Here is a 114,809-nt window from a genome sequence, read left to right as displayed (position 1 = left end):
ATAGGCTGGCCAATGTTGCAGCGGCACACCCTGTGGCCCTAGCATGTTCTCAAGGACGACTGTGTCACTCGAATCAACTCTGACCGTACCCCCATGCCTCGGCGGGGGATACGGCGCTATCCATAGATAGTAAGAGCATTACATCCATTAGGCATGCTGGCCATGCGGTTTCTCCTTCGAAGGCAGCCTTTAAATAGTAATGCAATTCACTTAACTAAATTGAGCTCGTTATTTTTTCAGACACAACTGCGTTAAGGCATTTTGCTGTCCACTGCCTACTTCAGTTTCATCTAAGCAGATCAAAGCGATAATTTTTACAGTTTTATTGATCGTTTGTACTAAACATCACTCTATACATATAATATATTTATACCCAAAACTATTCTCACTGTAACTCGAAACAATTTATTTACTAGAGCCAAGCATGGAATGATGTCGCATACACAAGCTCCGCTTATGAAAAATACAATTCTTCCGGCAAGTATTTACTGGCCGAAAAACTGACGCATAGCAACGGTAGTATTGCTAATTGCATTTCGAAATTTTCGGCATTATCAAGGCGATATATTGAAATCATTCGGCTACCAAATAGGTTTATGCGATGAGACTCAACCGTACCTTAAGTCTAACAGGCCAGGTCGACCGTGCAACCTTTTTCTGTTATGAGCAGAAGTCGGTATCGTTTTGTTGCCCGGCTCTCGGACTTACATAGCTGAGCTATTTCCTTTTGACATTATCGTTTGCATCTTCTTCTACTGGCGTATGGTTCCGATGAGCCCGATGAACGCAGAATCGCTATAGCAATGTGGGAGGATGACCCAGATAGAGTGGTTCGTTCGCAAATGTGTTAACGAGGCCGTGACGCCGACCAGCAGGCCCCACATTGAAGAATGCGAAATGTTCTTTGACCGTACGAATCGACCGGCTCTCTACGATGGCATGCGCCTGTTCAAGTGGAAAGGGTGCTAACAATGCACTGGAAAATGATGCGGCAGGAGATTTGCATCAGCACCTAAATAGGGCAGACATTTTGTTGGCCTTGTCGACAAACAGTAATAAGACAGTGTAAAATGAGTCCTTTTTAGTAATACACAATCAGCAAGTGCATCATAACTAGCTAAGGCGGACAAACGTTTCTGATAGGCATCCCAATCGTATTAGAAGTATCCCTTAGCTAAGTCGTACTGCATCGTGCAGCGACCGAGCCCACTGACCTTCCAAGGCCGTGCTCTATCTATTGATCGCGTACGAAAGCCCATTTAAATAACAAAACAGCATTACTTGCTAATATTAACAACAAATGTAGTCAGAAGGGAGTATATAAAAATCTAATAAAATTATATAGGGCGATAATCTAACTCCTAATGCATAGTATTTTGCTTTGCCAAATATATGACCCTGCTTACAGGGGAGTGGTGGCTTACCTGTTTTCCTGCGAAAGACCGAGCACATCAATGAGCAATTACCAATCGAAGATACTAGATAACAAAAGTGTGTTACTATATGCTTACCCTGATTGCCATAGTATAGCTCGAGCTGGTACGATCGCACAAGGGGCATTTGATGAATATACTTTGTCCATTGTTGCCCTCAGTTGAGGGCGTTGGGGTAGAAAAGTGAAAAGGCGCAGAACAATTCCGATCCTGTTGTGAATCGCAGTGCTCAAGCGGACCGTATATCTGAGCCTGCATAGTAGTGCGTCGTCTATCGATGTTGGAGAACGTTCTCATACAAAACCGAAAAGACTCCAAGTAAGTCAGCTTAGATCGACGCTTATTTGCTTCTGGAGGAGCGCGAATAAATGTATAGAAATTAAAACGTGCCAGCGTAACAAATATTCGACCACATGCAGATAATAACAGCTAAAATTAAGATTAGCTGGACAAATATTTAAAGCGTACAAACATTGCAGACAAACACCTCAAACATACATATCATCATACGTATATACTGTGAAAATAATCCAGCCAGTTAGCATAGCCTATGGTAAACCCGTTCGAATGGAAACGCTTATTTGTTTACCCTATACATGTAAAATTTTTCATACTTAGGAAGTTTATATTTTTTATATAGGTGTTAATTTGTAATATGTGCTCACTGCAGCCCACGTGTTAGCGCCTGCAGTGATGGAAAGCATTGACAGCGGACATCCACTATAGGGTTAGCTGATCTTCATACACATGAAACTTTCGAATAATGCAAACCGCTTCGCTAGATGAACATTGACATGTTCTAGAGAATACACACACGTAGAAAAACTAGTAACTTTATTTAGACGTACAGTTATTTAGAAACAAACATGGCGCAACAGAGTACGATAGCTTGGGTCGACTCATCATTGATGCGACTCTACTTCGTTTGAAATTTTTCTTTAGCCGATGTTGAACTCACGTGGCCGAGAACCACATTCGTACATGGTGTTCTCTGTAATCTGAAACGAAACGTTTTAGATAAATTAAATTAAAGGATTAAATACCTAAGAAGGTTGGGACTACACTGCTCGTTTGTATAAAACTCCCTGGAAACTAAAGTGCCCCTTTGGACGACGCGTATGTCATTCGCCTACGTTTATCTAGTCGATACCGCGATCATGAGACAAGACATACTACCAGCCATACCTAGCAAGCACCATTGAGCCTAGTTTTTCAAACAAGGTCGTAGGTTGAACACAGTGTGAACGACGTGCATCGTTCACAAATCTCTGACAAATGGACTTCTTCCGCATGGCGTGTCTTCAATGAGTCGAGTGCCTCTAAGAGCAAACTCACTCGCTGTTGGTTACACGACCCTTGTAAGCCGCATGGTAAGTCGTTATTGGTTACCAGATAATTCAAACATTGGATTACTGCACCAGTAGGATCGATTACTTTAAAGGTCGCAGGCGTTACATAGCCTAAGATATGGACGTATATATATTAGATGCATATCTAAATAACTAGGACACACAATTTGATTTGCCGAAGTACTTCGAAAATTTCTTATTTACCTACGACAGATCATTTACATATCGAAACTGGTTTAATAATACTTTCATAACGTACCTTGCGCATGCGGCTTAAACGTTTCAAATGTATGTTTGGAAAACGGTAAAGAAATAACAACTACTGCTTTCGAGTACTGCATCTGTGCTCACGAAGACTAACTAAAATTATTACATTCAGCCACGACAGTACCTTACATGTCCCCCAGATAATTTCTAAAATAAAAAAAAGTTTTATCACGCTAATAGGCCTACGTGGCTTGCCATAAATAAATCGACAAACAATACAATATCATGACATTAATCGCATTTGCTGTTTCCATGCGCAATACTGGTCACGCCAAGTTAACGCTGTGTCAAAATTTAGCACTAAAAGTTATAAGTTTATTTAAATAACTTTAGCAATGCGGGCAATGTCGTATCACCTTTCTGTCTTCAGTTGACATTGAAAGGACCGCTTTGCGTCCTTTACCTTGGCTGCCCTCTGGATTTGGCCTACGGATCGTTTCCACGATAGTTTAGACGACGTAACGTTCTGAAGGGCTAAAGTCTACGTCGCACACATAACTAACTAGAGGGTGAAGTTCCACTGCAACGGTTCAAAATTAACCAAATTTATGATGATAAACAGAGCATCTATGAAAATGAATGATTTTCCATATATATAAATCCCTTGTGTTTGTTTTAAATGGAGAACAATTCTATTTTCTTTCTGTAGCTACATCGAACAATTTAGCCATTATGCACAATTCTAATTTTCCAAGTTATCATCATCCGAAAAGTTCAGTCAAGCATTAAATACCGTAATTTTTCTGGCTTTCGTAGCTTTTATCCTATTCGCACAAAAATGTTAGCCTTTAATAATGCGATATGTTGTCTTCTGGATGTATTGTATCAGAAAGACCAAGTTCCAGGGTCGGATCCAGGACGGATTATACCGTCCACTAAGGCCGTTTAAACCAAGTGAGTAGCCGGATGCGAGACGGGGCATCCCCGTTGCCCTCAAAGGGAGGAAAAATATCCAGGGGTCTCCAATGTAACTATGCACTATTTTGGCCACAATCATTCTAACCATCACACAAGCATAAAATTCAGAATGGGAGTTATCCTTGGTAAAAGCCCAGCCAAGTATTAAGCATTCTGCTAAGGCACAAGAAAGGCATATTGATGCAGCACAAATAGCTGCCACCGTCACACGCATCGGACATGCTGGTACCTGTCGACCTACCTTATACGATAGGGAAAAGCGAATGTTTTCTCCTTTGCGTTATGGGATTTACGGAAAAATACTCCGAGGAGCAGGGTATTTTTACGCGGTTTGACGTCAGTTCTTTTTATATACTCCACTCACCTTACGTGTGTTGGGAATGCATGTTGACATTTTAATCATATTTGATCCTACACAAAGCTCGGTTCAGGTGAATGTTGGAAGCGTTTTTGTTGCAACACAATTTATCTTTCATACATATCCAGAAAACCTAAATTAAGAAAAGGAGGTGTAAGAATATTCTGATTTTATTTTGAAGTACTATAATAAGTGAACGATAGTATAAATGAGAATCTAATTATGATTACTATTCGTTACAACTACGTAACGTTTCTGTGCTGAAACATTGATGCCTTTTTCCCTTAGTTCCCTTAGTTACTTGAACTTAATGAATGACCCACGGACTAACGGGATAAAGTCTATTTAGTTCTTCACTTAAGATAGATACCAAACAAAGCTTTACCAATCAAAGATTAAAACAATTTTCGTTTACTGAAATGTACACAGGTCATCATAGAAACGGACGGGATAGCTTTGATTTTTATACGAGCGTAGAATTCTTCGCTCTAGAAAAGACAATGTGTCGAACAACGTCAAGCGAAAGCCAACTGTTTTTTCACATGTTAAAGTTTCAGCTGCCCTTTATGCACAAAGATATAATTATATGAATGTGACGTTCGAACGGATCTTAGCGAACCTCACATTAAGATCCGCTTTTTTAGTATATGTATAATTTGTGAACTTTTGCCAAATGTGGTAGGCCCCTTAGACTATAACTTAAAGTGTTTGACTAGCTACCATTCGAGCCTTTTCTATATCGAGTTAGTTACGTCACGCTCAAGGCTTTTGTTGTGAACGCCGTTTCTCCCTTAAAATGCAGCACCGTCTGTTACATGTTTTGTAGCACGTTGCCCGTGATTCTAGAAAAAAAAAAACCAAAATGGATGCATAGCTTATTTTACGCAGATACAGTGTAATTATTTGAAGAAACATTGGAAACTTATTCCGAACCAGGGCCCAAGCATACGAAGTCCCGGACTTCTAACCGAACACCTTAGCAATGAAGTCTGGCCTGCATAATACACCAGCCCTGAACTTTCTTAAAAAAGGTGCAATAAACTTGAAGAGTTGCAGAACCTAACTTGTATTTTAAGATCTAAAGTAGACGAATTAACAAATGCTATCTGTGACACACTTGTCAAATGGAAGCAGCGATTTCTGATTCTGTGTCTGAGCAAAAACTAAAGGAATGAACCAGAAGTCATGTTCGTGCGCTGCGTCGTGCGTTCACTGTCAACTCACGGGAGTTTTGCTGTTGCGTAGGCGGTTTTTTGTTTGGCGATGAAGCACGCACCTACACTAGAGGATCTCTACGTTTTTTGGAACCTGTGCGGGGTATAATACTGGAATGTGTCAACGTTCGTCGAGGCGAAATCTGGTGTTACTGAAATAAATATAAAATGAGCATTAGAATGTGGATAGAGATACACGGATAATGTGCGTTTCTTTTAGTTTTTTCATTTTTACCGGACCTGAGGCAACGTTCTCCATTATGACCTCTATTTTAATTTGATCTGAATATTGAATAGGGAAGACTGTTAAGGATAACTAACCGCTTGGAGTTAACCGGTCTCTTGATAACAAAATTTAAAACTAATCCTATTTAAATCGACAACAGCCATATAAAATGTAGGAACGCTGTTTGTTGTTTGAACACATACATGTTCCAATAACGTGACTTAATTAACGTTTCCTATATATTTATCAAAAAAGTTTACTGAACAAGATTCACAATAAAGGTTCAACGAACAACAGCTCCTCAGGGGCCAATGCACAGTGAACTTCTGCTATTATTTTTGTCCTATCCTTCGTAATATTTGGATAACCTCAGCCCCCCTTGCCAACAGGGTTTACAGATATGAAATAAAACAGTTGCCTCTAGGCCGCTCTCGTGCTTGATGTAAGCAAAAACTACTATATCCGGCCAAAAATCTCTGATAAAGCCATAGTATAATTGGAAAGTCTTACCTAAAACACTGGGCTATCCAGCGCCAATGGCAGTAGCTAATGTATAGCCAAGATCATATGATAAGTCAAAGATCCTATACATATATGGGTGTACAAACATTCATAGAGCACGACAATTCAGTCGGAGAGCACACAGTTGATCGTTACTGCTCCTTGTATCTAGCAGGTGCAGCCCGTCAGTTCTAGTTAAACCTGGTTAATTTAGCTGAGACATAATCAGGAATGTAAGACTTCCAGTATTGATCAAATCCTCTCGCGAAAAAGCGCAATTACTGAATAGTGATACGTTATTGATCTACGAACATTAACATAATGGAGTGGATAATGCGGACAAGCAGAAATAGTTATTTATTAGAGATATCAGCTGTGTAAGATTTGGTATGTTATGTAACAATGTGACTGTAGAACGGGACGTAGGCGTAAAATTCCGGTTAGCGTAGTGCTTTTACGCAGACGAGCAAGGCTTATACTCAGAATAAGTATGCTCACTGACGAAATACAATAGCGGATCCCCAATTGATTATTTTAATATAGTAACTTACGCGTTGCGCCAGATATTTTATGCACGCTGCCTACTCTGCTGACTTTAAAATCTAAGGGCAAAAGGTGTCGTAACACAAAAAACACTACTGCCCATTTGCCATAACAGCAAAAGGCTTCATTGTCACACAGTTGCCCGACGAGTTCACCCGCTAAATTGAATTAAGCATACAAACGAAGCGAGAAATGTCTAAGATATTTTATCAAACTTTCGATCTTTATTTTGCAAAAAAAAAAGTTTATATACGTCGTTACAATGTGTTCTTAAAAACAAACCGCTGCGTTACAAATTCGAATCCCTTCTATATTCCTAGCAAAACATTGCGTCGAAGCACGCTTTCCCAATAGCCGTTTCGTAAAGCTGTGTAAATCCCATAGGAATTTGCAATATGTGACTCAATAACCACCCGGCTTCGACAAAATATTGGCTTTAAATTGCATACAACCTTTACGATACGCTACTGTCCAAACTGTCGAACATACGAGCTGTTTTTGATACCCGCACCATACGTTTCTGTTCGAGTCGCACGGCGACCCAGCATTGTACGCCGAAACAGAGCTGAAAATTACATTGTACATTAATGTGGCTGCCATTTACGTTAGTAAACCGCACTAGGCAAATAATACATTATTAGAGAGAGGTGCTAGCCTGCCCAAATTGTAGGCAGCACCAACGGCGAATGAGTATGTGTTGATACGACAATTCTGACATGCAAATAAACAAATGCCGATTCGGCTTAATTATCGATCAACATCAGACCGTTGAATAACAACTGACAGGTTAGGTTAGTTGAGTCAATCGACGAGTTCTAGCTACTACTGGCAGCGACAGTGACAGGAGTTCTCAAAATGTGAATTCCTGCTGCAAATATTGTAGCCGTTTCGCTCGCAGCCCGCTCTAGATTTTGTTACCGATCCCAGGGCTATTTTTATCTTAACTGGAAGCTAAGGATCCATAATGTACCGGACTGATTATTTCCCTAGGGATGCCAGCGTTAAGGCTTTAGCTATCCAAGACCTACATTATTTCTAAATAGGAAAGAAACGTCTGTTCGATGCAAACAAAAGACGTATGTAAATGTAATTCACAGATACAGAAAGTGGGCGTGTGTATACGTACCGCTCTCATAAGCTAGCATATTTTTTCTAGACGCAGGTACACAAGAAGGAGACACAGGCAATACTTGGTGCGCATATCTAAAATTCCTTCCTACAAAAGCCAGCCAGTACTACGACTGGCTGGCACTGCATAGCAACAATTCAAGTACTAGGTGCTGCTCGAACTATTTATTTATGATGCATACTATCTGCCTCCGTGATCGTGCAGCGTCTCTGGTTGCTAAGGTCAGGGACATGTGAACTTTAGGTTTAAATCGTGAATAAGGCATATCTGTGTCGTACTGCGGATCAACAGTCCGAGATAGTCCACTACAGTTCCAATGGACCTAAAGCTGGAGACATTTAAGTTTATATCGTACAGTAATATAATTTGCTTTAACAACAACTAACCAATGGAAAACTTTCGTGTACGTTACTTTTCGGTGGCTATGATTAGTAGTTTAAATGTAGTATGATCATTTGTACGTCTGTGTGTACGTATTACGTGATTGTAAATATATGGGATAACAATACATATACGGACACATATTTGCACCTGAAAGCTTGCGGCTGTTCGCACATCATACGACTGTAAAAGGGCATTGAGCAATCTCGTGGGGACGCCCTCGCTGACCTACACGCGAGTTGTCAAAGTAGGGCGCCACGTCTATTTGCGTCCGTACAGCGCAACGCTTCCACTGTTGACTCCAACACCAGTTGCAGTCAACAGTCATCCAGCGTTACTTCGAGTTCTCTTCTGCCAGTCCTGTTTCCCGCATGAGTAGTATCGGCCATATAGCAGCTGTTTGCCGTATAGCAGCCATAACCATAATGCCAACGCGACCTTCCTAGCATGACGACTGCCGGAGCTATACGGCCACGCTTTCAGTGAAAGCACCGCGTTCCGACTTCCTTTCTGACGCAACGGGCGGCGTTTTCGTCGCCGAAACGCTTTCATCTTTAAAAGTATCTCTGCGTGGCGCGGGTGCTCCGGCGCCGCCGCAACCTTCGTACATCCCTTAACCAGAGCTCTAGGCGCCCGACGCCTCCCTCGCTTAGCCCTTCTCCCAAAATGCCTCTAAAGCGACTTCACCCCATGTCATCCCCCATTTCCAGCCAATGGGCTCGTGTTGAAACCACAGAGCGCGGGCGGGTCCGGGTACATGTGCGCGCAATGGAAAGTTCCCAAGGCTCTGTGGCCAGCGTAGCTGTTCTGTACGCCTACATCGGCGTGTCGCAACTACTACTGCCAGTGTAATAATACCGGCCGAAGCTCTCTGTGCGGGACAGTTCTACATATAAATGAAGGAACAAGGACAGTCGGGTGGCTTCGACCGACCGTAGCCTGCAGTATGGAAGAAACAGGGTATACAAATAATACAGAGGGACAAATAGCACGGGTTATGAAGGGCCACGATGTTAAACGGCGGGCCGGCCATACTAACCAAATCAGTTATTAAGGAAGTTGATGACCCGAAAATTAAATCAAATGCAATTGAACGAACAGGAAACAAATGGGAAAGAGAGATCGATGAAAATTGAAATGCTTCGCTAAGATAAATATACTGTTAGAGTACAGGTAAAGCACGTAACAAGCTCCTACAGTCAACCAAATAGGATGTTAAAATGGGTGGCTGCCGTAATGTGTACGCTGGGCAGTAACGATGCGGTAGAGAAAAGAAAAAGCAGACCCTTGAGGAAGCGGGATAAGCTAGAACTGTTTGCTCTTGGAAGTCTCCTGGAATGCTCCTGAATAATTTTATCAAGACTAATTTTCTTGGCAGGTTGTACTGCTCTCCAGGTGGTCATCAAATTACGTTGATGGCCCACATTGTGTGCACTGTTTTGGAATGTTACGTTCGATGGGCGTAGTAGCTAGCAAAGAGCGACACATGATAGCAATGTTCGAGCTAATTGGGTCGAAAAAAAGCAACGTTAACTGGGATTAGATTTTCCGAACGTAGAACGAATGGAAGTTGGTAGGATTCGAGCGACAGTAATTCGAGTAAAAACAGACAGAACAAAGTAGTCTACAAGACCAACATCAATCTGCCAATTAAATTTACAGGTTAGATATTCGAAAGGAATTGCAAAGTAAGCATAAAAGAAGGGTGGTGGGTTTTGTAAAATTTAGTGAACGAATTTTGTAAATAGATTATGATCAACGTAAAATTGCTATAAATATGTCGAACACAAGTGAATAACAACTTGTGTTAATTATGACTCATTCACGACTGCATTCGCCAAATAAAGATTTTTCAACACTTTACCGAACGAATTCCGGATTTCGAGTTTTCAATTTTAGCTCTTATATATATGTAAATATATACTCTGTCTGCGACAATTTACAGAAATGGCAACCAAATGGACTGACCGGGAGTCTGGAGTTTAACAATGACGGCTGTCGTAAAAATTACGTTATCGACGTTATTCGTCTCGCTAAAGACGGTAGTCTGATTCAGGTGAATATCTTTTTAGCTAATATGAGTGATTATTAACGCGTGATGCTATCAGCTCGTTACTACATAGAAAGTAAATGAAAGACAATATCCGATAGCACTTGCGCCAAGGGAATAGTGGTATCAAACACAGTCCGCTAAACCATTGTTCTACAATATAGCATGTCATAGCAATCCAAATAATTAAGGAGAACATGCAATAATCAACTAAAACGGACCACTGATCAGAAAAACAATGAACTCAGACAAGTTATGTAGATTACGTAGCAAAGTACAACAGGGTCCAGGCAGAGTCGCGTGGTTTATATCACCAAATTAGGCTTGATCGATTCTACTACAGTGAGGTGTCGTTTTGTTCGTTGCAGTTTGCCCAGTGGGAGTCAGGCAAAGGATTCTCTCTGGTGTCGCAGCGAATCGACCGACAAAAAGAGCTTAAGCTCAATAGAGAAAGAACATACATCATCTCAACGCTTTTCGACGAGCCGTTCCTTTTCCTACAAGACCGGGCAGATGGCCAGACCAGCCTGTTAGATCCGAACAAAAAATTTCAGGGTATGCTCAGGCCTACCTCACGCACGTCATAACGAATGATTTATCTACATGGAAGTCCACTGTGTTCTTAACACACGTTTAGAAGTTGCAAAAATTTGTATTGCCCGTTTCACCAATGCGAAATAAGGCATTTCGTATTAGAGAGACTACTCTTTCGAAACGAATGAATGCTTCGCATACAAACTACTGTAGACAATCACTTAACGTGACATTTATATGTATAATGTTATAGTTATCAATACTTACTTTACTTCTAGTTGAAATATGATGCAATGGCGACACACGTAGGTGTATACAAAAAAATTAATATGAAACTATCTTTTCTATTTTCAATTTCACTTCTACAGGCTATTTGGCGGACCTAGCGCAGGAACTTGCGAAAGTGATTGGATTCCGTTACGAACTGCGTGTGGCCAAGGATGGTGAACTGGGAGCCGAAAGCAACCTCGCACCTGGCGGTTGGGGGGGCGTCGTTGGCGAGATAATGCGAGGGGTAAGTCGAGCCAAAACAAAGACGAGATGATCAAACTAAACCGGAAGTGTTATCGCTGTATGTTATACGGAAACTGTGTAAATTCAGAACGTTTGAATTTGTACAAATGTAGGAGAAAGCAATTATTATCTTTACATTATTATTGTAAATATTTGCGTGAAAATGCTTCCATTTCACAAACACAATTTTGTACGAGGATGAATACGTTTGTAACGTACACATTACTGAATACGTTTTTGAAAATGAAAAATATTATGGACTTTCCACCAGTATATATATAACATGATGAAATATTGCTGAGATAACTTTTTTGCGCCTTTTAGGAGGCTGACTTTGGATTGGTTTCGCGTCCTCAATCAAAACTCCTGCGAGACGTCGTTGAATACAGTCAACCCTTCCTTCATACCGGAATTGCGGCCATTGCCTCTAAGAAATCTAGTCCGGATTGTATTCAGGTAGAAATAAAAACGGATAATTGCTCGATTTCATATTGATTCGAGTAATTCTATTATTGAATTTAAAGTTGAACTTAATGCTCACAGACTTATTACCTTAGATTTTAACCATATTAGATAAGTAACCAAGACGAACCCAGCCGCAATTGAAATGTGGCACCACCACCTGTTGCTTTAACACATGTTCTAGAAATAGCATTTACTAGCGTATATAACTTTCTAGTGGAGAGGAACAGACTATATTTTTTGAGGCGACAAAAATAAGACGCGCAAAAGGGCGTAGCTCGCCTCAATGGGTGAGAATACCTGTATAAGGTCAGCTTGTGTGCGTTCATAGCACATTTTCACGAAAACTGTGTCTGTTTGATGACCCCTAGCTAGATGAGACAACGTAGTGCTTTCGAAGCCATAAGCTTCGCAACGGAGAGAACATTCTAGAGGCCTGTTGAGTTTATTCGGTTACTTAAACAAAATCAAACTTTTAATTTGGCTTTTCCATTTCATCAACTTGAGAATTAGTATATGTATAATGACTACTATTTACTCGCTGTTATTTTTTTTTTGGTCATTGTCACCACCAAAACTTTATGCAGCGTTACAGGCCGCTCAAGAAGCACGACGAATTCAGATATTATTATATTAATAAAGATGAAAATCTGCATTATATGCCTATATCTGTACACCGCACAATACACGATCAGGTACACGCTAAAAAGCAAATTCTGTATTCCACTGATTCATTTTTATGTACGTGTGTCAAACTTTCTGTAAGACTAATCAATGCTCTTTTAACGGCATTTGAGTACTCGTTCATACTATCTCTTCTAGCATTAATTTTACCCAGCAAACTTGCTAAATCTTCCTAGAAATAATTTCTAGAAGACTTCGTTTTTACTCAGTTTCACCTATTGTCGCTTTGCACCTATTGTTGCAATTTTACCTATTTCTTTTGCAGATTTTGCTCACATTTTTGCGTCCTTTCGGCTGGCCGCTTTGGATTATGCTCGCGTCATCGTTCGGAATAGTCTTTCTTTTAATGTTTATCTTTTCATTGTGCATCGCCTGCGCTGACTCAAAGAAAAGTATTGAACACGCCACCTCATTCTGTGATGATCTCTATAATTCGCTCAATTTTACAATTGACACGTTCACGCCACATTATCTGGACTCCTATTACGCAAGGTGAGGAAGGATATCGGAATATATCTAAACACCACTATATAAGGCGCATGAATCATTATAGTGATGTTCAGAGAGTTTGGTAAAACCTATTTTAACTCTGCTAAATATTTGGGATATCCTAGAAACTTCAACGTTGTTTTCCTAGATCGTATGCTGCTCTGATCTATATCAATGATTTTTTTTCATATGTTTTTATAGGTCTATTGCAGGTCGGGTAATATCCAATTTCTGGTGGGTCTTCATCCTTCTGGTATACTCTGCATATACAGCGCAGTTGGTACCGCTGCTTAGAGGTCAACGAGCCACCCTGGAAATCTTTAAACTCACCAACATTTCTCAATTGGCTAACCAGGAGGCAATTAATTATGGGTACTCTCGGGGATCTATAGCGGAGACGTACTTTCAGGTAATTTGTTTATTTTTTTATATCTTTGTTTAAATTCACATATCACTTTTTCCGTTCCTAGTAAAAAAAAACTACATTTTAATTTAACATAATAGTCAGTTCAAAATTAGTTTGTTTCATTAAAGATACATTGGATGCAAAGCCGACGTTGTTATTATATGAAAAATATATTCTTTAACTTAGGCTCTACGCACAACTGATGAGCAGCTTGAGGCTGTTGCCCATAAATTGAGGAGAAATTCACACTCCGAACCGATCGACAGTGATGATGAGGGCGTGGCAAAAGTGCGCGAATCTAACGGAAGCTTTGTGTTCTTCCTCGATTCTAACAAAGCCGATTTCATCAATTCTCGTGCACCTTGCGATACTTTCCGTGTTCAAGGAGTTCCCCTTGGCATACAAAGCATTGGCGCTATTTTGCCCAAGGACTCATACCTGAGGTACTGGCTTCTTGTCTCTAATCCACATATCGTATAAGTCGTATATCACGTTGAAATATTGATTAGTGCACATCCTTTCTTTTCACTACCATAACTAATTTCTTTAGGCAAGAAATCGACAACGCTATCACCAAGCTCTACGAGCGAGGGGTACTGGATGAACTCCGCAGTAAATGGTGGCTTAAAAAGGCCAATTGTTCCTTATCCCATCGAAAGCTACCTGTTATGGGATCAAACCTGCATCTATACAATTTCGTTGGTGTGCTTGCCATACCAGCAGCAGGTACGCAGAATTTTTTTGTGATGTTCTTCATCTCTATCCTTAAAACCCAAAATGAAGTGAGTCTATCCTGTTGCTTATAACTAAAACATAATCTGGAATTATTTTTGTTCAATGAAATACGTTTTCATTATAGGCTGTCCATTACTTCGTTAACGTTTTATCATGGCTGATTTTTCATCGTCAGGTATTGCTGTCGGCTTTGTCCTAGCATTCTTCGAAATCTGCTACCGGGCCTGCACTCGCGGTCGGCAACTGCGTCAACTGAAAAGGCAGCAGCTAAGTCATCAGACGCGCGGAGAAGCGGAGCCGGGATTTTCGGACATTAATAAAGATAATAATGCTGCCACCGACGACTCACAGCTTAATCTTCAGCCAGCTTATACAACGACTGCCTAAACTGGCAACCCTTGACAATGCTTGTGCCAAGCTATCAAAAACCACAACAGTAATGGCAAAAAACCGTAACGACCAGAAGTCGTAGCAGGTCTTGTAAGCGTAATTTATTTAGACGAGTCATACGTCCGTACAAAACTGGAAATTCACGCAAAAAACGCTACTACTGTGCTACTGTTCTGTCGTGTGGAAGAAAAGGGTACGCCTATAAAATAGGCTGCGTTCACGATACGCACTCGATCGAATTGGCATTGAGTCTGCCATCGGTCATTTTGATTAACCATATGATATTTAAACAATAGACAATAGACATTTCCCAAATAAAAAAAAAAAACAAAACCCCACTCAATTTTGAACAAAAAAAGCTTTATTCATCCGTAGGAATGTTGGCCTTTTCCAGAAAGGCACATGATTCTTAAATCGAGCGCCCAGTATGCCTAGATCGTCGTGGAAGCATGCTTTGTTTTTTTTTTATAGATTCGTAGTGAAACCTCTAGAACCGTAAGTTTGACAGTGTCGAAAACTGACAGCAGTAAAAAAATTCCACTGCTATTCTTCTCCCATTGCTCCCAGCATATATTAGGATCCGCACAGCCCCGTGATGAATGGTGGGTAACGTGTTTGTCTGCTCGACTTGAAGGATACGCGGTGGTCTGGGTTCGAATCCAATCGTAGATACATTTGGTTTCTTGCCGGTAAAAACAAGCCGTTAGAAGGAGTGGCTAACGGCGGTATTGGATGTAGAACTCGAAATACATAGGACCTTACACGGATAATCGAATAAGTGATTGGCTAAAAGCACAGTAGAGCAAATTCGCGTCGGATATAAATTTGGCATATAAGTGATTCGACTGAATAAAATATATAAATTCCCAGATGAAGTTGTATTGTTTAATATCATTAATTCGTAATGAATAATAAGGTTAATTATTTTTCCTTGATATTTGTTTAGAAACAATAAAAGCTTACCAAGAGTATTTAACTATCAGATGGAACGTTTAAGCTCTTAACGAATCCAGTCTCTTCTTGTTATATTTATAACGAGTCCCCCGTAAAATATTTGAACAAAATAACTGCTTTTCTTAGGATCATACGCCTTTAAATAGCACTCAGTAATACATTTTTACGTAAAATTACATCCTTAAGCAACTTTAATATATCCACATCCATTATTTTATACAAGTCGTTGCTTTTAATATATACAATATGTCTGTAATATCTGTATTAAATTCATGTACTCAGTGTCAGGTAGAACACTACGCAAGAATAGCTCCGCCTGTCGGGTAGAAACAACTGTGCAACCATTCGCACTTTGCACATAGACCTATTCAATTATGCCGGCATCATTTGCTGTATGATTTATAGTAACAAATAATAAATCCTCACGAGGCAAATGTCATTACTCCGTCTTTCTTTACTCCGTCATTACTCCGCATCTTTCTTTCTGTCTGATTAGTTCAAATGCCAGAAAGTTCAAAATGCCAAACTGATGTGTAAAACACGACTTCTTTAAACTATTTAAGGCCAACAAAAGTTCCAAACTGACAAAAATGCCAAAAGTATCAAAAATGTTACTTGGCTACTTGATAAGGAAAGCCACAACATCATTGTAATGTCATAAGACGAATGTATTAGTGGCATGAGACCCGGTGTTTAATATGGTTATTATATTGTTATATTATTCGTAGCACAAAACGATAGTACTTGATTTGACTTTCAAGTCCTGTATTGCGGCTTGTGACTAATTAATAGACGCTAGAATTTAGGGCCGAATTCGAGCCACCGAGATCGGAAAATGACTTCTGAATAACCCGACAAAGTTCCCGATTCTCGTCTTCTTCGCCTGAAATGGAGTGAGAATAGAATTACATAATTCCATAAGTTGGTAAGTTGTTTTATCATTATTATCTTGTTGCAGTGGTTGTCGGCTTTTTATTTATTTTATTCTAAAATGTCATCACTTCGTATTGCATCATAATCAATTGCAGACAAAAATACTACTGAGTAATAATGAAATCGTAAATTTGCATGATTATTAACGGTTTGTTGGAAAACTGAGGTAAAGGGTAGTCCGTTGATGAGTCTAATACTTGAATAGAATGTACTCCAGTATCTTAATTCTAGCAAAATTAAAATGTAAATTACTTTTGATCACCTATGGACGTGGATTACCTACTATAATACATTGCTTAAGAGTTTGCATTTATAATTAGCAGCCTGTACCGAAATTCGCATGTCATAAATTACTTTTACAGCATAGACTAACGAATAGTTGTAGACCAACGAACTCACCGATATCAGGCAACGCCTTGGTGCTCTCCTGGGAGAGACACACTTTGGCAAGCTGCAGCAGCAGAATGGCCACGTCTTCGGAGAGGGGAGGGAAAGCTCGACACATCCGGACCAAAGCCGGCAATGCAGGCAGAAATAGCTGAGGCCTCCTAGAGATTGAGATTAACCAAAACAGAATAGAATAAACCCGCTAATTAGCGCTATTCTTAACCAGCGTTGTTACATGACAAACATCGATATCTAACAACCATTCATAGGCTATACGATATCTGTATAATAGTTGAAAAGGTTACTGCTACTGCAATACTTTAAGTCAGAAAAAAAACAAACAATGGAGAAAAGGACCTGGAAGATGGTAGCACTCCGAGTAGCGTATTTGCTACCGTTATACAGAGACGGGCAATGGATAGCGAACGCGGTATGGCGTGTTGAAGGCAAAGATACGATGTAAGCTCGATGCCAAACACCTGCTTGTCTAACTGTGGCTGTGCCAACAATTCAGGAATGAAGTCAAGACAAATGTGCATTGAAGGCACCAAAGACACAGTCATTGGCAGTAGCGACGAAGGATATCCCTGATAGTGAACCAAATGTACTAATTGCGGATCCGCAATGAACATTTGATGCAACTGGGAACACACCAGTGTCCGACACTCACGGGTGGACGAGAGGAGGCCCTCATCGCCAGGAGCCAAACAGATCTGCGAATGACAGATGTTATAATTTTTTTGTTAGAAAAACTTTTATCAGCTTTAATAATACTATTATCGCTATCATTGTTCCACTATCCCATGCCAGTACATGATATTAAAATTCAATTTTTGAAGTAAACAATCTAGCATAGATGACAAAGATAATAGGTCACAAAAAAGGAAAAAGTTCGAAACGGCAAACATCTACTTAAAATTAAATAAAAAGTGGCATGTACCTCCAGTAGGATTTGGACAGCGGCACTTTCTTGAGCGGCTACCAGCGCCACACGAAGCTCATCCCTATCGGCAGCGCTCGCCGCATCGGGTGCACAGTTTTCTGATAAGTGAAGACTAAGTTGGGTGCGTGAAGCAGCCAAGAGAGCCCTCAGCATATGAAGGACAATCTCAAGAGTCACGGCGCACCGTAATATGGCTGGGTCGCACCTCAGAACATGCAAAGGGTCCATGATTAGCTCGTCCAAAGTGACCTGTCGGCAGAATGACAGCAATTTATGCAAAAATGCCTAGTAATCACCACGTTTGATACTTCATGAATTCTCGGCGTCGAACGTCTTTTATATAACGCAAGGAAATTAAAATAATATTAAACACAGTAAATGCCTGGAGATTCTAAGTAAAGCTCCTTGTCTATTTTTTATAAAGAGGCATCTCGAGCATTGACAACCAGGCGGCATGTAAAGTTAAATTCAAAACGTCATCTTATTAGTAAAGGATCAATTAACCATTAAATGAACTGTTAACCTAGTATGTAAAGTACAATGTAGCAAAACTGCTAATAAGAATGCATCTAACACAGAACGAATTTGAAAACAGGTTATTTACGTGATACATCTAGGTTGCTTTCAGTCTAATAAAAATAGTTTCGGCACCAATGACCACACAAACAATTACAATTTGTTTGGCTCCGATTGTACGAGGTAAGATAATTGCAAGGTAACTCTAACCGGACAAGACCTGGCATGGTACAAACCTTCGACTAATGATCTATGGGTTACGGTTCCTCAAATTTCTATCGACCAGACAAAATTGTGCAAGCTAAAGGAACTTTTGTTACAAGGTAATTAGCATAGGCAGTCAGTTCAGGCTAGTTTTTGCTACATCGATTCTCAGAAAAGTTATTGTTGTTACAGAAAAGTTGTCAACTAGACAAGGCATATTAACTCCACGATCTTAAAACAAACCTTTTCAGTAGGCCGAAATGCGTTAACTGTTAATACCCAAAGTCGCCGCGGGTAGACCTGATTCAGACGAAACCAAAGTGCACGGGCTTTTTCTACGACCTGGCGTGGCACCGCAGGTGAAATTAAATTGGGCAGCTCTGATACCAGCGACCCCGCAAACGGCCACAATTCACTTAACTCTAATTGTAGGACGTGCGCCAACTGTGAGGTAGCTCCGATTGGGCACGACTCAACACGGGATAGGGCTTCAGCTAACGATTCAGGCGTTACACATTTTGTAAGCTGTAACATAATGTCAATAGCACAATTCAATGAATGCAAAGTTATAATATAGTGGTGATTATGGCAATTATAATTTTGCAGAATCAGTCTAATGGGAATGGAAACTGCGATATGTATTATTAGGAGTAAAGATTTCCTACGAACTGCTAGGACCCGCAATATGAGATCGTACGATTTCAACAGAAATTCTATGAAGTCATCTAAATAAGTGTTTCAGGTCTCCCACTCGATATTGTCATTAAGCATTTCTTTAGTCAGTACACGTCAACTTAATAGCGCAATGCTATACACTCGATAAGAAAATGCAAGATAAGTATAACACTGACCTTCATAACAGCGGTAGCGTCCTTGCGAGCTACAGGCGTGGCGCAGGTGGCATTATTGGTTTCTGACAACAGCCAATCCTCTGTCATACAAAGATGTGGGAATTGATGAGCGAGAAGGCGTAGAAGAGGCGCGAATAGCCCTGCGTATTTTTTTTGTTCCTCCTGCGTTTGCTGGACGAGGTACCTGCCGTCATAAATACCAAAGTGAGATTGGAGTAACACCAACAACAAAAATCAACAATATAACCATTAACAGCAAATGCAAGAATAGCGGGTTGTCTACTTATCAGATACTTGGCGAATGATTGACTTCGACATATTACGAATTGTGTTGCTTTATCATGATTTGTCCTTCTGTAACATTCTGATTATAAGTGGCGATTTTGACCCATCTTCGAAACCCCCTAGGGACATTGTACCTTATGGGCAGCCGAGTGATAAGATTTGCACTGTACGCCTTCACCTTCCTGCCCTTTGCAGCCCCCTGCAATTGACGAATATTGGCAAGCCGCACATCTTCATACAGTAGCAAATAGTATAGCATTAAAAGCGACGGCAAAATCTCGGCCTTGATGCCATTTGTTTTACTACTAGCTGATATGACCTCTGCGTCAGTTAATGGCTGATGCGTACACTCGCCAATAGGACTGAGAACTGAATGAACATAGACTTCAATAAGTGACGGAAGTATTGGATGCAGCGGGGTGGTTGCTTCCAGTAGCTGGCGATAAACCCAGTCCTTGATAGACACCCGTTGTTTGCTAAACGAGCGACTTTTTAGCAGCTGATAGACGCAGTGAACTGGTAAAAAGCCTGTGACATCGGCGTTCAACCTGGGCGTCACGGGCACCCGAACAGCGTGAGCGGTTACCACCTGCTCAGTAAAAAGTTCGGCAATAAACAGAGAGCGCATTTTTGCTAGACTGTTCGGTCGGACAGCTACACGCATAGCGAGCGTGGTGCAAACAAGCTCGGCGATGGCACCTAGCTGATTTGCGTGGAAGTGAATAGCAACAAGAAGTAGTAATTCAGCCACACCTTCTTGTGCCTGAGATACTAGGTAGCGAAGATACTCGAGCGCTTGCCGTTCAAACTCCTGCGTAGCGATCAATGCGGGACTGGACAAGAGCATGCTAACGGAAAGGCAGATGAAACGAACTCCTGCAGGTGTAGGCTGGCATCTGCAGGTGACCACCTGTAGAAGAATTTGGTTTTCCTCGTCGGAAAAGCGCATACCAGCGACTTTCAAAGCAGAATACAAGCGAATCAAGCCATTCATCTCGACAATGACAGTGCTCTCGGCCAGCTCATGATAATCTTTATTGAAGCTAATTGACGATCTCAATTTGTGCAAAAGTTTGGCTCGCATCAGGGATAACGCGGTTTGTTCAGGCCGTTTTTGGTAATTTCGAACATAAGTCGCAAACCAATTACGAACTTTCTCATCGGAGCCAAGCAGTAAACCAGAGACGAAAGCGACCAAATCAGACTGCTGTTCAGGCTGTTCGAGTGTTAACACAACACATAGCTCTGGCATACGGCACAATTCAACCGCTCGTGCACGAACCTGTAGCGCCTCTGCTGGATTCATTCTGCATAGCTGGCCTAGGCAATCCGCCCGACGATCGCTATCTTCCAGTCGTTCACTAGCATTGCTAATTAACTGATAGGCTACCTCCAGAAAGCTTTCCGGTGAATTGGCCACGAGTCGGGTAACAAATGCCGCGCCATTTTTAACAACTAGAAGCGCTTCGGACATGTCAGCAACTGAAAGTAGACCTGGAAGTTCTGTGTGAGCAATGCTTAGAACATCAGCGACTTCATCGACGTAAATGTCCATTGAGAACAAATCGGCGACGCGCTCTTTGTCCACTTGAGCTCCGTTACTAACCATTAATGTTAACAGCTGTGACAGGACCAAACGTAATCGGCCTGCAGCGTCACTTCTTTCGAATTCAATCGATATCGCGTTCGTAAGTGGTGGGATCAGTATACTATCTGCAGACGGGCCGGCTTTGGCCCGAAGCATTTGGTCCTTTCGAACGTCAATTTCAAGTAAATGAAAATCGATGCTAAGCAATGCTACCAGTGAATTGACGCTCTCGATACCCGAGAGCACGCGGAGAATAGCTTCTTTTTTGCGGGCCCATTCAGGGCGTGTGTCAAGGGGTGCACATAGGGCCATCCGAACTAAACAGGGAAGCAATGGACGAAGCTCCCATTCTGGCAGAGTAACCAGTGCCTCCACATCAACACGTTGAACTGTGGAAAATGCACGGGCGGTTACCTGAGCCCGGTGGGGCCCAAGGCGTATTGTTCGACGTATTGTTGACATTGTGCTGACACCGGCGACGACAGGTTGCATCGTGATAGATCACGGCTGAGTATCGCGAGATGCGCATTTAGATGCAAATGCAAGACTTCGACTAGGTTAGTGTACACTTAAGTAACGCATCCCGAGCTAAATTGAGCGTTCATTAAGCACAATCTATTAGCAAGTTCAAAAGGTCTTTGTTGATCAACACAGCATATAAATGCACATCGGGCGCTCAATATCGACTTTGCACGAACGACGTAGAATACAGCCGCAATTCTTCTACGGCCGAAACTCATTTGATGTAGTTAACGGAACATAAACAATCACTCCACGACTGTTTATTTACTAGAAATTGGCTCGATTTTTATGAGCCCTCATCATATTCTTCCTAAAGGAGTAACCACAACCGCAGGTATATTCGACCACGCAACTGTTTTGCTTCAATTGTTTACAATCTATATGAACGGAGCAGAAAATCGAAACAGCGCTTTTGACAGTAGAAGATTTTTTCGAAATTGTGCCCGTCACTGGTATTGCGCGATAGGTTATTGAGGTGAGGGAAATATAGGCAAACTATTTTTGGACGGGCGCATTTGATCGCATAAAAGGAACATAATAATTGGTGTTTGGTCACGCGCTCTGTTACATGGTAAAAGTATTTTTGATTTGACAACAATTCTTCACTTAGTGATGATTAACCAGCGCACAATGATAGTTTGCAGCCAAAGTCTTAACCGGTCAAGCTATAGGGCCACATTTTTTACTGAATTAAGAATTTTGTTGATGACAGGTGGTGTTTAAAAGAACTAAGGCCGAAGAAAGACTAAACAATTTTTTGTTTACTGATACCATTGTCGTCAATAAACGGGCACATTTTTTTGTCATCGTCACAGAGTTTTCTAGTAGCGTATAATATTTTTAGAAAACGATACTTTTTCTCAATATTTCTTGACTTGATCACTGAAAAAATAAGCTGATAACAACAGATAATTGTGCTATTTGTATTTCCAAATGACATAACGATAATGCGACCGCTTACCACATTTCCAAGTCGCCGCTTAACAATATAAAAATTTGAACGCGGATTTGTCGTATTCATATAACAAAATTATTTGAAGCGACATGAACAGATGGAAATAAAAAATCACCCTGTATAACTTGCTTTGAACATCATGAGAAATAATCTTCGACTTGGTTCTTACAGCAAAAATGATAGTGGTCAGTAGGGGCTCAAAATCTTTAAGCAAGGACTGCCATGATGTTCATCAAAATGATCGGCGTACTGGTTCCAATCTTTACAATCAACGCATCGTGTTGCTCAAAGAATATTTTTGCCTTGTACACAAGTAAGAAAATTAATTCTATACATTGTATTAAATAAGGTTTAATTGTGGATTTAGACGTACATGAGCCAGTAAATTAAGCGGTGAATGAATAAGCATTTTCTTTGGTTTTCATACCTATTAGGTATCTGGCTCAACGCAATCTAAGCAGTTTCTCTCATTACATCATTTTCAAAAGATTAACCTGTTTGCTCGTTGGAATAGCTGAGTGTGCTACTATAGTACAGTTGGCTTGAATATTGCAGAATGGGAGATTTTTTGTATACCTATACAGCGGTGCCTCTACAAAGCTGAATACCTGAGTGGAAAAACTATTTACAACTTCCAAGCAAGTAATCAATTTACCGTATCTTATCTCGGTGCTTCATTTAAATGTCCTGTCATATGTTTATTCTTGATTACTACAAGAGGTAAGAGGCAATTAAGATATCTTCTTGTTATTTTAGTTAATATCGTGAAGATTTGGTTTTAGATTTGGTTAGCTAATCGAAACAAAAGCCTATCAAATACTGTAATTGCGTTAAATACTGCAAAATATGTAAAAACAATAACGCAGTTTCCTGATGAAGGGATATCATAAAGTACAGAAGTGCTCCCAATACTTTTATTACTATCAAATGTACGCATTACACTAAGAAACAGAATTTCCAGAAAAATACTCTAGATATTTCGCACACATCTCTCAATGCTAACACTTTTAAAATGCATCTTTTGAAAGCATTAACGTTTCTTTCTGGCAATGTGCATTTTTATGCTGAACCATTGTACTGTTCACCAAATCATAATAAAGGCAGTATAGGAAGGATCAGATGGGTTAATCTATATACACATACTACTTAAACTTTTCATCTGTTTGTTTGTCTATCTGGCCTAAATTGACGCCGTAGGGTAGTCGGATTAGCTTAGCTTTAAGCGAATCGCTTAAGTTTTGCCCAGGAAAAAGCTGCAAGATAGAACTGATTGGCTGAAAACTTCTGCATGAAAAGAATAAGAATGTAATGCATACAGCGTAATGTTAATTTCTGGTAAATTATTCGTTTTTTCGTGATGTTTGCCTTTTTTTTTGCAAGATCTTTTGCATGCCTGCAAGAAAATTCTGAGAGTTAAGGTGGGCCATACTTTGGTAAGGTTTTCGAAGCAAATTTTTTCGACAGGCAAAACGGCAGCGAAATGTCTGCATAAAGGTCTATATAAAAGGGTTCGCTCTTCATACGAATCGAAAGCTGTCGCCGAACTGAATCAAAATGCAGATCTTAGATTTAACGTTCTTATAGTCCGCGAAAGTCTAAAACTTTACGTGGTGTTCTATATAAGGGCAGTGTTCTTAATATAATTCCAAAACCTATGTTGAACTGGATCAAAATTATATGCTAAAAGTTGATATTTTGAAGTAAAAACGGTTTAAAACCCATTGAGGGGCTCGTCTTGACCTCGTGATAGTGGGATAAATAATCGTTTCGAGCTATTTTGTAGTGCTTTTTTGAACGAATTTCTGATAAGTGTCACTTGAAGTTGCAGCGGCTGACGTGACGAACATTTTTGTTCTTCTTGTCTTTTTTAAAAAATATTTTCTGAAAGATTTTCTGAGAGAAACCCCAAAATACAGAAAATATTTGGTCGCACGAAGTGTGCCGTTACGGACAGTCGGGTACTTCTTAGTACCAGTTGAAAATCCTCGATGAGGGAATCGAAATGTCGCACATCTTCATAAGCCCAACTCTCAGTTTCTGCGTCGAAAATGCCGTTTGAAGGGCGAAAACTTAACATCTATGTAAGCAAGTTTTTTGACGCCAGTCGATAGATTCTGCTGAACTAAATAAAGACGTAGTGCATATACCTATATTTAAAAGTAATCTTTTTTTATTAGTCGTAATAATTTTATTAATCGCAATAATTTTATTAGTCGTATTAATTTGTCTGTGCGACAGTAGAGTGAGAACGCGTTTTAAGTGGTTATTAATTTGAGCGGGTGTCTAAAAACGGCAATTGGAAAGCTGAGGCGGCAAATATATATTTAACTTTTGTCCAAAGAATTCCTTAGTTTTCAGAGAAAAACAAACATGTCAAGAAATAAATGTAAATAATTATTATTAAACTTTTACAAAATATAAAAAAATCCTTAAAGTTCCATAAACAGAATCAGTATGCCAATCCGAACATATTAAAAATAGCTACACATTTATGTATTGCCGCTCAACAATACATTTCTTCGCATTGTCGCATGTAGAGTGTGTTCCATAGCAAATATTTATCACCTTCCACTCTCTAAAAGGTAATCTTGTCATAATCTTTCCTTGGCTTTTTCGTGCCTTCATAATGATAATATATTTAGAGCCTGATCGGCTGGGCCATTCGCTCAGTGGCGTTAAAAGCCTTTTTGCATTAGAAATCAGTCAATTGTATATTGCCAGTCTGATACCCCCGACGTCTATAGGTGCGTAGTAGGAACTTGTTTGGTAATCACTCGATGTCAAAGGCGGCGTTGGGGCAAGAAGGGTAGAACAAAAGGCTTAAGACGATTTCCGATCAGTGTCGCACGTACATTCATTCAGAGCGTACACTTAGCATCATGAAACGCGCTTCTTGTCTTCGGCTGTACGTAGTCGACAACTTGGCGCACGAGATACTGTGTCAGAAACGCATCTGTATGATATGTGGTAACACTCGGCGTATTAGTGGCAAGCTACGTACAGGTTTACTCGACTATTGTGCAGACCTATGTATAGTGCTAACAATCGAATATATAAAATATCCATTTATGCGAAGGCGAACAAAACAGTTTATATATATAAAAACGCGTATGCTGCGAACCGATTAAGATTGGAATAAGACTTTATTAAAGTTTTATCTGTATTGTGGGTAGACGGTGATATGAAATACTTGAAATGTATTGAAAGAAGCACAGTCTTTTTTTCTGTTCATAAATTCCACCAAATCGATTCGGTCACTGGGAAAAAACCCACGTTATATAGTTGTGTAAATTCTTCAGTTTCCAATAAAGAAGACTTAAACGTGATTTTTGAATTTTTTTCAAAATTAGCAATTTTTTTGCCTTTGTATTTTGCTCAACTGTACTTGCGGGGTGTAAGAAGTAAACAAATTAGGTTACTGTGATTTTATTAATTACGTATATTTTTTTGACGAAATATCAAGAACGTCTAATGTACATTTTTATAAATGAAGATAACGTTCCATACTATAACAACATAGGCGTATATATATAACAATTAATACGAAATTATTGTGAGTGAAAGGAATCTTTCCATAGGAAACTGTCTATGTGTGACAAATTTGAACTGGCAAAGGAGACTTATTGTTAGCTTTATCATTTTTGTTTTAATGTGGTTGTACAGACACGGTTCGTTGAAATGAGTCATTGCACGATTTCGTTGATTCAGATTGACATGTTTTGGCAGAATAAAGCTCGTTGGCATTTACCCGGTAATGGAGAACGAATCTTCATCAGATAAGCTACTTTCGCTAGCGGCGTCGAGTGTACTTCAGTTGACGTATCGTACCGTAAGCTCTGACAAGCGGCTTTTTAAATCGACAGTCATATTGATATTTTCTACCAGCAGTGAGTTTACATATATAAAGCAGGAGATCTTTGCTACCTTTGTGCTCGCCACTTTATGTTTTGCCTGGACAAATCCGTTGTATGTCTGCAAATCTTTAATTCAATCTAGATCAAAGGCCCGTATTTTCTTCTACTGACAAACTGTATTATAGGTAGCGTCGACCTACCCATTTGTAGGTATTAGCTTTTTGAAAATGCTTCAATATACGTTTTGCTTAGTGTCCCGACCGTATCTGATATCTTCCAGACAGGAATTGCATCTAATATCCATGAGAAGACGACGGCGTGGTCCATGCGCCTGCTGTATTGAAAATACGCAAAGAAAAGAATATTTTTAAAGATTCGATCTGCTAGCTACAGTACATAAAGTTTGGCCTTAAAGTGCTGCATCGTAAGAGAGTGTCTGCAAACTTCGTCTCACAACAGGACATTTTTTCCGTCGATGCCGTCGACACTTGTATTACCAAGAAGTTAGAAAAGAGGAGGAAGAAACGACGGCCATGTGCTTTGTTGACTGAGGCAGCCTGAGTTTCAGTCAGGTCCCTTTTTGACAAAAGTAGCTCTCGACAACAAGTCTTTGCTAAGTAAGTTTTGAAGGTGACAGGCAACATGTGCCACTTCGAAGCTATGTGTCCTGTATCTCTCTCTCGTTAGATTGCTATTATTATTATTATTAGCATTACTTTTTCCTTATTTAACGCCTATGATAATATTGGTAGACGAATGTTACGTAAACAACGCTAAACTTAAGCAACTAGAGCGTAGTTTGTCGGAAAGACCAGCTGTGCTACAGTACAGCACCTAGGAACAGCAGCCTAGAATCTACTAACCGTCAATTATATTGTACCTGGATGATAAGCCTTCTTTTATTGAAGTCCGCAAGAATGTTACTTTAGCGTTGAACTTACTTAGGCTGAGGAGTTTCAGACAGCGTGAAACAATAATTTGCTCAATAGCAGCAAAGACTTTACAAAAAAGTCCAAATTATACACTATCAGCGCAAGCTTTATAAGCTTATGAAGCGCTCTATTAAGAGTATCGCTTCTTGGTTAATGCTTCAGACATTGAAAAATACTATGATATCAGAAATTGGCGTTGAGTTGTAGCGCATAAAACTATTGAATAGTCCTTGAGTATATAAGTGCGAAGATTTTTTTAAAGTGAACCTCTCTATGGACCTCTGAGTATAATGTAGATAAAACGGCAAAATACTTTTATCAATTGATAACTGGAAAATAAATGAAAGGGTATGTTTGCAAAAATGCTGCGCAATAATATACAATACCATGTCTTCCTCACCAACGTAGATGCTTTAAATAAAGACCAATTCAATTTATTTACGTGGGTTATTTAACGGATAATTTTCAGTGGATCATAGTGGTGTCCGAGACGTCACACATCGCTTATTTCAACTGTTTGTTGAAATAGCAACTACCTGAAATTTAGAGAGGTATTCAAATAATTACAGCGCAATCTTAAACAGGATAGCCTGCGTATGTCCACGACGCAAATTTTGTCTTTATTTAAGTAGTACAACCACTATCAGTATAGTGAGTAGGATACAGGCTTTAGGCCTACCTTGATGAAAAGAAGTTCGAGAGAAGAGTCTCCTCCCGCGCTCCACTTACGTATCAGCGACCCTGTCCCGGAGTCAACCCGTTGTCGATATGAAGGCGTAAATGACAAAGATCGCTTTTCTTGTAACTTGTCTGAAGTAGACCAGAAAGGTGGTCTAGTTACAGCAGTATAGATCGTTTACCTATACCTGAATATGGAAACTGCTTAAAGTCTCACTGAATTACATGTGCTACGGTTTCGCATCGTCTATGCCTAAACAACCGACTGATCGGCTCTTGGGAATGAATGATTTTGAAGCCGACTATGCGCTCAACCGGGAATGCTTACCTCTATACTCGAAAGGGACTTAGTGCAACTTCGTACAGAAAGCTATATTCTCAAACTACATTTGTGATAGCATATTCAAACGACATTGCGGGCCTTCTTCTGTGTAGCTAAAATCGATGTAGTTGTTGTTATAAAGATAAAGCTGAAGACACAATAGCTTCTTATTAACTGTTCTTCCTTGAAGAAATTGTACAGCCTTCTTTTTCTATACGTTGGACGCAGAAACGTAGAACAGGTACATAATGAATATGGATTGAAGCCAATTATTTCACTGTTATTTGCTCATTTTCATTAATGCGAGCGCTCAGATCTGTCTGCTACTTTCATAGGGCTGATTGAACATAACGACAGACCGCAAAAAAGCTTAGAACCTTCAGCTATACGTATACCCTTAGTTGCGTAGAAATTTAATAGGCCTAAATAGAAGAAGCAGATCCAGTAGTTCATTGAACATGGCTAAAGCGTAAAAATCGTCCTAACAAAGCTAGGTATCCAATCAAGCCTTTGCTAGTGCTAATCAAAAGTTTTATATAAAATTTCATATCTACAAGTCAACAACAGACTACCTTAGTATCAGAGAAAATATATCAAACCATATAAAAAAACAGTTTGGGCCATATGGGATACTTGAATCTTGTTAAATTCATAAAACTAGTTTTAGAGATTTGTCAAATGCCTTGGAGATAATATCCGGTACCCTCAAGCAGCATGATATCTATCATAACTTCCCCGCATCTGGAGCAGCAAAAGTATCGTCGGGCTTGCGCAAACCAAGCTTCCTGAAGAGCCTATAATGCTACAGCGAAGCGAGTAGCGCCAGGTATGTTTACCTGGTTCATCATTTTCTATTCATTGTTCCTCTTCACGCCCAAAGCGGAGAAATCTACATCAATCTCCACGAGTTTTTCTTCCTGGCTCTCAAGCTTCGTCTTGAAGACTTCCGTTGCTAGGAGCTCAAAGCAATTAGCTTTTCCAATAGCAGTGGCGAGTCAGCTACTTTTGGAGATAGACAAAGCGATTTCAAGTCATGGTCTGTAGTCCAAATGCTCTTTTGATGAAAAAGGTCTTGACGCGACCCAATTGTTCCAAGTTCTCCACTGTAAGATCTTCCTAATTGATGCGTATTCCATACATTGCCATCAGAGCTCATTTGAGAGCGGTTACTAGGGGCAGACTATGAGGCTATTTGATCACTTACACTGTCAACAGAACCTTTCTGCGTCTTTCGATGATGTGTATAGTGGGTAAAAGCAACCCTAAGTATAGAGGCCGGCTTACGTAGGCGACAGGCAACTTGTTCAGATATAAAGTATCAGCGGTCCTTATCCTGCTTCCCCTTCTAAGCTTCATCGTCTCTGTCTTGATCAAGTTTACGATCAATCTCAAGTCTGTGACTGCTGAGTGGAGCCAGGTTAAAACTTTCTGCACTCAGAGCCTGTTCGACCCATAAGTTGTCTGTATACAAGATGACTCCGATGTTCTTGGTCTTTTATTTGATAAGAGCAGCGCTTCAACAAAACAGCGAACAAAAGATGCCCTTCCTGAGTTAGGCAGGTTATCTGTGTAAAAGTGGAAGTACGACCACTCCGTCGTCGATGGTTATTCTGTTCTCCTGTAAAATCGCAGCAAGAAAGTTGAGCAAATTCATAAAGACATTTACCTAGCCGATAACATTACCGAGCCTAACCTTGTCCCTGAGGCCCCGCCTGAGCGCAGAGTCTAAGGCTGCCTTGCAGTCGACGAATACAGTATAGAACGAATTGCAAAGCATGGCCAGTGCTCTCTCGATGTCGGCCATCAGGCACTCTGCACCCTGTTTCGGTGGAACGTTCTCTTCGGAAACCATGTTACTCGAAATGGTGTGTACGATTTCTAAATAGCAGTCTCTTGATCAGCAAGCCGGGGAGGAGCCCATAACAAACACTTTTCTTCACTCTTCGCCGCCATAATGACGATGCGCTGGGTTTGCCTTTCCCTTTGAATTACTGATAACGTGTCATTTCTCCACTCGGCTTTGAGTTTACTGGTACGTAGACGTTTATTATTTAATGCCGTCCAGTACAGAACCAGAACGACGATGCATTTGAAATTTTCGTTGCAGACCCCGTCTGGACCTATCTATTATTGCCTAGGCTACCAAGGCCTTATAGTATATCGTGTTGTATTGGGATCTCCTCTTCCCATACTGTGACGAAAAGGTATATTGCAGGTGGTATCGTCTCCTATGATGCTAGCGTCTCCGGGAAGTGGTCTATGAAAAACAAGCAACTAATCGGGCAAGTCACCGGACTATCGTAGTACGTTAGCAGTTTGTACGGTTGTGGTTCTACGTCGTTAATTAAACGGGTCTCCGATTATTTAAGGTATGATTTCTTTTGTGACGCATAAGTTTTTCGATACTCTTAAAAACAGAGTTAAAGGGGAGAACTCAGGCTATACCTTAGCTATAAGCCTGAAGGTCTGTTGGTCCTCTAAACAAGGTTATAAATATCAAGAAGATGGAAATACTGTACTATACGCTGAATTTCAAACAGATGTTGTGCATAGATTTCGGAATTCACCGACTTAGGGACAGCGAGAATTTCATAGGTACGTTCTAGAAGAAAAAGTTTATTATGTTGACTTGTTGAAGCTCGTCTGGTTCATACAATTTTTTTGAGCTTATCTAATTTTGAGAATTTTACAAGCGTTGAATACATTTTACTTCTATAAAAGAATAGTTTTATTCATAGGCACAATAATGTAGTTTACTTAATAATCGTGTTAGTGACTAAACATGTCTAATGCTTTATGTCGTTGCATTACGAAGTCCATCTAATGGTTTAGTAGAACAAAAAAAGTATCACTTTTCTATAGAAAATAAAAATGCTTAGTGCAAAGTAATAAATATAATATGCACATTAGTCAACATTGTTCCGTTCAATGACATATTAAATGGCAATATATATGAGGCGCGCACAAGCAATGCATAAAGCTTTTGTAGAAAACGTTTCTAACCATTTCAGCACAAAAACTTGTTAGAGATACTTAGGGAAATTATGAAGAACAAAATTTTCTAGAGATTCAGTCCAACAGGACTAATGAATGCGCTTAATAGTGGCAGAGTTAGCTAATCAGCGCAATAAACCTTACTCCAATTTCTTTGTCACCAGAAAAATTGTTACGTTTGGCTTTATAGGTAGCCAGTAGCTCCGTTTCGTTGAACTCTACCACGTTCACGTGCTACACACGCAAATATTATTTAAGTAAAGCCCTTAGAACCGACCAAACTTATAATCAACATTGCCGGCTAACCTGGGACGTTACGTCAGTTATATAGACTTTTTTAAGAATAATTGTGATTCTTCAATGGTACAGACTTTCTGACTACCACCGGTGAATTGTTAGTGTACCGGCAGTAACCACTATACAATTGCAGCTCCCGCTCTAATTAGATAAGGTCACCTAAGCCTGTGTGGCTAGTTGTCCTTTAGTCGCTGGTTCCCCTGACCGGCGTCGCTAAGCGCCTGAGAGCGGCCAAGTCGAAGCACCGAACCAATTCTATAACGAACTGTCGTAGTTCGAATAATGGGTCTCTTGGACCCATCCAAACGGTCAAGGTTGCTCATTGGACATATGCTCGGACCAGTACGACGCTTACGTTTAGGGGAGGGTGCCATATGGTGTGGTGTGCCGTAGCAACGTTCTCACCTTCTCCGTTAGTCTATTCCACTGCTAGCCACGTCTGAGGGGACTGCGTACAACTGCGATGACTTCTGGTCAGTCTGTTATAAACGCAAACGGGTTAGGACAAATCGGCGAAGTTCTGTCAGGCGCATCATTTCTAGAGCAGCCGCCCGACGCCGTGCCTGATTTCAACTAAGCCTTGTCCAGTGTCAGATAGCTTTGTAGAAGACGTTAACTCTTCGAAAAAAGGAAATGTTCGCAGGACTAGGCCTCTAGGACGAGTAAATGTGCGCGTGCGAAACTATGTGCAATGTAGAACCTCTGTACTTCGTTCAGCGCGAGGTGTTGTTTGAGGATAGACGAATATGGAGCTATTTCAAGAATTATACGTATATATATATATATATATACGTATAATTCTTATATATAATACGTATAATACGAATATATATATATATATATATATGAAAGTAGAAATCTGTCAAAGAGCCGGTAAATTTAGTTTGTAAGACCTAGTGTTCATCTATAGGAGAATTCTGAAAGAGGACCACAGCAAACGGCCACGTAAGGGGGTATTACCACGCCACCCGAAATGCGGGCGTAACATTGAAGACTTATCATTTTTAGGCGGTCTCAGTTTAGAACTCAGTTATTCCATAAAGTTTTAGGTCGAGTAAACCGTTTGTTTATGGTCGAACATTAGGGTATAACCGGACGGACTAACAAGCAGAACGCTACAGGCCTATCTGAACGACATTAATGGAACCGACGAATGTACGATGAATCTGAAAGAGTGAAAGCCTGGTGACTCGTTATCACTAAACGGAAGACATTCATAGCAACCTAAATGTCAGACAGTAGGTATTGGTTTAACTAATGGGCAAAAACGCTATCTATCAACTTAGCGATAACTCTTTTTACATGTGTCTAGCTTTATAATAACGACCAAGGATAATTTCTCAAAATAAATGTATAAAATGTTGTATAAATTTAAACAGCCCAAAAAGTTTGACGCTCGATACGTTTTCAGGCATCGGTTTTGATGATCTGATTAATCTATGGCTTGCCAACGCCACTTTTCAGTCAAGAATTTCCAGTTATGATGAAACTGCCCAGATAATCTTGATCTAGCTACGCTGTAAATAGTCGGCGTGACACGCTTAGTTAATGAATTATACTAATGAGATAGTTTTTTGTGCCAGGTCGGCGGATCAGCATAGACTTTTGAACTACATAGAACCTATTTTCAATGCAACACTGGTTGATATAAGATTTCGCTCTCTTTCTCGACAACAAGTCAAACAGATCTAAACATAAACAGATACTTGTTATTCCAGGCCACGATGGCTGCAGCCTTTCACCTTTGTTATTGAATCTACCGCTATTGATCGTAAAATAAGCCCTTATAATTTTATCGGAGACCTAGCTTACACGTTTGGTGTGCGCTTCTCCTAAACATAGAAATCTTCACTCACTCTTTCGTTTAAAAGTATAGATAGTACAAAATGAATAGCCTTCGTGCAATACGCCCACCTCAACATATCCAGACTGACTAGTTCCGATCTATGAAATTTGGTTTGCCTAATTAATGAACCCTCACATGCTCACATTGGTTCTTACTATAACTCGTATCTTGGAGCGACCCGTTATTGCTTAATTTTGAATGACTTATAAACTGCTAAGACTATAAGCTGGGCGAGAGTAAATCTCGAGTGAAGATGCTCGTGGCTATTGCAAACATGAAACAAGGTTTGACTGACAGAAGATAAGTCATCTTTTACTATTAAACACAAACATCCGCCCGTTTCGTATCTATAGCTTTGTATCTGGAGCCCGAAAGCTCGACCAAGGTTGTGGCAAGAGTACTTATCGTTTTCCCAGCTAAATGGATTTGAAGGCTCATATCTCGGGCGGTCTGAACGGCGCCGGATCGGTGTGTGTCATTTGAATGTTAAAATTTGACAGCAGTAGCATGGCTAACGTTGTTGGAACCTTTTTGTTCAGACTGATGACGAAGCGCCTTGAAGAGCAGTGAAATTTCTGCAAAGATGTTTGTTTTGATTGTTTTATAATTTTGTTACAGTGGAGCCACTAATGTTTTCTAGGCTCGTAAAAAATTGTGCTGCTTATTACGGCGAAGGCTGTCACCTGAGCAGTTATGATATCGTTAAGAAACTATATATACACCGATTGGCGGGAGGCTTTAAATCGTTGGCTAAAATGACTGGCAAGAGCTCGATGTTGCACGAAGTGACGTAAATAGATGTCTTCAATCATTTGCGGAACTTTGCCGTTACGAAATCCGGCCATTTCTAAAGCGATTCATTGCAGGCAATGAAAAGGGAATCACGTGTGACAGGAGAAATTGGATCAGAATGGTGCTGGCGTGGTTTAAAAACAGATATGGCAATAGTAGATACGCTAAAGCTACTCCAGTGCTTTTGTACAGACTTAGGATAGAACGTTTCGATAACGAGTGAAAGGTACGTGATTCGTTATATCTTACAATTTTATTATGATATACGCATAAATGCTGCTATGGCCGTAGAATACTGATGCTGTTTAGAGTCAGGATTCGGTATCGGAAGGTACGGCCCAAAGGTAGATTTTTACTGTTATAATTTCGTAGAATTTCGATATAGTAACTGCTTCACATAGTGGTCGACCAATCACGAAAAGTTGATGAAATCATTGTGAAATCCGAGCAAAACTGCAAAGGAAATCTGAGATATTTGAATAGCCATAACATTGCCAGGGAACTAAGCATGCGCCACAAGCTGGCTTTAGACCATTCGAAGTAAGCTGACCATCAAAAGAAACAACATGTTTGGGTGCCGCATTAATCGGCGCAAAAGAGTTTACTCAAAGGTATTTACCTGCGAAAGTCTACAGAAATGAAATGAGATCGAGCCATTACTAAAGCAATATGTCCCGGATGATAAAAAGTGAATCATACAAAAAGGAGCCGTGTTCCAGAATCTGCGCCAGAAGCAAGGCAGACGCCAAAGATGTTTGGTCACGCATTTCTGCCGCTCGGCAGCACGACTGATTGATTTACACTGTCAACATCTATCTCGATTACGATGAGGCATCGAAAACATCTACCGGAAGTAGTGAACAAAAGGGGCTTCGTCTTCCGCCATGACCGTGCCAGGCCACACACACACATAGCTAGCCGGCAAAAATTGAGAGAACTTTCATGGGCAGTTTACATAGTGAGTAGATCAGATTTTGCGCTATCATCTGCTTGATCTCTGCGAAATTACCACGAATTACATTATGGTAATTCGTTTTTCGGCTTCGGCTCAAAAACTGTTGATGCTTTTCCACAAACCTATGTTACCGGTTCAATAGGCAGCATTAGTGCTTGCATCGATCGAGCAGGAAAGACGTGGCCGGTAAATGGGCACACTGGAGGGCTTGTCGTCTCTGGAGATCGTAAATGTTACGAAACGGAATCTTTATTCAGCGTACCTGGTGGCCGTAACAGATGGAGGGAACATAGCCTGTCTGATTAATTCTTCTTCGATTACGAAACTCGTATGAGAATGTACGAGTGGAACTAATAGTAATAATAATAATAATGGCCACTTCCATATGTGTCAGCAAATCTGTCGCGTAGCTCTCCTCAACTACTGGAAGCCTTTATATAACTTTCTTTGTATAAAGTAAATATGCTCGGTGGCTTTGGAGAAAACGAATTACTGAGTGAAACAGCTTGCCCAAGAGAGCATATCATAGATTCAGTTTGTGTTTTTCATTTCAGTCTATTTTTGCCTGCGACTTCCTGAAAAATCGAAGACTATCGACTACCCCGTTCACAGGCCTTTAGAGCGGGCAGGGATGTGTGATTAATGACGACGCATAGCATATTGCACCTCACGACGGACCGTTGACGCAGATGAGACTCACACTTCCCATAATGGCGCGTAAAGCTTTTCGTTGGTCTGCTATGGTACAGTTAGACTATCGGCCGTCTCTTCGTTCCAACGCTGATTTCTCTCTTCACTGATCCCCTATCCGCAAACTCGCTGATGCAGCCAACAAGCAACCAAGCGTAAATTTAATCGGTAATAAGCGATGAAGCCAGACGTTACCGAAACAAGCGGATGCCGAAAGCAGTCCTAGCAGTTATAGAACAAGCAGACACAGGGCCCTTGGCTACTCTAGCCTAAAGAAGAAAAAATAATAGTTAACAACTTGTTAATCGTATTCACCACGTACATAGAAGTATCGGATTGATCACTTTACCCAAAACGCAGCGATCTGTTCGCAACCTAACGATAAATTAATGTATTATGTATGCGCTATCGTTCTCTATAGCCTTCTCAGTTCTCCAGATCAATTTATTTATCCCATTTAGCCAGAGGTTTGCCAGAGGCCAAGTTTTTGCCAATTTGATGTGTCAATGATTGAAAAAAGTCCTAATCCATAAACGAGAGATCTGAAGGATGTGATGCACGCAGAACCCTTCAAAATGGTTTTAGCACCCTTAGCCGTGTCTAGCCTGGCATAGGCTAGAAAAGTATGGGTCTGCCTTGTTTGCCGCACCTCGTTCAATCTGTCTTGTTCTTTTTATATAGTTCCTTCTATGTAGGCCTTTTCCAACTCTACCGTTTTCGGTCATTTAAGAATGAAGATTTTGTTCAAGTCTGGGTTTGGGCAGATCTTTCGAAGGTACCCACTGCTTTTTCCACTTCATACTTTACATAGAGATTTCACCCTTGGTCGCTAATAACAGTTCTGTTATTATGGCTGCATGCTATCCACTGCCGAGCGAGATGTGGAAAAACGATAAAGAGCTGCGTCTTGTGTTTTTGGCTCGGAGCAGCCAGCTTCTCAATTTCTAAAATACAATAGATTCAAAATGTCTGAGGATTACCACAGATCTTTACAGCTGATTGATTGGTTATTTGCTGGCCATTTCACTTGAAAAATATCCGTAGACGATCACTATTAACCAGCAAACAGGAGTAGGATGTATCCTCTACGCTCGAGGCATCATTACTGAAATTCACACCACACCTTTGGGCAAACTTCTCAGATATGGAACTTTAAGATGCCTCTAACCTGCTAAATAATAGATGTCGAAAATGCACTTCTATCGCAAAGTAGTATTTACTTTATCTAACCTAAATATCTAAACACGCGTTTTTCACACAAACAGATTATAAAGAGCATATGAAAAAGAGGAAAAAACAATTAAATAATATCGAATTAGACAAACAATGAAGCAATAGCAAAAGAAGCTATATTTTTATAGTTTCAGGTGAATGCTTTTGGATTCTATTAGATATTCAAGTAAATGTATTATACAGTAGTAGATCTCGCCCTTTCATAGCAAGCATTGACACAAAAAATTATTGGGCTTGTTCCCATCGCCGTGCTGTTGTATAACAATCAATTAGGAGTTAGCCCAGAAAGCTTGTGAGCCTTAAAGTTTCGTGATTTTATAACCAACTCAATCTTTGTTGGCAGTTTTCCAAACTCGTTGGATTTTCTAGATGAAAAATAGAAAAAAAAATAACAAGCAAAAACTAAAGCCCCTCTCTCTGTGACCTAGTCATACGTCGGTCCAGTTTGTGGATAAATTGCAAGCGCAGTTCACGTCTCACTTTTACGTTGTTGTATTGGCGGACTTCATACATCGAGTGTATCACCTCCCCTGGGCTGTCCTGTCTATAGGCGAAATTTCAGGTGCAGGCCAATAAAAGCGAACGGTCCGGCGACATTCTCCTCACGTCGTCTTATTCGACGACACCTGGAGAGGAAAAAAAGGGTTTCAATATAACGCTCGTTGCATTATGCTAACCTACCGTTAGGTTTTCTCTAGGGGACGGACTCTAAACCCTTGTTCGCTTTCTACCCACTAGTGCAAGACGGGTTGACGAAATATCTAGATGCAAGATCGATACTTCCTGCTTGTCCACACGTACTTGTATTTTAGTGTATAGGTAAGTCATAGTAACGGCAGTGACATTGTGACACCTTCTATCAACAGACGACTCGAGACTCAACGGAACTTGGCGTTAGCTCGAGGGAGCGTACTTTGTTTTTTGACTGTTCGAATATTAGTTTGAACCATGTAGATCCGGTACAGCGGTGCTCGTAACTGCCACACGAGGCGGAGATATCCAAGAGCTAGCAGCATAAGGTTGCATCTTCGAAGTGATACAACAGAAATTTATGTCTACGTTTTCTCCAAATATAATATCTATTCGTTTTGTGTGGTCAAACATTTGCCCATCTTTTTTGCCTTTTGATTATAAACGGGGATCTGAATTGTTTGTGGCTACGTTACATACAGAATTCGGCATCCATCACTGTGTTATGCTGCTTAAAATGCACGTTAGGTGTTGTAACTGTTGGCGTATTAAAAATCGTGAAAATGTGTTCCTTACGCTTTCTTCAGGACACTATTGCTTGTAACGTTGCATGTCACCCACCTTTTAGTAACATTGCCATTTCTATACGTATATTTAGCTTTACAAATTAGATGCACAAGCCATATCCCATATATGAGCGCGTTGGATCATTTCTACTGCATGTATGTATGCGTGTTTCGCTACCGCTCTCACAACACGGGCATCGTCGTTCCCACTGATGTCATCCTCGTGAATGAGTACCGCTGCCCTCGGTCCGCGTAACGTCCCGGTATACCTCGCTTTGTCTGTAGCCAAGTGGAGCGCCTGTGAACAAAAGAAACAGACTGAGTGAGAATAAAAGAGAACAATGTAGGAGGAATAATTCGGCAATCGTCCGAAATTCGAGAACTCTCACACATTCGTCTGCCAACGAAGCGGAGAGGATCCAGTCAGTATTTCGAGTCTGAACTGCAGCTACGGCAGAGAGAGCTAGAGAAACAGGGGCTATTAGGCTGCTACACACGTAGTCCTCGTTTTAGGGGCAAGAGTACGAACGTGTTTCTCCATCTTTCGTTTCGTTCTTAGGTAGCTTCCATGAACCGAAAAAAGCTAGACTCCAGACTCTGTTCTTCTTCGTTCTTTTTAGGAGCTTCTTCCTTCTGCATGTATTTGCTTTCCATCTCCTTGTTTTCTTTTTGTTTCTCTGATGAATGCCAACAACGTCTCCCCATGCTCTTTCAGCCCCCGTCTGTCTTTGCCCGTGCTTCTCGGTTTCTTCCTATGCACCCATCGCCAATAGCTTAGGCAAGACGATAGCAGGTTGAGAAACAGCTTGCTTTTGGCTGAATACACACACGTGACAGCGTCGTGTCGTGACCCTTTCTGCCTCATGATCTCCGTTAGAACGTACGGAGACGACGACAAGATTGGACGTTGACACTGCGGAGTCTCACTGAGTACAAACGTAACAGTATACATTTTCAGCTTTCGTGTGCAGTCTTTATGGTCGTATCTAAGCACACCAGAAACAGCATGAGTAATAGTAGCATTGTCGAAAACACGTTTTATTCGCGCACACTTTGTGAAAGATGACGCACTCTAAAGTTCCTTTTTTAAAGCGCTGCCTCTGCTACTGTCATCGTCGCTTCCCTAAAGCTCACCCAGCGGGTGATATTAGGGACAAAGTCCGCTTCGATATGTGTGTGCTTGTACCAATGTACAAACGTACACCTGATATTTACAGAGAAGAATGACATACCGGCATAGGGCAGACCAAAGGAACGAAAGTAAAGTCACCGATGTAGCACAGTACCTATAGAGCGACGTCGTCGCTCTAACGACGATGACGGCACTATCCCAGATCTTGGTAGTGTTTTTTCTGCGGGAACATACCTAGCAGGCGAGCGAAATGACCTCAAACGTTAGCCATTAGAGAGGCGATAACAGTGAGAGGTGACCTGGGCAGGCCTAACACCTACGTTGTTTTTGGTCGTTCCTTCGTTCTTCAGTTCGGGTCCTTCACGTTTTCCCATTCTCACGTCCAGTCCCAATCGCAAGCCGTCTCCCGTTCACCAGATGATGGTAGGCGGTCGCTTGCAAGCAGCAGCTGGGGAAAACTCTGTTGCCTGTTTCTTGTCCCTGTTCGTCTTTTTTGCCTGTCGAGAGAGGCGTCGCTGCCGTTGTCGTTCTTTTTGCCGGTTCCGCTCCTATTGTAATTCGAGTAATGGCGCCGAATTTCAAATTGTACTCAGACCTTTTAGCGCTTTCGGCGATGTGACCAAATGATGCTAAAGCAGCGTCGACCGATGGAGTGACCGGCTATTCCGTGGACGAAACGTCGGCTTAACGCTACCTAGCATACCGATAGGATGGTTGCTCTTCGGCTGAACTCGGCATTTGAATTAAAAGAAAAAGCAGGAGGGACTTTTATCGCGGGGCGACCGACTCACGAAGAGGATAACCCGAGACACTGCACGGTCATAATAGCACGCAGACAAAAGTCAGGATTTAGGCTTTAATTCAGCAACAATATACAGCGAGGGAAGGTCATCTCAATCGATCTTGGAACTAAGGCAGAACGTAGTCGCACTCGACTTACACACATCATTGATTCGCACAAAGATTCGATACGTACGCAAAACATAAGCGGAGACGGCTTTTAAATCGAAGGTTCTTTTTAACGCTATGAAAGTTTCACATAAATATGTGATCATACCCCCACCCGCTGCCTTTCAAATAGTTTTATCTACGGGTTTAGTTTTCGATATTAACTTTTTTTTGCGTTCAAGTATCTGTGACTGTGATCGATTGATCAGCGGAGCAGGTGCACCTAATTCTTTTGGAAACTGTCGTCGAATTCTAGAAAAAAAAATATTAAGATTATCGTTTTTATCACTCTTTCCTTTTTGTTAGATAATCTAACTAAAACAAGCAGAGCTAGCTGAAATCAACGATAAAGGGTCGAGCAATCTCTCTTGTGTGCTTTGCAAATAAGTTATTAGAAGTGAAGCCTCTTGAAATGTTAGATAGCCTATAAATATGGGCATTTTTTCATGATATCGCTCATACGAAAGCTTAGCACGCTTAGTATAATATGTTTCCGAATATCCATGCATCGATGCCTTATTATATTGCCTTCAAATAAAATTGACCAAAGCCTTTTTCTGAAACTTATAATTACCTCTTCTTACATATCCGTAGAATTCTAAGCGTGCTCTTTTGAATTTGATGTTTTTGATCTCAATGAGAACATTTTCGTTTTTTCAGCTTGTGGATGTGACAATTTTGCGTTCTCTTTTCAATGCGTACATTAGATGTTGAAACATTTTTTGGTCTGTTGAGATGGATACTTATTAAAGTACACTTCAGTTTCTTTACCTCTTTGTTCCTCAAGCGGCAGGCTGATATCTGGAGAAGACAGATTTCAATGAATACGTGACCACAAACCGCGCAGGTCATTCGTTTTGTATTTAAAGGCACATTTCCTGTTCACGTTGTGGAAACAGTTTTCTATCGTGTGTCCATTGCAGTACCTTCGTGACACTTACGCACGCACAAATTATGCTCGAACAAGTGAATTATGGGTGTCAAACAGCGTACATAGAGCAAACAAAGCTCTAAATCATAACATACATGCAGACAGAACGCAGGTCGTTAGCAGACTTCCAATTTTATCTAAGTATTTGCTATACTGTTAGCTCAGAACAAGGCACCATGGTCAAGTGGATAATGGAACGAGCTTTATATAAATTTCACACATTGCGATACCATTTGCGCTCGTTTAGGCCAGTTCTGATTGTACAGTATACTGTATTAACTTCCCCTACATATTCATTGCCTTTAAGGAACAGAATGAAATGGTCCAGTGCTGCATGAACAAGGTCACGTGTATCATGAAGCTGCAAAATGGCTTACATCAGTAAGCTGTTATACCGGTTACACCAATATCAAAACAGGTTATACCAGCCGGTCGAAGAATTATAAACGCCCTTTAAGCCAAAATTGAGGTAAATATTATTTATATTTTAAAGTCATGTTACTTAATTAGATATGCTTCATTTTGATCGACGATCTTATGCCATTTTTTTGGGAACATTATAATCCCGTCATTGTTGAACTGTGGTTTCTCGACGAAAAACTGAGACGGGTGATCGATCCATTAAAATAAAATATAACATAGTCCAGAAAGTTCTACAAAAACACGAACAAAAAATAACCTGTCCTGTACGACAAATATTATAGATTCTTTCTTACATATTACTTGTGCATGATTCACTTTTATCACCCGGGATAAATCATTTTTTAGTTGCAAATGGCTTGATTTTATTTAAGCTTAGATAAAACTGTGCAGACTGACATACGACAGAGTAAACTCCTTTGCGTCAACTAACGTCGTATTCAGATGTCGCGCATCTTTTGATAGCCAACTGACTTCAAATGGTTTAAAGTTATTTAACGATGGATGTTTAGTTTCTTGACGATGTCATAGTTATTAGGGTATCTATCTTACTCAAATCTCATAATAACTTGCTACAAGGAGTACCTATCATATCAAAACTTTTATCATTTTAATTTTAAATATAATATACATTGAATATAATATAGCATTTTAAATAATAATGAAATTTACAAAACTATTACCAGTATGCTGTATCTTCTGATACCACATTCTGACCATAAACAGCCATACAGTATCATGGCAGCCTTTGTCCTGAAAGTATAACGAATCTTTACGTACACTTTATAGGACATTTACGGAGTTATATGTCAAGTATGAATGAAAGCATCCTAACAGCTATTGTGCATCTGCTACTGCCAAACCTCAACTTTCGAACGATGCCAGCGCTGACCCCACGCAACGGATATTACCTGAGATACTGAACTTTACCGGAGCCACCTAGGTACAAGAAAAATGAAACTTTCTTTGACAACCCAGTATTTTAATGCATAGGTATATAGCATTTTATAACTGCTTGACGCGACTATATTTTATTTTTATTTTCAACTATAAAATTATTGTTTAGATGTATTTTTTTCTCATACTTTGAAGACGACCGACAATCTTTGAAATACCTATCACAATCAATAGAAATCCTAAATATTGCAACCTTGCCTCTTGGGAACACTGAAATTCTGCCTACGCAATCGGATCAATGCAGGTATTAAACCTTGCGCTTCGACCCCATAAGATTACGCCGCTGTCGTTTATGGGAGCAGCATAACCTTATGACAGCTCAACCCGTGTTTCATGTTTCTACTATATAATGCATACTTTGGAATTACTGAAGCTAATCAAAACTTTAATTTATTATGCTGGACAAATCTCTATCCAGAGCCACATACATCAATTTCTTTAGTGTTTCAATACTTCCAGGCTACGCAATTGTGAGATAGGGGTTCGCCGATACGTTTAGGGGTAAGCAATATATTCCACTATAGACGGATAGTAACCTTTCAGTTGGATAAAACATAAGAAAAGAAACCAAATGAAGGAAAAATTAAAATGAAGAAAAAAGCTAGTTCATATGTTAAGGAACATCAGTTTGCATGAGATTCAACATGAGATGTAACTTCTATTCATCAAATGTCGATAAAGACGTTATTTACAGCGTCAAGGTGAAACGGATATTTAGTTTGTAATGGCATACCGAAATTACTTGAGCTTTTACGGTGCGTATACGATTCACATATATATACTGACTAAAGTTTTATGGCACGTGTTGTCATAAGTTGCGACCTTTAGCAGTCAAATTAACAGTGACGAGCCGTGACTCCACTCGAGGAAAACTTATTTTCAAGGATCGATCCCTATTCTAGAAGCACGTTGTATATAGGGTTTTTTTTTTTGTTTTATTGAGCTATGGGCTAACGCATTTATTTACACAAGACTCCACATCCAAAACTATTTTGGTCTGCTTGGGGGCCAAAAGGGCCCAAGTGTGGGGCTCATTCACCTGTTTGCAGATGGATGAAACCGTACTGAAAAGTAAAAAGTACATCTTATGTTATAGAGATAAACCATACCATATAGATAAAAGCGTGCTACTAAAAGACGCTATTTTATTCTCTTTAAGGAAGATAGAAGTTTTACCATTAATGATTAGGGCCTAGTCCCTCTGCGCCATCCAATCTTGCGAGGTTGCCCCCTTGTGTAAATATGTTTGCCATTTCGCTGGGTTGGTGTTGCATTAAAGTCCCCACTTATCGAAATCCTTTTATGCCTCTATGCCTGCCATGCATTTGCACATTCCTTTCTGGGTCCACGGGGAACTTCGTAAATTCTTCATCAGGTTTGTAAAATTCCATGCAGATTTACAGCCATTTCATTCGATGTTATCAGGCAAAGTAGTTTTTTTGTTTAACCTAAATCTTTTAGTTGTTAGCTCTTTCATCCGAGGATGCAACATCTCAAGCTACAAGCATATTGATTCATGAAACACATACTGCATAGCAATTTTACCTCCAAATGATTTGAGCTTCAATTGAATTATTGTTTGGAAACAGTATCTAAAGGTTTCCATTGACACTGAGTAAGAACATTTGCAGAAACATTCAGAAAGCGTTTGGCAAATTGTACAGTTCTATAAATCTGTTTCGAAGTAAACTTATCTTTTCCTACTCCCTTTGGTCCCGTAGCTATATAGAAACACGTATTTTAAAAGATAGCAGAAGGAGTGAAAATCCGCAAAAGAGCTTAGTGGTGGCCGTCAAACCTGGGCTCAAATTTTGAAGAGCAGGGGGATTTTAGTTCCAGGACAAAAAAATGTGTGATTTCATGGCTCTTTCTTTTTTTGTTTCTTTTTTATTCTAAATATGCAATGCTGTCTAAACGGGCTGCTTCGGAAGAAAATATTAATCGCTTGATCTTCAAAATTGTTGAAATTTGGTTATTGTTCAGACTCCAGTGCGGTACACGGGAACTCTTACGACTATTCACAGTTATCTTCCATATAATCTAATGGTAATATGTGCAAGTAAAATCATGCGTCAGGCCAAAAGCGTTGACTCATTTCCCATCCAAACAAGAAACATCAGTCTTTCGTCTCCTTAAAGCCCCCAAGGGATCACCGATCCGATAGGTCTTGCAGAGGTGTGAAAACACAGTGGGCCATTCAGTGCAATTATTTATTGAAACAATAGAAGAATAGAGCAAGATCGAGAGAAGATAGAGCCAAAGCATTCATCTCTCAGATCTAGGAGCTAATAGTCAACCGCATACATCTGCGCATAAACACACTTGCCGTTGGCTACACAGGAATATGTGAACTACCTGTCGAACGTGCCGCATCTAAACGAGAAATTGTTGCGGTAGCAACGTTTCTGTCTCTCGTTAAAACGTGTCTGCGGACACAGTCGCTCAGCTTGTAGCTTGATATCGAATGACTTTAATAAACTTTCTTGCATGAGTAAGTCGAAGGGGTTGGCGAAGCCGTTTCACGTAACCTAGCCTTTCCTTGAAAAGGGGGTAGACCTTGAGGGTAACTGTATTTCTCAGGAAAGCTTCCACATTGGCTTATTCGAGAGGAATTCTACAAACGACAACGGCTTTGTCATGTTACTCTTACTAACCTGGTTACATGTTATAGTAAATAAAAAACGATAACAGCGTATGCACTTGTCCGTATACAGTAAAAAGATTCTTAGCAAAAGAAAAAGAAGTGTAAACTGGTTCTCATAAAATATCGACGTCTGTGGAAGTTTTCTTATCCGGGTAAACATTGCATTTCATAGCATTACGTACTACTGGCCACCTCGGTCGATTATCGAGGTAATGGCAACAGGTGGTTCATGGAAGCTACGTTCTTCACCTGAGGCTTTAGTCCCCGCTTTTACCCATATAGAGATAGAGCAATATCTGTAGTATTGATTTTGCAGTTCGATCGTGTACTCGTAGAATAACGTGAGAAGTAAAGGTTACACGTAGGGTATGAGCGCTGCTAAATTGAGCTGTTCCAAGTGAGAAGTTCTATTAACAATAGAGAGGTCGCTTAGTGATCTAATCTTTTCAGAACCCTGAAACGGACAATCGTTATCGTAAAACATCGGCCTAATAGAAAAATTCTACTACGCGTATCATATCTAGCGCAGGCACACTGTCACCAGCGTAATAAAGATCGCTAAGGAAATTATAGATGTTTTGAGTAAATGTCATCAAAAGACAAAAAGGATCCGTATTTTAAGCCATACGAACTTAACCTTACCCCATTTGTACAACAACACCAATTTGAATAACCTCTACAGGGAAAGGATAAGGACCCCCCTACAGAAAATGAACGAGATATTTTAATGTAATGAAAGTCCTCATAAATCGAAGCTCAGTGTATGCAGGCACTGCTGGTAAAACTCAACTAATCTGGTATTGTGCATGCGAATAAATGGCTTTACGCCCTTTTTTGATGACGGCAGAACAGGGCTTGATAATTTGGTCATCTGAAGTGCCTCCTGCTCATTTAAAAAAAAAGGTCAACATTTTAGGTTAAACATGCGAAGAGTAATATGTCCATCTGAACCTCCTCTAGTGTTTGTTCCAAAATGAACTTCGTATTGGATTTATGAGCGATCTGATAGGTTTGTCAACAATAGTGAAAGGTCAAAAACTAAGACCGTTTAGACTCCTACGTTGCCTTTGTCTGACAGTTCGGAGAATAATGATACCTTGATCAATAATCTAATGCAAAAAAATATAATTTTATTATGCAATATGTATCACCAAATAGTACAATTTAAAAAAAAATATTATTGATATCTATAAAAACAAATAAAAAATCAAAGCTACAAAAAGTGAAATTATGTCATAAATGCTTATAGTTATACATCCTGATCTGCTCACTGATCTATGCCAAGGCTAAAATAATAACAGATAATATAAATGCAGTAGCGGATAAAACGGTAACATATTCCTGCGAGCAAAACAACGCACCTTTTCGGTATGCACTAACACGTTTGTTCCCTAAAATTGTTTGTGCATAGAGATTTTAAAAAACGGCTGTAGGTCGTGTTTCTCTGTACGTTATGAAAATACAGAACAAAGGACGTTTGGCCATTACGATGTTTGCTTGAGGCAGAGGCTCTTAGCAGCAATGCTCGGCTTCAGAACAGACGAGGAACAGATAGCCTAACAATGATTTGATCTGATATCTTGACATCCAATAAAGTCTCTTGATAATGATAAGTTGAATAAAAGGCCCAACTGGGCTCCAATCGTTAGTAATAACAAAATGCTTTAGACCAGCGCCTGCTTTTTTTTTTTTTTTTTCATAAGAAGCATTTCAACAATCAACTATTAAACTAAAAAGACGCCCCACTTTAATAACTAGTGCATAGTAGCCAGTAATGTACGGGATAAGAAAAGAGCATCTTTATTGATCCCTTGATACCAATTCGTTTGATTATATTATTCTGGCGGCTGTTCGAGCTAGAAGCATCGTTCGAATAGTGTTCGCTGTTTCTTTTTTTTGGATGTAGGAGAACAAATATCATACTGGTAGAAATAAAGACATATATATATTCGATGGCAAGAGTTACTACTACTACTGCTACGGATTGACTCTCAATGGAACAGCTAAGGTCTGGCTTGTTGCAATGAGGCCAGTCAGGGTAATTCCTGTCCCTTAGTAGTAATAACTGGACGTTCAACGGCAAGTTCCGCGTCTGAAAAGTATCATAGGCCCTTAATTGAGCTAGTTAAATGAAAATTATTTCACTAGGTTGGCAAAGGAGCCCAAATATCGTCATGGTCCTGAAAACTTTCAGATGACGCCGACAGTGTAGCTAGTGTACGAGTTGGCATTGTAGGAGTTTCGCTAACGTTTTGATTTGAACTTAATTTTATCTACTCTATGGTACAGATTAGTTTTTTAGGTACATAGAAGCAGCCATAATTGTATAGGTGGAAGTCCGTACCACAATACGGGGGGCAGTGAGACCTTAATTACAGCATTACCTGGATGCTATTCACATCGCTTATCCTCAAATTTCTTCTGAAATTTTGTTTCCTATGGCAACATGAGCAAGGGCTGGGTTAACGATTTTTATACTAATTCTTGTTACAGCTTTAGATGATTTTTGTTACCAGTCTGGCTGGCCGTTCCATATATGGAAGCTCCATTTCGTTGGGGCTTCTTTCTTTCTTTCTTAAAAGGACTGTAGAAACTGATTCGTGCTTTGCATGATAGTAACAAAACTGGGTGAAAGATTCTTATACTTATAATAACCTTAGAAGTTAGACGTAGAAGCGTTCACAGGCTTTTCCGTTTTCGCTTAAATATCTTTTTGAAGAGTGCGATTTTGGCCAAATCCCCCTATACGCAGTTTCCTTGAAATGTCATGTTTGTAGCCTAGGGTAGAAGGAATAGCAACCCGCGTTAGTCGATACCTGCTCGAAGAATTGTGCTTGCGTTGGCCAAAGGATTGATTCACCTTTTCAGTACATGAGTTTGGCAAGGCAAAATGGACTCCTAGACGCCCTTTGACATCAAAATAGCCCCAATATCGTGTCCGTGTTGAAGCCAGGTTCCTATACCATCTGTTTGGCGCAAATAGTTAGCCGGTGAAACGGAAGGTGATGGCAGCTTAAAGGCATATGGCTTTACTTTAGAAAGCCCAGTAATTTAATAGCAGGTTTTTAAAATATTGTTCACAATTTAAGAAAATTTGAGACTACCGAATTACCAAGATTTCTTTGGAGGACGATGTTACAGCTCTCATATGAAAAGTTGCAGTAGATGTTTAATCGAAAGAAATGACAACAAATACCTTTTAGAGTAATGTAGTTGGGTCACGACCCACTCTTCAGAGATAGTGACATAGCACACACAGGACTGGGTTTTATTTTCTTGGCTACAGAAATTCTTCGGCGGTACGTTTTGAACACACACTCTGCATCAAAGAAGTTCCCCAGTAATTTAAAGAGCAGTGCAAACAGCATCAGTGGATCTCATGAATGTACATGGTCTCTATACAGCTAACTTTGATTAAGTTGGTAATTTTTGCGATTTTCGGATCTGTCTGTGGCATCGACGACGACGATGGGGTACTTCTGCCGCTTTTTTGATCAGTAACAAGCCTACTTGTTAGCACATGGATACATTGGAGATCAGTGAAACTACGTTCTACAAGCGTTTTTTTTTTGTTCATTTAATCCGAATATTTTCTTCATTTCTATGAATCGCCTAAACGTCTACAGAAATTGATTTCTAGCCATGCAACATAAATTTTCTGTTAATAGTCAAAAGCGATTCTGATTAAGTATATTTCCTTTACTACGCGATTTACAAGATAGAGATTGGTATTTGCCAACTGCTATAATGTGCGCCGGGAAAACCCCGCCGCGTAAATAACGAAAGGGTTGAATTAGAATTCATATCTAGCGCTCTTTTTAAGAGCACAAGACGTTTTGTGAAATCAAACCCATCTAGATGAGACTTCATTCTGTCTAATCTTTACGTTTTTGCCTCACGTGCATGTATGAGTACCTATATGTTTCTGTTTATTTGTCTTTCTAGGAGAATATGCTGGCAGTAGATTTGAGTCCGTTGTTGTGATAGAGCACGCACATACAACGTCAAATTATTTTCCCTTGTGAGTGCAAGACGCGGCAGTCATTTCGTAAAGAGTCTGTATGGCGTGGATCGTGTCGACGAGGAAGTAGCGTTTAACGTTCACTTTAACCTTACTGTTATAAGTTGTCTAAACAAACTATTTAAACAGAACAATCAGATTATGGCGCGAGTACTTTGGCTGTCCATTTAAAAACGCACTAGGCATCTGTCGACTTGAACGTGAATCGGGCTCACCAGATGTGAAGCCACTTAAGCAGTATCCGGCCCAATTGAAGGCACTGAGACAAAAGTGCAGATTGCAGCTCACCCTGTAGAGCATTCGGGTACCGAATAACCTAATAACTTTGAAGGGATGGCTTAACAAAATTGACTATAGCAACATAAACAAAATGCCGGCTTAATTAAGCTGCCCTGTAGCACGAATGCACTGGCGATGTACGTGCGTGCATCAGCCGTACGCAGAACCCAGCATATAAATGATAATATAATAATATTAATGCAAAAGAACAACGAATAGTAAAGCTGGCGAGCAAAGTTGAAAAAAAAAAGGGTCCTAATTAACGGAACACAGAATTATAGAACACGTCTTATTAGTTAAATTTAAGACAATATTATTCATTCTGGCAGTATTTGAACAATACTGCTCGGTTCTTAATATCTTCTTGGCTTCAAATAAATGCTTTGATTCTTTTACTCTATGAGTGGTGTTGCGGCTTGTTTAACGTGCGCGTAACCTTCCCGGAATTGACCAGAGGCCACTATCTAGTTACGTTGAAAAGCTCTCTTTTACGGGGCCTAGCATTTAGGTTCAAGTTACTACCTAATTGGTAATATAAAACATATTAGCAAAAAGAATATTCTATAAAATTAGGTTGATAGAAAAATTTGAAATGGTTTTTCTTCAAAGAAGCCAGTTCTTTTCTCTAATAAATTTACTGATAAAAAGCTGCCGGATAAATGAGAAAGGATCTTAAATCAGAAAGGTAGGTGCATCGACTTTTGAGGCTACCGGACTGTTCATTTGCTCACCCGCTTGTTAATTGTGAACAGAGAAACTATACGAAATTATTGAAAATATAATTTGTCAAGCAAATTAGGGGTGGAGGGTGAGGTAAAATGTAGGATTCATCTTTCATACAGACGGACAGCATTAGAAAGATAGAGAAACAGTATAATGCATTTATTTTAACATACCGAAAAGGCAATATGTTCAAGCGTGCGTGCACGTAACACGAGCGAAAGAGACTATCCCACTTAGTTTGATTAACTCATATGTATTTATGGCGTTAGAATATAACCATTAAAATATATCAGACGCAACGTTGTCCTATTTCACTTATCGTAATGTCTGTGCCACAGTGAGAGCGGAAGATTCGACAATTTTACCTAAGCGAGAACCTAATCCGTACCTTGGCAAAAGGTCGAGTACTTCTTGGCGTGTTTATTTCCAATACAACTGGACGACGTCAAAGGCCAATAGAAGACTGACACAGGGCGGCCGATCAGTAGCAGTTAATTCAATTCGCATATAGGTTTCGTCTTGTTGGGAGGAATCTGGTGATCCCAAAAACGGCCAAGGTAAACCGTGGCCTTAGATAAACGGTCTTCCATGTAAACGGACCAATTGAGGTTTGTTAAGAGGTTTCGATTTGATAGCTTAATAAAAGACTTTATTAAAGGTGACACGCATGTGCTTCAGACTGCGATTTTCTCAGCGGTTAGCTAGGCTTATGGTTTCGTGTGTGTTAGCATACGGTCTTAGTCGATAAATCCACATTATTTTGAATTTTATTTATTGAGCCACAGGAATTATGCATTAACTTCAGCTTTTTTTGGTGGTCTTTGCGTGAAACACAGTATATTTGCGTTTAGACGCAAGAGAGTATGCGATTTTTTATTGTTTTGGAGCATAGTTATTAATTGCATTTGTATTATTGCAAATCGACGGTACCATCTTCAGAGAGAGTCTGCTTTTTATAGAATTCCGCTATTTTTTTTCCACTCTGCGTTGCAACCTGTTTTTTTGAGCCTTTTGTGGGTGTTTTGGTTTATCTCTCAATCGTAAAAACTCAACAAGGGATCTGTGTCACACCGTTTGAACCTACTCTGTTTGTTTAGTTACCGTGCCGATAGTCGTATGGGGCATGCCAATCGACATTCTTATCGTTTGATCGTCCATTGCGTTGGGTCAGAATTTGGCGGCGTAGACATCATTAGGGTACGTTCGACGGAGTCATCGCATAGGGCGTTACAGAGATGCTTGAGGAAATCAGTTAATAAACAGAAAATCTTTTGGAACTCTTCTCAATACTCGCATTAGTTGGCTGAGAATGATGAAGCCAACTATGATTTTTACTCAATTTCAGATTAGTCTGTATTGCTCTTTGTATTGTATCCAACACCACATTCTCGTTCCTACTGAGATGTGTCTTTTGATTAAAAACACTTTGGTTGTCGGTTGGGGAAAATGAATGCAGGACGTCCACAACAATCAACACAGGCTCGCAATTTGCAGCAGTGACTTGCATACGTTCTTTACCTTATGCAAACCCAAATATCCTGGAACGGATCGGCTAAAAAAAGGATTCAAGATTTTCGTCCGGTCCTGCCGGTAAAGCATCGCCTCAAAAACCTGGCATCCACAACAGAACTCTGCCTATGCTCAACTTAAAACTTTGCCCTCGCAATAGTATTAACAGTATTCGTTTTCGCCTTTCTGCCCTTCTCGGTACCCTAGCTTTTTAAGCGCGAAACGAGCGAACAGCCTACCCGTTTGGCTTTGTTCCATCCTTTCTCTTGAAGTGAGGAAAGAACGACGTTGAAGAAAAGGGTAATAATAAGTAAACGCTGGATTCGCCCTCTGGATGGAAAAGCCCTCCATACGGCCTAAGAAGCATAATTCTCAAACATTTTAGAGGCCAGTTCGAAAGATGGGCAAGCTCAAAGGGCATCCCATGCGCAAAGTAATGCATGACTGCACCTACAAGTGAATAATGTTAGTTTACTGAGAGACAATATAGTATAGACTAATAATGTGACACGTTCTATTGGAAAGGATGAGGCAAATATAAATAAATTTTCAATGTGGAAAAACAAATTTTGCATAATTTCGTTGTTATCGTTTTATAATTCAGGGTAATTACCGAAAAGCAAATAGGTTTCGAGTGAAACCCTAGGCCTTACTGGGCCGATCGTGATTAGCCAAATTAGGAGATGATTTTCCTCCGTAATTTGTCTCCTACTCCTGGTGAAAAGGAACAATTTAGTAGCCTATTTAGAAGGTAGGTAGCCTTTTCTACGTATGTTGGTATAAAAATTGCTAGGTGGTACATCGATCAGTTCTATGATTACCTGCATCTAGTACACGTCTAAGATTTAAAAACGGATTAGATTTGACGCTCATGGCGAACTTTAAATTCTTGAGCTTTTTACATAGATTGCGAGAAGAGCGCTTCCAGAATGGGAAATTTAATCGTTTCTTACATTATCATGTATATCTCTTCCGCTACAAGTCAGATCTAAGGGTGACGCGGAACTCCTTGCTATTTGTTGCTTGTCATTTTTCTAATTTCCCTCTTTTGCTAATGGTTAGCCGTTATAAGGCGTTGTTGGAAGCCGCTACTTGCCTTACAAGCTGGCTGTTACTGTTTTTTTTTTGAATAGTAGATATTATATAATTCAGGCCCTAAATTGATAATTTTTATATCTTGCAAGCTCAAATTCAGATGTGACATGTCGGATATGGTAAGATAAAAGCGTAACAATGGCCAAGCGTTAAATTAGAGCCAAACATGTTAACCATTCAACGAAGTGAACTAAACCGGTCTTTTTTTTTGATCCTGCTTTGACATAGTCGTATGTATGTATGTAGGACAGCGCCTTATTAACACGTAACACTTCCGATAAAACAATGTCCGCAATATTCAATCAGCGTTTTATTACATCTTTTGAATCTGTCTCGAGGAAAAAGCTGTGGGTACGAATTTCGGGCCAGCCTTCCGCCCCGCAATCGCTTCCTACCGAATACAACGGATTTCGAACGCAGCTTTAGACGTTAGCATGCGTCGTTATTATTACCCTCGACACTGGACATGTACTGGCGCAAAGGAACCGGAACGTCTACGGTACGGTCATGAATTTGCTGTCTACTACATTCCGCTTGCCTTTGTAATGACTAGTATAGCCGAAATTTTTTTTATGACGTCTAAGTGCCCCAGCGTCGGTACCCCAGCAATGGTGACTATGGCACATGCATTACTACCGTTATTGACTTAAATTGGTTGCTAGCAATCGTTTTAGCTTCATTATGTTACATACTACTGCATACATGAATCGTAGCCTGTTTCAAATGATGGGCATCTATTGTCGTTTGATTGGACCAAAAGTTGGGTCTATCCAGAAAAAGTTCTACAAAATGCGTGGCACCGAACCGCCTAGGATGACATGCACTTTGTCTTGTGCTTTCCAGTAGCGCTTATAAATATAATTGGAAGCGAAACTTCAACTCTTATCCGTACCGAACTAACTTGTGTTGTTGGATAAGAGTTGGCTTGTTCGACTTGAAAGCTGTAGGGCAGTCGGGCTCATCTCATATTTGTCTCATCTTTAGATGTCATTTCGTTTAGGAATGGCCTATAAGCCAGTCGGACAATTACTATAGCATGCGAAAGTATGCTACCTAAGCAAACCGTTGGCCCCCAATCTGCCTTTCTATCTGAGAAAATCCAATGTGTATATACGCCTTACCCAGTGATTTTACGCCAATTGACCTATTTGTTTCAAGAAACATAAATAAAATGCGTTATCGCAGGCTTGACCTTGTGTGGCAAATTATTACGAAACCATTACATCTTTCAAATGTGCGGTAACTGGCCAGTCAGTTGCTGTCGATCGTATATACGACAGCCTGGAATACCTTTATGTTTCGAGAGTAGTGTCTGTTAGGCGTTCCATTAGAAGGCTGGCTCTCAGCTCAAAACGAACACTGTCCATGGCCAGGTTCGAACCTGGACCACAATCTAGAACACGACAAGATTGTAGGTCTATAATAGGTTTTTTTTTTTATATAACGAAATAATAGCAAATGTAGCAGTGTATAAAAGATAACTCGCCACAACGACGGGAACGAGAAGTTCATGCATTCGTGTAATGACAAGACATGTTTCGTCTTAGGGAAGGGGTTTGTTATTTTTTTTTTAAGTAATAAACCTGGCCATTATAGAACTGAAGATTACACCTGAAGACTACAATTCTTATCGATGGTCATCAACAAATGGAGCAATCATGTTGGGGGCGCGGTGCTGGACAGTGTTGATTTGGCTCATCACATGATATGTTGGACCTACTATAACGCTACCTATCACTTTTAGCGAATAAATAAGCAATGACCTTTGAATAGTGTGACAGAAAGGAAAAGCACAGATTTAGGCCGACCAGTACGAAAGTGCATAATCCAGTAACTGGGGTCTGCTATAATAGCAAGCAAGTACGTTCACATAACAGAGCCGACGAAATAGAACTAAATTGCATCAAAAGCTGGGAATTTCGTGTACATATTCAAATAAGGCACCGGATAAATTCCTAATGAGAGATGCAGATAGTAACACTCATAGTCATGCACGTTCTATATTTGTCTTTCGTCTGTTTTCTCCGTTCGAATTTGGCGGCCGCATAGATTATAAACATTCCGCTAATAAGATTGTTTATATATTTTATTTCTATATAATTTATTTCTAAATGTTACTTCGTTTTTATTGAGAGAACCTAATAGTTACCTTACTTACCGCTTGAGTAAACGACAAATGTTAAGAACACAGTCACGCACAACCGTACCATGTAGCGCCTACAATGAAACCAAAGGTAATGCCCCGAATCATTGCTCTAGGTTAGATGAACTACTTGCTAAACCTAACCCCCGATTCTTCTGTTTATGCCGGAGCCAACCAGTTACTTATTAAGCAATACCTATACAAAATATGTTCTGCCCATTTGTTTACCGTGTCACTAGCGGCAAGAATTAAAAACAAGCAATCGACAAAAGCATTACGTTATAAACCAAGGCATGTTTCCTAGCTGTGTATCGCAGTAAAAACGTAACATCATTAACTAGATAAACTGGTCTATTCTCAGTCAGCTGAGCTTTTCATCAATAGAGCTTAATAACGGAAGGCGACGATGGGTGCCCGTTGGGACGGCTTCGCTTAATCGAAACCAGCTGTACAAATGACAATCGCTTTATGGCGACAGCATTATAATGTAGGCTTGCTACGGCGTAATAATTATAAACCGTCCATGGAGTACACTAATTGAATTCGTTGATTGCACATTGTACCTAACGTAAATTGTAGTTCCGCTATATGCTTTGCTCAGTTCATCGACTCTGTTACTGTTTTAGGTTTGTGCCATTTTCACATAAGGACCGACCCTCCCGACAACCCTGCTGATTCAGCACACTGATTTCTTTAACCTGTTGATAAAATTAGGTCGTAACCTAATATTTCCAGAGTATCTTAATTAGTCTGAGGTCTTTGTATTACTATGATCGTTATTCTGTTACAAATGTACGATCCCGATTGATGCTTCGATTCACTCTGTCTATTATTGCCGTTCATTGACTTCATCGCTGTAAAGCAATAAAGTTGCAAGGAGCTATGGTCAACTATTTCGTCCTTCGATCAATATATTACATGCTATATCTATCTTATGCTACCCGCGAAAATATCTAATCTCAACTTTAAAGCCGCTAATACAATTTTACTCTACTCATCCTCTAAGCATGGATGCGATGCTGGTTAACTACTGTATGTTTACCCAGACCCACTGGGTTGCATCGCGTTACCCCGTTAAAAAATAGCCTTGGGTCCGCCTTGAAAATTCGATAACATGCTTCTGTACCTACTATGTAGAGCTTGAATACCAATCAACTTTTTCTGATCTCTGAATGGAAAAAAAATTCATATCAAAAACTTTTCAGAAATTCTCCATTCGAATTGCCAAAAAAGGTTGACCTTCTTTGTTCAGTCGCACGGCTTGTATAGGGTGCATTTTTGGGCGAATTCAATGCAGCGATCCCTGGTCCCTCGTAACGTAAGATTAACCAAAAATTCACAAATTTTAGTTTTACGGCGTGCGACGCAAATATCTTATTGAGAATCGAGCACCCCTTGGTTAGACGAATAGTAGTTCGTTCTTCGCATGGTACAAGCTGGAAATTAGTGGGGTATAACGTGTGTCAACGTGGCCTTACCTGGCGAATGATGAAATAGCCTTCCCGAAAATGAGTGTACCTGATATCTTGCCAATGATAACAGAAACAAAAGTGTACCCCCAGGTATTGTCTAATTTGCTAACTGAAGCTCTTGCTTTTTCGGGTGCGCGTATCTTTGACTTTTTGGTTTTCTTTTGTGTATAGGTATTTTTTTCTGGTTAATGTCTCTTCGTTTTTTTTGCCTTCGGAATCCTTATAGTCGGTTATTTGCTTATCAACTTTTCGTACTGAGACGGTAACTAATTGTAGTGGCTTACATGCAATAACAAACTTTTGTCTCAAACGGGCTTTTGGTTGTGTTTTGCATTCGAGGCAAGGTGAACACGGACTTTTTTGCAAGAAAAAAAGAACTCGTTTGTGACCAAAAGACTGTGTCACCTTATAAAGTCACGTCACGTTGACCAAGAGTAATTGTCCGAAGCTGAACGTAGCCATAGTTTTTATAAGCTTTTCATATTGGCGGTTCGCAGCGCAGTGGATTGATTATCTACTGCGCCGGAAACTCTGCTGTGTATATGATATCAAGAAACAATGAACCTAGTTGCAAGAGTAGTTTAAAGTTTAAAAAGTTACGTAGGTGAGAACTAAAATGTGGATGCCAATTGCCTATTCCACAGAACCAACGAACCAATTCCGAATGACCTAGTTGTTATCAGATAATAAGGAGCAATAACTCGCCAGATAACTTTGAAGTTATGTCCTAATGATTTACTTATCTCTTTCACAAAGAGATTTTATTAAATCGTTTATTTGTAACATCGTCACTCATATTTTACTATACGAATAAAACGCTTATACTCTAATTTCCATAGGAACAATCGAACTATAATAAGTATCCAACGATCCTCGTTCGCTCAATTCGAGAACGTCCGTTCAAGGTACAATCGACGCTTAATGATAAATTTCGCACAACTAGATGAGCCTTTAAATGACCTGTACTCCAACATGATTCGTCTTCTCTGATTCGTCTCTCTCTCTCAACAATCTGATTGAGAGTGCTGCAGTGTAGCAAAAGGTTGTCTACTACAATTAGTAATTTTGTGAGCTTCGTAGTCGAGTCGAATTACTTCGAAAAAAGCAAGCTAGAAAAACGCCATCACTATTGTGATGTTAGTTTGGTTTCGATGCTCTGAAACGTTCAAGGATAATAGATCCTGGAAGATTCATATATATCATTTTAGGACAATGTTTATTACAATAATTGTACACGTCTAATTGAAAGATTAAAAATACTTTGTTATACAATTACATAGATCAGAAGTATCTTTAAATCTGGAACGTCAAGTGGTAGCGACCAATTTTAAAAAAAACGCAAGTGAAAAATGAAAATTACTTTTTGCGATACGCATCAGTCATCAGATTTAAAAAAAAACAAAACCGTATAGGTATGTACACACTGTTCGGTGCACATCGCTAGAAACACACTTAGTTTTCACGCTCTTAAAAATGCCACTTTTTTACCATCAGGCCAATCTTTTTGCAACTCTGACTGGATCTCATAACTCTTGCTTATTACTTTTTTAACAAGGTTATTTTATTATAAATAACCTTGCTATATATATATATATATATATATATATATATATATATATATAGTTTGAAAGCTACTCTATATGAAAATCGTGTAATCGGCATGTACATCTAGCTTGATTTTTCCCGACCTAATAAAGAAAGTAGAGCACTTCCGACTGGCAACAAACCGGTCTCTGTATAGATAAATAGAAATACACAAGGAAGCACAATATGCTCGATTACTTTGACTTCTAACAAGCGGCAGCTTTTCGTTCTTGGAATGTAATAATGTTAGTTTTCGATTGAAATAACATATACTGTGTAATTATACGCATATGCCAACGGTTCTTCATGAGCAGTTTTCTTTCATTCTAGCTTAGGTTACAAGATCTGAAAAGCTTAATTGAAACATCGAAGCCTTTGGGTCGCCCTGAGCATCTTACTAGCTTCAAGAACGAAAACTTACTGTGTCGTGGGAAGCAAGCCTTATCTTAATCTTACATGACGTTCCTAGCAAACATTGACTTAAATGACTAAAAGGAGTACGTTGCATAACAGCCGTGTCTGACAACAAGGTGCAACAAGGCTACCCCTTTCTGACGCTGATTGAATAAGACTAGCCAAAAAGGATAACTTTTGTAGTAACTGTAGTGAGACCTTGCATACGTCTTACTGGTTATATTAACATACAATACATCGTACAATATTTACGAACCCAGTCAGACAGAAGCGATATGTTCTGGTCTTCGTTTGCGGGCTAAGAACCATGCAAAGACCTTATTCGCATTGGCTTTCGTGTGAGTTTTTTTTCGGTCGTACACTGAATGCACTCCCTTTCCCAGTTTGCTGCTTAGTTATGTATTTCTACATCATTTTTTATTCAATCATACATGTCGCATTGCCCACTTCAGTCTACGATCGAAACCTGTCATACAAATGAATCAAAGGTGTTGTCGACGATTGCTTAGTCGCCTGGCTAAAATCATGTAGTAACTGAGGGTGGATATTGGGTGCTTTGCAGGAGCGCTTCCGTTTTGAAGTGTCCGAGAGGAGCGTTAAAAAAAGACAACTAGAGTTCGCTAGCGTCCAGCTCGTGTCGCCCGAGTTCATATCCGATAGGGAATCCTTTTTACTATACGCTTATATTAATAAATTGAAAACGTAAAAAGCAAATAGTTAGTCGCGTACCTTGCAGTCTAATAGGCCGTTTATCATGTCTGACTGGTTGGAGTATCTTTTCTGTCAAAAAAAAAAAAGCAAATATGATTTACATGACTTTGGAAATATTTTATCATTTCGCCTATAGTTGCTTAAGCTGCTTTTAGTTAATTTGCTAGGGATATATTGTAATAATTGTTGTTTTAAGTAAGTATAAGGACGCTCCCTGTATTACACAGAAACAGATGCTTTAGAGGAAAAATCAACATCATCATTTTTCAATCCTGAGTACCCAAAGGATCCTTTTTTAACAATCATTGATACTATGTGTAGATAGTGCATCTGGTGCTTAGGTAATACTACGACATATACTTGTCGCATCGAGAGCTGGCTTTCGAGGTGCATTAAAGCCGTTTATTCGGAAATGCTGATGACGTTAAGTTTTTTTTTTATTAGCGTAGATAAACTCGGGCTCTGAACTCTGGGACCCGCAGTGTTTCGAAACCGCAATCCATTCACTACTTATTTCGTAGGCCATCCCACTCTTATCTCATTACCTGTTCTGTTTCGAAACAAACACAACATTTTCAAGGCCGTGTTTTCGTTTATTAACGTTCAAAATGATCCATGTTTGACCCGTTTTAAAAATGTAGCGATAACCAACATAGGAGCACAATACAGTTACGCCGTTGTTTCAAGAGTGACCTATCGGGAACCTTGCAAACAAAGTTAGTGGTCTTGATTAGGCCCAGACAAGCAATTCAAATTGGCTTGTGATACTCAGAACTTGGAGTTGGCACAACAGCTGAGTGAGATAGCTCAGCCTTAGATAATTCCTATATTATTTGTGGTTCAGGACAGAAGAGAAGCAAATGCCACAGTTTACCGATGACTAACAACCGTGGAGATTTGTAAGTTAAACTAAAGATACAACATCAGTTATAAAACAAAGCAAACCCCCTAAAAAAGAGCCATTAGGACGCCATGACAAATACTACTTAATTATGTTTGACGTTTATGCTCATTTAAAACTTAAATAGCATTTTTGCCACTGTTTAACTTCCATCTGCATTATGAAAGTAACTATTTTTTAGTTACAATCATGCCGAACCCCTCTGATTCTGAAACAGAACCTTACCTAAATTCGCTGATTTGTAACGACGGAGTTTCGAAATAAAAAGATTTTGCGATCAGCTTCGTCCAGTGGCCCAGCAAGATCGTTCGTGGCGAGCCAGCTTTTCACCGTTGCTCGCGGTCACCACAGACGAGTGCTTTCATTAATCGTGTATTGTCACTGCAAGACATGCAAGGGATCGCACAGGTTTGTACTGACGTTGATACCGGCTCTTGCTTTTCGCTTTGCCGATAAACATGTACACAGTTTCTTATCGTTATCAACATCCTATTTTAGTAAATTCAAAATAAGTCAGCATCGTTTCGAAGCTATTGAGCATCTAATAAATAATAAAGCGATAAAACGGTTCTAGATACGGAGGCAAAGAGCAATAACCACAATGCCCGAATACCCTCAAACGAGAAAAGTATAATATGTTTTTTTATCAGTACGTAAATATGAACCTATCTAGTCTCAAGCTGGCTGTCAACGACAATCTAATTCAAAGCCGGCGTTCCTATGTCGAAGTTTCGCATCGAACCCTATTCACAGTGTACACCCATGTATATTTCAATGAGTGATCTCGTCATCCGATTTTTTACTTCATTTTTTTAGAATTGGTAAAAAAAAAAGTAACTGCGCCCGTATTGCTTGATTCGGGCCTGAGTATTACAGTAAACGCACGAACAGGGACCTTCCCACTTATTACCTTAAGTCTTTAGTTTTGCATTTTATTTTACTGGATTAAAATCTTCTTGTTGGAACCAACAATCGAATACATTTAACTATGGCCCCAGACAATGATAAATAGATTCTCATACGAATAACTTGGGAAGCAATGCCGTCCGCAAATTGCACATACGACAAACAAATAATATCATCAGTTATTCTAATTGTCTATAATGTCACGGACTGGTGATACCGGTAAGGCTGAAAGTGATGCCGTCCTTGCACTTCTTCAGTCGCCGCTAACGGATTCAAGTTTTGGAAACATGGCGCAATCAGGCGGGGTAGCAAAGCTCGAGAAGAACTATAACGTCAATAGTGCTCACCCCACGACTTTTTAAATTAAAATAATTTTTTATTTAGATCCATTCCGTCGCAAGATAAAGATTCTATTGAGACAGATGCATTTGGGTCATTCATTTTGGTCAATGTTTAATAAGCACGAAAAACACTGCAACAAAATGGCGTTACCACTCCGAGAAGACTACGTGTTGTTATCTCGTCATAGATGCTGCCGTAAACATTGACACCAGCTTGCTAATTAGCTTCGTTTATAGCTGGCCTCGACTACGATGGTCCTCGTCAGCATCTTAGCACTGGCTACTCCCGATCGATCCTCAGCGTTTCCTCAGAATCTGTCACGATATGGGGTTGAATATGAATAATCTGGAGGGACTGATCCACTTTTGTATCGCTTTAGCTACGAAGGACACAATATTGCATCTATTCAACTATGAGTTGAACATAATTTTGCTTTAACAACAACATCTCTGTCAAATACGAAGACCTATTAATAAGTATTCACTTGCAAGAGATATTGTTCATGCAGTAATACCGTAAATATTACACTAATATCTTACAAACAAACTGCTTTAAAATTTACTCAGCTTACTTTTTCACAAAAAAAAAAAAACGTTTACCACTCCACAGGAACCTGTGTTTGCATACTATTGCAGCTAAAGTATAATACGCCTGCCTATATAGAGGTGCTTTGTCCGTATCCAATCCTCGAATACCGAAGTGTCTCACAGCTTTCGGCCCAAAAGTCTCTTTAGATATTACAACGAAAACCTTGAGCCACGTGCTTCACCTCTTCACCATACAACCTTCACGTGTATGTCGCTTTATTGGAGTTTTTGCCATAATGGTACATCTATAACGTGTGCTTCTTTAGAGGCCTTTTGCGAACCCAAAAAGTTGCTCTGTACATTAGAACCACAGATGAACCGTACGATAATACCTAGCTATTCAGCACCTAACATAATATGACATTTTGAAGGACACTGAACGACTGTTCTTCGTTATTAATATCAGATATGCAACCCAAGCGAAAAATGTTTGTTGGAATACGCTAACAATAGTGTCAGAGTTTTGAGTTGAAAAATGTTTGTTGGAATACGCTAACAATAGTGTCAGAGTTTTGAGTTGAAAAATCAGAAGCACGGTAGAAGAGTATCACTTGTACGATCTCCCTGCATTAGTCGTAAGCTTGTTTTGTTGCTTTAACTTATAAGAACTAACTCATCGAAAACATCGCCCTTTCTAACAACAGATTTAGGCAGGGAATGAAAATGCTCGAACGGGCTATTCGATGCGCACTATACCTTAGTAGGAAAAAAAAATAAGTATATCCCATTTCAACCCCCAGGGGTGTCCTCACCCCTTATTGCGTCATTGACGCTGGACCCATTATCAATACTACTGATAGCTTCTTTCTTACTCTCTACGGGTTTTTCAGCCCCTTTTGTCCGCGTTCACCGCTTGCCACAGTTTGCGGCGGGGAGAACGTTTAGGCAAACACTCCAAACGGCCTTTTTAATCTTCCCCCCTATATAGATGTTTACGCATGTAAAATATTGAGGGACCTTTCTTCCCTATGCTGTTATATGAACCCTGCGTCGAACAAGTAGGTAAAATGTCCTGCTCATTCAGCAGATTACGACGCGTCGAAATGCCTATCAAGCTCACTCAAAGCCAGTCAGACCAGTGTGTCCTAGGTCTTGGTCGTAGGCAGCCGAGCCTACAGCCAGGCTCGTAATACCTTTGCGAACTGCTTTGCACTGTTCCTGACCGGCTTGAAAATGTTACCCGAATTGTCGTTTCGTAGAATTCGCCTAAAAGAAAAAAGCTGAGGAGTCGAGGCGGAAGCGGCAGCAGGCGAAACTATAAAGGAAAAGAACTTAGCTTTAGAGAAGCTCTGTTGGACAGAGGGAAAATTTTCCTTTCAACTTACTGTTCAATATTATTGATTAGTATTATTAGGCTACGATCATCCAGCTATTCAATCGAGAGGATTTTTTCAGTTTATAGTAGAACTGTAGAGCTCTAGTGTAGTGTTTGTTAGTAGCTGTTAATTTACTCCTTTTCATCAGTATCATGTAGAAAAGGGAGCCTGTAACTATGTTATGTAAAGGCTTGCCAATGTGGCCGCACTGAAACTAAATGTTGACCTCATACTTTATTGTGCATTGATTTGTATATATTCTTCACTTGAAGTAGAGAAAAAGATGTCATATTTGCAAAAATCAGTTTATCTTTGTCTTGATACCCCTCATCCACAACTATTTGTTCTGAAAGCTTGGTTCAAATTCGGACAGGCGAAACAATTTGTTTGGTATAATACCTTTAAGGATAAAAAAAAAACTTAAATATTCTACGCATGAGTAACCCTTCCTGAAACATACTTCAATAAACGACTGAATTTTTTTTACTTTAATAAAGTTAATAACAAATCAGGCATTGGTGCACATAGACCACCCATGAAAGCCTGCTTTTTCGAATCTGCTGAGCTCTTATGCACGGTGTCCGTTTTTGCCTTCGCGTAGGTGAAAACCTTCGTCCTGCGCGTGTCCGCATAGTCGTGCCTTCCTCGTTTAATTGTACAAGTGTTCGCCAGGAGAGCCAATCGTTTATGATGCATGACAACGGTTAATGCCTGTATGGTATATATCAGCGTGGCTATTTTATGGCAACGAGAGGGTAGTGTTAAATATTAAATCGAGTTTGCAATGACACATATGAACCGATAGAGTTAATAGCTTGTTCAATATTGGATAAAGATTTTCTAGAGGGAGCGTCGTCAGTGATCGTTTTTGGTTTTTTGGCTGAGCAGGATCGTTTAAGTAGCGCCTGCCGGCAGGGTCTCGAACTAATCGTATGCGTTGTTGCGAAGAAAAAAAATAATAAATAAATTACCTGAACCTAATGTGTACAATAGAAGTTTTTCATAAAAATTAAGCGTTCGAAATTATATAACCGGGCAAGCCAGGTACAATCTGGTAAACCAGAGTTCCTCACGGACAAAATTGTTACGTACAGTCTTTTTTGGTGGATGCCCGTGTAACATTTCGTCTTAATTATCTAGAAGAGGAAATCACAAATGCTATCAGTCAATATAGACCATCTGAAAAATATTATGATACAAAATGTCCCTAGTTGGGCCTGAAAAGTGCAGTTTTACCAAGACAATTCTCAGTCTCACGGGCTCGCTTTTCTACGATGCTTAAAACCCACTATTCTAATATATTGTTTACTCTTGATCTGTTTTTGAAATTGGTATTCTGCTGAGACTATTTGTATAAAGAGAGGAACGATATTGAAGCCATATGCATCATCTTGCTAGCCTTGGAGATCGATTTGGTAGCCCTTAAAGCGCAGATGAGAGTCTAGAAGACCGTTTAGTAGAAGTAACTTCATCAATCGTTTGGTCGCAAATCTTGATAAAATCGTCGACATTGCTAAGCTGCTGCTCATTGAGAATATACCGGCTGCGCGGGATGCAGTTTCCCTATCTACTACTGTGATACAATTAAGTATATTGTGACGAAAGTTGGTTATTTTTTGATGTCTTACTGATATGATGATTCGCAAAGTTAATACACAATATGACCAGAATATAAGTAGGAGGCTTAACTAGCGGCACAAAGTTACAAATAATAGCCATCATATTTTTAGCCTCACGCTTAAGTTATACTTACAAGTAGACTGTTGCGACGGGCAGTATTAGAGGTTTTATGAGAAACTGTATTTTTATATTTGCGCACTGCAGTTTGCGGTCGTCTTGACCATCTTATCGTACGCAGATGGATCTGGACGAACCAATTCTAATGGATATTTGCATAATTTAGGCAACGTTGAAAAAACAATAGAAAGTAAGTTTATCTTGTAGATTTGAAAGCACCATTTAATAGGTTTTATATCAGCGGCCTGCCAATAACGAGCCAGGTCTGCGTGTCTCCTGTGGACCTGTGGACTTGCTATGAACATTCTTAATAAAGATGAACGTCATAAATATTCGAATGGCTAGGGGGGTCTGCTTGTAATAACCTCCAACCAATTAGAGCGGTTTAACTGTCTCAGTGATCATCAAAAAGTTGAATTCGTTGTGACGTCGGTTAGATGATATCTAACGAATAGGCCCAATTTTGCTACATTCGATAACCTCAATCAAAGCATATTTGGTTAAAATTGGTAGTATTTCTTAATGGGTTAAGGATTTAAGTTACGTTAGTTTTTTTTAAATTTGCCAGCCGTTCCTTTAATATTATTTTCCTACTTAGGATTATACAACTGTAAAACAGGATCCTCCGTAAATGCGCTCGTCTGTTTATGTAGGTTTTTTTTTTGACATTTATATGTAATGTAAAAGGGTCAGCAGACTATCTACCAAAGCAACTTACTCAGCTTTAACTTTATACGAACTTTATCGTCGGTGTTATTCTATTGCCAGGTAATTTTTTACATTACAAAATGAGCCCGTAATGCAAATCGTGTAACGCTGCTAACTGTTCGAAGGATCTAGATCTTTATAGGCTCCTTTACTGTAAATACAACAAGGATCAATACAATAAAGTCGGGAATATATGTGACAAAAAGAAATTTATTTAATTAGAATTTTAAATTCGGTTAAATTTTAACGATCGCATTTTACGTTATAAATATATCCCCTTTAACTGTGCAGATAACATCTACTCTGCCACCCATAATAAATTTTATCCAATTCTCTGCTGAGCTTTTCTAGCTGAAAAATATGTAACACCAATATTCTTTTAGCATCTAACTCGAGCTAAAAGCCAACTGAAAATAGTCACTGGGCTAAATCAAGGGCCTCAGTTAAATCTGCATCGTTGATGAGCTTAATGTGCGAGCCTGTTACCGCAACGATTCAGAACGATAAATGAGGAACAGAGCGTCCTTTTTTTTGTATGAAAATCGATGAGGTCGCTCTCATGTCAGGCTGTCCTTTCAACCTTCGCCCAGTCGGTACTCCGTTCAATTCTTCAAAAAGCAACTGCTGTGAGTGATCTTCTAGCAAGTAAGTTCAGTCGGCCATTTTTCGACCAATCAACGATGATGCTGAGAGAAATAGACCGTAAAATATCACCACTAATATTATTATTATTGATATAATTAGCTGGATAGACAAAAAATTCGAGAAAAAAATTAGATCTGCCTTTGCCAAAAAGATAATCCACTCAGGGGCACTTCATAAATGTTGTTAATTACGCACGGCTTGACTTTGAACCGGATCGTTATCGTAGTCCCTAGCGCCACCCGGCTAGCGAATCCTAAGAAAATATAGCAACACAGTGAAATCAACCATTTTCGAACGTAGCTTTTAATTTCGGCATCAAAGAAACCGATGAAGCTTGTGAAAAATTGACGGTCCTTCCCGGCAGCTTTTCGTCTGGTACATATATAATTTTGAAACAGCCGGTCTTTTAAAATCGATATTGAAGAAATTCCTTCAATCTGTTATGGCAGAGTTTAAAAGTAAGTAACTTGATAGTTTAAAATTAAATCGTTAAAGTTTTTCTTTCACATATGGCACCGCTCTACGAACCGTACTATAGTGGTAGCTATCGTGTTCCTTCCGACAGAGATAATGTCCCATCTTGGTTGAAGCAAATAGTATGTACAAGTTCATACCATTCGACCATATGATTTCTTTGACTGGTTACAAGCAAATGCTCTCGTGAGGAATACCCTGATGTTTTATAGGCCTATTATTGCACCTGCTTTCCTAAATTACTTCTCATGAGGCAACAAAGCGCCACGAAGTTATAAGTAATTCGAGGAAATGATGAAAAATTGCTGCACCAGAAGACGCAGCCCGCATTGGCCCATGGAAGTGTACGAAAGGTTGCCTACTTCGACGCATGGATATACTTACTGACACAAAGATCACATAAAGCTATTTATTAACGTCCATATGGAAGAAGACTGCAGCCTCTGTCAACAGCGAAGTGCTTCATTTCAAGGCGATCTTAGGATGCCATAAACAAAGCCTCGTTTCTAGACCGTTTAGCGGGACATATTTCAAGACGGGTAGATGTTGTAGGTTGGGATAATTTACCGCAGCGACAGCAGTATACACCGTGCCTCGTTGATAACTTGAAAACTGTTTTTAATAAAAAATGTATCTTTCCGGAGTGTGTGTGTTTATTCTACCCGCAAGCGTCTTGTTCATATTTAGTACATACGGGCCACACTAACACAAAACAGTTTCCAGAAGTCACTCAGCTCTATATATCGTTCTATATATGTATGTATGTATATATAGACCGTTTATCTATCTAGATAGTCATCATGTTGCCACTGAATTAGGGTAATACGCGTCGCTTCGGGTATTCCGAAAGTGAATACCCACGATATCGCCAAAACTAAACATCCATCAGCAAACAGTTGAAAAAGCTGCCTACAAAAGGTACTCGATGTTTGGATGCCAGACGAATGAACGCAAAAGATTTACTTCGAACTATTTCCATCTGTAGGAAAGGCAACCTGAACTCGGACAAAAAAGCCTGTAATAATGTGGACACCAAAACGCCAAAAAAATGATGCTATATGTTTTTTACGATTGGAAAGGGATCGTGCGTTATGAGATGCTGCCAACTGGTAAAAGATAATTGCAACTTATACTCTCAACAACCGACGAGTTTACCATAAATCATTGGAAAAAAGTCTACCGAAATTAATGAACATAGGCGTTTCCATTTTACACCGTGACAATGCCAGATCAGACTCATCTTAAGCAATCCGGCAAAACTTATTTAATTCGATGAAAAATTCTAACATATAGATTATAAATCGTATACCACCTGTCCCGATTTCTGCAGGATTCTCTTAATGTTAATGATCTAGTTTCAATGGGAAAACGTAAAAATTACTTGTTACAATTTTTCACTTAGGAATTATTGAAGTTCTACGATAATCGGATTATCACGCTGCCAGTAAGATGGGGGAAGGAGATCGACCAAAATAAGGCATTTCTAATTTAACAAGATCATTATAAAAATCAAAATATTTGCTTTAATTTTAATGGAAAAAAAAAATGGCCAATACTTTTCAACAACACAATATATATATATATATGTATAGTCGGTGACAACGGCATTGTAACGCCGCACAAGGGGATGAGCAAAGACAAAAGTACATGATGACCGAATACGAAACCCAATACTGTGTTTCCAAATAGCAAGTCGAGTCGCTTTCGACTGTTTTGTAACTGTTGCGTAGCATACCTGTTAAAGATAGACCGCACACAATGAGACTCAGGACACGATATTACCGAGATCTATTCGTACAGGACTCCGGCTGGAGCGCTATGTCTTGGACAGCAGAGCCTGCCTGCCTGCCCGTCTGTCTGTTTTCACGTTGTTTCTTGTTCGAGGCCTGCCGTGCCTCGACTCGCTTGATCTTTTGATGTTGGTGTTGTGCTGGCTATAATCGTAATGCTAGGACGACTCATTCTATGCTAGCATGAGTCGCCCCGTGCTTCTACCCCTCATCGTCTCTCTTCCAGCTGTTCCCGCAATTGATATTGACACTTTTACGATAGAGCCAGCATTCTCTTAGCGCTTTGCTTGCTTTGTTACAGACTCTAGCAATAGTTGTAGTAAGAAAGCAAAACAGCAATGGGACCTGGCTAGCAGTCCCAGAGTCGAGCAACTTCACTGAGGGGTATTAAGGTTGGTTTTTGTATTACTACCTGATACGACCCCCACGACGTCTCTCGTTATTCTCAGACAGTGTCGCGTGGGCAGCGCTGACAAGCTTTCATCTACAGCGGCACAAAACAGCAGGTTCCCCATAACTTTTTTGGTCTCTCGCAATAGACTCTTGCTATTTGCCAGGTAGATGGTAGTAGCAGTTAGGTCGCGTGCCAGATATACCCCGAAGCCCGTCGGCGCTGTTGTTGAAACGCACAGAAATTAAGATTACTTCTTTGCTTTGATCTATCTAGCTCCAATGCGTCTTTGGCATTGGCGCAACACTTGAAGACGTAGACAAACTGCTGTACAAAGGGAAATACGGCATACTGTACACTACTGTGTCGTTATCAAGCAAAAAACGTCGTCAGTATTTCTGCTCTAGTGAATATGCTTATGCGACTAGACTTACTATACCGACTTACACAGTTAAAGTTCCGCTGTTAAAAGGGCAGGCAATGCTAATTTTACTTTTACGACATGGTAAGTTCCACCGAATAAAAAAGCTAAGTTTATTTAAAGTATGTTTTTATATATGCACTGTTTAAGCAGATGTGCTGCGGCATACTGTCGACTATACAGAAGCGCATTGTCAGAGTTAGTGAAACCTCTTTTCAGGATAGAAAGGAAAAGGGGGCAGCGGGAATAAAGAAACCCTTAAGATGGCGTGCCTAACAAAATGGATGTAACATGGCTGTTGCAGAAACCGTTACGAGGAAAAACTGTGCATTCTACATACATATATTTAAATGATAGAAAAATTACTATGTAAAACGTCAAATGTACGCGTTCAAAAATCGAGGCGCGTAGATAATGAAAAAGAGGCGTCCAGCCAGCAGCGTGACCTGGCTCTGTTACTAGAACCAGTTGGTCTCATTTCCTTTTTCGTTTTTTGCCTCCTTTAACACAGTCCACCTTTCTCACTAATCTGGCGTAACGACGACACGTAAGACCAACCGTATCTAGCGTCATCGTAAGCCCACAGTATGTACCGCTTCAATGTGGCCACTCAAAGTAAAAACACACACATAAAAATCACATTGAGTTTTAGATATATTTCTGAACATCACAACATAAGGTTAATACGTATTATTGGCTAAAAACAACGAAAACTTTCCATCATTGCGTAACGAACGCATCTATATATCACCGAATATTTCTGAGAAATGTATTGGCTGGTTCGCCTGCGTGCGCGGTAAATTTGCCACGTAAAAATGCCTACTTCCTTCGCTCGCGTTCAAACAGCGTCAAAAACCTTACGTTCCATTGAGACTAGTGAACGTACTCGCTCTGCCAAAGGTAATATCTATTCTTTATGTCCGAAGTTGAAAATAACGAACTGTTATCTGCAAAGCGAAGTGTAAACATAATTCGCTTTCTAAAAGAGGGCGACTCTGCGTGGCTGTGCGAGAGCTGCAGATTGTCTCGCACTTCGCGCCATGGCATCAATGAACCTCGCACCTCTGAACCGAAAAGAGTTATTAGATGTAGCCAAACTGGCCGAGGTCGCTGAACGGTACGATGATGTCGCCTACATTATGAAGGACCTTTGGACGCGCTTTAAATCCGAGCGAAGCTTCGATTCGGAGGAGCGGGATCAGTTTATCATTGGATTTAAGAATGCGGTGACCATCCGACGGACTTCCTGGAAGAATCTCAACGCGTTACTGGAATCAGGTCAACGTAGCGCTGTTCAACGCCAGAGTATTTTACGTGCGTATATGCAGGTACATAACGAAAAGCGTAGACATTTTGTTCATGAATTTGCTTTCGATATTCGTGTATACTTCGTGCTGAGGTTGTTCTCGGTGAACAGCTCATTCATTGGCGAAAGTTGTCGGAATGGCAGCCGAATCTCAAAGAAAAAAAAGTCTGATTCATAGCTCCGTTCGAGAGAGATAAGGGTTGACGTTAAGTCGTTAGGGATTTATAATAAGATTCCCATTACATTCAATAACGCATTTATATCAATGGGTACATTTGTGAAAGTTATTCAGCAAAACAATATAATTATCTACAATGGTGCATAGATCATAGCTGTATCAGCCAGTAATTCCGCATGAATGATGATGCCAATTTAGAATATCGAAAGTGAGATTGTCGTCCTGTGTAATGACGTTTTGCGGATCGTCAATGACCTTCTCGGAATGGCTGACGATGTCATTTCCCGCTCGATCTTCCTGAAGACAAAAGCTGACTACTTCAGGTGAGTGCGTGACAACTGGCAGAGGTCGGGTTGATTAGCGCACCCTTGTCTTCTAGCGCTTGTAACCGAATTACTCCCGAATTGCAAAACATCTTTTTTGATAATTATTTTTCATCCGACAGCACCTATCTTTGCGAATGAGATCAAATAGAACATTAACAATAACTAGCTTGACATGAACGTATGAGCATGAGGAATCTTGTCGAAGATTACCGTGTTAACATTTTCCTCTTTCCAGGTATCTGGCCGAAGTCAAGGTAGATCCAGAGCGCGCGCTCTGTGTCGGTGTAGCCCAAGATGCCTATAAAGAGGCGTACCAATTAGCCCGAACCCATTTAACACCGACAGACCCCGTTGCCCTCGGGATATTCCTCAACTACTCAATGTTCTGCCATGAATTTTTGCTCGACCGGTCCGTTGGGGTCGAAATTGCCAAGAACGCATTTGACGAGGCAGTTGCAGAACTCGACGCCATATCTGAGGAGCGTCACAGGGACGCGACGCTAATCTTAAAGATTATTCGCGAGAACCTCGAACTCTGGCGGCTTCAGGCTGGGCACAGCTAGCCATCTCAAATTTGCTCTGCATTATGTAAAGTTTCTGCAGAATCCGTAGTTACTTTTTGAAATTCGCTGGTGTTCCTAAATTATCAAATGCATTATCTACTATTCAGTAAAGACCGTAACTCTACAAATCATTGGTTCTGTATGAATTCTGCTTTCAATTTAGAATACTGAAGTGAGGCTGGCCTGTACGATTTTACAGGCTGGCCTGCACGTTTTTACAATATGGACTATTTTACAGGCTGGCCTGCACGTTTTTACAATATGGACTATGGATGAGTTGTGTTTATAAGGTGTATTCTCTCAAATTGTCAATGTAGTCGCCAACTAAAATAACATGTCATCATATTTGCGGCTTCAAGGCAGAGGTCCTATTCGTCTTTCAATAAAGTGTTTTCATTAGGATTAGGTTTTACCGTAGTTCTATAGCGGTAAAACCTCCAGCTTATGCATGAAGTATTATTGGATAAAAATACTTTTGGTGACTTTAGATAAAAATATATATCACAATGTATTCACTGACCCCCGTTGGATTTCGTTTGCAACACGCTCGAGTCTTGTTATAACCTGATGTTTCAGCTGAAAAGTTATCCCTGAAAAGTATCTTTGAAAACAAATACATTGATAGGCTATGTAATGTTCAGAAGTTGTGGCTGCGTTCTATTACGCCTCTTACACAAAAATCTCTGAGTCTGCTGCTTTTATAGACCTATCTTTGGCGTCCTATGTTTTAAAAAACCGTGTTGGGAAAACGGCTTTTTATGTGTAAGTTTGTGTCCTGATATGGCCATGGGATCTTCTTCCTGAACTGGTCTCTTCCCTGGGCACAGATTACCCTTGTTAACCGTATAGAAAAACTTTGTATGCTAGACTCTTTTTTTTATTAATAACCCTGTATTTCTGGCATATCTGTTTTGCAAATTGATAGTAGATTCCAATACTTAACTTGATCAAAAAAAAAATCACTTAATTTCCACGACGTTAGGTTTTCATATAGCAAAATAACTTGCTTAGACAGTGCGCGTCGTTTCCACAAGTTATACTTAAGAGGAATTTAGAACAAGTTATCATTTTAGGCAGCAGAGTGCAACGCATGCACCAACCGCACGCAAATATCAAACATTTCCTTATCTGTATGAAGGCTAACTCACGTCCGAAAGGTACAGACAATTTAAGGCTTGGCGAGTATTGACCTGCGTCTTACAGGCAGTCCATTGTCTAAGAGCGGGTTGAAATCTATTATCCGAAGAATGACGCGAATATTCACTCAATAGCGTAAAACGAACTCGACAAACAAAAAAAAAAGGCTTGCTACGAGTTATACGTGAGCACTTCCTGCAGAAATGTTGTTAAATGTTTTTTTGTTGTTGTTGTTGCTTGCTTAAATAACTAGTAGTAGTAGTATTCTTAAATATAGCGGAATAAATGCATTTCGAAGTAAAAATGGCGCATATAAAGAATTTATATAGTACCCCCAGTACTCATCATGAAGTAAAACGAAAGACGTGCCGTTAATAGACTTCATAGTCGAAGAGTACTACTGTGTGCGTTGATGAATTGCCGTGCATTTAGAGGATAATTATGCTGCGAAGTCATCCCAAAAGGAAACACCGATCTGGTTTACTTTGTATTAGCCCCTCAGATACTCAAGTCTTATAATTAAACTTAAAACACTACTAGTGGCCAGTAGTAAACTGCGATGAATATAGCCAAAATGGCACAAAGTATTTAGCTTGATGTCTCATAAAAATGTATTCACACAAATGTCCTACATCAGTTTAAGGCCAATCATATTTACAATATGCGTCACCAATTTTTGGTCACGAAAAAGCAGCGGCCACACCGAAACAAGTCAGAGCGTATCAAAATTTCCCAGGCACAACTGTAGTTGCGAATAGTCCTAGCCAGAAGCAGTTAATCTGTACAGCATTGAAAAAAGACCAGAAAGCAAACAAAAACAAGAAAAAGAATAGCTCAGACTTGAGTAGTTCGCCTATTATATATATATTTGAGGCGTTCGGCCTGCTGTGCTATTATCTATCTAAAATTTAGCATCACAAAAGCAATGTAGACCTGTAGGTTGAACTATTTACTGGACGTTACGTCGAAATTGAAGAAAAACGAGAACTACAGCTACGACCATTGAAAGCATACTCTGATGCTGAATGTACGCAACTTCCTCTTGAACTGGCCGGCGCGATTAACGATGTTACTAAGGTTTATTGAAAGCGTAGGTTCAATCGAATAACGCATCCCCTAACAATTGCACACTGCGGCGCAGGAAGAGATGCATTAATTTAATATATACTTTTTACGTGTCTTCACTATGTCAAAACAGCTTGCCACAGAGAGCCACGAGTCTTCTACCCACCCATCCTACACATTTTCGTAAAATAAAATTTTCGGCTCGGCTGATTTGGTGCGGCGAAAAATTACGCCATCGACCGCTACGTTCACACACAACCCTGGACGACTCTCGTTACACAACATCAAATGCTAATTACTGACCCAAGTTTCGCTTTACGTTTATTATAATACTGCCTCTTGTTCTTATGACTAGGCGTTATATATATAACGCATAGATACTTGAAACTAGAAGGTCTATTCGTCTATTTTTCATTGAGTAGTATAATATATAATACTATAATGAGAGGAAACATACTTTTACATGTATGATTAGCTCAAAAGATGAGCAGTAACAAGGGCACTGGGCTGGGGCGGCACTTCGTCGTTTGCTGATGATTGAAACATTGCCCTATAAAAGGTATAATGCATACCCTATGTTTCAGTTTGGGGTGCTTTAAGCGGCGGCGACGGCGACGAGAGGACGATATATAAGATGGCGAGGTAATTTGGTCCGATACCAAAAGTAGTTAGTAGGCCATTTCTTCTAATCACCAGTTAACAGTGATTACCATCGTTGTTTTTTCTTGATAGTGGCAGCGTAGAGTAGACTAGGCCCTCTCGTATCATCATACGAGTCGTATAGAAATACCCAAAAAAACTATCGCAATGCATGCACTGATGCGCAGACTGCACAACAATCTATTCTACATTTTGAATTTTTACTCATGCTGCATTCGCCTGTAGGCCGATGAATCGATCGTGTCGAAACGTATAGGTTGCAGTCGGAGAGACATTAACATTGCAAAACACGCGTTTCTATCGCCGGGTCGACAGATTCAAAAATCTTGGCTTTTTTGATGACGCGTCTCGTGCTAGGGTTCCTTATGCGGAATTAAATCGCTTCAAAAACACTTACGCCTTGAAAACGTAACTATACTAAACGGTGACCATCGTATATCGACGTCATATAAGGATCTACAAGGTTCAATAATGCGTTTTATTTGGACCCAGTGAACCTTGTGGAGGTATCCAACGCCATCTTAGAAATTCGAAAGTAGCTTAACTTAGAAACTAGATTAAACACAGGCAGGTTCAAATACCCAACAACGTTGCAATCGGCACGAAGTTATTAAGAAGACCAGAGGTCTTACAATAAGGAGTTGTAGTTTCTACTCGTTTCTTCTTGCGTTTCCATCGTAGCTCTCCTGAGATCTGAGTACCTGAGGCCTACCTAGAAGAGATACATTTTTATTTTCAAATGTTTACCCAAATATATTTGGAAATTATTTGGAATTTTATTAATGTTTATAAAGCTAGCGGAACATTGCTTTGCTTCGTCGAAAGCCGACGTTCGAATGCACTGGCCGGAACTCAACAGCGTGTCGATGAAATCGTGATACTCAGGAGGTCGTTACTGAGACATCCATTATAACTGTATATGACCGTTACATACCGTCATAAAAACCTGCGAATATGAATACCGTGTTAGCAATTTATGTAGCTACTTAAAATAATTTGCCAAGGTCGGCTGTAGCTAAGCAAAAAAAAACACCGCAAGTGAAAGATTGAAAAAATTGGACCTACTTAATTTGCAATTACGGTTTCGCTAAACGGCTATCGATAACAGCGCATCCTATGAAGCTGCCCTTTAGGCTAAAAAATTCGGGGCACATACATAGTCAATTAACATGCAAGATACGTAAAAGGTACGGTAACTTATGCACATCCCAGTAGATAATATACCTTATAGTCATCCCCATGATACTGTTCGGCGTATAGATCTTCATAAATCGACGTATCTATACATCTTCGCAATCAACAGAATCCTCGCTGTTTGGCTTAGAATTATCTTTCACTGGCAATGTGCCATTGACGTAAATGATCTTTTGACGTAATAACCTGAAGGCGCCTATTTGGTCTGGATCATAATCGCGCACCTCGCTGCACGTATAATAGAATCGCGCATTTTGTGACGAATATTGACAACCAATCAATCAGGCATACCTTTGGGTAAACGGGGGGCAAGCAATTAATTCAATCTACCTATAGGTAACAAACAAACAGCCTCAAAGAGAACAAGTTAAATAAATAGAATATGCTAAATAGAACGAATCGCTTGCAAGATAAAAGAACTTGATGTTACGTTTTAACTTCGAATATGTGTAGGGGCGTTCGTATAATTTCGAAAATGGCTGTAGCGATTAAGATACTTATAACTTGGCTTATACATATTGGTGTTCATATTATTATAACCACAGCATAAATGGCAGGATCCACTATAGGCGCAAATTTGTGTCAGATGCTAAAAGCAAGACGGGACGGGACCTAAGCTATATCAGTGCCAAAAAAGCTAGCGCATAAGCACTGCGTGCTGGGTAGTATTATTTATTAGCCAAATGTTATACTCCATCTTTAGTAGCTTTAGCATCAAAGTAGAAGGGTAATATTTACTGACTATCGTAGAAAATTGGAAAGTACTACCAAGCAAGCCTCAGCATCCCATTGTATTCTGACACGAAGTTAGATTTTTCAAATAGCCAAGAACTACTGTAGCATTTACCTTCCTAGGTACACTTACATTAGAATATCTCCCGCAGCCAAACATAACTTCTGGGGTCTTGAAATGATTTACAAAATACTTCGATGTACTTCTTGTTTACTGTGCTCCCTGGCAATGGATAACATCAAAATGTTGGCGTTGCTTAAACAAAATGCCTTCCAAAAAAACGGAGTTTATTGAAATTCAAATCGCAAACGCAAAAACCTGTACATGCTTCTCATTAAGCGTTTTAATAGCTATACATGAAATTGAGCCTGAATCTTGTCGACGAAAGCAAAGGATACGTTATACAATGTCAAAGCAGAACGAATCGAAAGTTCTTACTCGTTTTCCAGAAAGTCAGGGAGATCCTCTGGAGAATTCCATAAATCGGGCCAGCTGAAAGAATATTCTCGTCATTTCTTCCTTCGATATTATTCTTTCCTCGACGAGCTCAATACGACATTAGGGGGAGCTAAGTTCGACATAAGTTATTGCATACTAACCTAACTTCGCACCCCGGAAATGACGTGCACGATTACAAGAAGTTCGTAGTTGATAAAATATACAGAGATCAGCACGGTTTTAATAGCATAAGGCGTATCGTCGGATTGCCTTAGGGCAAAATATTAGATACTAATTACAGAGAAAAAAAAAAAAAAGAAAGAATATGTTCTAAAAAAAGACCTTACGTGTCCGCCACAGAATTAAGAAGATCCTTTATAGAGCTTTGCGGATTGGGTTGGCTGGAAAAAGATACTTGTTAATCCCACGGTAATGACCGAACTTAGCCAGAGCAGTCTATGTATGTCTACAGGCCTTCGAATCCATTGCACTTAGCTGTCAGGTTGACATGTACGCATCAAGCATAGCCCAGAAGATTGATTCATCATCGTTATTTTCTGGGTTATGCTATTCGCTTTCTCTCTTACTATACGGCTAATATATGATTCTCATATTATTGTATGACTTACTTTCAATACTCCGTGATTGTAGACAAACGACGATCGACTATCGTCATCTGTCTACAAGTTACAATGCTAGGGAGCAGCTTGATAGAATTTTCCATCAGTACGTTCTACAGCATTGCTAGATTGGTATCGTTAATCAAGATGATGACTCGCGTGCCTCATGTGCCTGATTTTATCCTAATCGGTACACAGACACACAGAGAGAGTCTGCTGAAGCAGAAACTAGCTATTCAATACTTTCAATCGGTTAATGAGAACGTAGCAAATCGATGCATGTTCAGCGAAATTTTAGGGTACATCAAGGCCCATAAGCATCGCCTTTTTTCTAATATCAAACCTAATTAAACGCTAATGAAATAGATATTGTGAGAGCCAAGTTCACTTTTCTTTAGAATCCGAGGGAGTTGCAGGTGCCAGGGATCTGTAGAAGAGGAAAAAAGAAGTGTCGCTAGCATCTCAGTCAACTGTCAATAGTTTTATTGAAATTAGTAAAAAAATGTTGGTACCTAACATTTTTATCATATTTTTTCGATTTTTATTATATTGATCAAAAATACGTACGGTGAATTTGTAATGGGATGGTCTTCGGCATGTCTGCAAATCAATTGCATTCGAAATGAATACGGAGGAGCAAGAGCTATCGTTTTCTGAAAGTGTAATAGTTATGATATCTTTGTCCCTAGAGCCACCGGTGATTTTTTTTGTGGCTTAGTGGATGTACTGATAATTAAAGTTCACACACTCTAATTAAGAAAAAGAAAAAAAAACCCTATGGCTTGGGATTTTTCTAATCCACGAAAACAAATTAGAACTATTATCAAAAATATAGATCTGAATTATTTGCACTCTATTAAAATTAGCTATTCAGTGTAGCAAATCGACACATGGTTTATCCTAGAATTTTACGTGGTGAACAGGACACAGCAAGCTTTGTCCTGTCCTTTACATTAAACCTAATTGAGCGCTAATGATATAATTATCGTGAGCAAAGTTTACTTTTTCTTAGAATTCGAGGAAACTGCCGATGGCACAGTGGATCTGTAAAAAAAATACCTAGTATTATTCTCAGTATCTTTTAGATATTTTAGGAAAAGTAATTCTCGATACTTTTGTCGAAATTAGAAAAAATGTATTAAAGTAAAGTGAATTTTCGTATTGATCAAAAATACGTACGATGACTTAGTAACAGGATGAACCTCGGCACGTCTGTGAAAATTAATTGCATTCACTCATAGTAATTAAGATGAAAGGCAAAACGTATCCCTCGGTCAATTATTCGTTATGACAAGAAAGTGATTCTGACGCTAGCTATTGTTAAAACTAGAAAAATCCTTTCCAAGGCCTATTAGGACTAGGCCCCTAATGCCGATTATTGAAACAATCAAAAATACGTACGGTAGCTTCTTAGTGGGATGAATTTTGGCATGTCTGTAAAAATCAATTCATAACAAATTTGTCAAGACGAGGATCTAAAGGTAAAACATACAGCAATAGTTAGAAGGTTCAGGCCTTCGGCTAAACAAATACTTTTGGCTTTTTATCAAACGCGTTATTTATGCAGTACATTATACTAGCATGGGCAAATTCAATACTCTTGATATATTGCCAGGCACGAAAAAGCTTCATGGAAGATCGTACTTACGCTTGTTTAGCAGCAACGTGTTTGGGTACGGTTTGGCTAGAAAAAAAAAAAAAAAAAAGCAAGCATTTCTTACGATTCTTCTTAAGACTAATTTGGACTACTGTCTTCACACATAAACACCAAAAGCTTCTCAAATACTGAATTTTAAACTACCAAAAAAAGCGCAGTCGTCTTCGAATTTAGCTTTTACTGCAAGCAAAAACAACGACAACAGCTACGTTGTCAGTCTTACTGCTTAATTGAGAAGAACACGACTAGAGCAGAGATAACGGTAGCCACAAGCATTACTGCTAACGCCAACTTCAGTCGTAGCTTCCATAGGCTTCTCGGGTCTTTCCTCAGGTCCTCAGCTACACATATGAAAATTGATCAAATATTCATTATTACATTAACCTTATTCAACGAAAAACAACTTGTAGAATATATTTTATTATAATCGATCAATATTTCACCCTAGGATAGTGACGCCGTACGGAACACCTAGTAGTGTCTGCGATCTCATGAACGACCGGCATTGTTTGTACGTGTACCGTTATTTGATAGAGGCGTAGTCTATCTCAGATCATTTAAAGTTGCCTTCTTCCTTCAGCTGATAGCCAGTTGTCTCGTGTGAAATATTTGCTTGCCTGCATTTGAGGAAGAATTTTATTGTTTATGCTACGAAGATTTTTTTTGTGTAGTCATTATGTAGTGTGAGCACGGCAGGCCTTCAACTTACCCCTATTTTCCATAAACTTCGTACAAAACGTAATGTTAGATAATTGTTCTTTCGATATGTAATTATTGAATACGCCAAAAAAATGTGCAGCTTTAGCGACGGAGTAGGCGATAATCCTTACCACTGTCGGAGCCTATTAAGTTACTGCCGGACGAGACAACCTTGCGTAACCTGTCGATGGCCGGTGGCATCGCTCGCTGTGTTAGTACGAATAAATACACACGCAGAGGATCTGGCTTAGGCACTAAAACAATCTTGCAACTCACAATCTATGAAATCACGTTAAAAAAGCCGTTCGAAATACGATGCGGCTACCATGTAGACCGTGGCTACACTGCGAAACAACGATATTTTAAATTGACGAGAGAATTTGCCCCAATTCAATCATAGTGAGGTCTATAAGATAGTATCACGCTATTTAGAAATAAGTCGGAATGCTGAAGAATTACGAAACGCTGTTCCAAATACATCGACGTCCGCTTAGGAACTCACTATGCTTAACAACAATCTCATATATCTATCTGAGCAATTCTAACTATGAGAACCTAATCTTCCAAAATCGATGAGATACCTTCAGAAAAACCATTGGTAATGTATCTGTCGCATACGAGGCAGGATGTCATGCTTCAGTCGATGGTACAGAGCGTCAAGACGTCACGTATATTGAAAACTTTGAATAATTCAATGCGTTACAAAAATATATATGAAGTTAGGTATGGAGATCCCCCTGTATACTCCGTCAAATGCAATGTCATCGACAATCTCTGTATATATTAGTTATGAAGCCTATTTGAAAAGGACTTAAAGTCAGAAACCTAACACCGCAAAGCCCACAGAGTTACTACTTTCCTCCAACAAAACCTCTGGAAAGGCAGCTGATCAGGAACATTCCATTTCCGAAACGTCGAAGGTAACAAAAGCTAGCGGAGATATTGTCAGTCAACCGTCAGTTGGGAGGCGTCGTTCGATGCGAAAGCTCGGAGCATTTTGAGCCACTCGGTTCCACTTCGCTAAGGCGAAAAGCTTCACCACATGCGGTCATCACTATGTCTTCCCCCGCGTACAATGCCGATTTCAATGCCTCCACGTCCATCGACATGAGTTCCCCTAGAGAAGTGGCCATGCCTGGAAGCCGTTTGCACCAGACACGGTTTAGGCCCTACCCGCTGCACCAGCTGTTAGCAGATTCGAAGATTCACTTCCGGCTTTTACGCCATCTGTAATGTCATTCAGTAATAGCACTAGTCATAACAACAAACTCTGACATGAGAAGGAAAGAGACGAAGAGGCTCTGCAGCTTCCCGTTTGAAGTAAAGGGCGGAAACGGTCCGTAACAAGGCAGTTCGAGATATGGGCTTGGGGTAAGTGCTCAAATGTGGAAAGACTAGAGAACCAATGCTGGCTGAGGTACGTGAACGCAACGAGTAAACAAGGAATGAGATACCGAATTGCTACTGGTTGCGCTTGAGGTGTAAAGTCGAAAGAAAATTTGAATTTTCTCAGCGACTTCAAGATGAAGATGGGGAGTGGGTGTGCCCAAATAACGTTGTCACAATGGTTGTCAGCTCCTGTCCCCAATGTCTTTAGAAGATAGCAGCTGCAAGCTGCTGGCAAGGCGGTTTGCTTGAGAAGAGAATACGGCCAAAAAAGTTAGACAGTGTTGCTACCCTCGGATATAGAAACAGAGCGTAGCTTACTGCAGGCATTTAGAAATGCATAGGTCGTAACAAGCGGAAGGATTCACATGATACAATGTATACGTTGGGTCATGTTGATGCCTAATAGCCTAACAGTTCACTGTTTATTCTCACATGGAGAATTAGTTTCTTGAAAATTAGTTGTCTATTTTTCACTTTAGTCTAAAAAAAAAAAACTTAATTTCTTTCTAATGACTTGAAAATTATTAACTGAAATTCTGGACGCCAAAAACAAAGAGGTCGTTTGGTCCTTCTAGTTTTTGCCCGGTTCCCCTGACAAAGCACTTCACTATATCGTTAACCAATAACATTTATAATACAGCAGCCAACGCTATGATTTTGTCTTTCAGATGGCGTGTTTATCTTGTTCGAAGGAGAACTAAGGTTCTATGGAATGCTGAACATTGGGGGGTGTGTTAATAATCCCGTGATAACCTGTAAATTTCTGAAGTTAGAAATATGTATATACAACACCCCTAACCAAGTTAAAAATCAGCTGTCTGACGCAATGCTCAACGGCAGCAGCAACAGCAATCGTAAAACTTAAAACATTTATTTAAGTGATGCGGCAGCAGGCACATAGTAGCGAGTCGTCTCGAAACCTGGAAGGCCGCAGGTTTTCAATGGCTCGTAATGATCACATTCCGCGAAACGCAAAAGTGTGTTCCATCATTTTTTCATGCACGTCGACTCAGCCCTTAAGTCGACAGTGTGATCCCGTCTTCCAAGAGAGATAGTCAGAGAACGTCGGCAGTGATCCGAGAGTAAAACACGATACATTTAAGAGCACTGATCCCGTGGCCCTCCTTGTAGTAAATCGATGTTTGCTTATATTTAGGTAACAGTACTGAAGCTCCAACTTTTTTTTTATATCGACCAGTAAATCGAACTTCGTCCGTGAGAAAAGTTAGCACGCTTTCGCAAGGCTCAGAATTTGTAGGCAGGAATAAACTTCTGTTTCCAACCTATTCGCTCTTGTGAGAATTCCGCACCTCGACACACCCTGCCACGTGAAGTTATTAAACACTGAATGCGCATATAGTCCTGAAATAATTCACTCTGAGTTTGAATGAACTTCTTTAGCCTTTTAAACCGCGGAAATAGCTCTATATAATAGTATTCACCTTTGAACACCCAAAAATAGTCTTCTTAAAGGGGAATTAGCTCAGACGTTGAGACGCATCAAATCGGTACGAAGTTAATCTGGAGTGATTTTCTTCAAAGACGATATCTTGCAATGCTCTCAGCCGTGACCGACCGCTACTCTCGTCATGCAAAAGAATATGAAAAGATTTTTTTCGTTTATCGGTAAATAAGGCATTACATATCCAGGAATTCTAATTCCAGTAAGCGGCAAATACCGGCCAACAAGGTCTTCCTAAAAAAAATGGCGAGAAAAGATGTATCCTTCAGTAGAAACAATTTACTTAAAAAGCATATTTTGAATGTATTTATAAATGAAGATTTTTTTAATCGCCTTTTAGAAGATAATTAGTATACTAATGAGTGATTTTCTGCAAACTGCATTTACATGCATACATATAGAACTCTGAGGGTCGCCTTGGCTGAGCTTCTCTAGTGGAATCAAATGAAAGTCAGGGCAACAAATCGTAGAGCTACGTACAACACCTTGTCGAAGTTGCTCAGTCATACCCAGAAAATATAATGCCATGATCTTTATCGCCCAGAACACTTTCAGACTGCTAGCAATGATCCGCCCGCAGTTTAGCCTCTGATCGCTACGCTGCAGATAATAACCAGCCGAATAACATATGCAATACAGCAGAAGAAATACCTGAAGATGCTGGGAAGTACGAAAACAGCAGCGGTGGCCATACAAATAGCTAACACGTCGTGAATGGATCGTGTGTCTAATAAGCTCAATAGCACGAATTGATCACCTCGCTGGCATATTTTCGACGAGTGATACGATCTCTGGGGTGCTGCCATTCTTATTTGTGGTCAGTGATAAGAAATTCACGACAGAGCGCAGCCAGCTCGAGTGAAAGTCTGTTGCGAAAATTTGTTCTGCAGGCTCTCGAGAACCTATAATACAATAAAGCAGCGGGTCCGAACTGGGCCCGTAATTACCAGTTACAAGCCGATCTGGCGATATACTGTTTCTCGCAGGATTTGACCCTGTGACAAGTTTCCATACTTCACACTGTTCGTCTCTTTGTCTACATCTATCTCTTTATCTCTACATCGCAGAAGGATTCCAAGCCGCCTTTTCCTGAGGATAGAGCTTCACCTATTCGAAGTGACACTAGTAACTGCCTGAGGGGTAAATATAATTTGGTCGACTTTACAGTAGGAAATCTCGAACTATTCAATAAAGGCTTCTTTCTTGAAGCGTGCCCTAAGCCTTCAAACAGCAAGAGATCGACTAGTTTACCCGCCTGCCGACATTCCGGCTTCTATAGAGAATCTTAGGTCTCATTTTAAATTGCCTGCAACGAAAACCTCCTCTGAGTGTCGCAGTTAGTGGGAGCGAAAATTAGCCGAAATATATAGTGAATATAGACACGAAGGCGATCAGGAACAATGGCTGGAAGAAACAGGAGCGGACAAACCGTCACGTAGTTGTCCGTTTCGTGATCCACAGCTTCTGCAACATATTATGTACGAACGGGCGCTTTCATAAACCCAGCAAGGGGTGTATTTGCGATAAGTGCGAGGGGAACTGTAATAAATACTACGAAGGGTTCCGGATTTTGATACAGGCGTGCGGGAGCCCGGTAAACTGGTGCTGAAGTAAGCTAAGTAACTATGCAGACTTTTAAACTTTCTAAGTCTATGCATGTTACAACTTAGGGGCCGTACGAATGAATTGCTATCGTTGGTCCTGTGTATATATATTTTGTTGTTGTTGTGTATTTTTACACAAACATGCTCTTCGATATATACGATCAAGGGTGAATTAATGTTATTGTATTCGTAACAAGCTCAATCCGGGCCTGTACAGAAATCGGGCCGCCATATACCGCCTTGTCGAACTAATAAATGCTCATAATCAGTATCTAACTGCGTGATAGCAAAATTAAACCATAGTTAAATCTCTTTTCGAACGTATTCAAACTAGATAATGTAACTGCTTTCATTGAACTCTAGGCTGAAACTATGTGCAAATGGCATAGGTTACGAGAGCTCGAGTGAACACCTTGGCTCGCATACAACTTTGGAAGATAAACAATTACAAAAACATATAAAGAAAGGAATTTTCACATATCTAAAATGTATCATATTTAAGGTGAGTCTCAGTCATCAGGGAATGTTTTGAATTGAACCGCGCTATCCCCATTTTTCAAATGGTATTATTTTTCATCATATTCAAATGTCCCAAATTAAATGACTAACAAAGAGCACGCCCTCAGTTTATATCTTCGTGTTTATTTCGGTCACGATGCAAATATTGTGCATAGCTTTAGGTCAAGCTACAGATAAAATTGTTGATGTATTGAAGATAATCGCAATAAAATCAAACCTACTTAATAATAGAGCTATATAGTATAATATAAAAGTCTGGCCAGAGAAAATAAGTAGCTTCCGAATACTACGATTCGCCGATTCATCATCACTGTGTCTTTCGTCGTCAAAAAGCTTTGTCATCTCTTTTATGTATTCCAAATCCGGGAAAGCTGGTTAAAGGAATTTATGAGAATACCCAAAATGGGAGTCATCACATAAGATGGCCGTTAAATCATGATGCGTTCTGGCGGGGAGAGGAATCATGCAGAATAATGCCGTCACTTCAAAACGTAGAGATCTTTTCAGAGCATAGCTGTATTTAGACGAATATAATTTGCCGGCAAGTGATAATACTTGCAGGCATAGTATCTTGGGTTAAACTGACACCAGGGTACCGAAGCTTTACAGTAAAGCTAGTAACCCATTACGCGATTTTCCTTTCTTTTTTCCTGCAAATATATATCCTGATGTGGCGGTGTATTTTAAAATGGGAAAGAGAGTCATCTAGAAAATGAATTCAGAAGACATCAAAATTCGCTTATAATCTCAAAAACTGCCAGATTTCTCCATCTGAAGTTTTCCTTCGTTACTCTTTTTTCTGTCCCCAAAAATATTATACATATTTAGCCTACATTTAATAGAGAGCTACCATCTTTATCGTGGAACTCTGCTTAGTATCCAATAGAATTGCTTGACCTTTCGAACATCCAGTAAATTAAGCAGTCCGTTGTAAATTCAGTTGAAAAATACAACGGTATAATAAGAGAATAACATAGAAAATACTTATGATTTAAAGTAAAAGAAATACATTTCGTATATTATTTTATATGGTTGGATTATTCCAGTTGCTAATCCATAATTTTTTATTGTGTACTTTTTATATTAGTGATTCTAATTTTTGTAAATTATATAACAGGCAGTATAAGTGTATGCTGTAAGCGTAATAAGATTGCCCGTCCCTGTAAGATGTATATATACATATGCAGGGTAGGCGTCTAAATCGAATTTTCTTTAAAGCGGTCCTAGGACTGTATCTAAGCAAAAACAGATATTTAATAAAATTTCTCACATATGGTAGAGGTGTCATTCGTGACGGTTATGTTGATTTAATATAATCATTTTCCGTGACAGAGAAATGGTTCACTTCAGGTTCAATTTAGGACATAACCCCGTCAGTTCTTATTTTTATAATATCCCTACTTAGTCCGCAGGTAGCTTTTTATGGTAACGGTGTGTCAAGCACTACTGGTACGCGTAAACTCGTTTAAGTGTCGCTCAGATACGCTACATACGAAAATTCCGGCGAAATTAAATTTTGGACTGATCGCAGGTCAAAAGTCCTGAAAATGAAAAGGCTCCAAATAGCCAATAAATGCAGAAGGACGTAAAAAGAAAGTTAAAAAAAAGTAACTGTTCTAGCCTATTTGAACGACCCAATTGGCAATCGATATTTTGCTTTCCGAAGTGGCCATTAATTTCAAAATAAAGGATCCAGGTATATCAAAAATGGGTTTTTGGGACATTTAGACGAACTCTCGAGCCCTTTAAATCTAAATTCCATTGAGGATCCTTCGATGTTCTTCCTGTTAACCTGCCTCGGGTTTTTCAAAAGATGCGTGAAAACCGGTAACAACATAGATCACTGATTGCGGGACAAAAGGATTTTTATAATCTGGGCGTGAACATATTAGATTGTAGTTAATCTTCCCTCAAATTCCAAGAGCGACGCCATTTTTTGCCATGATGGGTTTGTTCTTTTTTGTTCAAAACAATAGGCTTAATTCTTATACAAAAAATAACGGAACAACGCATCCGTGTCACGATAGAGAGAACCCGCCAAAGTTTGGCAGAGCCTGAAGCTCCAGTCTATGTATGTATACGCATTACGGATGATGTATATTTAATATTTAGCAAGCTGCAACCTAAATAAAAAAGCACATGTCGTTTAATAGATATTTCTAAAATTTGCAGTCTTTTAAAAATATACGAAACGCCTGAAAATGCATCTCCTAGTTTTGTCAAATAGTTTTCAATGCTATGGGTGCCACAGGTAATAGTATGGACGATTCAATTCGGTATCTTCCTTGTTTTACGTATGCTTTCTCGCTGGCTAGACTATTGTTGACCACCACTCCCAACGGTAAATGGCACTTGAAAATGCCAGTCATTGTGGGTCGTTCAGTTCTGTCTAGTTTTCTAGTCTATCTACTCAAGGTTCTATGACCCATGTACGATCTTATACCATCCTGCAGCTTGTTTTGGCTCAGTACAATGAAAGGTCCTTTAAGGAAGCTAACACAACCGCCGTGGGGTATTTGAGTCGTCCACAGCTGTGAGTCCCTTCCGTCTGACCTGGCCTTACACCTTTATCTCTTAGGGGATTTCCAGGTTGTTCCAAACTCCGGTGCAGTCGCTCTCCACAACGATCGTTGTTCCTTGGAGTTTGTTGCGTTTCTTACTATTTATTTCGGTGGGCAAAAGTAGAAAGCAAAACAGTGTTTATTACCAGTAGTCGTACGCTATGGAAAGAGACTAGCGTTAAGTGGGAGCGTTTGCCGATCGGCGAAAGCGCAGAAAGGCATGAGGAAGTGGCGAGTGAGATTGCTCGAACACCGCTGGCATTCGCTCAAAAGTGCTGGATATACAAGGGATGGGTCAGGACAACCGGTAACGCCCGAGAACAGCGTTTCTAAGAAGCATTGAAGGAGGAAGCAAGGAAAAGGAATACAAGAGGGAATAGTCGCAAAATACAGCTCCCTTCAACTGGGGTGCTGTTGGCATTTGACCCCTTGTAACAAGAAACGAACCCGGGCACTTGCGGATTCCGATACTTCCAAACCGTTACCCTGTTCTTCGCTAGCACCGTCACGCCATCTACCGACATTGCGGCACGCTTCTACCATTGAATGACGCTTACCTTTTGTTGACTCATACAAGCCACACAGTCATCCACCCGACTTTGCCCGTGTACCTATGCGATCTCTTGTGCAATGATAGGCTAAAAAAATCTGGTAGAAGCACACTTCTGTGCTGCTGGTTCGTTTGCAATTTGCAGCCTCAGCTCGTTCAACCCTGGCGAACCTCACCACTCCAGGCCTCTCGGCCGTGTTCGTGGTGATATTGCCTACGCTATTGATGCTTGTTAGCCTTTTGCAGTACAGCACGTAGAGCTATGTGTGTATGTGGGTGTAAAGTGGAGAATATACAGGCGCCGATCAGAGACGTGGAAAGCCCGTGCTTGCCTGCTCTTCGCTTCCTCCTCTTTCGGCAAAGATTGTTCTTTGTTTGGCAAAGGTAGGTAGACAGAATTAAAACTGTTTTTCTACTTATAAGTAAGATTCATTCCACATCAAATTTTACCTAAGCTATCCACCTGTATATTTCCCTTAGACAAAGCTTCACAACGACATTTGTTGCCGGTACTGCCAATAACGCAATATTGCCGTCGCTAGTACGGCAGCAAAATGTGATGCTTCGTAAGCCAGCTCGGTACGTCGGCGAATGAGGAACTGGAACTTCTTATAGAGCGGTGAACAAAACAGTACAGAGCGATCATCCTAATCAAATCAATTATACGTTATGATAGCACAAGGTAGGGATTCGTGTGTTGGAGGAAACCGATAGCAGCGGTAAGTAACTGGATAATTAGATTGATCTGTGAACAATGTTCGCTCCGTTGGACATGTCGACGTCATTAACGTTTTCCTCAACAAGGCTCACATCGTATAAACTTACTCAGATATAGGATACTCAGATCTCGTGGTGATAATATTCTACTGTGGTTTTTATTTAGATACTTTTTAGACTTTAAGTTACGCCTTATAAGGAAATCAAGCTCGGTTAGTGTTACCTATGAACGGAATTGATGAATACATTTATTTCAGCTCAAATATGAATCGCTGCTTGCTTCGTCTGTCCCATTGATCATGAACGAAATGGCACAATTCTAAGTTAAATGTAATAATCTAAAAATAAGTTAGCTAAAATCCAATAATTACGTATGCGTAAGTATCTCTCGTGTGAACTTCACGCTTTTGCGCTGTCGCTGTTTGAATCAGATGCTGCAGAGGTAATTATCAATCGCTTTCCGTTGTCGTCTCGCAATCCGGATGCGCATCTGAGGTCGCGTCGTCTTCTAACTGAAGAATATCATAAACGCTTCTTCTATCAATGTAGATGATAACGGAATTCCGTCGATGTTCGGATTTGCATTGCAGATAACAATGACCAATTCCCATTTATAAGAGTACGCTAGAACTGACCAAATACGATTACACGTATATGCGTAACAAATTAGGACATCATACGAAACTCGATATTATAATCGCATCGTACTTTTATGATGAAGTTTTGACCTCACGTCCCTGGCCAACATGCCCGCTGGATATCGTTCATCATACAAGATATTCTCTTGTACAGCGGTGATCACACCGGCGATAAGCACACACGCCAATGCTTCAGCTCCCTTCGTTGGTGCTCGCCAGTATTTTACTCTCGGCTCGACTATTACTAGCGTTGGGAAGATTTGGCTATCGCGTATAACAAGAATGAAACTGCGTCTTGCCTCCATAGGCCATTATTTTCTCGGTACAACTGTTTCGTTGGCGTTATACGTTGGTACATAAAGTAGATTAGCTTTTGCTCCTTACCTTGTACCTAGATACCTCCAAAAGTCCTTTTTGACCCCGCTTCTAGGCCATGAATCAACGCTACGTTTCTCTACCTCGCTTGCTGACTAGCGAAGGTTCTTCTACGGTCTATAATACCTTTTTGTACACATGCACAACATATCTATGTATACCCAGAGTCTCTTTGTATGTACGGATGTTATCAAGTTAGTAGAACCGGTCTTACCCAGTCAATATCTAATTAACTGGTGGCTATGCGCCATTAAACGAGTATTTATCTGGGTCTAGGTCCAGATCCTGGCGGGGTTTGAATCTATCCAGGTATCGAAGGGCGACGTCATAGACTTGGCAAGGGATCGTATCCAATGCATCCCGAGGGACAGAAATGTTAGTCACTCATCTCACACACAAAAAATGAAGAAACCGAAATTAAAGTTACACAGATTCGCATTGCGGTTCTCCAACCATCCGTCTCCAAATCCAAACTCTAAATATCTAGAACAATATGACTATTGCTCGTTACTTTTTCTCATACCCACGCACTAACTACACGCTACGGTACATTACATGACTAAACGTTCAGGGAGATCCAGCCCAGCCCAGCCCAGCTGAGCTGCCCTTTCTCCACTGTGTAGTGTTCTGTTTGCAATGAACATTTACCCAAAGACGAATCATGAAAGTGGGCTAGGTAGATTCGCTGATGTTTGGGCAAATACGTTATTTTGTTGGCGCCAAAGTCAACGTCGGCAATAGTTGCAGCAGTAGTAGCAATATCAGCCTCGAACATGAGTAAAAAGAGCGCTTAAGCGTAGTAGTGCCTTGCCGCAGTAAAGGTTGTAAGTATAACATATCTCGCCACACAAATACAGCGTACTGCTGTCGGTACGCTTTGGGTGCACAAGGGCTCGAGCAAAGGAAACAGGAAGTGGACGATACGCCAGCACAAGGCTGCGTGTCTGAAAGCGACCCGGGGACAGAAATGATGAGCTAGGAATGACTTACTTACTGGTAGACTAGCAAGCGCCTACGGTGGAATTACCAGGAACTCAGCGTTACGAATCACCGGTCCTAGTTGGTCAGGCAGGCTGCTGAAGGAACAATGAGAAATGTTGGTTTAGCTTGGTGATGATGATGATGCTTCTGCTCTTGTTATTGTTGCCGTTGTTGTTGTAATACTGCTGTTGTTGTTTGTGTCATTTATGGTGCGGCATTAATTCATGCGGTCGTATCTGAATAGGGAAACCCGCGAGGGGCAGAAAGCCAGCTATGATCTGGAAAACTTCCACTTTAAATGGGTAAATGTGTTTTCATGTCTTTAGATAATGATGTGGTCTATTTTTATCTACCTGTAAATGTATGTAAATAAGCAGATACGGACCTGGTACGTAAGTGTTGTTAACAATCTTAAAGCCAACAAAGACTGTAATAAAAATAAGACATTTCGCAAGAGATCAATTTATTTGGTAGAAATATTATAGCCACACTATATCCAACAAGCGCTGGTAAACTACATGTAAGCTGGACCTGCGCACACAGTTTATGGAAAAAGTGGAAACATTCCACAAATTGCCGCCAAAGCTAAGAGCCCTTGTTGATTTGAAGAAAACCAATGTTAATAACTTATTGTCTGGAACTAACTTTTACTCTCAATACACGCTAAATATCTTCCAATTTGGCCAGCAACAATAGAACAGAAAGGTTGTCCTTCTAACGCATGGTAACGTCTCCAAAGTTTGACTTGAATCTAGCTTCTACCGGAGATCACGTGTGCTGAGTTCGTGGTAAGCACTTCATTTAAAATAAGACATCTCAAATCGACAACCTTTTTTTGAATAAATGTTGAATGTTTGACCGCTGACCAAGTTTCACGTTTAAGATATTTGCTTGATACTGTGAAGTCCACATCCACAAATACCTTGGACCTCGGTTGCTGAGGCCCGAACCGATAACCTCGCCTTGGTGGAGTGCACTTACTTCACTCTGAGCTCATTTGCAGGCAACCTTTAACACAGAAAGTAGCTCTTCTCAGCAGAACTGAAGCTTATAGATAGAGCCATATGGGCGAAGGGTGTCCTGAATTAAACACTAGTGCTTAGCTAAGTATATCCTGATGCAGTATCATTAAAGGAAAATGGTTTGGGCAGCTAATATCTGTCTAAATTTCACGTGGCCTATCCTTAAAAATATTTCGGAGTAACTTTGTGATATGCGTAGAATGGATCTGCTATATCGATCATGCCTATTAGTTGAATAGCACACAACTGTAACTAATCCCTAATAATCTTAGTCGCATAAAAATATGTTTACGTGTATTTGACGTACGTCATATCGAGGTTGCGACACTGCGAAACACTGATTCGTTCGATGATGGTGAAACTGTGCCCGTTTAAATATGCACCAACCGCTCGTTTTTCTATTCTTATCAGATACATTTATTTTCCTAACTTCATCTAGACGCGTACATATGAAGGTCATATATGCCAGTTGTTCCAAGATGGATTTGTACCCGACGCGGTCGCAATGTTCTGGGCACTATTCGTTTTAACAGATGTTTAATATGTTGGCCTATTTCGTTCTCCGAAGCGATGGTTACAATACTAAGCCTGCTAGGCTCATAAGAATGTTTCGACAGCAAGGAATATATTGTTTAGTTTAAATAGAAGTAGGCAGCGTGCTTCTTTTGTCCCATGGTCAGATCAGAATTGTCGTGTATCCTTTTCTCTTTACTAGTATATTAAATGCCAGTAACCGTCAACAGTGTCTTGGTTTGCTTTTCGTAAACAGGTATCTAGCAAATTTTATGCGTATCCTATAGAAATGAAATCGTATTACAAAGCACATTATTGAATATTATAGTTAGTTTATCTCGTCGACGCCTGCTAGGACCAATAAAAACAAGCTTTAAGGGACAGCTTCATTTATTACCGTGGGTAACGTGCAATAGCTAAGCAATCAGCTCTTGTCACCGCGAGAAAACGCGCTCAGATATTCGTTTTGCATTAATGCATTTCATTTATTATGCCAAATTTTGTCCTATTTAAAGTCCGCTGTCTTTTTTGCTTTTTAATTGCACTTTAATCCATTATTAGTGTGAGTAGTCTTTTGGGCCTCTGCACATGGCACCAGATTGAGTTCGTTCAGTAATTGCTGCTTCTCTCTCGGCTAAGTCAGGTCAAATCTGGTCATACGTAACCGAAATGCGTAAGACGACGATGGTCGGCGTGTATTCGTGCCGACCTGTATTAACCCATCAGTAATCAGCTCGTTTACTCACTCCTTCGCTAGCATTCACCCCCTGAACCAGATAACTTTTCAGGAACAGCTACGGCCTGAACAGCTCATATTGAGACAAAACACTACCATAATCTTAAATTTCCTAAGGGATTGCAAAGCGAGAGTAACATGCTGCCGTAGAAAGCCAACTACAGAAGTCGTAACATTATCTTCCCTGGGTTGGTTTTCCAGCAAGGACGCCATTATTAAAAGCGTCAAAATGTTCGTGGCAAAGGGTTGTAGTAGCGATCCCCTCCGTTTTAAATAGCAGCTCAGTTTAAGCGCCGTTGCTTGCCAGTAGAAGTTATGCTGTTAACAGAAGAACGCGTTAGTTGACCATGTGTCCTCTATAACATCCTGTTATCAATTCGTTCAAATTCCCACAGGATATTGCCTTTTTTTTTTTCTATTTACTCTAGCCAGACATTAGTTGATATCTTACCTATATATTCGTTGTGGTAACTTTGCATTTTGGGCCCCTAATATAGTAGTATAAACCTGTTACTGTGGTTCACATTGGCCGAGTTTCTTGATTACCAATCTTTTTTATATTTTTCTCATACGATAGTGCTACACACCTGCAACAATCAATAGACGGCCATATAAGAAGGAAATTGATATAACTAATATAATTGCGTTGTGAAGGTGGACAGGTGTTAACGTTCTGCTTATCGTTTGATGACGCAGGTGCTCTTGGAGCCCCTCACGTTTTAGTAAGATCGTAGCAGAACTAGGAACAAACAAAAAGAAGATTGTCTTCTTTGACTCGATGCGTTAGCTACACTTTTAACTACAGGAGGCTGCATTTTTCCACCTACATTTAAGTTTTCATGCAGTGCTTCCATAAGCGATACGATTATCATCATCACGGCTAGAAACTGGAATCCAAAGCAGTAGCTCATCTGTTAAAGTACTCTGTTAAAGTATCGAGGAATAATCATTTCCAATATATGTGTACATATATGCTTGTGCTTGTGTTCGTACACATGTCATTAGCTCAATATAAGTTATTAATCGATAAAGACGATACTGGATATAATTGTCCCTCGAAACATATATTTGTCTACATCTAAAGTGTACACCTAGGCCTTATAGAACGGTCATCAAGGACGTTGCTGATGAAAAGCAAACAAAATGACTGGACGTGCGCCTCTCACGCGAACGGGGTATGGGAGAGCAGCTTAACAGCGTGCAGACGTTGTCTGCACGAAAATAGATATTATACAACAATCCGAATCGTAACGGCCTCATTAATAGCAACAGCGACGGGAGTGAGGAAGGCAGCAACACATATGCAACAGTCGGCCGCACACCCTGCCGTACCCCTTTACTGCACGAATGCCACCTAGGCGTGCGACCCTGCAAAGCTAGCCTTGTCATTAGCTAAAATGGTAATAGCCTCTTTACTACGGACGAAAAAGAATGGCGACAAACGAGAACTACGAAAGACACCAGAACATTCCACCCCTGGGGAGACAGAAACGTGCAAAGGGAATGCAACGGCAGGGCACAGAGTAACCTGGACGATTTTTTTACGGGGGAAAAGGCCGGTGACCTTGAGGTGTGGATTGATACGTGCTTAGGGACGTTTGTACGTAACTGAAAATTTATAAGCGCACCACGGCAGCCGTCGGCACCTTAACCAGGCCAATATCACTCGGAGTAACGCTACTCGACGCCATAGCGTCAAATACTTTCTAGGCCTAAAAAAATTCAACTTTCAATTACACTCAACCGACCTTGTTTTCCAGGGCGACACTAGCGCAGCTGTCCAGCTGGCTTCTAGCGACTACTCGATGGCTGCCGCCGCTGGAGGATACTTCGATGATACTGGACGCGTGAAGCACTTAGAGGCGGATCGGATCGTTCAGGAGAGGTCGTGAGAGAAAGCGGACCACTGTGCTCTTGGTTCAGAGGCTCAGAAAGATGACCAAAGAGCGAAGAGGAAAAAGAGGAGATTATCTGAGGCCGATACTGGCGGCACTTCTAAACATTGTCACATAACAAACCAGCTGAACATATATATGTCATGGTTTATATCTTTGTGCATATCTATGTGTAACTCTGTGAGCAAAACGTTGGCTTCCAACAATTTTGTTCTCTTCGCGGCCAGGTTTAGCCGCCCTTATGCAGCTGTCAAAGCTGCGTCTGTTGATGCCATTCGCAGCCATACTCCAGGAGTTCTCTGCGAGCAGCGGACTTCGTTGGCGTAGCTCCATGAATACTATCGGTAGTAGCGTTTCTCTAGAGGAGGGCAGGAGTCCAGCCTGGCGTTCTCCTCACTCTTACGTACCGTTTCTACCTTCGCATCCTGAATTGTTCATCGTCGTGCTGCACTGTCGCCAGTTGCATTCGACTGCGGATCTTCTTCTACCCTTCAGTTTTACTCCCATTTGAAAGGCGACGATTTCGGTTCTCGTATGACATCGCTTCGAGTCGCTCCCCTGAAAATAGAAGGGCACCGGTGATGGCTGTAGCAGTGGCAGCAGTCGGAGCGCTGATGAAGCTCTGCTTCCGACGTACGATACTACTGCTATTACTGTTACCGCTTAGGGTGACAACGAGATCCTCCAAATATTAGAAGAGAAAATAAGTTCGGTTCCATCACTTTGCAAACTGTTCACCTAGGAAAGGCAACAGCAGGGGCGGTGCTACAAGGGCCACTTCACCAGTTCGACTCGTAAAGACCAGCTGTTGCATGAACAGCTAGCGCATTTCTACGAACATACAGCTACGGCAAGATAGTCATGGTCCACGGTTTTTGTTACAGTTTCCACCAGTTCTATCACAGTTACGGAAGAATTACTTTCGCTTACACCACAAGGGGCTGGGCGTTCTGACGGTCCGGCATTTGATTGCCGCGTTGGTCGGGGGCTGACAGTGGGTGGCCGCGAAAGATGGAATATTCAACTGAATAGCGTGAACCAATACGTGATTGTGTTGGGATGGAGCGGAAGAAAACTATGCATAAGGATTGAAGATGCCCATGATTTTGATTTTGAGATGCTAAATTTCTGGACTTGACTTTTCCGAGGACAAATTTTCGATTAACAGCTAAGGGAAAATGGCTAAACGAGTCTAAAGCTTATTCAATATAGTATATATTATAACAAAAGCGCTTGCAAGGCGTTGTGTGGCCTGTAATTGTGTTATGGGCCACATGTAAAAGTTTCGGCCACTAAGTTAATCAGTAGCATAACGCGTGTTTCACTCTCGAAACAAATGAAACTATGTTAGTTGTTATGTGTAGAAATTTTGTTCCAGAACTACGAAGAGACAAGAGAGATAAGATATAAAGATAAAGCAAAGATAAAATATTGAGATAATTTCTGTAAACTATCCAGATCTCTATCCAGACGCGACCACGAACGGCTTTATCGCCGAGTTTTGTTGTGTTAAAATAATGAAGCTGTTCTTCTGTACGGCGTTCATGAGATGAACTATTTACAAGCAAAATTCATAAAAGAAGATCGCCAATATGTAAGCTACAATGCTAGAAGACTTTACCCAAGCCTACATCACTAGCATATTAACTTGGCATTCAAATGGTTTTTTAGAAAATTGTTATCTAATCATCATAATTTTATGTAAACTTGTAAAATGTATATAAACTCAAATGTCTTCATTAACATGCTAGCTGGGTTTAGTTGTCGTCCATTATTTTCCTACTAATAAAATTTAATAAATATGAATCGATCAGTGAAATATTGTACAGTAACGTCGGTTCGACGATTCGCTAACTAGACAAACCGTAGGATCATTAGAGATCATACAAACAGACGGGATTAACAATAGGTTCGTTTGGAGAATAACTAGATTTCTAATTTTTTACATCTCAATCGACCTGTCTGTTACAAATTTATAACTGTAGTTTTATCTGCTTGTCAAATTATTTCGCGAATCGGTGCTTGAAGCTCTGAGATTAAAAACTACCGTTGCCGGATCTTCACTATTATTGACATTTTTGTGAAGCATTTGTTTTTTTATATGCTGCTTTTCTAAGCTGCATCGCACACTGATTTCAGTTTAATTAGGGGCAGCTACGTTATAGATAGCTCGATGTATTTAGAGGGTTGCTTAGTGACTAATAGGCATATAAGGGTCAATAAGGTCCAAAGAACATTTAAAAAAAAAACACGTATCTCCTAAAAAGGCATCGAAATAGTTGAACGTTACTTGAATACATAGTCTTATAAACTGTTCCCATTTATAGTTTAAAAAAACAGCACTAACGTTTGCAGGCTTCCACAGGATATACCCAGTCGGGCTACGTAAGCCTATTTCTATTTACATTCTTATGAACAAATAAACTATAGATGTATATGTAATTCATAGAAACTATTGCTTTTAGCAAATTACGTTTCAGTAATCGACAACCGCCCAATTCACAGTCTAATCCGTGGGTTACGTAGAGTATTACTGTTTTATCCTTGTTCCATAATGTCGAATTTTAACACGCTAGTAACAAGCGAAAAATTGCGTTAGTTCTTTTCTAATAATCCCAAAACAGTGCATATGGCGGTCGATTAAGGAGTACTTCTTTTTCTGTGTCTCACTCGACCAAGCGAACATATGCCTGAAGGTCCAATAACTTTTTTTTAAGAGTCGGTCTCATCTGCACAAGAATCAATTTGATCGCATAACCAATCAAGTTCTTCGTAAAGACATACGCGGATGGTGTTTCGTAACTTACTACTAACGCAATTAGTATAATTACGTTAGTAATAAATACTGCGAATTTTTACCGAGTCTGCTGGAGGAGGGTATGGTCATCATTTCTATGTATGGTCGTCTATCGTTTTAGAATTGAGGGGTAAAAACAAGTTCGCTCTGTCGAGCTACCGCTACTGGCGATTTGGATGCATCGAGTTACCAAAAAATGATATGTCGCCAGCCTTCAATCGCTAAACCTTCGCATCGAGGCGATCTATACTGTCGATAGGCTGCCTCTCTCGATAATGGCGCAGTAATAATAACTAATAGAATAACTACTAGACGCATACTGAACTGCGTTGTTACGGCTTCAAAAGACAATAATTCTAATAAATTTAAAAGAAACGTTTTACGATACTCGGTCGGATACTTAATCGTGCACGGCTCATCAGTGCGGTGCCAAAGGAAAACTTTGCACAATCCTGTTTTTTTGTAGATGCACTCATTAATTAATGAAAACTACAATTAAAATTAAAGGCTAGGGCAAAATTGCTAGTATTTTCGTGTGTTTTTTTCTTTTCTCAATTTCTTTTTTAATCCAAGGTTATTATTCTTCTAAAGATACATTATACATATTGACGTCTTTCGTAGAATCAGACTAAAAAATAATTACAGCTTCTTAATGAAGGCCAAAAGCTTTGTTACGTAAATATCAGTCTATCCTATCCGATCCGATTTCCGTAACAACAACACCCACGCGTTATTTCGGATACAAAAGAAAGCAAGTCCAGTATACGACCGTACATAACAGACAGTATATAAAATAGCAATTGGCTAAATTCCGCTCACCAAAGGCAGTTGTTACTTCTATAACTTCACTACAAAGATCGTTTTCGACAACTGTTTCTAAAGCTATGTACTAGTTAATATTTTGGCCTTTGGTTAACGTTTTCCGATAAAACTCAATCCAATCCCTTGCGAACGGCTACAACAACAGCATTTTGTCACGGAAGGTATTTGTATCCAAGGGTTCGTATCGTTGACCAAGGAATTCGTATGGGTGCCGATGTAGACAGCTTTTTACCACGCAATTATGACGACTACGACACACACTACTACTATAATGAGCCATTTCTTGAGCCTACTTCGTTAAGAAGCAGGACACGGGCTGGTGCCTAGTCAGCGGTGCAGTAACGTCCACGGTGAATGGCACAGTCATAATTACCTGGACCACCCAAACATGAGCCATAACGTACAGCTCACTTAAAATCGCTGGAAGCCGTACATGCTGGCAAACGCTCATGCTGACCATATCCACGAGCTCGAAAAGGTTCTTGTCAAAAGGAACAATGTACTAAAGTGCATTTTCTCTAGAGTATCCCTGCATTTTTCCGAGATTCGCACGGATTACAAACGTATATTCCTTTATAAAACCAATAAATGAGTAAAGTTTTCTGTGGTACCAAAAGGCTTCAATACTCATAAGGAGATCCTCGTAAGCAATGAATATCGTGAGGGCAGCATCTGTTTGCATATATTCGTGGAACCTGAAATGGTTGCATTGCCAATTACTGTTGGTTTGATGCCCTTTGAAGTGTTTTGCACCATGGAAACACACGGAAAATATCAATGTTATTTGTTGCACGCGGTTTCTAGACGGTGTATCTATTCAAGGTATTGAATTTTTATTATTTCATAATGGGATAATATTACTAATGGAAAAGAATACATGATAACTGTTAGTTTTTAATAAATATTTCATATCCTAGTTTCTTTCAATAGTGCTTACTTTTGGTATTCTTCTTTAATAAAAACTATTACCTTCATCCTTTTAGGTTTTTTGCAGTAATGGTTTAGTTAGTCCAAAGAACATATTCGGTACGTTTTGGGAATTTTGGTCCGTTTGAGCCTGTTTTGTACGTATGCATACGCCTTGAGGTGCTGACAAAATATATTTGTACTTCAATTTAATTTTTTATTATTACGGTTTCGAATACAATCGTATGTTTATCGTTCTAGCCCCATAGACTAGCTCCGAAAATAATTATATTGGACATTGAGCTTATTCATTATATATTTAGACAGTGAGCCCAATATAAACAAGTTATGTTTACAAAATTTGTAAAAATATACTTGGTATAGTCATTACATCTCCAGAATGGTATAGCATCCATTTCCAACTACTTCCAGAAGACGTACATTATATAAAATAAACTAACAATTAATTTTTTATCAAACAATTAGCGTTTCCACCAGTACGTCTATGAGCTAATAGAGGAAATGGACTCCGGTTGGATACTGACGACCCATTAGTCTTGCTAATGTAACTTCGCTAGGATAATAGTGGCATTACTATATGAAGTAACCTGGATTTAAGGAACATTTTGCAGCTAAGCTCAAAGGATCTTTGTACTTATATTATGTACTTCAATGCAAAATTATTCTAAAGCTGAAGATCAACAGTGCCTTAGCTTCTCAAACAACAGCACAAAAACGAGACCTGCGTGGAAATTAACATAAGCTTTTGAGACGCAACTTACCAATTATATCAAGACTTATAGTCTAATATGATTTCTATGAAAATAAAATGTTTTTTTTTTATGCAGATAAACCTATTGAAGCAGCATTGTATAATACGTTATTGTCGTCAGAGCCTTTGCTGTAATTCTGCTAGCCTGAGATTTCGCGGCCTGCTATTTACGATTCTTGTCTCTTAGAAAAGGGATAGTAACTTAACTAGATTCTCTAAAACTATGTAATGTAAAATGTCTGTAAAGAAGTTGCCACGGTGGCTTAAACGTTCAGAAAGACGCGTCTGCTCAAAGGAAGGAGATGTAGCCACTGGTTTGAACCGGCATATGCTACTCTGCAAGAGTTATGAGCTTTTTCAAATGCACAAATAGCCTCAGGATGGGGTCCGCGTTGTACGCAAATGTACGGTTTATGTTCACTTATACACGCTCCGTAAGTTTCATATGAGTTCATTGTATTGTTCAATATAACTTCTCTTAATTTGTAAGCTGTCTTCTCGATGGTGACAAATTTCTAAAAAACTCTGATCTAATTTTTTACACTAATCTCATACACTTGCGTCTCAAAATACGGTAAAGATAGACGTATTACTGCAAGCCTTCTAAGATAGAAATTACTCTGTAGAGGTGGATTATTCAGTACTAATCCCACTTTTACTTTTGTATATCTTATGCTAACAGATTCGGAGCATAAATTCTTTTGCCAGCCGTGACTTCCTGCTGTAATTCGTTTCAGATATCATCAAGCGGAGTTCAAGTTCTGCGCCCTGACAATTAAATAACCCTAAAAGCTATTGAAGATACTTACCGTAGCATCTTATAAAAAGATCTTTCCGTAAGGCAGACGAATTCATCTGAGGCCGCCTGATCTCACCATTTGCCCAGTTCAAGCTGGGCTGCCTCCCGAATATATGCATACTATAGTAAGCAAACAGCCATATTGTACGCGTGTCGCCATCAACGACTAGCAGTGCTCGTCTGGCAAGGCAGAATGCGGCATGCTCTGGTGTTAGCCTTTGCTTCACAGGACCATGTGTGCGCTTCAAAAAGGGTAGCCTTGGGTTCCATTTCACCCGAAGCACGTTGTCAACCAGATGTGCCCACACTTTTTCTAAGAGCAGCGCCTTCGATCAAACGGTTTATATCTAATCTGGATTAAAGCCTCGAGAATTTTTTATGCCAACTCTCTACGGCAGAATGCTGTAAAATACCATATGAAATAAGGTTTCTTATCAATCGGGAAAAACTACATGACATATTCTACGACACATTAAGCCTACCAAAAGCTAATGTCACAATAACACAGGCACATCGAAACAAGAAGATCAATCTCGAACACAGCATATAAAGGCCGCTCCCAATGCCCAAACGTTATGCTCAACAAATGTTCGTGATCAGGATCGACGATGAAGAACGTTAGACTGGTAAGAAATACACGCCATACATGTCAACACTCAGCCAAGCTGCATAGGATACCCGTATCCTAAAAACGAGTGCTTAGTGAAGGCACCGTTAACACGACCGCCAATATAAGTGGGAAGCGAACTAACTATAAGAAAAATAGTACTCAAAGTAAAATTTACCGAAAACATTAGTACAATGAGTGAAAAGCTAGCTGAAATAAGCAAATCGATCATTCCTTTGTTGGCGTTGTCCGAATACCCCAGCAACATACAGAGTCGAATTATGAACGATGGCTTTTAGAACACCTCTGGTTGACATGTGCCGTTTTTCCCAAGTATAGAACTATCCGTATGTCAAACTGTACAACGTTTAGGTGTTATCTCACGCTGTTGTGTTGCAGCTTGCTGCAACAAAAAATCTCTATCGAACTAACGACGTTATGATAAGAGATACTTATTTTATCGCTAATACCAAGACCATTACCAGAAGTAAAACAGTCACAATGGCATGATAATTGCGTGACAATAATAACGTCGCGTATGTGCAGTGGCGAATGTAGCTATTTTTGACACGTGTACCCGATCTGATACGGCTGCTTTTGATACTTAACTGGCTTCCCGTTAGATTTTCGTTGCATGTACAACTGTATAGGACTGTACAGTACCAGCGACAACATTAGCCGCAGTGGCATCAACAATGGGACAGAACCCATCCCACCGCAGTGAATCGCACTGTTCTATAAATGGCCAGCTGATACGTCGGAGAAATGCCCCTTTTACTTCTATTAGCCCTCTAATAGCCTCCCGTAGTCTACAGCCTTTGATAGGGTCTCGCGTCAACAGGTATCACTAATACTCAGGTGACGCACGATGGCAGTAGGCGCCAGCCGCATACGCTGCTGAAAGCGAATTACGAGGCCCACACGATATGGTACTTGTAATTAATCGACCAGTAACAAAGAGGAAAAAGAAATTCACACCGGCCCATTGAACGGGCAGGTCGATTTTGCTACGACACAGCCGCTGCCGCCCAGGTCAACAGCTGTTAAGTGTTGAGTTTAGTTATTCGATAGGGGCATCATTGGCGAAATGCTTCTCGTACGAGGAATAACGTGGGAGAAAGCTGGATGCGAACGACTGAAAAAGTGCCGATAGCACGTGTGTTATGGACGCTCACGGCTCAGACAGATGACTTCGACGATGTCAGTATATGATACACACGAATATAAAATCGAGACAACAAATGGACTGACTGGGAGCTATACCTGCTGGTCCGGGAATCATTCGGATTGGAGTACTAAGTTGGGGATTACCGTTTTGCCGTACTGGGTCCCATTTAGCCAAAGCCGCGACTTCGATATTAGACACGTGATTACACACTCGTGTTAACATCGTGCAACGAGATAGCATCGACGAGATGAGCAGAGCTGTTGTGGGTCGAACGATCATACAAAACCTTCAGTCACCGCGTAACTTAAATAGCCTCTAAATCTCATTAGTGAAGCGTTTAATAAGTGCAATATTAGTTAATAGCAAGTTATAATTTTCTTTGACGTTTTTTTTTTCTATGAATTACATTAATTGTATATAGATTTAATTTGATAAATTAACATCACAGGTTTTTGCCATATTCTGCCCTGACTCGTCGGAAGTTTCTTCACGACGACTACATTCAACGTTGTTGCCCTAACCATCACTTGATTTCTAGCCGTCTAGGTCCTCTTGAAAACTCTCTCTCAGAACTCTTGGACAAGCCAAAAGCCATGGTAGAATGTCTTAGTGTGCTTTATCTTACAACACTTTCATTTTTAGGTTGGTTCAGGACACGATTGCAAGTTACAGCAGAACAATAGCGCCCCGAAGCAACTGAGGTCGACCACATGTTATTCCACCTGAAATGATCACTACGATAATTTCCCTTAACATCGTTCTAGTTCTAGCAGTAGCTTCGACCGGGTCAGTCAGGGAAATGACGAAGCTAAATATCGAAAAGCTTTAATCATTTACGTATAGATTTGTATTGCGATGATCACAGGTTGGCTGTTCTTAGGCCCCGAAGCCCGAAGCGAAATGTATCATCATGACTCAATGATCTAAGATTCAGCTCACTAATGTGAAAGGTAATAGAATAGTTATGAAATCCTGGCCTGAAAATTGTGCAAGATTTCATAATTTTAATCGAGTTATTTTGTGCTAATAGAAGTTACGTAAGGCACTTTACACATGCGTTTGACTGACCTCTAGATCCATAAAAAGTGCTGTTGATGGAACCAATTATGTAATCATTAAAAGTCGAGTTAATTTGTCTCTATTACATAGCACTAATAGTTTTTAATCGTTTCCAGATGAAAATCTTTTGTAAAAAATAGTTTCGAGGTAAAATTCCCTCTGTTACGCCGCACTGATAACCGCATTAAAACGCACATCAATCTCTTAAAACATGGTACTTCGCACGCATCGCCAACAAAGCGCATTATGTCTCAAGTACATGTTGACATCTACGATTATGTCAAAATTGACGCAGCGGCATACGTGTCAAGCTGACTTCAACGTTGGCGTCGGCTAAGGAACTGCTTCTCGCGAGTCTAACTTACTTGCGACAAGGAATACGGTTTAATCTCTCAGTAGCATCGCCACAGAACCTTTCACGCCATTCGTATTTTCGGAGCTCCATTGTGTTATCAAATATTGTTTTATCTATATGAGGATTATTGTATCAAAGCCTGCATTGAATCAATATATCGAACCACAGCTACTGTATTTACGCTCAGCGAGGCTGCAACAAAACCTTATATGAAAACACCATTGATGCCAATTAAATCGCAAGCTTTCTTATCGATAAAGTATATTATAAGGCTGATAGAGCTTTTTCGTAAATACCACGCGTGCCAGCGGGTACAGTGAATTGTTTTTCCTTTTAACTATTTTCATTTGTAAATCTTGGCTCCAGATACAGGAAAGATAGGTAAGCACACCCTTTAGCGGTCCGGAAAGGCCTATCGATTTTTCCCGATGCTGCAATGCCTGTCTTACTTTACATCATGAGGAGAAGCAAGGAATGATCATCGGGCAAAAAGAGAGAATTTTTGCGAAATCAATACGGCTGCGTCCGTATGTACGGATTTACCTAATATATGAATATATATGTGGATTCTCAATGTCATCACTGATGGTAGACGCCAAACTTTGTGTCCACACAATCGAATGCGTGAGAGATTTGTGCAGCGAAAGATGCTGTTACAATTGAGCGGCTATCCCCTGGTGAGTCGAAGCATTCTTCCACTTTAAAGAGCTAACTGTGACCAATGCAAATGGTGACGAGGAACATTTGCCGCATGGCTGTACAAAACGTGTTTGTAGACGGGTAGCCGTTATTGTCATTGCTACAAATAGGTCGGCATTTACGGGGCAAAAGTCTCGGATAAAATCAGTGTAGGAGCAATCGAAAAAATAGCGCAAAAATAGTTGAATACATCGGACCAAGTCGTTCTGTCTAACCGTTGCTGGGGTAATATCGCTTCAGGGATTCCCTGGTCTAACCCAAGCGAACCGGTTCTATGGACGCTTTCCCACTCAAAGGTGGCGAGTTCGATCTACTATTAAATCATCGACAAAAAAAAGTTAAGAGAATGAAAGTTTTTTTTTTTGAACACCCACATAACGTTTCTACAATAATTAGCCTTCTCAGTCGAGAAACACTTCAGCATCAGGTCGCGATTCTTTTTAATCAAACAGAAATCGATTTCAGGTGTCGTCTCGTCTGATATCCTTTTGGTGTAATTAATTGTACATCAAAGGCAAGGTACTATGTTTAAACTTAATGGTAATAGTATCCACCTGGTGATTTTACGAAGCTGTCCAGGTCACGTATTCTCCTATAGACATAGTTGTACTCCTTTGCAATATGCCAGTTTTCAATAGCAAGGTTAAACTCTGCTCTAGAACGTTACAGAAAGTATTTTTCCGCTATGATTGTCGTTTGCCTTACCGATTCTTATGAGCAACTTTGCCATTTGGAATCGTCTTAACCGTAAAATGATCTACGCAATAAGGGAACCTATAGAAGGTCCCGGCGACGTTTATGTTACCCTTGCTCATGGCATATTGTACTGCTGTATTTCAATTTTTCAGCAGTGGTCTTCACGCGACTCAATTTTACAAAGTGGATTGAGACCGTTGTGTCTGTCAGAAAAGAAAATGCTAGAGTGTGTGCCGCCTGGTACTTGTACACTGCAAACGTCTCCCAATATACCCGTTCAAGTCGGATACAATTTCAGGTACGAGAATCAATGAATGGTACAAACTACGCATATAACAGTCACTGCATAAAAGAAAATTCCACTTTGAGATAAACAATAACGTATATATATATATATATATATATATATATATATATATATGAAATTATTATCTAAGTGTATGGAGCCCAAATTTTCTGACTGTAAACCTATTTTCTTCATCTGTTTAACGCTTTTTTAAAGGGAATATAATAAAGTTGACACACGTCTGTAGTGTGAGCTATCGAAACGCTTCTATGTACTTAAACTATGCCTCGATGGAAAATTACAAAACGTCTAATGCTTTTTAGATATTTTCGGCAGAAACTAGCGCTGGCTGGTGAACAAAACAATGTAATGTCGTCGAAGGGCGTCATAAGACGACCAGAAAGCTTATAATGAGTAATAGACATGATTATCTTACCATGTAGGTCTTATTACGAGCTCGTCCTAGAATAAGGCCTGTCCTTTGCAGTAATTGCGTGTGATGCGCAAATTGGAGTACCACTTTCGAGGGGCGACGGGTAGTGAAAGAGCACATCGCGGACACTGCCTAAGATTACATATTATCTGTGAGATGGGTGAATAGAAGTTAGCTTGATGATGATACAGCTATTTAGGGTCACGAATCTTTTGTGGGGTTTCGATGGAAGTATCTTGGTTAGCAAAAGATACAAGGAGGCGCATCTTAGCATGCGTTTAATATAATTGTACTGCAAATTCTAGTACTAGTTAACTAACTCATAGCCTAGATTATAACATACAAACGTAAAATTGCGTAGAACTGGTGACCGACCTCACCTCCCGCAAGGACAGTCGTGAGTTACAGGAGCTACCTATAGAGGACTAATACAAACATGCGCGAGCCCAAGATTCATCGATGAAAGCAAAATTGCCGAATATTTTTATTGTTTTTCAAAGTACGTGGAACGAAAGCTAATCAGTTTAACTGTCAATTATGAACCCAATGGCGATTGCCTTAGGGGACACGTGATATTGGGTTTGCGATCTGGAATGAGGCGTGTTTTTCATATAGATACCTGTTTTAGATACTATATATTTATAACTAAATCATGTGCAATGATCTATAGAGCTGGGAAAAAAAATATGTGTAAATGCTTGAATACAATGACCTAAAATCAAGTTTTGTCACAATCTCAGATTTGTCCTATTGGTAATCAAATGCTATTGCCATAAGCATGGAGATACATTTGAGGCTATGTGGAAATTTTTTTTGTGTGCAGGTGGGTGTGCCTGTAATGATCTTACGTATAAACATAAAGAACGTAGCGAAGTAATATAGTGTATCCTGCATAGGACAAAATTTAACGGACGTCAGGGATCAACTGAGGCCTTTAAATAACGAGTAATAAATATCTTGTAACTATTGATAAACGATCATCAATAATAATAATAGTAATAGAAACATCGTTTATCTCAATTTTATAAGTACTTACCACAAGTGCAGCAAAGGAATTGCAAGTAATAGGTTTCTACAGCTTGAACATCTAAAACGCTGAAAAGTCTCACATCTACAAGGCTTCCATACGAATTGTAAATATAAAAGGTAGACCATTTACATTATAAGACACACTATTTCAAAAACAAAGGTCTCACCAGAGTGAAATCGTGACTACAGTTACTTTATTTTCTAACGCATAGCCGAAAGATATAAATTCACTGAGCCTCAAGGTTATAAAGCCAACCACAAGCAGCGAAAATTAAACCTTATGAACTATGAAATATGGAACTACAGCCTCGAACCCTGTATGATAATAAGTGGTAAAAAAAAAAGGGGCTAAACTTTCCCCTATTGAATCTATTTATGCGTTATTTATATACTTGCTCATATGGTGAGAACGTTTGCGAGAATGTACATGTGGAAGCAGAATACATGTAGTCGTCAGTAAAGGTAGGCTCGACGCTTACTCCGCTCATCATGTGTGCAAAAAAACAGCTGAACACTGCTCAGATCTTATTGCCGCCTGTACAGCTGACAATATACCAAGTGCGGCACAGCATCTTCAAATTAACGAACTCATAGTAAAAGCGGCGAATCAGCGGCGAAAAAAGCGGTCAGTCCGTGCATGCCGGTACCGACAAACAGCGGAGAAAGCAACGCCTCACGAGTACTTTTCCACACCCCACCATAATGAACAGAAAGAAATGAATAAATGTCTGGTGAGTCCCGAGTTGATTTTCATCAGTCTTCAGTTCATCGAGATAGGGAGCGGATGATAATCTCATATTGGACATAGCTCACTACATTACAGAGAAATCGGATGACCTAGTCAAAGTTGAGGAGTACCTTCTTAGGGGAACGCGGTTTGACAATAACGTAAATGAGTAGATTTTTCTTATGACCAGTTGCACATGTGTATTATATGTTGTTGACGGTTTTTGAATAAGTGATCCTTCACTTTTCCAGTTGGGGGCGTAGCAGCCCGTGCTATCACCCCAACACCTAGACTTATATATCATAATACAGTATTTTAACTCTGGGTTTGTTTTCTTTAGTAATGCGATCTTTCCAAAATGTTCTTAAAGGATTGATGATTTAGATTATCTGTTAAATATATTTATAGTTCATACACACGGACGCTTCGGAGCGAGATAACCCAGATGCTGCAGGTCTAATACGCGGCGCAAACTATTTAATACTGCTGCCATATATATCAACAGGATATTGATAGCCAATGACACACTGGCGATCGTTGAGTTTTTCTTAACTGCAAAGGGTCTGGAATAATACTGCCTTGCTCCAATCGGAGCCAATGTTCCACCCCCTGGCTATCGAGAAAACGGTGACGAGATATTGAATTATGCCTTGTAACAATCACGCCATATATTATCATCTGGATAACTTTTGGTGTGATTTTAGAACTAATCGCGCAATCAATAGGGAAAATACTCTTTTTTTTTTTTTTTTTTTTGAAAAAATAGATTTACCATGTGACTGCATCGACATTGATTCTACTTTAAATACCTTCTCTGCTGGATCTCTCTATATTTTAGTTTCGATATCGCCGTTGGGCATTTCATCAGATGGTTGGCTGGCTCCCTGCACGAAACGAAGCCTGTCTGTTTATGGCCGGGTTCGGTCCTAGACCACAACGTATTTCTAAGATTAGCAAGCAAATACGCTACGCACCGAGCTATTATCGGGACCTAGATATATCGAAGTAGGCCCGTACTGCTGTTAATGAAAATCTGGGTCTGAATCGACGAGCGAAGCTTGCCAGGGGAAACGGCTTTAAGGTCAACTGGTTTGGTGGACGATCATTTGAGCCACTAGAATTTAAAAAAATGTTTAACACAGTATTTGATTTAGTTAGGTTTGTTAGTAAGGCTTTTATAACAATCGGTTAAAGCTTGAGATTGTTGATAATCTCTAATAACCAGGTACAGTGAAGACTACTTTTCCCGAGGCCATGAGGGTATCTGTCCAAACTAAGCGTATAGTCACGAGCTTTGTCGTGCTTCTTAGTTTCCCAATAGAGTGACATCCTAAATTGTAAAGACTTCATGTCCTTTTGTAAACTACGAAATCTTTAATTGGTAGTACTGTCGAACCGCTTGATAAAGGCCACCCAATTTGCGTAGTTTGATTTAACTTGTCCCGTCCGATACGCTTACCCACTAAAAGGTTGATGAAGCCCCTTACAACGAACGTAGTTCATACTTCTCAATTCAAATTTCAAGGTACAGACGAATGACCATCACAAGATTCTCAGGTAATAAACACATATTGCTTATTTTGAATGGCAAATGAACCAATTAAATGCTAATTATTTTGTTTTTCTAATTACTACGGCCAAGTCTGTTTTCTTTTAAGAGATCTTGTACAAACAAAATGTATTGAATAGTACATGAAGTACACGTAGCGATCTTCATTGAAGTGCATTAAACGAAGTGATTTCGTGGCCGTCCGATAGTTTCGTAGCAAATATCTACTATAACACCTATTCGTACCTAGAAGAGAGAAAAGTCTTAATCTTTAGCAGCTGCGTTGGCGTGCAACTGCAGATGCTTTTTGGACGCAAGTCTAATAACATGGGTCAGGGTTTATTTCTTCCTGCGTATTAGACGACCGACCACGATTTGACCTACCTATACGACGTTATTACATGACTGTGGTCAGGGTTATATCCCTATTTGGTAAGGACGAAGTACTGTTTAAAGGTTGTCGGTAACGCCAACTGCAGATGCGCCCCAGTATATCGGGCAGATTGTTTTGGAAGCATGCTAGATCTACTAATATCGTCGTCGCCATGGCGGGAAATAGCCAAGAAGCACGTTTGTCACAAGCTGGCATGCTGACTGGAGGGCTGGATAGATACTTCGAAAAAGTGCACGCCATTTTGAACGGAGAGATATGGTTTCCGAAGAAAATGTTCTGCAGAAATAGCATGCACGACCCTAATGACCGACGTTAGGACAGCACGGATTATGCCGTGGAATCCGTTATACGCGTTGTTTGTCGACTATAAAGCAGCCTCTGAGTAGGCGTCGAAAGACAATGTTACGCTCATGCTGACAGAAACAGGTGACCGAAATGTGCTCATTCTTCTTGTTGCAATTTTACAAGAAAAAAAAAAAGCAGAGTAACCATTAACAACGTAGTGGCTTAACTCCTACCGATCACAAAGACAATGGACCTGGCTCAGAGGAACAACATATGCTCATTCTTATCCTCCATCTTATTGCAGGCTTTTCCTAACCAAATAAAACGACCGAAAATATCAGTCGAAGTCACTTTGTATGCAAACGACTTAAATGATATGCGGGTCGAATATGTTCCAAGTGCAGCAGGCTCTAGCCCAGCTTTACGTGGCAGTCATAGATTTGGGACTGAGCATAAGCCTAATTAAAACGGAAGCGATAAAGTTTAGAAGGGAAGGTGGGATAGCGGCCACCGACATCTTGTACGTAGCCAGGTTGCTTCTTGCCTATGTTAGCCGGTTTCCGTAATTAGAGTCGCTCTTTACCCCGAACTGCAAAGATTCCATTCCATATGTCACTGAAGATGCAGGAAGGCAGTGTTAGCCGCATGGAAGATTAAATCGCTTCATCACTTCGTCGTCACAGTCACTCTCGACGTATTCGACCTCAACGTAGCTCTGATAGCAATGTATAAGATGCACATTATTTGAAAAGATCTTATAGCAGAGAACATCAAAAAATTCATTCGCGTGTAAACCGCCTTCCTCAAAGGCACATAGTAACCCGAAATAGTTTTGCTTATCTCCTCTTTTCTCCTGCTTATCTCGAGGGTTTACGTTACCGTTTTGAGCTTTCAACCGTTAACACCAACCGTAGAATCTGGGACCAGAAATTCGCCAAGATCGATGGGGCTTTGTTTCCTTCAAGTGGAAAGAAAAACGACGAGCAGCAAAGAACGAGTTCGCTAAGCAGACATACCGCCACTCATTTGTAGGAAACGGGGAGTCTACAAGTCTGACAATACATGTAGGTGCCCCAGATGCGGAACGGATTGGGATAGATTCTATCGCACTCATTGCCTTCAGTGTCATCTTTAGGACACGTGACAAATTTTTTGGATTGTTTGTATGAGCTTAACTAGACTCCCATAACCTATCCGAATAAATGGTTTCATATACCCAACATAATATTGGGTATTGTGTTGTTAATTCGTATGTATGAAGCTTTGATATTTACTATTACAGGATATCTATTATAAAACGAGTCGTAAACGCTACTTTTGTAACTATAAAGTGTGTTATTATAGATCAGTCACGTAATCAATTACTCAAGCTTTTTAGCCCAGGTTAATCAATCCCACTAGCTCCCAAGACATCACGGGATGAACGGACTGGTAGCCTTCAAAAGGCGTAAATTCAGGTATCATTCCTCGGAGCTTCAAACGATCGAGCTAAAAGTCTTGCGCGATTTGTGACGCCCATTTGTGTGTTGCCCCAGTCCAATCTTGTCTATCTAACACTGGTATAGACCGCGTTCCAAACATGTAAAACAGAAGGGAACCACTAGCAACAAGCAGCTCCATTAGCTCAGGTATGTACACTCCCTAACTACTACCTTTCCTGGCCTTCTGAGAAGACCGGTGCTCAGCAGGAGTAAAGCTATGAATACATAGAATCGTTCTTTACTCAAATTCGCTGCTAGGCGAGCCCTCTAGTCCGCAAGCTTCGTATATAATGGAGCGCACGACTCGCACAATCGACCTATGGGACTTTTGTAAGGCGCACATTTTCTCAAAATTCATGCAATCCCGAAGTGTATGCGAGCAAAGTAATATGTAACCCGATTTCTAATCAAGTCGAGTTTTTGCCTATGTTTTGCCAAAAGAACACTCAATGAACGCATCTATATAACAGTAGCGTTGTGATCTGTATACGAATGACCCCTACGAAAAACATGATCGTGATTACAATCGTAGATATTCTATCATGACTAGCTTACTATTTGCTGACGTATCTGACGCATAAACTCGTCTGAGGAAGGACAACGAAATATTAACACTTTGTCCAATTAAAAGCTTTTCACATATATTTAGATCATAGATATATTACCGGTAGGAAGATGACGAGATGTGCCAACGGAACTAGAACAAGACCATTAGTCATTGTATTATTTTTAGTCTACCCCAGTCCGGTTCATTGAATCCTTTCGTTTATTTAAAGTCAGCCTTAAATAATTCGAAGCTGCTGGAAGAGGGGGAAGATTGTGCGCTCAGAACACGAAGGCCCTGAGCAGACCCTAATTTGAGAATTTTTACAAAGAATAAAATGCTGGATTTTCAACTATGAAGTAGCGATGTAGAACCTTGCAAAATCAGAGAGATAATTGCTTTTTTTAAGATCGATTTTATAAGTGAAGTGGGTTAGTTGAGATTGTTAGGATTAGGTATATGACCGGTGCGTTATGGTATAAAATCTTTTAACTCTAGGATAAAAACAGAGAATGAAATAGGTCCTAAATACGCCTCCCAGAGGACCCTGAACAGGCTAACTAGTTAATACGTTGTTATTATCTACACTAAACATTCTCTTTGTCAAAGAGTTATTTAGACATTTATATTAGGAAGTAAGTTAATGTTTAATGTCAAAGCAAAGAAATACAGACGATGCTTTAGCAGGTCTACTGAAGGCTTTGCTAAAATCGAAGAGGAATGTATATATATATATATATATATGCAACCAATTTTTGAAATTCATAATAATATCCTAATTGTGGATTAGAAAAATCAGCTGTATGGTCCCTTTGGTATATAGCCACATTAGTTTATATATAGCTACATAATAGTAACAAAGGGATATTTTTGATGGGGATTCATTGCGATATACCCAGAATAAAAAGGACGTCAAGCTAAATATAAATGAAAATGAAAACATTGGATCTTCTCGGAGCGTCTATCAGAGCAAGGCTGATCAGGGCTGCTTATCTAACAAAAGAAAGTAGGATTCGAAGGAACCAGGCATGTTCGTATTTGAGAGGATCTCTGGAAATCAAATCAGATGAGGACAGGTATGACGATCTAACGGAAAAATTCGGCTGCTTATTAATTTAGGATAAATGAAACAATCGCTTTTGCTATGTTGTTATATCTAGAATATAAAGAATAAGGACTTTTACTATTTCTTCTAAAATGATAAAAGAGGATATTAAATTTCTAATTATGAAAATTTTTTGTCAATTCTTTAAATTTGATATCAATGGTGTGAAGTGGGATAGTTTTCAAAGGGCTATTTCTTCAGTCTCTTTACGTGCGTAACGTACGCATCGAACTGGCGAGAGGACTTGGTATCTAGCATCGGACCCGGCAGTGGTTTAAGGGTACAACTAGTGGTCCCGAATTTATCTTTAAAAATTTCGCTTTTTAAAAATGACTTGAAAACGACGTCAAAACCGTTTCACTTCACCCAATTTTCCGGTGTTTTTTTTTCGAGGAAGTCAAAGCTAAGGTCAGTTTTAGCGGCATCCAGTTGATGTGGCAAATGTTTTAACGATTTAAGTTTGAGGATAATAATTTTTAGTAAATTCACTGATGTTGAAGGAAATCATAAATATGGCTGCGATATAGACGTTATTTGTTGAAAAAAAAAATGAATGTAGTTACTTCAAGTTACCGTGTTGAGTGCATCTTACTAGAATAGATTGCTTCATGTGACATTTGCAACGGATGGTGGAAGCAAAAGCGGGTTCTAGTTTTTGTGTTTTCTATAAAGAAAAAACGCCGAATTTATGGGTAATATCTAAGGCAACTTGTTGTGTATAAACGGATTGTATATTAAAATGTCGATAGCACTCTACCCGACTCGGTAGGTCTCGCCAGGAAAACACAAAACGATAGCGACGTTGTTAGACAGATGTCGTAATTAGAGATCAACACTGATCTGCGTCAACAATATACTGCTTTACTAAGAGTATACCCTTTAGGTAGATATGTTTTAATTGGATTTTCAATGCTAGTATGTTCCAACTTGTTTTGCTGACCTTTCAAACGATAGCTCAAGCCCATGAAAAGTCCGAAGGTTCCAACAG

At 39.9% G+C, this 114,809-nt stretch overlaps 4 protein-coding genes and 2 long non-coding RNA genes across 14 annotated transcripts in view; 3 read left to right on the top strand and 3 right to left on the bottom strand.

Annotated features, from left to right (window-relative positions):
- LOC111263300 (glutamate receptor 1) overlaps positions 1-15,453 on the top strand; it is a 49,269-nt gene extending 33,816 nt beyond the window's left edge. For all 3 annotated transcript variants that reach the window (XM_022838249.2, XM_022838248.2, XM_086969535.1), the window contains 9 exons: positions 10,265-10,375; positions 10,738-10,924; positions 11,272-11,417; positions 11,741-11,872; positions 12,828-13,054; positions 13,253-13,460; positions 13,644-13,900; positions 14,008-14,183; positions 14,368-15,453. In XM_022838249.2, the coding sequence (XP_022693984.1) occupies positions 10,265-10,375; positions 10,738-10,924; positions 11,272-11,417; positions 11,741-11,872; positions 12,828-13,054; positions 13,253-13,460; positions 13,644-13,900; positions 14,008-14,183; positions 14,368-14,579 (1,656 nt within the window). In that variant the 3' untranslated portion in view covers positions 14,580-15,453. The remainder of the gene's footprint in view (positions 1-10,264; positions 10,376-10,737; positions 10,925-11,271; positions 11,418-11,740; positions 11,873-12,827; positions 13,055-13,252; positions 13,461-13,643; positions 13,901-14,007; positions 14,184-14,367) is intronic.
- On the bottom strand, positions 14,922-22,147 carry IntS2 (integrator complex subunit 2). The gene is made up of 7 exons (XM_022838247.2): positions 19,790-22,147; positions 19,371-19,554; positions 18,763-19,044; positions 17,797-18,048; positions 17,214-17,569; positions 16,869-17,017; positions 14,922-16,419 (listed from the first exon to the last, which is right to left on the bottom strand). The coding sequence occupies exons 1-7, from the start codon at positions 21,733-21,735 to the stop codon at positions 16,322-16,324; spliced, it is 3,267 nt and encodes a 1,088-aa protein (XP_022693982.1). The 5' UTR covers positions 21,736-22,147; the 3' UTR covers positions 14,922-16,321.
- A 4,381-nt stretch (positions 22,148-26,528) lies between these two features.
- LOC147753088 (uncharacterized) lies at positions 26,529-41,574 on the bottom strand. 5 transcript variants are annotated; one of them, XR_015312243.1, is made up of 5 exons: positions 41,421-41,574; positions 38,625-38,867; positions 37,794-37,939; positions 28,186-28,316; positions 26,529-28,042 (listed from the first exon to the last, which is right to left on the bottom strand). It is a non-coding gene; the product is annotated as an uncharacterized LOC147753088 (long non-coding RNA). The 5 variants fall into 5 exon arrangements; XR_015312241.1 differs by lacking the exons at positions 26,529-28,042; positions 28,186-28,316 and having other exon boundaries at positions 37,431-37,939; XR_015312239.1 differs by lacking the exons at positions 26,529-28,042; positions 28,186-28,316 and having other exon boundaries at positions 37,431-37,939; positions 38,748-38,867.
- Positions 41,575-41,710: 136 nt separating this feature from the next.
- On the top strand, positions 41,711-50,304 carry LOC111263298 (uncharacterized). Its single transcript, XR_002682150.2, has 3 exons — positions 41,711-42,049; positions 42,790-42,943; positions 49,547-50,304. It is a non-coding gene; the product is annotated as an uncharacterized LOC111263298 (long non-coding RNA).
- Positions 50,305-70,473: 20,169 nt separating this feature from the next.
- LOC111263305 (14-3-3 protein zeta/delta) lies at positions 70,474-72,272 on the top strand. The gene is made up of 3 exons (XM_022838256.2): positions 70,474-71,098; positions 71,453-71,577; positions 71,816-72,272. The coding sequence occupies exons 1-3, from the start codon at positions 70,811-70,813 to the stop codon at positions 72,141-72,143; spliced, it is 741 nt and encodes a 246-aa protein (XP_022693991.1). The 5' UTR covers positions 70,474-70,810; the 3' UTR covers positions 72,144-72,272.
- Positions 72,273-75,759: 3,487 nt separating this feature from the next.
- LOC111263306 (uncharacterized) lies at positions 75,760-80,788 on the bottom strand. Of its 3 annotated transcripts, XM_022838257.2 has the most exons (13): positions 80,478-80,772; positions 79,871-79,988; positions 79,639-79,674; positions 79,392-79,424; positions 79,170-79,202; positions 78,993-79,034; positions 78,558-78,590; positions 78,379-78,417; positions 77,718-77,771; positions 77,371-77,424; positions 77,065-77,154; positions 76,230-76,490; positions 75,760-75,951 (listed from the first exon to the last, which is right to left on the bottom strand). In XM_022838257.2, the coding sequence occupies exons 1-11, from the start codon at positions 80,545-80,547 to the stop codon at positions 77,115-77,117; spliced, it is 552 nt and encodes a 183-aa protein (XP_022693992.1). In that variant the 5' UTR covers positions 80,548-80,772; the 3' UTR covers positions 75,760-75,951; positions 76,230-76,490; positions 77,065-77,114. The 3 variants fall into 3 exon arrangements, with proteins under 3 accessions (XP_022693992.1, XP_022693994.1, XP_086825664.1); XM_022838259.2 differs by lacking the exon at positions 79,170-79,202 and having other exon boundaries at positions 80,478-80,771; XM_086969538.1 differs by lacking the exons at positions 75,760-75,951; positions 76,230-76,490 and having other exon boundaries at positions 77,086-77,154; positions 77,713-77,771; positions 80,478-80,788.
- Positions 80,789-114,809: the final 34,021 nt, after the last annotated feature.

Source organism: Varroa jacobsoni, unplaced genomic scaffold (assembly GCF_002532875.2).
Source record: "Varroa jacobsoni isolate VJ856 unplaced genomic scaffold, vjacob_1.0 scaffold_754, whole genome shotgun sequence".
In the NCBI taxonomy this organism is placed as follows: Eukaryota; Metazoa; Arthropoda; class Arachnida; order Mesostigmata; family Varroidae; genus Varroa; species Varroa jacobsoni.
Note: the sequence above shows the minus strand (reverse complement) of the source record. Positions and strands in the feature narration are given on the sequence as shown.

Excerpts from the sequence above, each read along its gene's own strand:
- IntS2 (XM_022838247.2), bottom strand. The coding sequence starts at position 21,735 with ATGCAACCTGTCGTCGCCGGTGTCAGCACAATGTCAACAATACGTCGA. Across the intron at positions 18,049-18,762 it reads CATTTCGGCCTACTGAAAAG|GTCACTTTGGACGAGCTAAT; the intron begins GTTTGTTTTAAG and ends TTCTGCCGACAG. Across the intron at positions 16,420-16,868 it reads CAAGGCGTTGCCTGATATCG|GCGAAGAAGACGAGAATCGG; the intron begins GTGAGTTCGTTG and ends ACTCCATTTCAG.
- LOC111263306 (XM_022838257.2), bottom strand. The coding sequence starts at position 80,547 with ATGCCACCGGCCATCGACAGGTTACGCAAGGTTGTCTCGTCCGGCAGT. Across the intron at positions 78,591-78,992 it reads TCCTCGAATTCTAAGAAAAA|ACATGCCGAAGACCATCCCA; the intron begins GTAAACTTTGCT and ends ATTGATTTGCAG. Across the intron at positions 77,772-78,378 it reads CCCTCGGATTCTAAAGAAAA|CCAACCCAATCCGCAAAGCT; the intron begins GTGAACTTGGCT and ends ATCTTTTTCCAG.
- LOC111263305 (XM_022838256.2), top strand. The coding sequence starts at position 70,811 with ATGGCATCAATGAACCTCGCACCTCTGAACCGAAAAGAGTTATTAGAT. Across the intron at positions 71,099-71,452 it reads TTTTACGTGCGTATATGCAG|AATATCGAAAGTGAGATTGT; the intron begins GTACATAACGAA and ends ATGCCAATTTAG. Across the intron at positions 71,578-71,815 it reads ACAAAAGCTGACTACTTCAG|GTATCTGGCCGAAGTCAAGG; the intron begins GTGAGTGCGTGA and ends TCCTCTTTCCAG.